This window comes from Eumetopias jubatus, unplaced genomic scaffold (genome assembly GCF_037043125.1).
Source record: "Eumetopias jubatus isolate StellerSeaLion01/CBP00866 unplaced genomic scaffold, mEumJub1_p1.0 scaffold_4, whole genome shotgun sequence".
In the NCBI taxonomy this organism is placed as follows: domain Eukaryota; kingdom Metazoa; phylum Chordata; class Mammalia; order Carnivora; family Otariidae; genus Eumetopias; species Eumetopias jubatus.
The window spans coordinates 175,265,101-175,409,279 of NW_028274810.1; the positions used below are offsets into that span (position 1 = coordinate 175,265,101).

At 38.7% G+C, this 144,179-nt stretch overlaps 1 long non-coding RNA gene across 1 annotated transcript; it reads right to left on the minus strand.

Annotated features, from left to right (window-relative positions):
- Positions 1-38,365: 38,365 nt before the first annotated feature.
- On the minus strand, positions 38,366-108,044 carry LOC114215333 (uncharacterized). The gene is made up of 5 exons (XR_003610557.2): positions 107,967-108,044; positions 56,686-56,813; positions 41,796-41,951; positions 41,602-41,692; positions 38,366-38,651 (listed from the first exon to the last, which is right to left on the minus strand). It is a non-coding gene; the product is annotated as an uncharacterized LOC114215333 (long non-coding RNA).
- Between the last annotated feature and the right edge of the window lie 36,135 nt (positions 108,045-144,179).

The window sequence follows — 144,179 nt, forward strand, 5'->3', positions numbered from 1 at the left end:
CGTGATCCCAGGGTCCTGGGATCGAGTCCTACATCGGGCTCCCTGCTCCTTGGGAGCCTGCTTCTCCCTCTGCTTCTCTCTCTCTCTCTCTCCCTCTCTCTCTCCTTCTGTCTCTCATGAATAAATAAATAAAATCTTTTAAAAAAAGAGAAATTGTCATAAAGTTGTTCCACCATGTTAAGAAGCTTTCTTTCTAAACAATTTTTAAATCATCTTCTGAAAGTCATGCCATCAGAATCATTCTCAAGTCTCCACTGAATTTTAATAAGATGTTTAAGTGTTTAAGAACACTTGGATGTTTTTAGGTAATTATCAGGATTTGAGGGAAGGTTTATCTTTGCTTTTGGGTCAAACGGAGACATATTTAAGCTCAAAATATGAATATCACATGTCGATGGCTAGAAATCTGGGAGTAATTTCTCCCTTGAAACAACCTCACTATCCCTGCCAGAGACATCAGAAGTGGCCCGCTCAGTCTGCCAGTTACAATATACCTGAGGAGAGCAACTGACAACACTGAAATGACTTCTGAAATGACACACAGGATCCACAGACCTCACACAAATCCCAGGGTACAAGTCCCAGCCACCCACGAATCCATCTCCAAAACTTCTGCATGGACAAAGCATTTCACAACACAACTCGGAACAACTAAGAAAGTTTCATGAAATCCAGTCTAGCTCTTTATATAGTTTAAGATGAGGTTTAACTAATGACCGAAGATACAGCATCATAGGGCTTAAGCAAGACAAAAGCGTATTACTGTCTGAGGCAAATAAAGTCCAGCGGACGGTGGTTCAAGGTTGGTAGGTGGATGCCCCTTCTATCTTATTGCTCTGTTCTTTATCTTCAGCGCGTGACTTCACCTCATTGTCTGAAAGGGCTGTTCAGTATCCAGTCCCCTTTCTACATTCTAACCTGGGAGAAACAAGAAATTTTTAAAAAATATGATACTTCTGCTTCTGTCTTATTGACCAACATGTAGTCATTTGGCCACACCAGATGGACTCCTTCAACACACACACTCAAGGACTCCTTAGAAGTGTACTTTTTGTAGAAGGTAGCCAACAAAAACTCAGGGGATCCCTTTTGCTAAATAGAAAGGCAAGAACTAATATCGAGAGATGGTTAGCAGTCTCTGCCTCCTTCTTCTCTTAAAACGCTTTCGAATTAAAAAGAAATTAAAGGCTATTATTACAAAATCAGAAAACCAGAGCCAACTTAGAAAATAGAAGGATGGAGAAAGATCCTAAGTACAACCATTTCAAGTTTCTCACTTGGCCATCACACTACACTGTAAAACTACCTTTAACTAAACAAACAAAATCTATAAAATTCTATTATGACTTATACTTTAAAAAACAAAGAATTCTTTATGAAAAAAAAACACTCCACTGGGGCTATGTGAATAAGATAGATTTCTAAAAACTATATGCCTATAAAATTATATATTACATACCAGTAGAAAACACCACAAGCACAACTAATTCTATAACTGAGAACAAGAAATTTCTACAGACTCTTTATTGAATTACTGCTTAATGTTAGAAATTACATTTCTGTGAGAATAAGTACATTTGAATTTTATCTGTTTGGAGATCAGTTTAAGATCGGAAGCAGACAGCAGCATTGTGTTTAAATAGTGACTGAAAATTGCAATTTTTCCAGTCTTACAGTTTGGCTTTCGTTTAAAAAAAAAAAAAAAGACTTCTTCAGAAGTGAATCACTTGAGCAGAAATCTTCAAGGCCTATGATGTAGTGAAACAGAACACAGTGTTGATGGTTTCACGAAAATTAATTTTGTCAATCCAGGTATGTTCTCAAATTCAGAGTTTAGAAGCCAGAAATCAAAATACACATAAACCAAAGCAAATAAATATTAAGATGTTAGTACGGCTGAAATGTTAATAGCATGTACAGTTAGGATCTTTCAAGCTAAAACTTTCAGCGAGTATTCCCTAATTTGATTTACTTCTGGTACATGTTCCAGTAAAATACGGGCCTCCCCATTCTCCCTTCTAAATCCCCCATCCTCAATCCGACAAACAAATGCTCTTATAAGTACAAATAAAAGAACCCATAGAGGGAGTTATTCTGGAAATTTTGATCAAGAAGAGAAAATGTGCGATGCCTGGGTGGCTCAGTCGGTTAAGCGTCTGCCTTCAGCTCAGGTCATGATCCTAGGGTCCTGGGTTCGAACCCTACATCAGATTCCTTGCTCAGCGGGGAGTCTGCTTCTCTCTCTCCCTCTGCCTGAAGCTCCCCCTGTTGGTGCGTGCTCTCTCTCTCTCTCTCTCTCCCTCGATCTGTCAAATAAATAAATCTTTAAAAACAAAGAAGAGAAAGTGTGTGAGAGAGAGATCACTTTTAATTCCTACACTTTCCTTTTCCTACACAGGAGAAAGCAAAATCCCTGGCAGCACCAGAAATACCTAACCTCAAACCAGATCCAGGTCAGAGCAGGTCAAAGTCCCGCAAAAAAACCCTCAAAAGAAGAGCTAACAAGCAAGAATCAGAAACCACAGTAACCACTCTATGAGCCCTTCTAAATGAAAGAAGGAAAAATGTGTAGGGACTCTGCTGTTGCTATCAGTCCTTCAAGCGCAAGGATAACTGTGTTGCGGTGACTTTAATAACTGGCTGTCTAGCTAAGGCGATGCATTTTGTTTCTACATCCCTATTCATCAATGAACATGTCTGGGTGACTGCCGCTAACGTTGATTCACTCACTCATTTATTCCTCCAATAAATATCTACCATTTGAACATTTACAATTCAAGTGCCCAGAGAAACAACATGAATGAAACACACCATCCTCGCCTCCATGGAAATTATAGTGTGTGTGTGTGTGTGTGTGTGTGTGTGTGTGTGTGCGCGCGCGCGCGCACCACAGTCTTAGGAAACTGATATGAATACTACAAATACTACGTAAGAGGACAATGTGGAAGCTCCACAGCCCTGCAAAGGAGTTCTACTCCAGTCGTGGTGGTGGTAGTGAGACAGGGCAGGGGGATAGGAAATACTTCTCAAAGCGAGTGACGTTTAAGCTGGTATGGAGAAGGTGAATAGGAATAGTTAAACAGGAGCGCCTATGGTGGCTCAGTCGTTAAGCGTCTGCCTTCGGCTAAGTTCATGATCCCAGGGTTCTGAGATCGAGCCCCGCATCGGGCTTCCTGCTCCGTGGGACGCCTGCTTCTCCTTCTCCCTCTCCCCCTACTTGTGTTCCCTCTCTGGCTGTGTCTCGCTCTGTCAAATAAATAAAAATCTTTAAAAAAAAAAAAAGGAATAGTTAAGAAGAGTGTTTCAGCTTGAGTAAGGAGGAGGAGTTGGAAATAAATTTTTGGTCTGATATTCCAGCGGGTCCATAGGGTTCTTTTCCTCAGCTACTGGTAATAGAACACCCGAGGCATTATTTTCGTTCATTCGACAAATATTTTCCTGGACCCTCATTTGTACTGGGCACTGTTCTGGGCAGGGGCTGTGTGTAGAAGGGAGAGCAGAGGATGAGATCCGAGAGATGGTGGATTCTGTCTCTGAAACGTTTTTGTTGGTTTTGAAAGTCTTAAATTAAAAACATTAAACATTTATTTAAGGATGAAAGCATTCCATTACTATTCATTAGAGTCACTGCCTTGTATTGGCACCACATTCCCCAAGAGGCAGTCAACTATGGTGGTTATGAATCTGGACCTAGGAGCCAGATTGCCTCAGTTTAAATCTTCGCTCTGTCATCAGTTATGTGAGCAAGACCAGGATAATTAACCTCTCTGGAATTCAGTTTCCCCATCTGTAAAATGAGGGTAATAATAATCGGTCCTACCTCATGCCGTGGTTTGAGGATTAAATGAGTTAATACATGTAAAGCACTTAGAACAGTGTCTGCTCCACTGTGAGCAGTCAGTAAGGGTTGCATATTATTAGAGGGGAAAAAAAATTCCAGTATAATCATCCCGGAGTTCAATTCACTCTGTGTTACTCCGAATAAATAGCATTCTGTCAGTCTTGGTGCTTTTATATAACCTTAGACAAGTCACTTAAACATCATTAGCCTGAGTTTCCTCCTCTGCAAAGTGGGGGCAATAATACCAGCCTCAGAAGATTGTCTTGAGGGTTAAATGAGATAGCAGATTGAAGGGCTCACTGGCTGCAAATTGCTGTGCAATTGTTGCTTGTTGTTATTATCTTGCCCTTTTTAACCCTCGTCCCCAAATTTGTAAGTGTTTCTCTCCTTAGGAGGGAGACAAAAATGAACACACGCATGACTTTGACATAATGCTTCCTGCTCTCCAGATCTTATAGAGTGAATGAAAACGAATGCCTCCAAATTGAGACTGGAAACCAACTTGACATCAATTTGTAAATTCAAAAGCTGGTACGATGTCAGGGAGGAAGAACACTTGAAGCAATCCCTTCTTAGTTTCTGCTTTTGGCAGATGCTGCATTCCAGTCTTCCATGAATTTGACTTCTACGTTGCTCTTTCTTCGAACAGTATGTGGACGACAGACAGATCAATGGCCAGGCAGCCCCTGACCTGTGAGTGTGAGTCCACCTCCTTCCCCAATCTGAGCGCCTTCTGTATATTGGTATCTTACGAGGAAAGCCGCCCCTGCCTTTCCTTCGACACCTCATTCGAGAGAGAGCTGCTTGGAGGAGAGGCCAGCATTGGCCTGGCAGGCCAGGAATTGACTCGGGTTCACTTCCCTGACCCATATATTTGTTGAACACTGACTGTGTGACTGGCAACACATTAGCCTCTGTGGTGTTTGCAAAAAAATGAAGTGGGAAGAACTCCAAGCCCCAAGGGACTCTCAGGTTCTAGTGGGAAAGATGGACAAAAACACACATGACACAAGTCAGAATGTGGAATAGATGCTAAAAATAAAAGGATCAACGACGCAGAATAAAGGCCCAGAGAGAGTAATAATTTAATCTGACCGGATCGGTGAAGATGGGGCATTAAAACTTGTTTCTGGCTTCCCAGAAGAAATGGCGTCTCAGTGGGGACTTGAAGAATGAGTAGGTTTCTCAAGCTGAGAAGGAGATCAGGGACAACACCAGGTTGAGCAGCAACGTAAGTGGTGGCATAGACACACTCCAGAGCACCCTGTGTCCTTCAAAGGGGGCACAGAACAGAGAGCCTGGGACAGAGGGTCTGCGAAGAGGGCGACAAGGTGAGGAAATGTTAGACCCCAAAGAGAGAAGAAGCACGTACACTGTTTTCTGGGCCAAGCTGGGGGCTGCCGAATGGATCACACCCCCCTACACACAGGTCTGCATTTTAAAAGCTAAGTCCCAGGGCACCTGGAGGACTCAGTTGGTTACGCATCTGGCTTCGGCGCAGGTCATGATCCCAGGGTCCTGGGATGGAGCCCCACATCGAGCTCTCTGCTCAGCGGGGAGCCTGCTTCTCCCTCTACCCCTCCCCCTTGCTCGTGATCTCTCTCTCTCACACACACTCTCTCTTTCAAATAAATAAATAAAAATTAAGTCGCTCTACTCTGGACAAGAAGCTTCAGAGATTCTTTCCTTTTTAGAGAAGAGTCACCAACAGCAAACGGGACACTTAAGCATGCGGGCTTGTCCGTCACCTGCAGGCAGGGTGTGCCCAAATGCTACACTCTTCAGTACACAGTAGGGACACTGCAGGCCTGGGGAGCTGGGGCAGATACCAGATCATCCTGTTCACTCCTCCAGGACCATGCCACTTCCTAGAAAATTCCTGGCATGCAGACACCTGATCATTTGACTCAATGCTAATATTGCCTGATTTCTCTGGTATGTATGTAGATGTGTGTACCTTCACATTCATATTTATAAGGAGGCCTGTGGTTGCATTAGAGGGTTTCATTCCTTTCATTTCAGATGAACTATTTGTCTAAAATGGAAACAATTAATTTCAAATGCCTCAGTCCCCGAGGAGGAAGGCCAGCTTCCTCCACTCAGCCCCAAGGGAGTAGCTGACTCCACTATTGCATTTTATAGTTTATATGGTGCTTTCCCGGCCTGTTCCCACCCCCCAAGAAGTTCTAGAATTTGCCTGTGATTTCCTGCCATCTATTCCCCAGGATTCCTTCCCAGAGGAACACACAGAGAGTGAGGCAAGATGATAGGCAAGAAACAGATTGCTGAACTGGCTCATTCCACAGCTGTCCTATTTTTTTTAAGTAGTTTAGACCAGGGAAAAGGAAGGCAGTTACAAACTAAACCGCCACACAGCTTTTTATAATCCTCTGTCACACTCTCTTCAAAAGCAGGCGAAAATTAAGGTCCCCGTGATTTCAGTTGAGCCCGAGTTAGATAGGCAGATGTTGCATGATCAATGTGTTTTAAGGATTTTGCTTTGAATTTAGAGCCTCAGGTTGAGAGCTGCGTCTCCCAATAATCGATGTTGTTTTCAGGTTTATCCTATTCATTTTTGAAATGTGGGGAGTAGAAATTGCTTTAATGCCTGTTTTACAGACCAGAAAATTGTGGTCCTAGAGGATGGAGCCAGTCAGTAGAAGAACAGTGACAATTGGTATTCCTTCCACCTTCCTTATTTCATCCAAGAAATTGGCATGGATCCAGAGAAATAAAGACATTGGCCTGGTCATAATCCGCTTTGAGATCAATAAATATTTATCGAGCAGCTATTACTAGGAATTCAGGAAGACACGAACCAGTGTTTTTAAAAGCCCCTCTATTTCACAAACGTTTATTCTAGATTAAGAAACAAAACATAAATTTATGAAAATTTAAATGTTAAATAACATGTGACCCAAAAATGCCCATAGGCCCTCCGTTCAGGCTTTCCCAGTCACTCACGTGGAACATTTTAGAAGTCTCCAGAGCGGTCCCTCTGCTACCAGTATGCTTCTAATGCACAATGCCTCCACACTGATACAGAAGGGTGGTCCCATAAAACAAACTGGACCATGCTGCTCCCATCCTTTAAAATACCTGCCCTTCCCCTACTTCCTGAAGTATGGAGGCCAGACTGCTGAGCTTTGTGATAGGGCTCTTCACTCTGATTTCAATTTACTCCATAACTTCATTTTTGTATTCGTTTCCTACTGCTGCTATAAGAAATTACCATACACAGTGACTTAACACAGATTCGTGATCTCGGCATTCTTTCTAGAGGTCAGAAGTCTGAAATGGGTCTCACTGGGATAAAATCAAGGTGTCAGCAGGGTTGCATTCCTTTCTGGAGGCTCTAGGGGAGAAAATATTTTCTTGTGGTTTCCAGCTTCTAGAAGCTGCCTGCGTTCCTTTGTTCATGGCCCCCTTCCATGGTCAAAGCCAGCAACAATGGCACGTCTTTCTCACATCACATCACCCTGACACTGACCCTTCCACCTCCTTCTTCCACACTCAAAGACCCTTGAAATTCCATTTGATTCACACAGAAAGTCCAGGATGAAAATTTCACCTAATTTTATCAGGCAAGTCCTCTTTGAACTGTAATTCATTCTTACCACTCTTCATTCAGTCAACAAATATTTATCGTGCTCCTGCCATATGGCAATAAATCTATTGTATGTTGAATAGACGGTGATGTACAATACAGACATGATTTCTTTTTTCATGGAGTCAGGTGGAAGATATAGAAATTAAGCCAGGAATCACACATGTAAACATAAATTATAAGTTGTGATGATGCTCTAAGGAACAAGAAGAAGAGTACGCGATAAGAGAAGCTGAGGGGGGACAGTTTTGAGTGGAGGGTTCAGGGGACCCCCTGACCTGAGACAGGAAGGATGGTGAGACAGGCAAAGGGAAAGCAGCAAGTATGGCAGCCAGCAACAGGGGACCTGGCCAGAGAGGGGCTAAGACGCAAGAAACACAGCAAGACACATACGCTGGAGCCAGACCACACTGAGGAGTCTGCGCTTTGTTCCGGTACAATGAAACATCGGTCTAGTGATTTCAGTCAGGACAAATGGGGTCCATTGGGCATTTTTTAAAACTCACCCTTGAATGCTGTGTGAGCAGTGAACTGGAGGGGAGCAGGAATACTGGACAAGAAATATTCATGGGAAGGAGCTGGAGACAAGATTGGAGAAAGGGGAAGAGATGGGGGGTGGCCTTTTAGGGCAAGCTTACTAGACTAACGTAGATTTCTGGACCATGTTAAGGACTCATTTGAAGTGGTATCGATATATTTGAAGGAAAACCTGTCTTCCCAGTTTATAATTTTCACCAGTGACAATCAACTGCTCAGATGTAGCCACAGGGGAGACAGATGGTTGGATTTATCCCGGTTTGGGATTTTGCCAAGAAATATTGTGGATGGAAAATATGGTGGATGAAAACAGGGGCAAGGCAGTTGAGGGCTTTTGTAAGGAAGTGATTACAATGATTTACCACTGATTCCTCAGAAGGCAAGTGGAGCTGGGAGAAAATGAGAGGAAAATAGATGGTAGAAATCCATGGAATGATGCTGTCAGGGTTAGACTTCAACAAGTGAATTGGGTGGAGGTTGATGAGGGGGGTGGGGAATGGGCCATTTTGTTTTGTGATTTTCAATGTACTGTGATTCCTGATATGTCAACATCCAGAACGCAAGTATGGGAGAAGATGGCTGAGATGGAAAGCAGGAAAGAGTCGCTAAAGATAAAGGAAGAAGAAATGGAGAGGTCATCTCTGTGGCTGTCCGTGGGATCCAGAACTCGTGACACACAAGGAGCTGGTTACCAGGAGATTATTGGCAGACTGCACAATGAGGAGAGACAGGTGGTTTTGCCAGATGGTATAAGGTTCAGAGGAGTAAGATGGAGTTGGATTTTTCATAAGGTGGAGCATAAATAATAACCAGAATTGGCAATGAAGACTGAGAAGGACACTGGTCCAAACCTCTGCAGTGAGTTATCATCATTTGAGAAAATAAGCAATGAACCCTTCCTAAGAAGACGATGTCCTTATGGACCAGCCGGGTGCCAAAGAAGGATTCAGGAGGTGGAGGCAGCTTTTAGAGGAGAATTTGGGAATATAGGGAAGGTTGCTGAGTGTGGACAAGAGCTCCCAAGGACAGCTGGTAAGATTTGGGGAGAAAAGCAGAGAGGAGGGGATCAGATGAGAGAAGTCTAGGGTGGACAGAGGATACCCTAGAATAACAAGGTTTATCTGTTTATATTACCTCCTTCCCCACGAGATAATGAGTGCTTACAGACCAAAGATTTTGTCTTTCTGTATTTTAGAATAATACTTGCAATGTTGGGTGTTCAGTAAATGCTTGTTGAGAGAGTAAGGAACAATCGCTAAATAACAACTATAGAGTATATCTTCGATGATATTCAGAGCACATCATCCTATAGCTTAGAAAAGCTAGAGAGGTCATCCATGCACACTGAATGATTTCAAGCAAGGTTGCAACTAAGTGAAACACTGTGAGAAAAACTTTTGAGGGAGGAGTATCTAGAATCTAAGAGAACAGAAGTATTCTCTGGTCATCTAGATCTAATTTCAGAAGCATAGTTATTCAACAGTTTTGCTAAAATTTCCACATATTTGATGAGAGGGGGAAAAAAAGACACTCAGCAAATGTCAAATCTAAAATCAAGTGAAATCATCTCTTCCTCCAAAGAGACTGGGTTGGAAAGGCCTGGGGATTTATTTCCTTTTCCATCCTGGAAGAGCTGGGTGCAATTCCCTCTCCTTTATGTCAGCATCACTTCTCAGATGGTCACAAGGTTTAGGTGGAGGTGGGTGTTCCGTACCACTGATGGAATACAATGCAGCCAATGCCTCCCTGTCCTAGGCTGGAGGTTTCTCTGTCCCATGAGACCTAACATAACATTTTGCTCATGATGATTGCTTCACAGTGACTTGCTGGCATCGGGGATGGGTCATGCAAAAGATGAAAAGGAAAATGTCACTTGTTGGTTAGTACCAAGAAGTTGGTGCCAACCAGATAATTTGGCAAAGTGATACACGTCGTGGAGATTACAGAAGGGATTGATACCAACACCACAACCAGCAGCCAGCCATCCCGGTGCCCACAGACCTGTGCGGAGCCTAAAAGGGAAGAGGCCCTGTGCTGCTTCTCCCCTCACGGAGTTTGTGTTTCATTGTGGAACAGAACAAATGGCAAGACAAGCTCTTACATAGCTCTGCTAGAGTGGAAAAAAAAAAGACAAAATCCAGAATCAAAAGACCTGGGTACTAGTCTTACTACCGTATAAGCTCTTTGAACTTGGCTTTGACCAATGCAGACTTGACTATTTCATCTTGAAAATGAAGAGATTTCATGGAATACTTTATAAGTTCTCGTATGGCTCTAAAATTCTGTTATTTTGAATGTATATTAAGGAAATTCCTTATTTTTCAGGAATATTTAGAGAAGCAGGGGTTACCAGAGCTACATGGAGGTCTTCAAGTGATCATTTTCAAGAGTAGGAACTGATGAGAAGGAGCATCAGAGAATTTCATGTGGGAGGTAAGGCATGAGCAAAGGCTTGAAGCCAAAAAAAAATTCATGTATAGAAAAAAGTAGATAGATTGGTGTCTGAAGAGGTATATGCGGCCCCCAAAATTATGGGCACAGAATAGTAAAGGAAAAAGAGTGACTTGCCTAGCAATTAATTCCACTGATGTGATGTAGAGGTTAAGTTGATTTCTGAAGCAATTGGGAGCCACTGGTCATTTCTGAGAAAGGGAGGGACATCGTGCAAAAAAACCCACTGAGGATGAGAAATATGGCCCACGGGCTAAGCCCTGGGGCCGGACAGAGAATCTTTCATGTGTCCGGCCTCATGTATGTCTCTCACCTCCTGCAGCCAGGCCGCCTTCCTGGACAAGTAAGCAGAAGAAGGAACAGTGACTTTGCAGAAGGTCACAGGCTAGAATCCTAGTTTCCTGCCACCTGGACTGTAGCTCTTTCCCAGTAAACCCTGCCCCCTGCCACTTTCCTCACTGAGGCTTTTTCCCCCTTTGTTTCCATGTCTCCGAGAATAGAATGTGTCTAAATTTCATGGGTGCTGCATCCTAAGTGATCCAAATAAAGGGTTTGAAAACGGGTGCATATCACAGCTGAAAAGTGTTGTGTGTCGCCGGAAATAATAAAGGAGAGAGGCAAGAAAGGTCCTATCTTCCCTCTTCCCCCCGGAGCCTAACAGAAAACTAACAGGGATTTGGGGGAGGAGAGAGGGTGAAATCTGCAGTCGTCTTGCTGTGCTCAATTAGTATTCTAGCCACACACCGTCCCATCAGGGGAAAATGCTTCCCGCACACACACGTGTTCAGGATATCAGTGTGATGGATCTGAGCGAGGGCCCCTCCAAACACAGTGACCATCTGCTAGGCAAAACATAGGGGTCTGACAAGCAGAAGCCATTCAGACCCGTTGTTGGGCCACATTATTACATATTTGACAAGGGTAATGAGGGGCTGTCATTAACCTTACATGACAGTTGCTACAATGACACACTAAAGCAAGGACAAAGAGCCGAACTCAGTAAAAAGGCACCTACTTCTCATTTAACCCTGGAATTATGTGACGCCATTATTCCTGACGGAGGCTGGCAGGCCTGGGGTTAATTTCCATTTCTGTGTCTGCTTGTTCTCTTTTTAAAATGTACCCCTCGTATGGCTAAGGCAACTGTTGGGAAGGCACTGCATTATTTATCACAACACACTGAGTTAGATGCAAGAACAGAAAGGGTCTCGTGGAGAAATGAACAAACAGACAGATTTCATGAACCCCAGCGATGGCCTGAGATAAACCTTCTGAACTCTGGGATATTTAAGGTAACTCCTACCTAAGTATGACACTGCTTGGATTTTTTTTTTTTTTTTTTTTTTTTTGCTAGACATTTATCAGATTTAAAGGAAAAAGATGGTTTGGGAATATGAATACATAGTTACTATACCTTTTTTAGGCCATGGACAAGTCTAGGGGCAGAGGCTAAGTTAAGATCATAATTTTGACAGTTAACCACTTAATCTGGGGATCTAATTTCACAGAACTTATAGTTGGGAGTCTTCTAAGGAGCACCCCGAGCTTTTGGTTTATTTTACGGAAGGGGCAACTAAAATCATGAGATGTTCAGGTACTCCTACTCGCCCCCAAGCCCCGAGGCTGAAGAGAGGATAACTGTATAGTCCCCTCCTGCTGTCTTACTTTCCAGAGCCGTGCTTTCCCCAGCTTCTTCTTTGAGGATTCAACTTTTATGATTAAAAGGAAAATTTGTTTGTTTCATTTAATTATTTAAAGCTGGTACTTCTCTGAGAGCATGCTTTCATAAGTGTAAGTCTGCAGTGCTACTGTTCAAGATAGCTCTGCTTCATCATTTTGAAAGCTGGTTCTGCATCCTTTGGCCACCCAAAATGTGTCTCCTTGGTACATCCTGTCTGCCTGACATCACAGGGCCACCAAAGTGATGACAGCCAATCGGGATGCTTTGTTAAGTTAAGAAACTATAATCAAGATCGCCCAAGCCATGAAGAAGAAAACTTTTAGTAGAAAACAGAAAGATCTAGTTTGAGTAAAAGGACTTATAGACCACATCTATTTGCACTTAGGTACCACCTGCCTGAATGACACCAGCCTGTAACTCTCTCAGAGTCTGTGACTCCCCAGAGAGTCCAGATATCTAATTATTTTGGTCTAAGTTTCAATTCCTCCCTTCTGTCATATGCACAAAGTAGAAAGATCAAAAATCTACTTTATATGCAAGGTGCCTGAGTTTTATCTGGCTCAAACCTGAAGCAAGGCAATCATTGGGGCCTATGGCTGTGACCAAGGGGGCTGGGGCCTTGCTCTGTCACTACATAGCATATGGGATACCCGGAAAAGTGTTGAATCTCTCTTGCCCTAATTTCCTCAGCTCTGGAGTGAGGAGATTAGATCTGATACTATCAAAGGTCACCAGTTCCATTTTGACCAAAAACTTCCAAGTCCACAGCAAAGAAAAGGTGTTTGCAGATATTCCAGAAAGTACTATCAACTCCTTCTGAATATAATGAATTCAACACATAAATGAGTTTAGGTGATTTGGGACCTAGGAACAAAAGTAAATGGAAAGAATAAAAGATGCCCAACACCTTTGAGATTCATGTGCATCTGACATAAGAGCATAAAATCTCCTGAAAATTCAGGGGCACCTGGGTGGCTCAGTCAGTAAAGCATCTGCCTTCTGCTCAGGTCATGATCTCAGGTCCTGGGATCGACCCCCATCGGGTGCCCTGCTCAGTGGGGAATCTGCTTCTCCCTCTCTCTCTGCCCCTCCCCCATGCTCATGCTCACTCTCTCTCTCTCTCTCAAATAAATAAATAAAATCTTTATAAAAAAAAAAAAGCTCTTGAAAATTCATAAACAGTCCAAGTTAGTCAAATGCATGGGCAATGGGAGTGAATGGTTGTGTAAGTGTCACATCCTGGCTTAGATAGGACTGGAGTGGGAGTGAGAAGAAGAAATTGATGCAGTGATAATGTAAAGGATATTACTACATAGAGCCATCTCACAATCTTCATTATCTGCCACATAGGACTCAATAAATGAGTGAGTTGAATGTATAAAAATCTTAGCATAAAAAATACAAGGCCATATAAAACACAAACTTTCTGGTTTTGATAGAGTATCATCTCTTCCTCAAAAATTACCATTTAAAAGCAGGAAGATATTTGAAAAAAAGGCAAGAGAAAGGAAAAATCCCAAATGAGCCAGTCTTTACATCAACAAAATAAAATATTTAGACTTGACCTGAAAAGTCTGCTGCTATGTTAATGTCTTCTGAAGGTAAGTTGGTGATGGTGTCTTGGTAGGAACGTTGGCTCAGTTAATTAACATGGTTACTGGCTTATCACAATACCCATATGTGGAATCCTAACATACAACCACAGTTTAAAAATCAACAGGAAAAAATTTGAAAACACTGTGAATCTTAAAATCAGAACACTTCGAACATGTACTAGTTATAGTAAAAAAAAAAAAGTATTAATTTTTACTACGAAGAACCCTTGTTTTTACTCTTGAGTCACAATTCCACAGAGTCAAAATAAACAGGCGGCAACTTTAAAATGAACAGAGATAAAATCCCACATCGGGAACCAAACCAGCTAAGCATAACTTTTTTGTCCTTTATAAAGGCATTTAAGTGTCCACAATTTAATGTTTTCCAGAATGAAACTGCCAGTTTCAAAGTGTTACTTGACAGCTCATAAAACAGAGTAATGACAGTTTCCCAAGTAGCAGATTTATAAAGAAAAATTATAATACCCTAGGACAACATTATAATAAAGTTTAGCTAGCAAACTTAAAATGTATCTACATATATACTACACAATTATACTCACCTATTCCAATTATATGTGTATTACCTATGGTATAGAAACAATTCACACATCAAATATCTTTTCACTGTATTTCACATGTTAAATGGGATAAATGTGATTCTCATACTTCAAGAATGTCAGATAAAAACAAATCCAGACTTAGGGAAGGGGAGACTATTCTATCACAAGAGGGAGGAGGTTGGGAAATTATTGCAATAGAAAGAGCGTTCCAACTTTAGGATCCATAAGCTTCTCAAAGCTAAGGCAGAAAGGGTTTTTCTTATATAAGGAGGAGTGAACAAGGCTAGAAAGAACTGCATGTGGGGAAGTGGGATAAGCAGGTGGCATGATTGGAGAGCTGAGCAGGAAATATCTTTGTGGTCAGTCAGTCTGGGGGAAGGGTCATCAAGGAGGCACTGCTCCTCATTTCCAATGCTTGTTTAAGCTCAGGGGTGTATCACGGTCAGGGACCTGTGGAGAGGGGAGAAGCCTAGCTAGAGTTTGGTCAAGTCAAGTTGACAGGTATTTTGTCCAAACCGATGAGTGGGAACAAACTGTTAGCTAATCAATTATGAGGCAAAGAATGGAAATTTGGAAGATCTATGTCTAGCCTCATCATTGGTAAACAAGGGTATCATCCCTTAGCTTATCTAAGTCATATGCGAAAGGAGGGAATTCTTTGAAGTAACCCAGGAACACAAAAGAATAGAGGTGTTTCTTTTTTTCTTTTTTTTACATTTTTCATTGTGGTAAAATACACGTAATATAAAACTTACCATCTTAACCAGTTTTATGTGTACAGTTCAGTAGTGTTATTTGCATTGTTGTGGAACCAATCTTCAGAACATTTTCATCTGGCAAAATTAAAACTTTATATCCATTAAACAACTTTCCATTACCCCATTTCTCCAAGCCCCTAGCAGTCATCATTCTACTTTCTATTTCTATGAATTTGACTACTCTAGGTATTTTAATAAGTGGAATAAGTATAGCATTTATTTGTTTGTAATTGGCTTATTTCACTTAGCATAATATCCTCAAGATTTATGCGTATTGTAGCATGTGTCAGAAATTCCTTACTATGTAAGACCAAATAATTTCCCATTTTATGTATATACCACTTTTGGGTCAAAGGGCTCTTGGGTTGCAACCACCTTTCAAATGTTGTGAATAACACTGCTATGAACCCGGGTCTACAAATGTCTCTTTGAGACCCTGCCTTCATTTGCTTTGGCTCTATACCCAGAAGTGAAATTCCTGGATCTTATGGTAACTCTATTTTTAATTTTTTGAGGAATTGCCATATGTTTTCCACAATGGCTGCACCATTTTACATTCCCACCAACAGTGTGCACAAGGGTTCTGTTAGAGAGAACCAGAGCCTGATAGTAGTTAAAGTGGTAAAAACAGATTGTATTTAGGAACTATTGCAATAGGGAAAAGAGACCTCAGTATAGAACTGGGCTCAATTCCAAATATATCGTGGACAAATGGGCATTGATAGCCAAGAGACAAGGTCATGGTCAGTGAACGGAAGATTCCTAACAGGAAACATTAGGGCAAGAGAGATTCTGACCAAACTGAGTTGACAAGATTCTTGCTGAGATCAGGACAGGGTGATTAGATGTCCGGAGGGGTCATTGGGGATGAGAAACTTGATCTTATATTGAGGGTGATCAGATATCAAGGGTGGGGGATTCTAAACTGATTGAAGAGGATTCTTGCTAAAACTGAGCAATGCAAAGACAAACATAGACGTTCAAAAGTCAAGGCTCAGTTGAGTAGAGGATTCAGAAAAGCCAGTTAAAGCTTATTAGTCAAGGAAAGAGTCTTCGTTTACAATTTCTCCACATCCTCACCAACACTTATTATTTTCTGTTTTTCGGTAGTATCCATCCTAATGGGTGTGACATGGTATCTCACTGTGGTTTGTATTTCCATTTTACTAATGTTTAATGATTTTGAGCATCTTTTCATGTGCTTATTGGTTATCTGAATATCTTCTTTGGAGAAATATCTACTCAAGTCTTTAGTCCATTTCTTAATGGGGTTGTGTTTTTATTGTTGTTGAGTTGTAGTTCTTTATATATTCTATATATTAACCCCATATCACATATATGATTTGCAAATAATTTCTCCCATTCCATAGGCTTCCCTTTCAATACGTGGATTGTGTCCTCTTATACCTGAAGGTTTTAATTTTGACAGTCCGATTTATCAACTTTTACTTTTGTTGCCTGTCATAAGGGATAGGGGATTTCTTAATTATCATTGCTTTCTAGGAGCATGTGATGGAGGTAAAATTCAACATTCTCAAAAATAATGCTCAATTTTAACTGTTATCATTTACCATGGGAAAAGATGTAGCAGAGAATCTGCAACCTCTTACTATAACCTTAATGTTCAAAGAGCAAGGTACCATGGTCCATTGCGGTCCAACATGAAGAATCGAGGAGATCATGAAGGAGGGTTCCACTCATATCCAGTTCAAGCACCTATTGCAAACCAAGAAGAGGACAGAATCCCTGAGTCTTCTCCCTGTTGCTCCTCCTGAGGGGAAGTAGCCTTTCTTTCTTAACTCTGTAGTGTCCATAGGTCAACTTCAGTTTATCCTTCTTCTCAGGAAAACTCTCTTCTCCAGAGAGTCTTTGTCCTGCCTTCCTCACCCACCGCCCACCCCAAGAACCCACCCATCTCCTCTTCTCTTTCCCAGGTTTTTAAGCATTCTGTTCCACATGCCCCTGTCTTTCCCACACCCGTGGGACTCTAGTGTACTTTCTACTCTTTTGGCAAAGTTCAGGGAAGAATGAAGAAAAGCCCCTCTAACCCATTTGTCCTGAGGTCAAGGAAGACAATCAGACTTTTATACTCTAAAGATTGATTCCCTTTCCCTCCACTTTCTATTATCTGCTAAAAGTCTCTTTTCTTCATACAACACTTCTTTTTAATATTCAAATTCTATCTGTGTTCTATCTGTGTTCAACCCTAGAAGAAAGAACACTCTGTCCAGGAATAAGATGAGAGAACATGAGAATGAGAGAGCCAGAAAGAAACCACGAACAAGAACTTCACCATAAATCCACTGAAAAGAAAGGAAATACAGAGTCAAGAACCACGCAAGAGGTCAGGAGAGAGACAAGATCTAGGTAGGAGGCCAGGAGGTCACAAAAATTGGAAAACAAAGGAAGGTAGTTGACGTGGGACATTGTCCTATGGGTGGGAGCAAAGTGAAAAAACCAAAGGAGAGCTTCCCAAATCTCAACTAGTTAGATTCGTGTTTGAAGGAGACCCAGAGAAGCTCAGGGAGCTATATACCCATAAAGTCATCTCTAGAGTCCCATCATCAAACAGATGCCCAAATATTTTCCCTTTTTATTTTCCTACAATATCTCTCAAAATATTTAATTTTTCCTCTAGAAAATTGAGTAATACAAAAACATGACTTTTTAAAAGGTTAAGAAGTACTAAAGATACTACAAAAAGTTAATCAGTTTTCCATCTCCAGTCCAATTTCTCCTTCTGTAGATTCAATCACTAGTAATAGAGTCTTGTGATTCCTTTCAGAAAAATCTGAATGCATATATCAGTATTTATATAAGGGATGTATTTGATGTATTATCTTACATCTTATTTTGCTCATTTAATAATATTTCTTGGAGAAATTTTCTTCATCGTCATATTTAAAGCTACCTCATTCTTTGAATAGCTTCTAAGTATTCTTTATCTTATTTGTTCAACCAGTCACCTATGGGATTTTCTTGTCAAAAATAGATACATCTAAAATTTGGATAGTACCAAATCTCTCTCAAAAAACCTTATATCAGGGGCACCTGGGTGTTTCTGTCGGTTAAGTGTCTGACTTCGGCTCAGGTCATGATCTCAGGGTCCTGGGATCCAGCCATGTGGCTCCTGGATCAGTGGGGAGCCTGCTTCTCCCTCCCCCTTTGCCCCTCCCCCTGCTTGTACTCTCTCTCACATGCGCTCTTCCTCTCTCTTTCAAATAAATAAAGAAAATCTTAAAAAAAAAAAAACCTTACATCAGTTTGGGTTCCACTAACACTGTGTGAGAGTGATTATTGCCCCACCCTTTGTCTACACAGTACAGCGCCAACAATTTTGATCTTACCATCAAAAAGCAAAAATGCAGGGATGACTGGGTGGCTCAGTAGGTTAAGTGTCTGCCTTCAGCTCAGGTCATGATCCCAGGGTTCTGGGATGGAGCTCCCTGCTCAGTGGGGAGCCTGCTTCTCCCTCTCCCTCTGCTGCTCCCCCTGCTTGTGCTCTCTCTCTCTCTCAAATAAATAAATAAAATCTTTAAAAAAAAAAAAGCAAAAATGCTTTGCATAAAAAGCATCGCCTAGATTTTGTTTTATTATCAGTGGGGTATTTCCTGCACATTTTAAATTAGGTTTTGTATTATTGATTTGCAAGAATTATTACATATTAAGAAAGTTAAGCTTCAGAATCTTATATGCATTAAAAATATATTTTCTATTCTGACTTTGTTTACAGTATTTGTTCAACAAATTTGTTTTTAATTTTATATAATTTGTATTTTATTTGTGAGACTAATGCTTTTTAAATTTTTTCTCTTCTTTAGAAAGAGAAAGATTTCCATTCCATTATTAAAATATTCCTCCATTTTCTTCTAGTATTTTTACAGAATTGCTTTAGGGGATGCAGGGAGGAAACCCGGTTTAATTTTAACATTCGAATTGACAAATCTGGAATTCATTTTAAGAAAAAGAATGAAGTAAACATACAGACTTTTCCCCCCACAATGACAACTGATTGAAATTCCAGTTGTATCAGACTAACTTACTTTGTATATTTTTACCTATTCTGGACTTCAGTATTGTTCCATGGGTCTGACTATTCAGTACACCAGTACAAAAAATATTACATTAATACATTCTTATATTTGGCAGATTTAGTGTAGCCCGATAAATTTTGATTTTCCATTTTAAAATCTTATAATTTTTTGTTTCTTTAATGGAGTTTAGAACTAGCTTTACTAACTCCAAAAATAATCCAAAATTAATAAGTTTTAATAATGTGATTCTACTAAATTTAAAAATTAATTTAGGGAAAGTTTACATCTTTTTTTTAACATTTTATTTATTTATTTGACAGAGAGAGAGCAGGAGAGCGCAAGCAGAGGAGAGAAACAGAGGGAGAGGCTGGGCCTCCGCTGAGCAGGGAGCCCAATGCGGGGCTCCATCCTAGGACCCCAGAATCACGACCTGAGCAGAAGGCTTAACCAACGGAGCCAACCAGGCGCCCAAATTTACATCTTTATAATACTGAATCTTCTTATTCAAAAAACAATTACAGCTTTTTGTTTATTCAAGTTTTCATTTATATGCCTAAATAGAGTTTTTTAAAATTTATTTAAAATTTATATAGGTCCTGCATATTTCTTATTAAGCTCATGACTAGGTATTTATCTTTGTGTGTGATATCATAAGTGCAATATTTTCTTTAGATTGTCTCACTTGGTGGCTTGGTCCCAGAAAGCTATTGGTTTTTATGTTAAAGGCGTAGCTAGTCACATTAGTAATTTCCCTCATTTTTTCTAGTTGAATTTTAGATTATTAACCTAGGCTGTCAAGAAACAAAGTAACATCATCTGTAGATAATTACAATTTCTCCTCCTTATTTATAATTTTTGTGCCTCCGATTCTTTCACCTCTTCAAATTGTGTTGGTTGGTACTTCATGAAAAATTTTATTTTATTTTTTTAAGATTTTATTTATTTGACAGAGAGAGACAGTGAGAGAGGGAACATGAGCAGAAAGTGGGAGAGGGAGAAGCAGGCCTCCTGCCAAGCAGAAAGCCCGATGCGGGGCTCAATCCCAAGACCCTGGGATCATGACCCGAGCCGAAGGCAGACGCCTAACAACTGAGCCACCCAGGCGCCCCAAAAAATTTTAAATAAAAGCAGTAATAGTGGGCACTGACCTATTAATGTGTTGCTGGATTCTTTTTGTTATTTTATATTAGACTTTTATATCAATATTTATAAGTGAGATTGGTGTATTTTCTTCTCCTTCTGTATTTCTGCCAGTTTTCTTTATGGTGTCTTAGTAAACAGTCTTATATTTTAATGTAATTAGTCTACCAGTTCTTTTCTTTTGAGGTTAGTACTATTTGTGTCTGCTTCTGAAATATTTCTTTGCCCCCAAACATAAAAATAGTCTGCAAAGTTTTTTTCCTAAAATTTTAGTTTCACCTTTCAGATTACATTTTTACTCTACATAGGTTTGATTTTAGCATATAGTATGAGGCAGCTACCCAAGTCCTTTGTTTTCTAAATAGACTACTGATCATCTCACACCTTTATTAAATGGTCTATCTTTTCCTTATTTCTGCTTTTGTCACATGTCCAAGATCCATGTATGTGCCTTTCTAACTCTTCCAATACAGTGTTGAGTAGAATCAGTGAGAGTAGGCATCTTTGCTTCATTCCTGATTTTAAAGGGAATGCGTTTAGTATGGTACCATCAAAAATGATGTCTGTCAACAGAAATTTTAAAAATAGAATATTTGAATAAGTATTTCACCAAGAAGATACATGAATGACAAATAATCACGTGATAAGATTATCAACATCACAGGTCATCAAGGAAATACAAATAAATACAAAATAAGATACCTCTGTGCATACACTAGAATGGCAAATGTCTGTCATTCAAATTTGTTATATGATTGTATGGAATACTTAGCTTCTGTTATTATTTGTATTATTCTTGGACTTATTCCGAAAACAAGAGGTATCCAATAGAGGTTTCAGTTGAGATGTAACATGACCATAATTGTTTTGTTTTGTTTTGTTTTGTTTTTAAGATAACCCTGACAGCAATGTGAAGAGTTCTGGAGTGAGTTTATCTTAGGGTTACAGAGGTTCCAGAGAAGGAAGCTATTAGAAACACTGCAAAGAGGAGAAAGAAAAGCTTGAACCATGGAATTAAGAAGCGGGGGGGAGATTAAAAAGTCATTACTGAGAGAAAAATTAATAGTGTCTGGTCTATAATTAGATATAGGGCATCAGTATTCTAGAATCAACCTATTGGTAGCTTGTCTTAAAATATCAGATATTGAAATATGTATTTCAAAATGGCAAAATTATATAAATCACATCACTCTTATATTGGGAAAAAATATTAGTGAGCTTTAACTCTAATCAATTTAGAAAATCCTTAAAAGATAAACTTGAAGGTGTTTTGTTTTGTTTTATCAAATGTTCAGATAAACATAATTAAATCTATCAACATTTTTTTTCCATTTGTGGTACGGACACAATACACTTACAATCAAAACTGACATGTTGGCTCAGAATAAAATACATGAAGAAAAAGAAATTACAAGAAGCAATTTTTCAGTTCAAATAGATATGTCAGCTGTGTGCAGATACCCTAAAAATGGAATAGAAATTTCATACATTTTTGAGCAGGAGGACTAGGTTTGTTTAATGTGTTTAGCATATCTTGGCAAGTTGAAAAAATATATATAAAATGTCTCTCCTTAAATTTAGTCTAAAAGACTAAGCATGTGTTTTCATGATGGGTAGCAAGGATTCATTTTTTTTCCCTTTATCTTGGTCTTCATCTCTGGTTCAAAATGTTTGTTTCTGCTATTGAGGAGGATCTTCTAAACTGAAACAAATCCCCCAGATCATTGGTTTTTGCTTTTTCTTCATGTCTTCTTTGGTTCTGTATAGACAAATATCACAGTGAAGAAAAAAGTTAGGGCTAATACAGCTTAGTACATCTTATAAATGTTTACTTATACAGCCCAACTTGAAATACCTTTGACCTGAATTATACTCAAAGGGAAAAGCATATTGAATTACAACTAGGATTGCTCATCAAACTGAACCTTAGATAAGCTTGCTTGAATGGTAGCTGTCCCAACACGATTACACAGAGATCATCAGCAAATTTGTCCCCAGTTTGTGTTTTTATTACTAGATAGCACCTGAGTCCTTTGGACCACTGCGCTTCTTCCACCACAATTAGGTAAGAATCATGGAACACACAACATCCTAGGTCAGCTTCTGGAAACCAGACAGACTTCCAGCTTCCTGGAGGGCTCAAACTGAGAACCAAATCCCCATAAAAATACTTTCTAAGTTGGGGGTCTGGGTGGCTCCATCGGTTAAGCATCTGCCTTCCACTCAGGTCATGATCCCAGGGTCCTGGGATGCAGCCCCGTATGGAGGCCCCCATGGAGCCCCGCTTGGGGGTCCCTACTCAGCAGAGAACCTGCTTCTCCCTCTCCCTCTGTCCCTCCCCCCATTCTCTCTCTCTCTCTCTCCCCCTGTAGCTCAAATAAATAAACAAACAAACAAAAAATCTTAAAAATACTTTCTAAGTGAGGATGCTTCTACCAGGACCTAAAGTCAGCTATTTCGGTGAGTGGTGCATCACACATAAACACTTTTGGCTATCCTGTTTACCCACTTCTTACTCTTTGATGCATAATTAATGCTGAAGTCAGAGTTGTCACATTCTCATACTTCCTGTTTTGCAGTTACTGGCTTTCCAAGTAGCAATTTAAAACTATCCCAGCTCAAAGTGGGAGCACCTAATTTGGAGGCAAGGGGAGATTTCTGTATCTAAAGAAAATAGGCCTAGAGGGCTAAGAGCTGAATTTGCAGTACCAAGACCCAAAATTCAGCTGATTTTGACCTTGGGTCTGATAGTTATCTTTCCTGAGTCGAAGTTTCTCCTCTTTTAAATGAGAATTATCTTACCCTCCCCCTTCCAACACACAGAGGATTTTGTGAAAAACAAACAAATTAAAAATTATAAAAGCATTTTGAATATTGTGAAGCATTTATAAAAACAAGAAATGGTATCAGGAGCACTTCTCCAAAGCAGTGGTGCCTCCTGTCCTTTCAGACTTCAGATGAGCAGCTAGACTGGCTTTTGGCATTTGATTCAAATGGATCTCCTCACTTTAGAAGGAGAACCGTCAAGGGTGGTTCAGTCTTACTTCCTGAGGGCTTTTTGTTTTCTTACTTCATCCCGCAAAATCATGTGACAGGATAGAATAATTTCACAAATAACCAGCCCGTACATGTACCGTATGTGTACTTCTTTAAATATGGGGTAAATTCACACCCACACAATTCTAGGTGATTGTATTAGAATGAGAAAAGTCCTTGTCGAGAAAATTTGGTCTAGATCGTTTCCATGGAGTGTTCTACTTAGAAATCCACAAAAGCTTTTTGTGTGTGTGCTTGTGTCAAATGTTCTCAGGAATGGTTGCTGTTGGCCACCGTCTCTAGCTGAACATTAATTCCTTCTGCAAAACTTTCAGGTAAAATATTATGTTGCCCCATATGTAACTCCTGATGTAGAGCCCACACCATGTGAATGGAGTTCTCCATCCAAGGGTCATGAGATCCAAAGAAAGTACTGTCCGGTATTGATTTTATTTTCTAAGGAATTAACTTTGTCCATCTGAAAATTGCCACTATATGAATGCTGGCTTTGGAATTTGGCCTGGATAACAGTTTTTGCAATTCATCATCCTCTTCTTGCGAAACCTGACACGTACCCTGTTATTGAATGAAATAGATCAGAACTTGGGCCTTAGCTCAGATCCAAATGCCAGAACTTCCAGTAACTTGTCATATTCTACATATTATTACCAGGACTCTGCTTCTGGAAGTCTTACCATCAGGACAGGAGAATATCTATCAAATCAGCACATGCCACTTTAACTGTAATAACTGGAGAAAGTAAAATCTCCAGGGATCATAGTCCGGTGCCAAACCAGCAAAACCTATGAAGAGTATAATATCAAGGTGCCCAGGAAATCAAGGTGGAGAAATTGCTTGAAGATTTGAGTCCCCGTCTTAGTTATGTATCTTACTTACTGTGTGACCTTTGAAAACCCCCTGAAACCTCAGTCTCCAGATTTGTAAAATGGAGGTAACATTCGCTGACTGCTCCACAGACTGAGGAATGTATCTGACAGCCCTTCCTAAACAGTAAAGCCCGATCTCTCCACAAGGGCAGTCTTATCACTAACGGAAGATCATGGTAAGAGGTGTTTTTTTGTGCCTGTTGGCATCTATTCGTGATTGTTGCAGTGTTGTTGCTTTGTGAAAAGCACATTAGGACATGGTTTTTGCCTGCAAATTTCAAGATGTGATAATTTATCCCCATTCTCATTCTTCACACTCTGTAGGAACATTGCTCAATGTTTCTTCACATGCTTTGCAAGACAGACTCTGAGCTGTAAATGTGGAAAAGGGTATAAGCTGGGGAGGTGAAGCCTCTCCTGACTAGCTTCTTCTGCTGTAGTGGGGTTCATGTCAGGCATATCAAACAACTGAACGCACAACCACAAGTTCCACATTTTGTCCACTGTTATGTCTCCAGCATCTAGAACACTGCCTGGTACAGAGAAGGCCATAAAACTTTGCCAAATCAATTAATTAATACTCCTTTCACTGGTGCCATTGATACAACCACTTCTAAAGGTCAACTATTTCTTGCAAGCACCATTATACAACATGGTAACAATCACAAATAGATGCAACAGGCACAAAAACACCTCTTACCATGATCTTCCATTAATCATAGGGCTGTCCTTGTGGAGAGATAGGCCTTTCCTGTTTCCAAAAGGCTCTCGGATACATTCCTCATTCTGTGGAGCCAGCAGAAGATGTTATCTCCATTTTACAAATTTAGAGACTGAGGTTTTGGTGAGTTGATTTCAGAGGTCACCCAGGAGGTAAGTTGTATAACTAAGACTTCTCAAGGGTGTTGAATATGTAACATCTCAAGGCTGCTGAAATTCAGGGTCTCCAAAGCAAGAGCACTGAGCACCAATTGGTTTGATAAATGTTACATATGATAAGTACACATCTTTCTATAATTGTATGTATTTTATGTATAGTCAAATTATCACTTGGTACTCAGTGGTACTTGGAAATAAAAATGCTTCTATTAACTGAAATATTCATGGCATAGAATGTTGCAGTATCTGGAAGGTCTTTCTAACAATTACCAGACAGAAAGAACTGTTAATTTCAAGCTTTATTGAGATCCTCCTGATTTGAATTTTAGTTTATTTCTTCCATCTCTTTAAGGAAATTATGCTATAAATATAATGAGATCTTTTGTGCTTGAAAATCTTACACTGCCTGAATATTGTCGTCTTGAATATTGCCTTTTATTGTGCAGCAGAATAAATAAGAATTTAGGTTGATTTTGTTTTGATCCCAGAATGTACACTACACTTGCTTTTGAGAATAAATCCCTTTTACTAGCTTGTTTCATGGTATTTTGTTCTGGTTTTAATACTAAAACTGTATGGTACAGAAAAAAAGAAAAACAAAAAAACCTTTCCTCATGAGAGAGACTTCACTGAAATGATTTTAAGTACACATTTTACTCATTGCATTTTTTATAGCCCCACAACAATTTTTGTTTTCTCTGTACTCCATCTCCTCAGATTACAAACTATAGGGTAAAAAGATAGACCTTGAATCTTCCATCCTGTGTCACCACCTAACTGTTTAGAAGCTTCAGGTCTTCCTTACCAAATTAGCATTATTAGAGTGTATTCACTACACTGAAACAATCAGGACTCTTTAGGAACATTCAGAAAAGACAATATGGTTTATCAATAGAGTAAAAATTCGGAATCTTAGCTGAGGCGTTGCTGCATTTGAAGTAAAGGAGAGCAGTGCACGCCACCCCAAAATATGCTGCTTTGGCATATTGATTATTTTGAATTAAAGTAACATAAGAAACACCTGGTACGAGAAGGATACCCTGACTCTCCTTTGTCCCCCAGAAAGCAGGAAATACATCTTCCACGTGAGGGTACCTTCCTGTACCAGAAAGGTAGAAGGCATCCTTGTCACCAGAGATGGGAATTTAAGGCTCTAGATCACTTATACTGCTAACACGTGAAGTCTCTAATGAGTGTGAGCGACCATAGGGACACAACAAATGTCAGACACAGTCATTGCCTCATGTCAACCATCGACTAGAAGGAAAAAAAGTACACACCCAAGTATTTTTTGATCTGGATCTTGAAGAGAGAAAAGGTAGAAAGGGAATTCGAAAGGAAGGATACAAAATGAGCCAAAGTATTAAGGCAGGAAAGATGGGCCATGTTTGTAAACAGTGTGGCCATCAGAATTTATACCATCTCCAGTGACAGAGAAATCTTGCTTCTATCTGCAAACACCCAGCCATGCCCAGGGCTGGTGCCTAGCTACCCAGTGACAAGAAAATCTTGTGTAAAAAGATCCCAGAGCACTTGCTCAAAGCTGAGTCATAGTGATCTAAATGCTCAGAACTACTTTATGTCATCTATAATATTGGCTTTTTAATAAAATAAAGCTAGAATTACCCAGCTGGGATGTGGGAAATGTCTTCCACCTGCCCCGTGAAGCCTCTCCTTGGGACACGTGGGGAGCTTTCTTTGCCGGGAAAAAAGAGGAATAGCTCTGCACTGGGCTCCCAGCTTGGCCATGATTCTAGGATTCCCCAGTCTTCTTGTACCCTCTTCTATATAAAATACCCCATTTTGCAGCGATATTTTGGAATTATATTAATGGCCTTGAGACAAACAGTGAGTTGTCCAAATCAACCATGTTTCTTCCCATCCACCTTTTATCTAAGCGAAATTAACAACTGTCTCCTTTTCCTTTCTCTAACAGTTTGGTTAATGCTTAACAACCAAGTTTATTAATTTGTTCATGAGTCTCTTGCCCTCTGATAAATAGTGAGTGCCTCCAGACCAGGAGCCATGGCTCTTCATGTCTTTATCCCCAGAGAATAGCACATAGCCCATGCACAACTCGTTATGAAGTGTAACTAGTGTGTGGAACACATATTGGAAGTTGGGGGTGGGAGGTGAGAGGTTGTCCTCCACCGGGAATCAGATCCTGCAAGATCCAACAGGCTGTGCTAAAGCATTTGTGGACCCAGGGAAAGTGATCTCAACTGTCTTTACACACACCACCTTATTTCATGTTTCAGTAACACTTTCAGGAAGGTATCGTTATTATTCCTTTGTTATAAATGAAGAAGCTAAGCTTCATCAAAATTAACTTGACCAAGTTCTCACATTAAGTAAATAGAGAGCCAGGGATGGAACGCAACTGTTTGAGACACCAAGGCCATGCCCTTAACTATTACTTTATACATCCACTCCAAGAATTTTAATGCACACTGTGATGATGGTAAGCAGGTGAGTTAACTATCTTCACACACATCAACATGGACGTCATTTTAGATCACACCAAGAATGAGAATTAAGGGCTCCAGTTATAAATCAGTAAGTTTTAGTTGTGCACTTGTTTCCAATTTGATCCTGAAAGCAAGATCATTAGACTCTAAATGCCTCTTTGTACAAATTGGTCCCAGGGCATCAGAGGAAGCTCAATTTGTTCCTGCCTCCTTGTACATTTCCCACTGAAAACAGTACTTGTGACAGAGCCCATCAGTTGCATTATTTGTCTGTGAGGAGCCATAGCATCTTGCCTGACAGGACAAAGATATAAAAGTACAAGCTTCCAAAGCCTTTCCCCTTACCTATCTTCTAAAGAAGATCCTGTCTGTGCAGCTGTGCTGCTAAGTGTAATAGGTTGGGAGAAGGAAAAAAAAAAAAAGAGAGGAATTTGATTCACTAAAGAAGAAAGGGCCTGTTGTAGAAGGAGAGGAAAGCAGAAGGAGGGGAGGTGTAGGAAGTAACCAAGAGTTTTGAGGGAGAGATGGAGAAGAGAGATTTGGGAGTGAACAATTACCATAGTGAGTGAGTTTTTAGTAGTAGAGACATCTAAAGAGAATATTGGAAAAACTTTGGTATTGTGTTGAGAAGTATAATCCATCGTAAAGCCCATCAAGGAGAAATTTACCATGTTCTTCAATATTTTGAGGGTCAAATATGTGTCCTTCATATATGTCACCACAGCAATATGGGGACTTAAGACAGATGTAAGAATCCATGGTCTCCTTGGACCTCACTTATATCTGGCAGGAACTTAGGAATCTCTCATATTTTACATTTAAGGAAGCAAGTATGGATAGGTGAAAAAAAAAAAAAAAAACTAGTCCAAGTTGTGCATGTGGTCTGTTGTATTAGTTAGATAGAAATGTATGGATAGGGCGCCTGGGTGGCTCAGTTGGTTAAGCGACTACCTTTGGCTCAGGTCATGATCCTGGAGTCCCGGGATCGGGTCCCGCATCGGGCTCCCTGCTCGGCGGGGAGTCTGCCTCTCCCTCTGACCCTCTTCCCTCTCGTGCTCTCTATCTCTCATTCTCTCTCTCTCTCAAATAAATAAATAAAATCTTTAAAAAAAAGAAATGTATGGATAAACAACCTCATTTCAAAAGGAAAGTAAGAAAATTCATAAAATAATATAGAAGTCACAGTATAAAAGATAAACCCATTTCCATTTCAGCATGGTAGATTAAGTATACTCCACTATCCCTCTCTCCCCAGACAAATCCTTAAAAGTGGTAGAAGAGATTTTAAAGCAAAAGTTAATTATGGTTAACAAAATTTAAATATACATTTATTTATCTATCTAAATTATAAGTAAACTATATGTGTGTTTGAAGCAAGAAGAGGAACTCATAATGAGTAAGAAATTGAGAGGAATTCTGAAAAGCAGGAAGATATAAAGCTGCAAAAAGACAGAGCCATATAGGAAAGCTGCCATCCAGGATATGCCACAAAACAAAACAAAACAAAAACATCTACTGGAAAGAGCTAGGAGCAGCCCTAAGAGTATTCTGCACTCGGGAGAGATAAAAGCTCAAAGCAGAAAGGGTTACCAGATGGGGGATTGGTTGGATTACTCTAGAGAAAACAGTCATGTGAGTCAACTTCAGGACACACATCACAACAAGAATGGCTGCCTCCAAGAAGGAACTGTGAGTGTTGTAGCTTGTGTTCAAGAGTCAGGGCAAAGTCTGGGTGCCATGGCCACATAAGGGAGAAACAGGGGAACACATGACTGGAAGATCATCACAAGCCTAGAGTCACAACCCACGGCTCTCTCCAGGTTTTGGGACGAGTACAAGAATTCCAGCCCATCTTTCCAAGCCAGCTGTACAACAAAGCCAGTAGGTAGCCCGTAGGAATGCCAAGCACAATACGGTACCCAATAAGGAGGGTAGCAGCATGAGAGATGAAAAGAAGGAAATAAGTAAAGAGCAAATAAGAGACAGAAATAGTAGATAAAGTCAGAAGTAAGGGTAACACATAAAAAGAATGATATTCAATCTGCATTTGCTAGATATGGTTCATGAATATAGCTTTGCAAAAGCTAGTACAAAATGTACTGATTTGCTAAGGCTACCATAACAAAGTACCACAGACTGGGTGGCTTAAACAACAAACATGTATTTCTTCATATTTCTGGTGGCTAAAAGTCTCAATCAAGGCGTCGGCGGGATTGGTTTCTTCTGAGCTCTTTTTTTGGCTTGGAAATGGCTGTCTTCTCCCTCTGTCTTCATGTGGTATATCCTCTGTGCTCTTCTGTCCTAATTTCCTCTTCTTATAAGGATACTAGTCATAATGGATTAAGGCCCATGCTAATCATCTCATTTTAACCTAATAATCCCTTTAAAGACCTATCTCCAAATATAGTTACATCCTGAGGTACTAGGAGTTAAGACTTCAACATATGGTTCCGGGTGGGGGGGGGCGCGGGGGAGACAGAGCTGAGCCCATAACACAAAGGCAGAAGTATGATTATATGGTTCTCTACGTCCACAAGACAAAAATAAATCAGATGCTGAGGAAAAACAAGATTATTCCTGCTACCAATGACTGAAAAAAAAAAAAATACCTCATTCAGATTCTCAAAAAGAGGTTACGGAGTACCAGGGTGAGAAATTTCTTTAGCAATATTCTTACAGTAAATACAGTGCATTTCATAACACTGTTTCTTGTAACATTCTTCAATGTAGGTCAATGGCATAATGCTAAAATGCAGTTTATAAAAGTATATCTACAAGCATGCAAATTCACATGATGCTCTGGCTTAATCCCAGAATAGATTTTAGAGTATCTACCAGAATGAATAAATGGCTTTCTTTATGGAAAATCTCCATAAATGCATTTCTCATCCAACCTTTCAGAAGTCCTAAGAGAAAGGAGTTTTAAAGTTTTACTTCCAAAAAGAACCAGTGGTCTATGTTGCTATTTCAGTATAGACCCAAATACAGCCAGGTCACCAGAACTGTGGTGACTCGCCCTTCTAAGACGGTTTTGCTTAGTGGCTCTGATCTGCTATTTCCTAGAACTGTAACATGGAGCAGATATCCACACTGCCCCATCTGTGTTCTATGCTATGAAATGGGAACAATAGCAAAAGAAGGTTAAGTGAGTTATTGTATGTAAACCACTTAGAACAGTATCTGCCCCATAGTAGCACTCTATTTGGTGTAAGTTTCCCTCATTAAGAAAACTAAAGATCTTTCAACAGTGGACAGCTACCTGAAACAAACAGGCTTGATACAACTTTTGTGCCTTTCTGTATGTAATTAATGCCAAAGCAAAGACTAGAATTCAGTTTTCCGCCACTACGTTGTACTGTGGTCGTTCTCAAAGGTGAGCATTGTCAGTAGCATCACGTGGGAGGCTTGTTAAACTCACATTGTAGGGTCCCTTCCCAGAGTTTCTGGTACAGTAGGTCCGGGTTGGACTCAAGTTTGTACATTTCTAAAAGTTCACACTCTCTACTCATGTCATGGTTCTGAATCCAGCCCCACTCGATAGCTGCTGGACCCTGCAGAAATTATGCTCTTTCTTTTAGCTTCATTTCCTTGTCTGTAAGATAGGGATAAAGACAGTCTGTACCTAACAGCATGCCTGGGAGGATTATAGAGCACAGAACCCAGCATGACCACTTCTAGATCATTTCAGACAGCTTCAGGGCACCAAGCTGCTGACCTCAGTGTTTGTGTGTAACAGAATATTTTTAATAGGATGTTCTGTCTCTCTCAGTTTTGATTCAAGCCTAGCAAACTGAGCACAGAGTGATAGATGCCAAGGACCCCCCTCATTACAAAAAGGGGTGCTGGGTTAACTACTCAGAGCTCCTGAAAGAGATAACCAAGCACTCTTTCTAGGGTGACTCTGCACATCAACTCCCTTAAGGGTGTTAATAGCCTCGAGTTGAAAGACCAAAATGTACCTGTGGCTGTGGGGATATTTCTGAGGAGTCCACAAAGCAATCTATGTGAGAAGGTAGGCATACCCATACTTCTCCCATTTAAGTATTCACCAAGCTACGAGAATGTCAACTCCAGATCACAGCAATACAAGTCAAGGAAGGCCTTTTGGGGCCCCATCTCCACTGTCTCCGACCCTGGAAGAACCAGTGTCAGTCTCAAGAGGGGCTGGTTGCCATGGAGAAAAGGAGTGCCTGACAGAGAAATCAAGAAGACGCCAGCCCAACCTGCATGTCCTCACTGCAGCTTCTTCCCATTTACAACACCTCGAACTGGAGGGGGAAACAGCTTTAATTTCCAGGCAAGTTCTGAGTTGTCATTATTACAATAGACGAGGTAATTTTGCTACTAAAATAAGACTTATTTTATAATTAGAAGTACCAGAGGACTTACTATTATTTTAAAGAATCCAGAAATACTAATGGACCTTCACTGACTTTCACCCAGGGGCAGAAAAGGCATGTTGGACTGGGCAATGGGAATGAAAAACAAGTTGCTTTGGAGTTGCACCCCTAATGTTTCAGGCTCTTAATGCACCCCTTATGTGCATACACCTATACATCCCAAGTCACCAAAGCATATTTCTTAGTTCTGAGATTTTGCTCCCTCTCAACCAGATGAGGGAATATCTTTATTTAATGCCACTTCCAAAGAAAAGAGACACGATCATTTGGAGCAGCTCTCAGAAGCCCAAATATAGTGTCTTTAAAAATACATATTCTTCAGTGGCTATTTGAAATATTATGCAGACATAAGGAAATAAGCAAAATATGTTCTGTTTATAGTCAATACATATAAAAAGCCCTATTTTTTTTGAAGCTCTGAGAAACAGCATAGTCCAGATCAGTCAACCACTGTTTTCAAGAGAAATGTTTTGCTGTCATTGGCTTCTTTCCCAGCCCAAATCATTATTTGTTTCTATTCGCAATCCTAGGAGATGCACATCTGCCAGAAAACATCTGAACTTTTCAATATACAGAGCAAGATTTATATTCTCCTTATGCTTTACAATCACTTTTCCTGCCCATGTGTGACACAATGTAGGTAGTATCATGAAGGATTATGCTATGAGGAGCTAAGATATAGGCAGTGAGGATGTTCTTGGGAACGGATTGCTACATTTTTTCCTGCTTAAGAGCATTCTGCATTTTTTCATTTGTTTCTCAGACAATTTTGATTAAAAATCAAATGCTATTTGTTATTTTTAACAAAAAACATCCATTGTAGCTCTAATTCGCCTCCAAACTAAGACACATTTGTACGAAACATAGCATATGTTTGTCTAATTTCATAATTAAAATAACTGCTTTTCCCATGAAAAGTAGTTCACTTGGACTTCCAAAAGTAGTCCAATTAAATTTAAAAAAATGAAACAAAACAATTATTCCTAAACTCAATGTGTGATTTGGGCAAATAGATTTAATAAATACTTTATCACCTTGTGGAGCCCATCCCAACTTTACATCAGGAGTTATCTGGTCATGAAAAAAATTCAAGGAATTTCTACTGCCTCAACATAAGTAAGAACTATTTTTTTTAAAGATTTTATTTATTTTTTGAGACAGAGAGAATGAGAGAGAGAGAGAGAGAGAGAGCACATGAAAGGGGGGAGGGTCAGAGGGAGAAGCAGATTCCCCACTGAGCAGGAAGCCTGATGCAGGGCTCCATCCCAGGACTCCAGGATCATAACCTGAGCCGAAAGCAGTCGCTTAACCAACTGAGCCACCCAGGCGCCCCAAGAACTATTTTTTAAAGACTCTCTCCACCCTCATCCTTTCTTTTTTAACTTGGGCCTAATACAATGCTCTCCGTCTACTGAAGAGAGACGGAGAAGCTTGATAAATATCACAGCCTCTTACTTTACAAACACCTAGAATCGGGGTTATAAGGTAGAGATAAAAGTAAAAGAATTAAAACTAGAGTTCCAGGCACTGATAATGAATTTCAACTACATAAATTTACTTCTGTAATTATTGACTAGCATGAAAAGATACCTAAATATTCCATAACTGTATCTAGATGTGATTGTAAAATTGCATGAGAAAGTAATATGGTATGTCCGGCCAGGTTCTAATTCTGACCCTACTATCATCCACTTGTAACACTTAGGATAGTTGGCTTATCTCTGCTGAGCTTTCGAGTTAATAACAATAGTTTACCCACTGAGCAAAACCGTTGAGAGCATCCAGACAGTTAAAGGGTGGGGTGGTTTAAAAACAAAACAAAATCTGCCCTTGGAAACAGACTTAGACTGAGTTCCAAACCAGGCTGCGACACTTCCAGGTCAAGACCTTGGGCAAGTCTTTTGACTTCCCTGTGTTTTTAACTCCTCATCTAAAAAACGGAACTGGTGGTAATTTAAAGTTTAGAGGGTTCTTAAAGTGATTAAATGTCACAATATATGTTCAAGGTATAATGCATGATAGGGGCTCAATAAATGACAGTTGAATTTATTACTCATCTATGTGAAAATATTTGGACAGTAGGAAGGGATTTTATATGCAAGCCATTATTATTACCACACAGTATATTCATGTAATCAGACAAAGAGGGACTCCACTCAGGGTGGCCGCACTCCTGTGTGTCCTTCCATTCATCTTTTCCCATAAACTCTTCCTAGAAGGTCCATTTCTTACAACTTGTAAAAATCTGTGATTCCTCTTAGCATTGACCACTAAAACAATAAGGCCTGCCAGGAGCTTAACACCTCCTCTTACAAACAAAGATGACTATTAATTTAATACAGTGTGTCATTATAAGCAAACATTTCCTCTCTCTCTAGCTGCTTTCCTCACATGTTTCCAATTCAGGGAAACCTCATTTTCAAGCCACAGTGTTGCTCATACTGAACTTTGTCTCCATCTATATTGTGGCTGACATAGTTTCACAATCAAGTGCTTAGTTATAAATGAATCACATAGGCTTCTAGCCTCTAAACCAATCCTAAGTAAGAGGATGAATGATAATAACTCCCCCAAACATGTAAGAATTTAGATGCTGCAGAGGATGTTCAGCGGGGACTGGAAAACACGACTCAAGCCAGTGCCCTTCTCTGCACCGCCTGTTACAGTAGAGAGCATTTGCAGGTTTCCCTGTGCCGGTAAAACGTTGGAAGAAGGCAGCTTTTGTAATAGGATCATTGGCTAAAATGAAATGAGTCAATCTGATCAATAGAAATTGCACATGCAGCAAAGAGCTCTTAATGGATCTTAATCTCCATTAGGCTGAGTTGGAGGAAGTTGCAGGGGAAGCTGCATCACATTTCAGCCATTGATAGTAGGCTCCTGGTCCATGAGCAGCTTTCAGGGAATGGGAGTATTCATCCCGGGGTGCCCTGGGACAGCCATCAATGGGGTGGTAAACTCTTGCATCATCGGTGTCCAGGAAATGCTCTGGGGGACACTCTGGAGAATAGTCTCCAAGGCTTATGAAAATTTTAGCAGGAATTCATGGTGGGTCAACCAGAAGAACATTAGCTCATGAAGCTTTTCTGTCATGTGTAATTAAATGTGGTTTAGAATCCCTTAGACATGATTTATAAAACCAAAAGGAACAGTTCCAAGTTTGTTACCAGAGGCCCATAAAGTCTGTGCTGTGGGGAGAACAACAAGGATCAAGTTTTTCGGGAGGAGGCATACTTTGCACATGACACATAGAAATATAAAAAACCTAATGTTTGGATGCCCAGCATGTGAAACTAACTGCCTCTCAATTTAATATATAATAGGGAAAGCTCCATGTGGAAATTCGAAAGAAAAGGAAAATTGCACACAATTTAGAAGACTACCCATTGTACATGCACTTGGAAATTACAGCACAATATCTCCTAATTAATGCTGATTGAGTACTTTGATTTCAAAAATTGAAAAGCATAATACATGGACACCGCATTACACATTCACACATTCTCCTCCCAAAGTCCTTGATGTCAGAGACCAAAATAGAAAAGCCAATAGCAGATCGCTTCATGCTTTTATTTTTCTTACTCCAAGTAAAATTTTATGATTATAAATTCAAAAGTCCAGAATTAATAAAAATGAAACTGCCTTGTGCTATGGCACAAATAATTTATCCCAAATGTTTGGGCTACTTAATCAGAAAAGTGAGGGTTGTTTTCTATACCATATCAATAATTTCAAATGTAGATGCTTTCTTCCTCTGTGATTCTGTGACATGTCACTATTTATTCTATTATTATAGCACTTCATCACTGCAGACCACGCTCATTTTCACGTCTGACTCTCAACTTGATTGTGCCTAGATGAATTATGAATCCCTTGAAAAGCAGAATGTATCTTTTTATCACGTTATGCTCTCTGCCTAAAACAATGCTAATATAAAAGGAACACACAGTACATTTTTATTGAATAAATGCAAAAACAATAAGATATTTTATATACTATAATCTTTCTGTGAGGCATTCCAAAAATACTACCTATTTTATAAAGGTCTGAGAGAACTTTGGAAATGTGTCAAAAGATCATCTTGACAAAATAGGGAAAAAAGCCAGATTTGTATATTTATCTGGGTACTTCCACAATAGAGAATATAATGACATCTATGAACTTGTCAGGTATGATCTTTCATTGTCTTCAGTTACGAATTTTAGAAACTGTGTCACAAAGTTTTAATGTCTTGGATTTTCCCATTGGTAAATATGCTGAGAATTATTTAAAAAAAACAAAACAAAACACATAGTAGCCAAATACGTTTTATTCTCTTTTTGACTGAACACAGACAGGAAAGAAAGTGCATTATGTAAATCAATTGTTGACATCATAAAGATGATCTAATAATTTACATTCTTAATTATCATTATTATCTGTTAATTGCTTCTACCCATGGCTCTTTAGAAACAGACAATCTTAAATGAAGTGCCTAGTACACACAGTAGGGACTCAATATATATTGTTGAAATTATAATGAATGAATTTTGTTCCAAGAAAATAATGGAAGGAAACATTCAGCTTCCTTATGGCACTATACCATAGTCTCTGGCTCCCAACACCTGAGACAACTCTGTTTCCAAAATATCACTCTGACCTCCTTGGACTATTGGAATGCCTTTACTGGTCTCCAGCAACTTGCAAACATGTTTGATCATCTGGGAGTTGAGGGCAGACAGGAGAGAATGTGCTTTTGATAATGAAATTATTGATGGTATAATACATTTTTAATAATTTTCATTTTAAATTATCTTATTATTTATTACAAAAATATGAAGGCTGAGTCAAGTGAGAATTTTGCACTCTTTAATTAATCTACTCTACTTGATTTGATAGTACTTAACTCATCCTGTCTTTTGGGAGAAGTTTCTTCTCTATATATAATCTCCATCATAGAGAGGCTTAAATCAGCTTTATTATACCATTACTTGGAAGAGGGGAAGAGAGTTTGCCAATGTGTGTCTTGGTTTAATAACTATTGATTGTCTAAAACCTAGCAAATGTAGATTCTATTTGGTATAGCCAAAAGATCCTTTAACCAACAAATTCTTTCAGTTAAAAAAAAAAAAAAAAAGTCCTAGAGTGCAATAATTACAATAGACCCCAGTGGGAGGTTTTGGGCTCAGCTGTAAGGAGCAATTAAGTGCAGGTTCTGAGACACTGCGTGACTTTTGTGAAAGGAGTATGGAAATGCCTGTCTCTGTCGATGACTGGACAAGTCACTTCACTCAGCCATCATGGTCTCTGCATTTTGTAGGTTCCAGGAATTGGCCCAGCTGGGAGCCTGGAACTCCATCTACTCTAAAATATCTGATCAATCACTTAACTATTAGAAAAGATGACCCCAGGAGAAGGTCTCATATCAAGGAATCTCTTAAGAATTTATCTCAAGTAAGCCCAATTTTTAAAAAATTATGTACTCTAATTAGCTCCGGGGGCATAATCCCCTTAGGAAGAGTATGAAATCGAGTTTGCCTTGTTTTCCAAAAGAAAAATGCTTTCTCTGTTCCAAACAATAGGCTTATTGGGCTACTAAACACTCTTTTCAAATAACATGACAGATTGATTCTAAACAAACTTTAGGACCACATTTTTTTTTCCAAAAGGAATGACTTTATGAGGAGTTAGAGAATTTTAGCCATAATTTTCTCACCGTGATCAATTTTATAGAGTGCTTTATCTCCATGAAATATCAGATGAAAGCAATTTAAGACCATTTATGAAATTCACCATCTATGACTGCAGCAATATTATCTAGTGGTTATGAACAGAGATTCAGAAGTCAGAGTGCCCTGGTTTGAATCCAGGATTCTTCGGTTACTAGCTGTGTTAATATCTCTGTTCTTCAGTTTCCCATCTGTAAAATGAGGATAATAATAAAATACAGAGCTCCCAGGTTTAGGGTACATTAGATCAAATAAATTCATATGTGCAAATCCCTTAACATGGTACCTGGAACATTATAACTACTATTCAGAATTAATTGTTATTGTTATTGTGAACAATAATGCCAATGGATACAAAATCTAAGATAGTCATGATATTAGATTCTACTGTATCTTGATATTAAAGCTAAAATCAGAATCAACAAAAATATTTTCACAGTACATGTAAATGTCCATGTAAATGATGTTAACCAAGGTTATGTCCTAATTCCTTCCTTGTCTTCTTGATTTACATCAAACAACTTGCTCTAGCTAACAGATACACCCAATACATGGCCTCCCCCTCCCCTGTCACACACATACGCTACAGGAGAATATACTTCTTTTTTAAAAAATTCTGGTGATATGTTTTAATTATCATGTAAAATCAATTCACTTCCTAGTTACTTTCAGGAAATGCAAATCACTATCAAACATCAAGCAAACTCACTGAATTGAAAGGCATTTCCCAACGTTAATTACATTTCAATTAACTCCACCAATTTTAAGTAATGCATCAATTCTTTCAACTATAAGGGAATGCCTTTTACAATTAATTTCATTCTGTCTAGTTTATCAGGATGTAGTTCCTTCTTAGACAAGACCGTCTGTTGGTAACAAATGCCTTTAAAATTGTTTCATGCTAAAACGAGTTCCTTCATGTATATTGTTCAGAACCCAGGACCTCTGCCAACTGATGGTGCAAGTGCTTGAGAAGATTTAAAAGCTCCTCTTTGAGAAAACCACTTATCTATATTTCAGGCAGCGTTGGAGTCCCTGCCCGTGTCCAAGTGGGTAGGCCTTTTGCCTAGGAGAAAGTAAGAACCGGGTTTTTAACCAAATGACAATATCCACTTTGCTACCAACACATTTGGTGCATAAAAGATATGGCCCTAGGTTAACCATAGAAACACAGAACACCTGCTTTATATTTAAAGAAATTGATCATGATCTAACTGTAAGCTAGAAACTCACAATGGCTTACCCAAGACATCTGATATTAAAGAGAATGTTCAAATGGGCAGGCCAATTCTCCACTCGGTGTTCCCTAAACTCGATCCCTATATGAACGCAGGTTATCAGAAAAGAAAATTACCCAGCCCTTCGTGATGAATTCAATATTCTTCTAAGTTACAATTTTATGTCACTACTTAAGCTTTTATAGGTCAAAACAAGAAGCACTCTTTTGAAAAAGTGTTGATGGCTTTTGCAAAACCATAATTGAAAAAAAGTTTTCTGCACGTTATCAAAGTGCTTCAGAAAAGTACAACATAATAAAACCATCCCTTTAATTTAGCTCAGGAAAATGTTTCTTTCTACAAATCAATGTATGTGTTTTTCTTTGATCAGACAATCAATGAGAGTTATGTGCCTCAAGTGTTTCTCTGTGTGCCCTGTTAGGAAACAATGACATAATTCATGGAAAGTGCCACTACTGGGCATCGTAAGCACTCCATTACAGTCAACTTCTATTATTAGCTGTTATTAATAATTCTAATCATATTTGAAATGCCAAGTGACATCTTCTTTGTTGCTGTAGATGGTCTCTGTTCTAATCTTATACTTAATGGTCCTGTTCTATATTATTTCCTTGTATAAGCTACCTTAAAATAGAAAAAATGTAAGTTCAAATTGAAAATTTTAAAACAACTAGGACTTCACGGCACTTATGTTTGCAATAATGGCAAAGGGGTTAGTTTAAATTTACAAATTAGGGCCCATGATAGAAGTATAAATAAGACTGTGATCAAGAAGTATGTTATTTTTTCTACCACAAAGAGAAGATTTGCCCAAATTCAGCATGTACCTATAATTTTTGATTTATAGTTAGGCATGGTAAAGCCTCAGTAGGTCAAATTAGGACTTGTGGAGAAAGCCTAATGGAATGAATGAAGTTTAAACCACAGAATACATAAATAATGTAGTTCTTTTATTTTAGGAAACATGAAAGCAGAAGCCAAGTAGGTCCAAGCGGGAGGTGATGGCAGGCTGAACCAAGGTCGTGACAGTGGGAGGGAGGGCCGAGTGCACAAGAGAGTTCCAACAAACAGGGCTGGGTGCACGGAGTCCAGAGGATGTGTCCTTTCTTTGAACTCTAGGAGACTGCGGAGAGATGCGCAAGCCCCGGCTGCTTGCAACAGAGATGGAGGCATTTCCATGTTTCTAGGCTGGGCAAGCTGAAATACAACCTTTTAAAGACATTATAGGGTCTCTTTTATTATTTTGCTTCCATGCCAGTCACTGTCAATAGTCTTGAAATCATGGGCCATGGAAGCAGGAAGGAACCCCATGGACCATCCAGCCAGAACTTTCATTCTGCAGCTGAAGAAACTGCCCTGGAGAAAGGTCACTCAGGGCCACACAGCTGGTCAGTTAAACAGCCCGATCTTAATATCAGGGCTTCTGCTTCTCAGTTCCGCTCTCTACACTCTGCTATCCTCCCGTGATAGGATATTTTTCTGGTATTATTGTGGTTTGTGTTTTAAAAGATTTTGTTTATTTACTTGAGAGAGAGTGTGTGTGTGTGAATGTGGGGAGGGATGGAGAGAGAGGGAGAGAGGGCATCTCAAGCAGACTCCACACTGAGCGTGGAGCCCCACATGGGGCTCAATCTCACAACCCTGAGATCATGACCTGAGCCAAAATCAAGAGTCGAAACCTCAACCGACTGAGGCTCCCAGGTGCCTCTGGTGTTATTGTGGTTTTAAAATGGAAAACCTCATATCCCAAGAAACCCCTCAATCCCAAGCAAACCAGGTTGTTCTGTCACCCTAATGGACATACGAATTATTATTTATATTCCCTTAATCTTCAAGAGTAGTTTTCATGGCTCATCATGGCAAAAGTTCACCATCCACTGGTGAGCCAAAACCACTCCAGAATAAAGAGTAGCCTTAACATTGAGGAGTGGTGACTTTATGTCAACAGAGTAGAAGGGATGAGTAAGCACCTCTTCCTTTTCCAATCTCACTTGTGACAAGAATACTGCCATCAGTTCCAAGTCATGGGACCAGGACTCCATCTCCACCCCCTTCCCCAATCATATGAGGCCTAATAGATCACTGGTAAAATCTGCAGAGGGTCTTTTTTTCCCCAACACCAATTATAATCTAGGAAAATATTCCAAAAGTTAAAGACAGAGTGGGGTTTGAGACCAGCCAATCTTGCTCCCCACCATCACTCCAGGAAAACATGGATTGACCTCAAGGGCATCAAGCAGACAGACACACAGACTAGAGAAATTAAACTATCTGCTTCCCTCCAAAGTCACCAGTAGCAAACAGCTACTGTTTGTACATTTTTGTACATTTTGGTTGAAGCAAATGGAAAGCCACTGCAAAGTCACTTGGGGCTTTCATTGGGGAGAAACGACACAGGCAACATGTACAAGAGAGGCTGGTGTCATCCAGCAGCAAGAGGCGTTCAAGCAAAAGACTGTGATTTCTACCCAGAAGGTCTTTCAGTGTTACTTTTCTTCAATTGGGCCCTGCCCTTCCTCATGAGTCATGCTGGCAGGCACTGTCCCCGGGTAGCCCAGCCTCTTCTTCCTCAAAGTCACTGCATCTATTAGAGATGCAGCCCCAGCAGCCACATCCCAGGCAACTCCAAGGACCCGAGCATCCACTTCCAAACTTCATGCAGAAGGTATCGGGGATTTTAATTCCAGATTACGCTGCCCTGACTTTGTGAAAAAGAAATGTCTACTGAGAAGATAGACAGTAAGAGAAATAGCATGTTGTCCTTGCCCCTGGACTCACCATCTAGTATGAATACCTTCCTCCTTTGGGGAGATGGATAGGTTGTTTTTCCTTTGCCCCTGTATCCTCTTTGATTTTGTTTCAAGGGAGTCTGTGAAAAAAAAAAAGTATGTTTTTTTGAATCAATCCCATTCACACTAAAGAAACCACAATATCTTACTTTTTACTTCATTTAAAAAATAAAACTCTTTTACCTCCTCTACAGAAAGCTAAAGGGTATGGAATCGAGCCTTTTCTATAAAAGTTGCTTTTCTTAGGAAAGTTTGCCCTTCCTGGCCAGGTGTTGGTCAAGGTGCCGCACATGTTCTGTAGATGCCTTTAAATTTCCTTTTCCAAAAGTCAGTGGGAGCCTGCAAAACACCAAAGGTGTGGATGAGTATGGCTCAAAGTAACAAATTATAGCTAATGTACTTTCTGTGGATTAGAAAGATGAAATTATAATTTCAATTGGAAGCAGGCTCTGGCTCCACACCTCCAGATCATAGTAAATCTCCCATTTGAACACTCGCACCTCTGAGGCTTCCTGATTGAATCAGAGCCCAGAGGCTGCCTGCTTTCGCTGGCTTTTGCAGACTGACTTTTCCACTGGGCACATACTGTGATACACAATATATTCTCACCCCTATTGGTTTGGTTTTGTGTAGTTGTTGGGTTTTTTTGTTCCCCTCTGTTTTGTTTTAGGAAGTCTCACTGGAAACAATGCTTGACTTAAAAATTTGAATTTGAATCCAGCATACTAGTAATTGCCTTGAACTTGAGCAACCTCCTGAGCCTTTCTGCATGTTAGTTTCTTATCTAGAAAAATGGCAATAATGATACAATTATACAGGTTTCTGGAAGAATTATCACAGCACAGGTGAAAGTGCCTGTACACAGAACCTCAGATATTTATGCAGTGCTACAGAGGAACCGTCACTTGAATAGCAAATATTCTGTGTGCCTTTCACCATAATAGTAGAGCAGGGCTCAAAAACAAGACTTTGACTTCAAATAGGTCACAATCTCATAATAACTACCATGTATCAAGCACCTATTACGTGCTACATGCTGTGCTAGGTATTTTAATATGCATTGTCTAACTTCTCATAACAATACTATGAGGCAAATATTATCTTAGCCATTTTGCAGATGAGAAAATGAAACCTGGAAAAGTTAAATCAATTCCCCAAAGTCACAAGATTAATACATGGCAATGCTGGGACTAGAATGTAGGCCTGTCTGTCTTCTAACAGTCCTCCAGTGCAAGCTGAGAGCGCATCAGACACATGCACAAATACACACAGAGTTAATCATATTCCAGAATGCTCCCCACTCTCATTCAGGACTCAGAGGGTTAAAGAGAAGATGACAAAATAGCATAAACAGCTGGTTCCAAGGTGCTAGTTGCTCTTCTGTGATACCATTTTGTTTGTGCTTCTGCAGCTGTACCAGAAAGTTTTTGTTCTCTGAAGAAAATACTGAACTGAAAAGATAATTGGTATTCAAGACACACATGTTTTCTACCAGCAAATAAGAAGAAAGCACAACAGTATTCTTGAAGGATGTTGATTTTTTTGTGTTTTGCAATTCTGCATTTTCAAAAATGACATCTGTTTTGTGAGTGACTAAAAACTCTGGAGGAAGAATTTGTAAAAGGAAATAAAATTGTGTTTCTGAGCATTTTCCTCCTTACTGCCTTCAAATGATGTTTAGTTGGCCCATTTTCCCCAAAACATTGTCAAGGCAGAAGTGTTCTATTTCCTGCCCACATTTCTGACAGGTTTGAAATGATGTTCCAGTGGCAAATATTTTAAAAGTTTCTTTTAGCACTTTTCCCCCATGTATCAAATCATTCTTTCTTTTGAGCACTCAGAAAAAAATTGTGCCTTCTAGGAGCATAAATGAATATAATGCATCCCATTTATATCATGCATTTCTAGAAGGAACTCAAAAGTATTTTACTGTCTTCACTTTTCCAGGCTGTTTATTTTTTGCTGGTGCATCAACAAATACAAAAGTTTAAGAGAGCCATTTCTTATTCATTCCCATCTCTCTGATTTATCACTTCCTATTCCATAAATTTCCAGCCTCTACTTCACACAAATAAAAAGATGTAGTAACTCATGTAGTTTGTCAGCTAAATCCGTCTTAGAGAAGAATGAATATTAACTAAGGTCATCTGAGGACGTCCCCCCTCTAAATGGCACCGTGTCAGGTTAAACCCCCATTCTTCCAAATCTGTACATGGCCACTCTGCAAGAATGACCTTCCTCTTCTGAAAACATATGACAGCTTCCAAGTTATAACTGGCAGAATCAACGCCCCTCAAGGTGGGCAAAAACTCCTGGACCACAGGTGCAAGTCTTTCTCCTTCCGCCTTTGCCCAGAATTTATGGAGCCACACATCACAGAGAAATGAAATCTAAATGAATCTTTGGGAACTCTCACGAGGCAGAAATTTCCCAAGTTGTCCTGATGATTGAGCTCACATTTATCTGGCCCCATAATTCACCAACCGTAAGCCCTGTTGGCACAATGCTGCTTTCTCAAAGCTTATATATGTCATTTTTGTTGTGATATCTTAGTCATACACACTTCAACTTTCTCTGGATTTTGGGCATTGACTAGCCAAGCACACCTGCCTCAGTGTTTGCTTCCTGGCACAATCCGTCTGGCCCTTTGCTATATATGGATTTCATGTTTCCTCTTTGGAAGTACTTAAGCAGAAAGTCCCAGACTGCTTCATATATAGGATGACTCTCTTGTTACAAGCCTGGAGAGACCAAAGCTACAGATGAGTATGCCAAGGGAAAAATCATATACCTTATCCTTGGCATCAGAGTTTTCATCAGCAGAAGCCAAACAGAATGCTACTCACAAGTAGAGAAATTTATATACAAATAATAGAAGTAGCATATGCGTCAGGAAACTCAGGTGGAACAAGAGTTCCACCATGTCTGATGATTTGTGAGTGGGACCTCCATTAGGCACACTTCTCTACCTTTTGAATAGCTTCCGGTGTCACCAGTGAGATCCTTCACATTACAAGATGGACTCAGCCAGCTGCCCATCACAAAGACATGTCTCCTCCAGAGTTGCTCTGCTGGAGAAGCTCCTGACACTGGAAACTCTGGTACAACGTGAAAGACAGTCCTCACATGTCCGGCGTGGGACGGGGAGGTAGGTCCCAGATTCATTTTTAAGTCACAGTGAAGCATAGGAAAAGTTGAAATGAGCAACGTGGCCTCATTCGTTGTGCACATATGTCACATCATGCATAGCTTCCTTCTTTAGACAAGATGCTCTCGGGCAGTGTAGACAAATTCATGATTTTGACTATTTTCATTTGCTTTTTGTGGTTCCCACAGTTTACATCCTGTCTTTTCCATTTTGTATAAAAAATTTCTTTTCTTAGATGTTGTCAGGGGTTTCATTTATTTTCCTCCAAGAATTATCTATCTATTCTTCTATACTTCTAGATTGCCACTCTTTTCAATTCACTTTTTCTTCCACCCTCAATTCTTATTGTGAACTTGGCGTCCTCCATATACATGTCTACTTGAACAACTGACTGTGAATGACATGGCCTCTCCTCATCTTTCTAAACTTCACTGAACCCTCAAGGCCCATTCCAAATCCCAAATTCTTCACCTAGCTGTCTGAGGTACTAACCAATGCCGATCTCTCCCACAGCATCACATCTCGACCACAACACATGAGTTTCATCTAGATGTGCTATATTACCCCAACTAGAAACCTATGACCTTCCACTGGCAGTAAGCACAGACTTAGGCACAAAACAAGCATTCAAAAAACACTGAGACACAAATGGCCACAGAAAAATTAGAAATGTAGATACACTCAAGAAACTTACATGTATTTGTATATTTATCCAACAATGTTTATGAAACCCCTAAACTCCTATGGTAGGCAGAGAGGAAACAGAGACACATATGTCATAATCACTGTTCTCTAAAGATTGAGTGGGAAGAATACAAATACAAACAAAGAAGTGTCTTAATGTGCCATGATATTCTGTGTAGAAATAATTAAAGGGAGGGCTCCTGGGTGGCTCAGTCGATTAAGCATCTGCCTTCGGCTCCCGTCATGATCCCAGGGTCCCAGGATCAAGTCCCGCATCGGGCTCCCTGCTCAGTGGGAGCCTGCTTCTCCCTCTGCCTGCGGCTTGCCCTGCTTGTGCTCTCTCTCCCACACACACACAAATAAATAAAATCTTTAAATAAATAAATAAATAAATAAATAAATAAATAAATAAAGGGAATAGTAGGAGCACAATGGAGAAAGTGGTCAATTCTGTCCGGACTCGGGATTGAAGGGATGATTTAGCTGGATTTTGAAAAAATGACTGAGACAGCAAAGGACAAATCAAGAGTGTTCAGGATAAAGGGAGCAGGTTGAACAAAGTCAGGATAAAATATTAACAATCCACGAGGATGTTAATTCAGTAAGTACGAAATAGAGTCTAGGAAATAGCCTCCTTAACAAGTATCCCCTGGGAAATTCTGATGAAGGTGAACCCAGAACCATGCATGGACCCAGAGAAATAACAGTCCACATTCTAGTTCTTGACAAACTTGCTAAGAAACATTTGATGGTGGGTAAAACACCTTACTTGGCTTGATGAGAGAGAAGATCCGCTCGGGTGTGGACAGGTCTTTCCTCCAAACCCCTGCTTCAGTGAACCATCCAAGATATGAACCTGGACCTGGATATTACCTCTCACTTTATAATCCTTCAGTGACATCCCCCTGACCACAGAATGCTTTAGTGGAGCATCCCTGGCCTCACCTCTAGTCTCACTGAATTGGCCCTCTTCCCGGGCCCCTAGTCTCACTGCTCAAACTCTACCTTACAATTATATCAAACGTCATGCCTTCTGCTGCTGCTTATCGTTGCTATGAAGTTATTAAAATTTAAGACACATATAGAAAGTTTCTACTGAGGATATCCAATTAAATAAGGTTATTGTTCTTATAGAAACATAGGATCGACTTAAGTGTTAAGAGTGAAATACCAGAGCACATTCCTTTCGTCTGTAGAATGTTAAATTGTCTCACAAATAAAACCAAAGGAGTTCAAAATTCTGAGAGAATGTTAAAAGATATCCCATGAAATAAGGAGAACATAGAAGCAAAAAGTATCCTAATCTCCCACTCCTAATGAGTGTATGTACACACACATATATACATGTGTGCGTGTGCACACACACACACAGATGTCTCATACCACTGGAGGGCATCCTGGAATCTGTGCATCACCAAAATATTCAGTGATAAAGACATTTTCTTCCTGGCACATTAGAGAGAGAAACTGAGACCAGACAGCTAGTAAGATAAGACACACTCTCCCTTCAGGAGCACATGCTGCTTTGGCAAACACAAATATCACTCACTCACACACACATGTACTCAAGCCTGTGCATAATTCTCTTGACAACTCCAACTTATAACATTAGCATATGAATACCGAGGCTTACAGTGATATTCGCCCACAAAATGGAATTTATAATATAAATGCAATAAAAAGTATCTGAAAGATTACTCTTCTCTCTGAATTGAGTCCGTCAGAGCTTGTATGTAAAATATATGTAATATCTGTATAGAACCCAGTGTAAATATATTCTTCCTGCATGCTCCCATGGAGAAAAGCTGAGATGGTTAGGACAATACTAAATTCATACCTCCTTCCTAAATAATGCATAAAATAAATGGCTCCAACTCCCCAGCTTTGTGCATGTGTGTCTCCCCATTTCCAATATTTCACATGTATTAGGCCAAATGTGAGTTTTTTTTCCGAGGTCTCTCTGTCTTCCTTTTATTTTTGTTAGATGTCCTTTTCCCCGCTGCCAAGAATCATTCACAACTCCAGTAGGAAGATTTTACAATTGTATCCATAATCTACTCAAACCAGAACCAGAAATTATTAGTACATGTGATATGTCTTTCCCAGTAGATTATAAGCTCCTTAAAAGGAATGACACTGACTTGTTTATTTTTAAAGTCATGTCATCTTTAAAGGCATGTGCCTGCAAAAGCAATGATTTATCATTTCATGTGCTTCTGCACATTGGCTGGTGGTTCCTGCCATGCCTTTACCTGGGCTCACTCAAGCGGCCCCATTCATCTAGAAAGACTGGCTGAGCTGGAAGTTTCTAGCCTCACTCACAGGTCTGGTAGTAGGTGCCGCCTGTCAGCTGGGCTTCCTTAGTCCTTTTCCGCGTGGCCTCCTTCCTCCAGCTGGCTAGACTTGCTCCCTTACACGCTGCCTCAAGGGAACACGGCTAGGCCTCTTACAGCCTTCCCACAGAGGACACACAGCATCACTTCCACCAAGCTGGATTGGTCAAAGCAAGTCAGAAGGCAGCCCAGGTACAGATGCAGGGAAATAGACACCACCTTGTGGTAGGAGCAGTGGCAAAGTCACCGGCCAAAGGGGCAGGCATCCAGGGAAAAGGGAGACTTGGTAGCCATCCTTATTTCCCACACCAACGGAGGCTTAAGACACAAACGGTAGTCAAAATTTTTTTTGTTTAAATCATTCCTTTATGTATTCATTCACCCATTTAACAAATATAAAGTGCCTACAATGTAAAGGGTACTTGGTTAGGCTCTGGAAATAGAGTTGGCAACAAGGGAGCACCAGTTCTTGGTCTTATGGAATTTATGAAGAGTCAATGAATGAGTGAGTGATAGAAAAGTGATAAGCAGCTAGGTGGCCCTTGCAGAAATAATGGCCTCAAATTCTAGGCTCCCTTCATAGTTAAAAGTTTATAAATTTTAAAATGCCTGAATACCTTATTGGAAGGGGGGTCCTCAATCCAGGATACTATCAAGGGACTAAAGTCAGAGTTGGATTCCAAAGGGCTGGGATCGGAGCAACACATTTCTGTTGAAGGCAGAATAGGTTACAAGAGCCAGAGGGACCTGCTCGATTTTCAATGTGAAAGACTCCAAGATCACCAATCAGTTAAGGTCTGGCAGGAAAAAGAAAGGAAGCTCAGAGGGAATTTGGGGAGAATTAACAAAGAAACTATATATAGTCATAGGGGAAAAGCTAAAAGAAACATCAGGACATACTTAGCTATCCAAAGACAAGCAATGAAAGGAAGATATTACCTAGCTCTGAAGCAATAGAAAGCGGAAATATTTTGATTTTGGGGTGTTTTTGTTATTGTTGTTGTTGGTTTGTTGTTTGTTTTTTTGTTTTTCGGATAGATATATTTCAATTTACCACTTCAAGAATATCTTGCAGATATTTGCACTAGCAGAATCTTAAGAAATTCCACATCTTGCATATTTGTGTCAACTGCCAGAATTTTTTTATTTGTATCTCTTAGGAGATTTAATTTTTATTTCTTCCATGTTATGTTTATATAAGTACATTTGTTTCTCCCAGTAGATGGTGAGCATCCTGAAATCAAAACACATTTTTGAAAAATTAATCTCTGTATCTTCACAAAGCTTAGCTTGGTAGGTACTAACACTAAATATATATATTTACTTAAAGAAACATGGTTAGAAAATGGTTGACCTTATCTTCACGTTAAAAAAAAAATTACCTTTTGAGGAAATGCTTTTACCAGATGAGAGCTGGAGGTGTGGAAGAGAACACTCTCGGCAAGACTTAGAGCCATGGAAGAATCCACTGCCAGAAGAGCAATTCCAAAACACAGGTATAGCAGGGTAATCTAACCTTTTCTCTCCTGCCTGCCCTTCATTGGTCAGATCCAACCAGAAGCCCAAGAGTATGGAGTCCTCCACCCCACTACATCTAATAAATCATGGGTTGGCCATGATACCACCAGACAAAACAGAGTACAGTAGAAGAAGGAGTTGAAACTTGAGAATTATGGAAGTGATACATTTACTATTGAAGTTGTGAGCTTAAGATGGCTGCAACCCATCTGATTATGGACCTCCTGTAGGTAATTGAAAATATGAACTTGGAATTCAAGGGGACACAATGCAGCTAAAGATCAAGATTTGGAAATAATTAGCTTAAAATAGTTGCTAAAGCCATATGAATGTGTAACATGGCCCAGACAAAATATGTAGAGAGACAAAAGAATAAGTTAAAATTCCAGCTCTGATGTACTAGGGACATACAAATAGAGGGAGGACAGCAATAGAGAAAAGACAATGAGATAAGTTAGAAGAGAATCAGAGAAGAGTGAAATCTGAAAATTCAAGGGATAAGAGTGTTTCAAGAAGTTAACCACCGATGTCAAATGTGATCGATTAACCAGAAAAGAAATTACTGAATTTGGTAATTAGAAAGTCATTGGTGATCTGCATACATACAAAATGATGATGTCCTCCAAAAGGCTCCTGCGGCTGGTATTATTGGACTAAATAAAGTTTAGATTTATGTTCATTATATCTGTAGATGACCCCTTGTTGAACAGAATTACTAATAACTTAAATGATACCTCAGAGGATGAAAGTAAACAGTACGTCTTAAAATGGCCAGGTTAGGGGCACCTGAGTGGTTCAGTCAGATAAGGGTCTGACTTCAGCTCAGGTCATTATCTCAAGGTCCTGGAATCAAGCCTCATGTGGGGTTCTGCACTAAGCAGGGAGTCTTCTGCTCCCTCCCCTTGCTCCTCCCCCTGCTCGTGCTTTCTCTGTCTCTCTCAAATAAATAAATAAAATCTTTTAAAAAATAAAATGGCCAGCTTAGAAATGCATGCATATATATATATATATATATATATATATATATATATATATATATATATAACAGGTGCAAGGCATATACATAGGTACCAAATATAAGTATATATATCTATGGGAAATAAACATAAGCAAGGAAGAAAACTATTTGGATAATGCATCATTTCATATCAATAATACTGTTATGATGATAGATATTTCTATCTTATTCTATGCTATACAGAATGATTTACTCGGATACCAACACATGACCCCTTAAAAATAATTCTTCTACTATTTATTAATCAAAGCAGTATGCATATAAGGAAAAATAAAGTGGCTTAGCGTCAGTGAACTGCTATTATGGTCTGTGCAGATTTCGGCATCATGTAGAGTACATAGGACATTTCAGATAATGTCCCTCCCTCCAGCTGTATATAATCTATTTTTTCCAGATTTTCCAAAAATTTCAAGTTTAATTCTCTGCCTTCTTTGAATATCCCTCAAAATAACTTGATCTTTACAAACTTTGAGAGCCTGGAATTTTTTTTTTCCCCTACATTTTGAAGACTCTGATGGAAAGGATAAAGAGAATGGAGAAATGGGAAAGAAAAGAGTAGATGCCACACAAATGTACTGGAGGTGTCAGATGGAGCCCTTTGCCCCTTGGAGACAGAGGCTTACTTGGCCAGAACCCCAGCTTACTCCTTGGCTGCTTGAAGTGTGATGACTGTTCCATAATTCTTGCCCATCTCCTGCCATACTCCTTGGCTGCTGAAAGTCTGAAGATTGTCCCATAATTCCAAGCTCATTTCCAGTGATCATACCAGCATCATTCTCCTAGTCTGTCTTGTTCCCTTTCCTAGATTCCTCTGGGCATGCAGCTTAGGCCTTACACCAGTTTCCACTGATATCTACTCCTTTCCAAGCCCTTCATCAGTTTTGGAAGAACTCATTCAAGCTGCAGATGGTTGTCAGGAAGGTCACATCACCACCTCCTGCCACCTCCCCCCTACGTGTTCTTCCTCCCTACCTTCTCATTCGGAAGCATTTGCTGTACCCCAGCCCTCACCCTCTATGTTCTTCCAGGCAGAATTAGCTCTCCCTTTCTTATGAACTCTTAACACTAAAAGAGGCTTGGTGCTCAGCTTCTCTCAGACTTTCTTACACAGACTCACTGATGCTCTTAGCAGAACCCAGGCCTGAGCACTAACAGGACCTATTATCTGTCAGAAGCGGAAAAGATAGAGATAACATGTCCATCACATGCAGCTTTTCTCCATTACAGGGCATCACAGTTGTGTGGTTACACAGCTCACTCCAGATCAAACTCTGTCCCCTGAAATGGAACAAACTCCCAGAGTGAAAATCTAGCAAAAAAGAAGTTAGCCTTTATAAAATGCTTTAGACATATTCTCCACAAGCATTTTATATAAACATTCTAGTGCAATATCTCCAAGAAGGTGTACCTAAACTGGTCGAAATGTTGGAAATCTGGGAAGGGAAAGTAAAAAGCCATGTGCTTCTTAAATTTATTTCCCAAACCCTCAAGTATGTTAATGAGGCAAGAAGTGAAAAACAGCAGGTCAGGTTCCCACTTCTCCTATTGAAATGTTATCACAATTTAACATCCTAGAAAAAGGGGCACGCCTGTGATATGCTAATGACTTCAAACTGGGAAACCTGCGAGTTTCTCAACTTGGGGAGAAGCTCATTAAGCCTTTAGTTTAAGAAAAAAGTTAATTTGGGCTCTTGAAAACTAGACCTTTCCTTATCCTTGCCCATGTCCTGTTCTTCTATGCTCCAGGAATTCTCCTTACAGTTTGCTATTTTCTCCTGTAAGCCAAGCTTGGTTTTGCTTCCCTGCTGGGCTTTTTTTTTTTTTTTTAACATTTGTCTTTTCAAAGAGAGAGAATTGACCTCCAAGTTCACCTTCAATTCCTTATACTCTAACACTCTACCTATTAGGATTTTGGGAGAACTACGATATAAGATATGATTTTGTAAAGGCTTCTATAAGGGTAGAAACTGCTGCTTCAGTCACATTTCTAAACATTCCATTATTAGGGGAAAGAGTGAAATTATAGCAGCTAATAAGTACCTATTTGCACAAGGGCCTGTACTGTTTTTTGAAGCTCTAATCTCTTAGTTTTCTGGAAATAAAAAGTTCTCTCTTCTAGTCTTTCATTGTGTTCTTAGTTGGATCCATTTCTTCCTCCCAAACATTGGTGTTCCTAAGATTGCACCCATGGATAAGTGGGCTTCTCACTCTACACTTTATTCCTTATAATCTTATCTAAAAGTGGGTGTATGTATGAGACAGAGAGAGAGAGAGAGAGAAAGTCTAAAGCTCTAGGGAAGTGAAGGGATTGAGAAATAAATTTAAAAGCATCGATTTAAAAAACTGAAGTTACATAAAGTACATTTCTTCCAACAACAGGAAAAGAATTATATTAGAAATCAGTAACAAAATATAATTTAAAAGTGCTCAAAATTTTGAAAAAAATTAAAACCATGAGTCAAAGAAAAAATAGATAAATTCCTTGAAAATACAACTTACTAAGATTTTCAGCAAAAAGGGGATGGGGAAATCTGAATAGTACTGCTCTTATTTAAAAAATCAAATCTATAGTTTGAAACCTTTCTACAGAGAAAACTTCAAGCCTAGATGGATGAACTGGTACATTCTTCAACATCTAAGGTAGAAAAACACCAATCATACACTGATCCAGAAAATAAAAAACAAAGAAACACAATCCACTACATTTTACAAGGCCAGCATAAATTTAATACCGTATTCTTCCAAAGTATATTTTTAAAAAGGAATATCACAGGCCAATCTCTCTTCTGAACACAAATTTAAACTACAGCTATATATATTAAAAAAAAGATAATATATCATGGCAAAGTGGTGTTTATACCAAGAATGCAAGGTTATTTTAACACCATAAAATCAATCAATTAGTAAAAAAAACCATCTTGACAGAATAAAGAAGAAAAATTACAGTCATCTCAATTAAAAACATTTGGCAAAATTAAATTTCTCAATAACTATATTAAATTTAAAAATTGAATTAAATCAAAAGAAGTCTTAGAAACTAGTGATAATGTAATAATATAATAGAAACTAGTGATAATATAATAATAGAATAGAATAGAATAGAAAATCAGTGATAATATAATAATATAATATGGAAAGTATATTTCCAAGAACCCAAATATGGGGTCATCATAATAATGATGAAATATTGAAAGCATTGTCTATGCAATCATGAATGAGACAATGATACCTTCTATCACTTTAGTTCAATCATTTGCTGGACGAATTAACTAATGTAATAGGAGTATATATATATATAGACATTGACATAAATTGACTATATATATAGCATATATATATCAATAATGATTTTATTTTTATAAAAATAATGATTTTAAAAGGAATAATAAAACATTAATTGTTTAAAGACAAATTATCATATATGTGGAATATCCAAAAGAATATACCAATAAACAGTAAGAATTAATAAGTAAATTTAACAAGGTCACTGGATAGAAGTTCATTAAACAAAATATAATTGTATTTCTAAATATAAATAAGAGAAAATTAAATTTTAAAAGTGATATCGCTTATATAAGCACCAAAAACATCAAATACTTAGCAATAATTTTAATAAAAGTTGTGTAAAACACCCTCCCGGGAAATTAAATTTTACTGAGATAAATTAAAGAAGACCTAATTAATGGCAGAACATACATAGATTAAAGGTTCACTTTGGTAGAAATACCATATTCCTCAAATTGATACATAGATCTCATGCAATCCATCAAAATCACAAAGGAATTTTTGTGTGGAATTGACAAGGTGATTGCAAATCTACATGAAAATCCAAATGGCTAACAATAGCAGAAATAATCTTGAATAAGAACAAAGTTGGAAGACTTACCATATATTAAGACTCATTATAGAGCTTTAGTAACTAAAATATTTGTGGTAATGACACAAAGGTAGACAAATAGACCAATAGAAAAAATAGAAAACATAGAATCATATTCACATATATATGGTCACTTGATTAATAGTAAGGCCAATAAGTAAGTCTAAATAAATTTAAAAGGATTGAAATCATACAAAATATGTCTCTGACCACAATGGAATGAAATTAAAAATCAAAAAAGGTAGAAAATTCAGGAAATTAACAATTATATGAAAATTAATCAGCACACTCCTTTTTTTTAAAAGATTTATTTATTTATTTGAGAGAGAGACAGAGACAGAGAGAGCGAGCAGAGGGAAAGAGAGAGATAAACAGACTCCTTACTGAGCAGGGAGCCCGACGTGGAGCTTGATCCCAGGACCGTGAGATCATGACCTGAGCTGAAATCAAGAGTTGGATGCTTAACTGACTGTGCCACCCAGGTGCCCCTAAACAGCACACTCTTAAATAATCAATGGATCAAAGAAGAAACGACAGGGAAAATTAGAAAATACTTTGAAATGAATGAAAACAATAAAACAACCTGCCAAAACTTATGGGATGCAGGTGAAGTAGTGGTTAGAGGGAAATTTATAGCTATAAATGCCTGTATTTTATTAAAAAAAAAAAAAAAAAAAAGATCTCAGAGCACCTAGGTGGCTCAGCCAGTTAAGCCTCCAAGGGGAAGCTAACATTAATCAAGTGCCTTCATGTTCCCAAAGTTCTTTAAATATCCTTTTATTCAATCCACACAATAGCATCATCCAAATTACCTAAGAAACTTGGAGAAGTTTGTCCTTGGCTCTTTTTCTCAATATTTTATTTACTGTCTTGGTTAAATAAGTTCTCCATTTAACACTGATTAAAGTTCTTTGTGTAAAAAATTTATAGGATACAGATATGCATGCACACACACACACACACACGATGGTTTGCATATATAGAAAATCTAAGTTTATTCAAGTAATACATAGTTAAAAATAAATAAAATTTTTAAAATTTTTACATGGCAAAAAAACTGGAAGGGATATATAATAGAATAAATAAAAGACATTCATAATTATTCCAAAATTCTGCAATGCCCAAACAAAAACCTTCAAGATGAAATTTGACATTTATAAGTATAAAATCCAGTATTTTGGTTGAAGAAACCAGTTAGATGTTCAAGATCAGGGGGAAAGGCTTGAAATTAGACCTCACTGAAAGCAAAGAAACCTTACTTAACTCCAAGCATATTAGGTGGTAATGGTCATTAAACAAACAATACCCATATCTGCCATAAAATGAATGATACAATCTTACACAGCATTTATAAAGAATTACAGCAAGATCTGGAGAAGTAAAAATTTTTACTGTTACATGCCAGTTGTTGATTTCTGGGAGCCACACTTCAAGAAAGACAATGCCAAACTCTGGAGTGTACACAGGTTAGATCTAAAAATCATTTTCTTTTTTAATTTTACAAATACCAAGTATCTACCCAGTGCTCAACATTTTTCTAGGAAGATTCAAGTTTAACCCATAGTTCCTGCCTTCAAAGAACATCACAAACAATTATCTGACATATTCCTCAATCACACTGCCCTCCTCCGGGCTCTGCCCATTCAACCCCTAAGCAGATGGGCTCTGTTCGTACCCATTCTAGGGTACACAGAACTCAAAGTATCCAGATGACAAGCAAGTTAGCCTACTTGGTAAGCCTGCTGTAACTCCTTGCTCTTCTGTTGAGAAATTAGGGTCCTTCTAGGTGCAGTGACTAAGGCCCTAAGATTATTGCCTGCTATGCAATTTCTCTAAGGCTATCTGGCCTTCCATACTTTTGTCTTTTAGATTGATACTTGCCTCTAAGTTTGAATTTCTCTACTGAAGCCTTTTTTTTTTTTTAAGATTTTATTTATTTATTTGTCAGAGAGAGCACAAGCAGGGGGAGCTGCATGCAGAGGGAGAAGCAGGCTCCCTGCTGAGCAAGGAGCCAGATGCAGGACTCAATCCCAGGATCCTGAGATCATGACCTGAGCCGAAGACAAACCTTAACTAACTGAGCCACCCAGATGTCCCATGGAGCCTTCTTGAGTAGTGTTAAAAATCGCCTTGATAATGACCATTGACTTGGCTTGCTGGTTAGGATCAGCTGAAGAGATTCAGTGTCTCTGTGATTCATCTAACCCTTGGGGTACGTTCTAGACCTCTTTGACACCAGCAGCCTCTAGATCATTGATTACCTGAAACTATGCTCCTGGGTATGTCCCTGGAAACCCAATGGGATGCATCATCTCCAGGTCCCAATGCCCTCCACATCAACCTTTTCTGCTTAAGACTTGCATTTCTCTGACAGTGAAGACAGACAATAATACAAATAATACAGGACAGTCAGAAAGAAAGAAAATGAGGCACGTTTTAATTATGGTTTTAAGGTGTTAAGACAAATCACTGTACAATTCTAAAGTAGCTCTTACCTGATTAGGGATTCAGAAAATAGTTTATAAAGGAAGTGACATTTGATCTTGGTTTTGAGTGATGAATAATTTTTATTACCAGGATTGCTGAAAGTAAGGGTGGATCCAGATTTTGTGTGGCCTGAAACCTGTAGAAATGACAGAAGAGGGGACTCATAAAATGCAAAGTGACAACACAAAATTAAGTATTCACCATTCATTAAATAATAATGATTATTCATTAAGCAAACATTTAATGAGAATGAAAAAAGAAATGTCAATGAACTTTTAAAAGCTGATAAGTACCAAAAACATCACAACAACCAGAAAATAACATAATATTTATATTAACTTACTACCTGACATTTTTTGGCTACATACTCTTTAAATCACTTCTTCATATGATGCTAATTTTGTAATGTATTTCTAGAAAGAATAGAAAGATATTTCAATCTTTTATTGATTTGGTTGACCAAAATTTGTTTTTTATTACTTATAGTATAAAAGGGTTCCTTTGATTTCATAACTCATTACACTTAATGTCACATAAATTTTTAGGAGTATTGTCAAATTTGGGGAAATAGCTGCCAAGTTCTTTTCTTATAAGAGACCTATTTACTGTAGTACTGCTATAAGCTTACATCCTAAAAGCATAAGAAGTCTGATAAATGCTATTTTGTGTAGGTCCACCAAAATATATATATATATATATATATATATATGGTGATAATTTTATATGTTATGTTACCACGTATAGATCTGCCAAGAGAGCTTCTGTCTTAACTATGTCAATAAGGACAACTTTGTTCTTATTTACTACGTTTGTACATTTACTACAATTGTACATAGATGATTAAAAGAACGTCTCACAGACTAACTTCTAAAGGATACACTAGGATCTATAGGATATAGTTACACTGATGTGCAACCTCTGATCCTGCCATTGTGGTTTTTTTTTTTTTTATCTTTTGTTAATCAGCATACATTACATCATTAGTTTGTGATGTAGTGTTCCATGCCATTGTGTTTTGATGCTGGTAAGTAGGCCTAGCAGAAAGGAGAAGGATTTCTGCAACCCATTCCTACACTTGGGTCAGCTTGAAATACCTACACATAAATGCGTCCAGTTGTAATAACTATACACCAAATGACTGCAAATTACATCTTTAACTATACATCAAATGACTGCAAATTTCAACTTTATCCCACTGTACCGGTTTAAACTAAATGTATTCCCGATTCAGCTCCTCCTTAGCTCATTCCAGAAACGTCCAGAAATTTTTGAAGTCTAGATAGAGCTTGAATCTGTGGCTTACATTACATTACAGTTGGGTAGCACGAGTCTGTTTCATCCCACTGAGATACCACCTAAGCCCTCAAAGCTACTGCAATTGTACCAAGAGCTGAGGCATCCCAGCCATTGTATATTTAAGTAGCTTTTACTTGAAATTCTTTTTTTGCCTTTTTAAAAGTTTATATAAATTCAATTAGCCAACTTATAGTACATCATTAGTTTCAGATTCTTTTTTTTTAATTTAACACATTTACCTGTTTTATTGGTATCACTTGGCTTTTTAAATATTTTTATTGAAGTATAACTGACATAAAACATGGGGAAGAAAGCAAGGTAAGTCAGAGTGGTAAGAGATAGTATGTTGCTTTGTAAAATTTACCCAAAAAATCATATGATCCTCCAAATGTATGGCCAAGGCCCTCCCAGACCCTTGAGTGGACCAATCAAGAGAAGGCCTTGAAGCTAAAGCTTCATCACTTCACAGTAAATACACCTCGGTCTTCAATGCATTTGTTTTTTGGTTGTTTTTATTGTTTTTTTTTAATTGTATTTATTTATATGAGAGAGCATGAGCAGGGGGGAATGGGAGGGGCAGAGGGAGAGGGAGAAGCAGGTTCCCCACTGAGCAGAGACCCCAATGTGGGACTCCATCCCAGGACCCTGAGATCATGACCTGAGCCAAAGGCAGACACTTAACTGACTAAGCCACCCAGGTGTCCCAATATCTTACTGTTTTGATTTGCATTTCCCTTATGATTAGTGATGCTGAGCATTTTTTCATATTCCTGTTGACCATCTGTATAGTTTTGTTTTGTTTTGTTTTGTTTTTTAGAAAAATGTCTATTTAGATCCTTTGGGATTTTTTAATTGGATTTTTTTGTTATTAAGTTGCATGAGTTCTTTATGTATATTGGGTATTAACTCCTTATTAGATATATGGTTTGCAAATATTTTCTCCCATTCAGTAGGTTGCCTTTTCATTTTGTTGATGGTTTCCTAAAAACTAAAGCTGTGCAGAAGTTTTTTAGTTGGTTGTTGTCCCATTTGTTTATTGTTGCTTTTATTGTCTTCACTTTTGGTATCCAAAAGATCATCTCCAAGACCTATGTCAAAGAGCTTATTGCCTATGTTTTCTTCTAAGAGTTTTATGGTTTCAGGTCTTACTTCAAGTCTTTAATCCATTTTGAGTTAATTTTAGTGTACAGTGTACTTTAGTGTACTTTCATGATGATGGCAGCTGAGATTAAAAAGTGAATGGGTCCTGGAGCAACAGCTGGTGGTGCAGAGAAGTCCAATGTGAAAATTCAGAGCACTCCGGTCAAGCAGTCAGGTGGAGGTTGCTGCTAAAATTTGCCTCCGTCCTTCTCTCACAGCAATGAATTTGCAATCTGAACCCAAGTGAAAAAACAAAATTGCCTGAATTGTACTGTATGTAGCTGCACTACAACAGATTCTTACCGTCTCCACAAAGGTCAGAGATTGTAGATGGTCAATACTGACTTTTTTTTATTCCCTTGACTCAAGACAGCTAACTTCATTTTCAGAACTGTTTTAAACCTTTGTGTGCTGGTTTATAAAATAATGTGTGTAATCCTTGTTGCTTTTCCTGATACCAGACTATTTCCCATGGTTGGTTAGAATATATTTTGTTTTGATGTTCATATTGGCATGTTTAGATGTCAGGTTTAGTCTTCTGAAGATGAAGTTCAGCCATTTTGTATCAAACAGCACAACCAGTGTCTGTCACTTTCCGTGCATAAAGTTTAGTGAGATGTTATATGTAAGATCTGATTTGCTAGTTCTTCCTTGTAGAGTTATAAATGGAAAGATTACACTATCTGATTAATAGTTTCTTCATACTCTGCACATAGTTTGTGGCTGCAGAATATTGTAATTTGTTGCACACTATGTAACAAAACAACTGAAGATATGTTTAATAAATATTGTACTTATTGGAAGTAAAAAAATAATAATAATAAGATACCGGTCTGGTTTCATTATTTTGCCTGTGGCTGTCCAGCTTCTCCAACATCATTTATTAAATAGATTGTCTTTCCCCTTTGTACATTCTTGGCTTCTTTGTCATAAACCAACCAGCTATATATGCATGGGTTTATCTCTAGGCTCTCTATTCTATCTCATTGATCTAAGTGTCTGTTTTTATGTTAATACCACATTGTTTTGATTACTATAGCTTTCTGACATAATTTGAAATTAGGGAGCATGATACCTCCAGCTTTGTCCTTCTTTCTCAAGATGGCTTTGGCTATTCAGGGTCTTTTGTGGTTCCATACAAATTTTAGGATTGTTTGTACAATTCCTGTGAAAAATGCCAATGGAATTTTGGTAGGGTTTGCACTGAACCTCTAGATTGCTTTGGGTAGTAAGGACATTTTAATAATATTAATTCTTCCAGTCCGTGAGCACAGAATACCTTTTCATTTATTTGTGTCTTCTTCAGTGTCTTTCATCAATGTCTTATAGTTTACAGAGTACAGATCTTTCACCACCTTGGTTAAATTTATTCCTAGGCATTTTATTCTTTTCAAAGTAATTGTAAATGGGGTTATTTTCTTAATTTCTCCTTCTGATAGTTCATTATTAGGGTATGTATAGAAATGCAACAGATTTCTGTATATTGAATTTGTATCCTGCACCTTTACTGAATTTGTTTATTAGTTCTAAGAGTTTTTTGGTGGAGTCTTTGGAGTTTTCAATATATACTGTCATGTCATCAGCAAATGATGACAATTTTACTTCTTTCTTTCCAATTGGATGCTTTTTATTTCTTTTTCTAGTCTACTTGCTCTGGCTAGAACTTCCAGTACTATGTTGAATAAAAGGGGTAAAGTGGGCATCGTTGTCTTAGAGGAAAAGATTTCAGTTTTTCATCATTGAGTGTGTGAGCTGTGGCCTTGCCATTTACGGCCTTTATTATGGTGCCACATATTCCCTCTATACCCACTTTGTTGAGACTTTTTATCATAAATGGATGTTGAATTTTGTCACATGCTTTTTCTGCATCCACTGAGATGATCATATGATTATTATTCTTCATTTTGTTAATGTAATGTATCACATTGATTCATTTTCAGATGTTGAGCCACCTTTGCACCCCTGGAATAAATTTCACTGGATCATGGTATATGATCCTTTGAATGTATTGTTGAATTCGGTTTGCTAGTATTTTCTTAAGGATTTTTGCATCTGTGTTCATCAAGGATAATGGCCTGTAAATTTCTTTTCTTGTGGTGCCCTTGTCTGGTTTGGGCATCAAGGTGATACTGGCTTCATAAAATGAGTTTGGAAGTATTCCCACCTCTCTATTTTTTGGAAGAGTTTGAGAAGGATTGATATTAATTCTTATTTGAATGTTTAGTAGAATTCAGTAGTGAAGCTGACTAGTCCTGGATTTTTGTTTGTAGGTAGTATTTTACTTACTGATTCAATCTCCTTACCCATCACCAGTTTGTTCAGATTTTCTATTTCTTCATGATTCAGTCTTAGAAGGTTGTATGTTTCTAGCAATTCATCTATTTCTTCTGGGTTGTCCAATTTGTTGGGTGTGCAATTCTAGTAGTCTCTTATGATCCTTTGTATTTCTGTCATACCAATTGCAATGTCTCCTCTTTCATTTCTGACATTACTTATTTGAGCCCTCTCCTTTTCTCTTGATGAGTTGAGCCTAGCTAAAGGTTTATCAATTTTGTTTATCTTTTCAAAGAACCAACTCTTGTTTTTATTGATCTTTTTTATTGTCTTTTTAGTCCCTATTTTATTTATTTCTGCTCCAATCTTTGTTATTTCCTTCATTCTGCTTTGTTTGTTCTTCTTTTCTAGTCCCTTGAAGTGTAAAGTTAAGTCATTTGAAATTTTTGTTTCTTGAGGTAACGATTTATCGCTATAAACTTCCTTCATAGAACTGCTTTTTCTGTATCCCACAAATTCTGAATGTTGTATTTCCATTTTTGTCTCAAGAAATTTTTTTGCTTTCACTTTTAATTTCTTCATTGACTCATTGGTTGTTCAGTAGCATGTTGTTTAGTCTCTACATAATTTGTGCATTTTCCAGTTTTCTTTTGCAACTGATTTCTAGTTTCATACCATTGTGGTGGGAAAAGTGCTTGGTATAATTTCAATTATCTTAAATTTGTTAAGTCTTGTTTTGTGGCCTAACATATGATCTACCCTGGGGAATGTCCCATGTACACTTGAGAAGAATGTGTATTCTGTTGCATTTGGATAGAATGTTCTGTATATATCTGTTAAGATAGTGCCTGCTCTTTGAGGTCTCAGGACAGGTTTCCAGTCAGCCCTTACATGTGTGTTTAATTGGAAGCCTGCCCCTCAGGCTGCAGCTATGATCATAAGCTAATAGGCTTTTTTTCCAGAAAGATTGTTCTCCTAAGTCTATTGTTTCTTGCTCCCTGGCCAGGGAAAGGAGGGGGATGGGGCTTGCTGTCTAAGAACTATTTTTTCATTGGTTACTGCCCTGAGGGACCCATGAGCATAAGCCTCTCTGGCCACCAGAACCAGATGATATAAAAGTGTCCCCTGACAGCAGCCACAAAAATCAGGGCACCAGAGAAAAGCATAAGCTCCTTTTTCTAAGATACTGTTGAGCTGGAGTGAGGCAGAGAGGAATACGAAGATTGCATTACCAGCTTCCATTTCTGGAGAGCCCCTCTACAGGCCCCTATAAATGTGCCAAACCAGAAGCCTGCCCCTCAAAAAAACTGGGAGTGTGTTCCTCTTCTGTCTGTGCAGTGGGCTGGGAGTGGCAGCCTGCCAAAAACTGTCTCTCCAACTGTTACAGTCCCATGGGACCCAGGAACATAAACCCGCCTGGCCTCCAGAGCCAGGTGATCGAGGGGCACTCTTTAGGTAGCGGCCTCAAAAATCGGGTCACCAGATACACAAACTCGGTCACCAAGTGTGTGTAAAGGAGTCCCTCTGGGAGATAATGGCAGTCAGGAGCAATGAGAGGGACAGAGCACGAAGATGTCACCCACTGGCTGAAGGGAAGCAGAGGGGGATTGCAAAGATGGTGGTTGCCACAAAAAGGGAATAAAAAGAAAAGAAAGAAAAGAAAAGAGGAGAGAGGAAGAGAAAAAGAAAAGAGGGGAATAAAGAGAAAAAAAAAGGTGGTGCCTACTAGCTTCATCAAGACAGAGGGAGAACAAGAAGATAGTGCTCACCACCCTCCATCCAGGGACAGTATCCCAGCAGGCCCCCACCCTTAGACCAATGCTCTAAAATTAGGAAATGAGTCTCTTCCACTGGAAGTTTGGGCACTTTTCAAAAGCCTGCTTCTGTGCTGGGCCCTGGGGCGGGTGAGTCAGCACATAGGCCCTTTAGGGGACCTTCTTCAGTTTGCCGCAGCCCTGTGGGTCTCCACACTTGGCTTTTTCATAAGAAAATAAAATGAGCCCCTATAGTGTTCAAAGAATAGTCCAATAAAGATATTTTACTGCCCCTTTATTCAGTAGGAATGGATGGGTCATAGCAGTATGTCTGACACTGGCAGGTTTATACAATAATTTTTTTTCTTATCAGCTACTTAATGAAATTTCTATCATAGCATCTTTTAAATGTTAATACTCTTACAGCTGTCTTCAAAGACCTATTTTGAACTAAATATGTTATCAATCAAAATACTCATTAAAATTCAATGCAAGCTTATGTGGAGAGAGAGATTAAATCATTGAGGCATCTGGGCCTCTTATTCCACTAATGTGACCTCATTATATCGTAATTTGTTATTACAGAGATTTAATATTCTGATGCCATAGAATTACTAAGGGTCTTCACATTTCCCTGGTTTTCATCTACCCTAATTGCAAACTTTTTGATCATTTACTGGTTGGGTTCTTGGATATTCCCAAGATTTGTATTTCTGACTGACTACAATGTGTAACCTAAGCAAGCAGTGCCCTCTGACACTGGAGATAGATGATGGATCCAATCCCTAAGGGAACTTGGAGACAGTGTTCTCTCCGATGAGATGAAGAAATATTTTGAATCAGTGTTCCCACCAGCCACCATTAATACATGTGGGTCCTGATTTGACTCCTTTGCATGCTGTACCTTATCATTGAATGGCATCGCCTTCCCTAGATGTGTGATGGAGTCAGAGCGTAGAGGGTACTGCTTAGAACGTTAATCAGTCTCTCTGTCTACCTCAGAGAGAGTCCTGAGGACCAAAGAAGATAATGTGCAAAGCCCTAGTAAGTGCCTTGCCAAAGTAAGTACCAAACAAATTCTCTCCACAACCCACCACTTTAATCTAACCATTCAACCAAACATGTTACTTGGCTTTCTCCTGCCATTTAAGTAGAACCCAAGAAAAGCCAAAGGAAGAGATAGGACATTCTCAGTGTCAGGAATCAGGAATATAGCATTTAAAATTTTACTCCATTTTCATATGAAGACAATTACCAAAATATCATAATTTAGAAGTAAACTCAGAATTAAGTCTGAAAATCTTGTCATCTCTAACTCATATACTTGTATCCAACACTGTTCTCAATTACAACAAAATGGTCATTCTTCCCATCTCTGATTTTTTTCTCCCTGTTAATCTATTTCTTAAAAAAACAAACAAACAAAACAAGCCAACCTTTGTGGACCTAGTTGACATGGGTGGGAATAAATTCTGACCAGATCCCAGAACCCAGAGATGCAGGATTAGTCCCATTTAGATTGTGATAGCCAGGAATGCCTGGGTGGCTCAGCTTGTTAAGCATCTGCCTTCGGCTCAGGTCATGATCCCAGGGTCCTGGGTTTGAGGCCTGCATTGGGAAAGGCTACTTCTCCCTCTGTCTGCCACTCCCCCTGCTTGTGCACTCTCTCTCTCTTTCTGTTAGATAGATAGATAGATAGATAGATAGATAGATAATAAAATCTTTGAAAAAATAGATTGTGATAGCCAATAATTAAGTAGCTTAATTCCTAGTGATCACAGAGGAAGAATCTGTAAGAAAGACATGAGTTGCCCATCAGATCAACAGCCTCCTAGACTCAAGTTATTAAAACACATCTCTTATGACAGATGTGAGCTGTCAGGAAATAGGTATTTTCATTCAATAAGTCCCCAATTAGATCTTCTGTCTCTTCTACTATTATCCTCCCCTTGAACCCTATGCCAGCTACACTGGCCTCCTTTTCCTGCTTCCACAGCCACCCACCACAGTAGGACCTTTGCACATTCTGGTCCCAGATGCTACAATGCTCTTCCTCCAGATTCCCATATGGCTCACTCCCTCACATTCTTCAAGGCTTTGCTCAATGATCACCTTTTCAGTGTGGCTTTTCTCATGACCTAAATGCAAACGGAAACTCTTTCTCTGCCCCAGCTCCCCCATCTACTCCTCTGCTTGATTTTCCTGGATGGCGTCTACCACCACCTGACACATTCCGTATTTCACATGTTTGTCCATTACTGCCAGTCTCCCTGGCTCACTTGTGAGGTCCACAGGTAAGGACTTTGGATGGCTTCTTTGTTGACCCATCTCAGGCACCTACAAGAGTATTTGGTACAAAGGATAATGAGTGAGTAAATGAAGAGAGCATATAGTAATGGATTTTTGTCATTTTGTTGGAGGGCTTTGAATAAGAGTTAGTCACGCAAAGAACATTATTTTAAAATCCATGTGGTGCATAATTTTGGTGACTTGATTTATATGTATACGTCTATTTGTAAATATAAATACACTGCAGTCTAAATTGTTGGGGTTGTTGCTGTGTGCATTCTTTAGTCACTGGAAAAACAAATGGCTGTGAATTCACATAACCTTCAGCACGACTCTGAGTAACAGATGACAGACTACTTTCCCATTGTTTTATGTGAAATAATGAAAGAGAAATATGTAGGAGAAAAAGCCATTTTAAAGTGAAAAGAAATGCCCACATTGGCTTGGCACAACCACCACTCACAGCAGCAGGACCCCAGGAAAACAGAAACTTTAGATTGCTGTGTGATGACCAGCTCCAAGTGCCTCCCAAGCAACAATGTCTGGCTCTTGTTCTCCAAAACTTCAGTTTGGGGAGATGCTACAGCCAACGGGAAGCCGGCTTCAACATTACGTAAAGAAAATTAAATCCCATAAAAGCAAAAGCATGACATTTCTTCTCCACACCCTCTGGTTTGTCCTCTATTATTATTATTTGAGAGTAAGCCTTAGTGCAAAATGAAAAAAAAAAAAAGTAGACAATTCTTTGCAGATAACTTGCAGTTCAATAACCTGATAATTATTCATTTCAGCTTAAAGCATGCTTGTAAATATCATTTCAAATGAAGCACTGACTTGATTTTTAATCAATGAAAACTGACATTTGTTGAAAAGCCTTTCTGAATAATTACCTTGCATTCTTATTACTAAAGCAGATTTAATGGAAAATCAAAACAAACAATATTAATTACATCATATCCTCATTATATATTAATAGGTTCAGAAACCAAACATTGAGTGTCTTATAGAGCTGGGTGTAATATTTATATGAAGCTTTCTGATGGAAACCAGCTTAATTCTAATACACCCATTTTAGTGCTCTGGCCTTCTGTTCTCTGGAACCATGAGTTTGGTCTCAGCTAGGAGCACACATATCTGGAATCCATGGTTTGGGCTCATGCCTAAGAACCCAGAATGTCACTGGGCGTTGACTTTCTCATGCCAAGGGACATGAGTTGACTGATTGACCAGACACCATCTACCATCTACTTTTAACTCAGAGTTATTATTAAAATACTTCTCTGGGTGATAGATTTGGAACATCAAGTGTATCTGTACACTGAGATCTGCTAGCATCTGTATGCCCAGCAAGCAAGTGGGCAGGTACAAGCAGGAGCATGGAAATGAGAAGAGTATCACAGGAGAAGGGATTTCCTTAGATCTTCCGCTCCTGGACTGGCTCCTGGACCATCAGGGCTTTTGCACTCATGTTCAGCCCTAATGCTGGCTCCTTAGTTGTAATTAGAACCAAGAAGGTGGTTTCCTAGCTGTGGAAACTTCTTAAGTTGTACAACGCTTCTGAGCATCAGGTTTCTCATTTGTAAATTAAAAATAAAAATGATATTTGGTTGCTTAAAGATTAAATTAAAAAGTTGTTATGAAGATTAAATGAATAATCCATATAAAGTACAAAGCAGAGTTTCTAATGCATACTAGATTCTCAATAATACTAGTTACTACAATCATTATTAAAGGCCCCTTCCAGTCCTGACATTCTATGACTATTCGAGTGCAATATGGAAGCCCCACCATGAATGTTTGATCAGACTTCTTACATATATATATATATATATATATATATATATATACATATGAAACTTTATACTCTGACACACTTCTAACCCCTGAACTTGCTGCAAAACACTAACATAAGCAGGATGGGCAAGTACAGAGAATTAATTCAACTTTGGACATAGATGTCCTCCCTACTGGAATATAGACCACACACAAAGCAGTGAAATTTCACCAAAGCAGGCAGTGTCCAGACAATACCATCATCCTTGGAGACGATATTTGCAAAATCAAAATAATTTGTTCAGCAAAACTTGACTGTGCCAGGACCTGTTTTAAGTATAAAGACTCAGCAGTGAACAAAAAGACAAGTGCATCTTGGGGAGTATATGTTCAAGTTGGGAGGGGCAAAAGAGTGGAGTAGAAGGGAAAGGGGAGGTGATGCAGCACCCTCCAGCCTTCCTACAGGCTCCTGAGAGCCTTCCCTGACTTCTCCATGACACCACTGTGCATATTAGTCAGGATTAAACTGCCATTGATTTCATTTCCTCATATAAATCCTCAATCTCTCCCTCTTTTCAATCCCACTGACCCTTCCCTGTCTGGTCTTTATTTTCTCTTGCTTTGGTTACAACTGTATTCCATATATTCGAAAAGCTACAGGAACAGAGGGGAGGATGAAATTTAAAAAAAGACCCAAATCAAATTTCTGAAGACGAAAATGACAATGACTGAGATGAAGAATATAATTGATGGGATTAACAGCAGATTTGAAAATGCTGGGAAAAGTGAATTTGAAGACATAGCGATAGAAACAACTCAAAGTGAAACAAAGAAAAAAGACTGACAAAAATATGAACAGAGCACCAGTGAGCTGTGGAACACCTTCAAATGGCCTAATATATGTGTAATTGGAGCTTTCAAGGCACAGGAACGAGAACAGAGGACAGAAAAAAAATATCTTTGAGGAGATAATGTTTAAAATTGTTCTACACTTGATGAAAATTATATACCCACTTTTGCGAGAAACTTAATGGAACCCAAGTGTAAGAAGCATGAAGACTACTAATGATAAGGAAAGTAAAGCTTAGAGCATTCACCTAATTTTCGCTTTGTTATATAACAAGCTCTGGGTCCGTTCACAATGGTTGGACTTTATACATATCTTAAAGAAGTCACAGATATGGATAGGTAAGGACTAGATCAGAGGTGAAAGCAAGAAGAAAAATATTACCTAGGCAAGAAGGCAGAGATGCTTCCAAAGAATCTTTACTATAATACATTAACATTTCATGCACGAAGTCAAGGTCAACAAAACCATGCCTCTGCAGGCAATGAGCTCTACCAACCACACTGAGCAGGAAGCCAGTACTGAGAGCCACAGTTTATATTCCCACTTCCCTATTCTGTTGCCTGATTTCTTCAGTCTGCCTTCTTCCTCTCAGGCCTTAATATTCTGTTTCATGGGAATATTACCTGTTTCAGTGTGGACTTTTATGTTTGTTTGTTTATCTGTATCACAGGATTTTCTCCTATTCAAATAAAAAAAAGGGCTTGAGAAGTGGGATATGTATCATTTCCAAAGCTGGTAAAACAAAGAGGTTTATCAATTATCTTTCCTTTTGCTCTTTTTGTGCTTATGAAGTAGAAATTGCAGGTACTCCTTCAGCACTTCGCTTGATGAGTAGTCTTATTCATTTATTTTTCTTAAAGAGCCTTTTAATTTCCTAGCTAGATTTTGACTATTTTGTGATTTCATGTATTTTTTTTTCTAGATACTAATAAATAAATGGAACTACTGGTAAAAATCTGAAATTAAATTTCTAATTAAGCTAAGCACATTTTTAGTCTTCCTTCTTGTCTTCCCTCCGCACTACACAACTTCTACATACGATTTTTACCGGAGTTGAAATACTTAAAATATGCTTTAGATTGTATTCAACTAACAATCATTCCACCCTGTTGTGCACACACACCAATCTAGGCTACTGGGGGGTGTAAAGATGAATGACATTGGCACTTCCCACAGGAGGTCTATAACGTAGGGACAGTGAGACAAGATTAAACTAAACAAAATCCAAGCCAAACAATGACAAGTGCTTTCATTATCCATGGGTATTCTTCTGAATAGTTCGTTCAGATATAAAACACACACACACACACACACACACATACACACACACACTGCAAGTTACAAAATCCTTGCTCTAAAGCAATTCAACATTAGTTGGAGCAGAATTCAGGCCTGGCCCCATGAAATCATGCACATATGTACGTTTTCAAACAGTGTTTCTGAAGTTTTAGCCTTACCTAGCACTACTGCTTATCACTTCTGTGACCCTACACCAAAAGCACAGTACACCAAAACACAAACAATGAACCTTCCATTACCACTGCATTAAACCTATGAACCTTAGAAAACGGGTCTAAGTCAGCAGGCCAAGAAAAATGAACAACTCGTCCCCAAGAAAGTTCTAATTCTGAAAATAAACCCGATTTTAAGCACTACAGGTAACACGTGTGTGTTTCTATTTCTAAAATAATCCAGAAGAATGGTGGTCTTTCAAAAGACTCTAATACCTGCTCCTAACAATGTGCACATAATTTGCAGGGTTAAGACAAATGCACCCAGGAAGCAGACCGTCCAAGGAAAAGTAGGACGTCTTGCCTTAAAACCCCCTTTGACCCCCTCACGTTCCTGAAAATTGCACAGACCAAATAAACAGCCATCATGTGCACGAACCGAGTATAGAAAAGGAGGAAAGTGCCAAGCAGACTAGTGAATTTATTTCACGACCATTCATTCTTCCCATTCTTCTAGACAGTCCACGGGCAGATTGATAAGGCAGCAATCAGAACCCGGGGCTAAGATGGCTGAACAATCTGGGTGGCGCAGCCGCCATTCCATTTGTCAGACTGAGCCAGAAAAGGACAGGCCCTGAAGGAGCAGGGCAGAAGAGGGTGCGCGAGAGATGCTCTCTGGCCTTGGAAGAGGAGACATGCTATCAAGAGGCAAATGGATGTCTGGGAGCAAAAAGAGGAGAGAGGCAGCCTGAGCCAGAGAAAAAACCAGGAACAATGGGGTAACTCGGAGGTGTCTGGGGAAATGTGTTATTTCCTGAAGTAAAGGGAACGCAAGGTGCCGGAGAATAGCTTTATTTGAGCTCCTCGATTGTTTTATGGGTGATTTCCCTAGAAAGATTTTTCCTTTCCTCTGAACAGTTCAGCATACACACTCCCCCAGGATTTTCTCCTTTCTAGCCTAACCAGAGTGTTCGGATCCTAACATTCCTGCAGTTAAAAGCTCTCTACTTTCCGCTCCAGCATCTAGGTGGGCTCTCTTGCCTTTGTTACAAACGCTCTGCCAGCAAGAGAAAGGATTCTTTCTAGAAATAGCAAAATAGCAAAGGGATGGAAAGGGAGGGAGGGAGGAAGGGAGGGTGGAGTAGGCAGAGAGAGAGAGAGAGAGAGAGAGAGGAGACAGAGAGAAGGAGAGGGTGGAAGGAAAGTAAAACCAGGGCAAGAAACCCCAGCCTATTGTCACTGGGTCTTCTCGCCCAGCCTTCCTGGGAGTTGCCGCTCAGGTGACAGCCTGCTGCTGGGACCACTGGCTACTGCTCTTTCTTGCCCTTCAGACTCCCTTCACCATTGTGATGCAGTAATGAAGTGGAGCTGCCCTGTCAGACCTCATCAGCAGTCCTGTGAAGGCAGAATGAAATCACTTCTATTGACCCCCTGGCATATTTATAGGCTCTCTCTTTCTGCTGAGGCTGGTGGTTATCACCTCCCCATCCCACGATGTGTTTATTCAGCAGCGCGCTAAATCACGCCTGGGTGCAAGTGAAGCATTCATCAGGAACCACAAACCCCTCTTTCAGGCTGCCAAACCTATCCAATTACAGAAGCTGGAAGGGCCTGCAAAAGCCCCTTCGGCCAGGCAAGTTCTCTTGTTTGTACCCTCAAAAAATAATACCTTCTGAGCTCTGCACGCTTCCTCTGTCCAATCTGCACGTTGACTTTGAACTAGCAGAGCACTCATTTATCCATTGGAGTACTTTGAACTAGCAGAGCACTCATTTATCTGTCATTGGCTGCGTCTCCAAGTTCTCCCTTTTCTTCTTAAACAATGAGAAAAAGGCGCTGCATTATTTTCTGGAGAGGTCGGGGAGAGAATGTGGGTACGCCTGCTACTTCCCTCTGTGTCTTGGCTACCTCTTCAGATGTGCGAGTTATGCAGTCCTGTTCTCCCGAAGGGCAGCTAGCACGCTGGTCCCATGCTGCCCTCTATCTTTCTGTTTCTTGCTAGACAAGTATTTTGGAAGAAACTATTAAAATAACAAGGGAAATTATATCATTTTGGTTTAAAGTCATGAGAACTAGATTTAGACATGCCTTTAAAATGTGGGCAGTTGAAGATGGTAAATGTACGTGTCTCTTAACACAAATTAATTTAATTAGAGCTTTGGGTTTTTATTTTTTTAACCATACTTGCACATTTTCTATTCCTCTTAATGTATCTTCTTTTTCAGGTTAGAAAGAGAAGCAAAAATTAATATTATTAGACCAAGTATTTTATTCTGTAGCCGGCAATGTTTTCTGAAGCTAATTACAATGGAACATTTATGATTTAGGATTTTTTTACTTCTGGGAGGCAGAGTTGGAGAAGAGCAACAAAACCTACCTGGGACTTAGAAAACCTGGATTCTTGTCCCAGTTTCACTTCTAACTAGAATTGTAACCTTGTTAAGTCATTAATCACTCTGGGCTTTCACTCCCTTATCTATGGTTCTGTCTAGAGCTAACATTTCCATACTTGCAAGCATGGCATTGAACAAAGGGAATGAAGCTAAATGACCACTTGATTAATAACCAAGCCATTTGTGAAACCTGGGGCAAAGGTTGATTGCTTCCCTTATCCCCAGAGGCTAAGGCATAATAGCGGTTGAGGGTGCAGCAGTAACATACAAAGCATAATAAGAAAGACACCTAAACCAAGCATCAACCTTACAGGGTATGTTGGTACATACTTAACAACTAGGTCTTGGGGAAAAAAAAAAAAAAAACCCTGATCTGTAGCCTTTGCGAATTTCTGTGGTGTAAATAACTCCCACCATGGTCAATTTCAAGCTGCCAATTTGATTTCACTGATAGAGGAGTCAGGAAGAAGTGCTAAAAATTGGCTCTTCCAGAGCCCTCCCAATGGTTCTCCAGCACAGCACAGGTTCCACCCCAGCAAACCACTGTGTGCTCAGCTCATCTATCTCCACCGACCACCTACTCCCATGGCTCTCCAGAGATCCGCTGGGCTTTGAGGAGAGAATGGTGGGATTCTACCGAGAGCCCGAGACACACAAACTAAAAGTGGTAAAATCCTAAAGAAAACCTTGCATTAACAGAGAGGTTTTGAATGCTTCTCAAAGATGTCACAGAAGGGACCTGGGTGGTTCAGTCGGTTACGCATCTGACCCTTGACGTGGAGCCTGCTTGAGATACTCTCTCTCCCCCTGCCCCTCCCTCTGCTTTCTCTCAAAAAAAAAAAAAAAAAGTCACAGAAATATCCCTAATGACAGAAAAGGAAAAGGAAGGGAAGGAGATCTTGTGCTTCTAGTCTTTCTGGATATATAGTCCAAAGGTACCTTAGAAGAAAATTTCTTTAAAGTTCCATGTGAATTTTGCATTCTGTTTTGGAGCTATCTAGAACCATTTTAATATGAAAATAATATAAAAATAAGGAAATAATATGAACATTTTAAAACCAAAAAAAAATTTTTTTACATAACCCCTAACATACCAAAATGGAAGTCAATAAAAGACTCTAAAATGAAATCACAACCTGAAGAATTTTGAGTGGTTTTCTCCATGAAGAAAAGAAGAGAAGGAGAGAAAGAGGGAAGAAAGAGAAAAAGAGAAAAAAGAAGAGAGAAAGGGAGGGAGGAAAGCATGCAAGACAAGCTATACCAAAGCACTATGACATGGAAGAAGAGTTGTTTTGAAAAGAGATACCACAGTTGTGACATACTTCTCATGAATCAGCTCGTCACCACTCCTGACAAGAAGGCTCCAAATTTCTGTGCTCTTTAGCTCACTAGAAAAACAAACACTTTCTTATTTAGATGAATGCCTATTTAAGCAAAATGGGAATCAACAGAGGCCATTATGTTATAAAGACCCCCAAGACAGGTGTGTCAAAGAGGAATCTTGCCATAGAGAGAGACCACAATGATAGTGGTAATCAAGGACAGACACACGGAATTATGAGGAGGTACAGCCTTGGTCTTCACATCCTCAGAGGCAAAAAGTGAGAAGTAATCTAGAAGCTTCACTACCTCGGTGGGAAAGGGAATATTTTGAAGAATTTGTACTAATGGGTCAAAAAATTCCCAAATTGGTATCAGACCATTCAATTTCATCTCATAAATATTCATGGTGCACCTGTGAGCACAAAATTCCAAGGGGAGCAGAAATTGGTTCAGGAAAAGGGGCAGGGCATAGGAAGAGTGTTCAAAGATAAATAAAGATGTGATAAGCATCCTAAAGAAGCTAAGAATATAGCAGAGGTTGATAAACTGCCATCTAAAGTATGAGGAAGGATGACAGGTATTATAAGAGGTAAAAACACAGTGTTTGAGTAATAACTCCCAGTGGGGAATAAGAAAATGCACCATAACCTGCTCCTATGCCTATTTATAAATTCAGTGTTTTCCCCAATAAGTGATATATTGTGCTTATGCAGAAATAAGGGAGTCATTTGTATTTCAAGTAGATATACCCAGATTTACTATGTGTTTCCTTTTCTCAAGTATCATTTAACCACAGAAAAAGAACTTTTTGCGTATTGCCAGCTAAAACAAAAGAAGTTTACAAATAGCCTGCCCTTCTAAAGACCTTGCAGACCAATTCTTGGTGATGAGCTCATACAGTTGTGTGCTCTGAAAACTCTTTCACGTATCTCCCAGGGCTGAAGTGGAGGCTTTGCTTTTGGGTTCGAGCCATGAGTCTAGAAATATTTACAAAGAGTTATTATTATTTCTTTTTTACTAAGGGACATAATTCTGATCGTAACTTTAAAAATTATTAATGTCCTATTAAAATTATCTGTGACTTTAAAATGTATTTTTGCCATTTCAGTGTTTACTATTCAAGGATTGAGGAGCATATGGAGATTGTTAAAGAGAACACCAGCTGGTCCACACGCTGGTTGACCTGGGAATTTTGCACCCACAGTATATAACTATCTATGGCACTCAAAGCCCAACACCTCATAGAATTCTAATAAATCTGCTCAGTCACATGTACAGCAAGACATCTAGATATTTTGAAATTTCAGGTAACTGAATTTTAATTTTCTTCATTTATAACATTTGGGGGGGGGACTGCCGCTAAGGGCCAAATTCCAACCATCCATAGCAGATGAATTAGTAAATTCATTAACTATGTATCAAAACATGTGTTTTGAACCAGCCTAGAAAGGTATCATAATGAAGAACATAGACTCCAGGGCCAGACTTTTTGGATTTCTGGTTTCCCCTTTCTCAGGCTAGAAAGTCATGGACAACTTACTAACCTTCTCTGAACGTTCCTACATGGTGAGGTTGTGATGATTAACAAGGAAACATCTGCAATACACAGAAACCATCCTTCAGCTCTACATAAGCATGAACTGTTAGTATTGCCATATCTTCCTACTTCCCCGATTGTATACTTCCCTAAACACGGACCCAGCTATAGTTAGGGTATTAATGGAAGATTTATGTTTGCAGGCCTTGCAAAATTCCAAAAGAACAAAATTCAGCCAATATTTTAGAGAATGACATCTGAGATGACACTTAAAGAAGATTTCCATGTTGACCCTTGGACCCCAAGAAAAGGTGACAGAAGGGGGTCATGGATGAACTTTAGGGAATCAGTGACCCCCTCAAAAAGCATTTATGCAAAAATGATTATGTCTTAATGGGCATTTTTTGGCAGACATTGCCATGGCTTTCATCAGATTGAAGAAGAGATGCAGAAGTCGACTAAAATCCCTGCATTTCAACCAAAATACCACTGACCCTAGAATTCAAATAAAACCTAATTCAAGTATTGTCTAATTTCTCTTCTTTGCTCAGACCTAACCCCTCATCTTTATGTGCTTGCCAACATTTCATGTTAGGTGGCAATTATTATATTTATACCACCTGTTTTCTTAACTTTCCATTAAAGCATAGATATGCAAACTATTATCAAGCCCCGTTGTAAAATTCAGCTTACTTATACTATTTTGAACTTAACAGTTACTTTCATTTAGAATTCTTATTACTCCTCTTTCTCCATCAAATTTTTTTTAGAGAAGCATCCCATAAACACATAGAGGGATAGTAGAATAAATGGGCTTTGGCATCAAACATGTGCCTGGATTCCAGTTTTCCCTCAAAGGGAAGATGGGAAACTTGCCCAAGAATGGCTCTGAGGAAGGTTACAGAAGACATAGCATGCAAAGTACATGGCCTTCAGACAGAGTAGAAATGCAAAGATGGTTTTCTTCCCCTCCCCTTCCTCTCCCGGCCCTCTATCCTTTAAGAAGAAGGATTGCAGCTTTGAAAATGGCATGCACTTACTCCACAGACATTGTCAAAATTAGCATAATCACCTCTGGTTTTATTCATTATATTCAGAATCATATTTTCCATGGAAGAAGAACTGGTAAAAAATAAATAAATAAATAGCTTTAATGTTTAAGTGCAGCAATTTGTTCTAAAATGAATTCATGTTAATAAAAAATTTAAAGTGTACATGGTGTAGTAAGTTAGAAATTATTAGTGTAATATTATTGAAAATGACCACATTCTCAGCCAATTATTTTGTGTGCCCTTGGTGAAAAGTTTTCACATTTATTTTCAAATTCTCTCTACATAAATTTCATGTCTTTCCCATCAGTGCCATTTTTTTTTAGAAATAGACCTTTATTACACAAACATTTTCAAAAATATTTCTAATACTCCAGTGTTGGAAAAGATACATGGAAAAAAATGCCAGTGATTCAAAGACTTATTTCTTTTTTGAAACCCAACTGTTGTCTCCTTAGGAACAAACTTTTAAAGTTGCCTCAAAACTCAACTCTAAAAAGAAAAACAATTTAGAGATTTTTAAAACATTAACAGAATTTACTGTAGTAAGACAAAGCATACAAACCACGTCCTAAGTATCACAATGAGAACAATTTTTGGTTAGCCAAGAAGTAGGGTTCAGATTTCTGGTCCTTGAATTACACAGACATTAGATTTACTGCCATTAAGAAATAGCTTTCCTTTCTGATGGCTGAGTAATATTCCATTGTATATATGGACCACATCTTCTTTATCCATTCGGCTGTTGAAGAGCATCTCAGCTCTTTCCACAGTTTGGCTGTTGCGGACATTGCTGCTATGAACATTGGGGAGCATATGGCCCTTCTTTTCACTACATCTGTGTCTTTGGGGTAAATACCCAGGAGTGTAATTGCTGGGTCATAGGGTAGCTCTATTTTTAACTTTTTGAGGAACCTCCACACCGTTTTCCAAAGTGGCTGTACCAACTTGCATTCCCACCAACAGTGTATTGCATGGAGCACTAGGTATTATACACAAACAATGAATCATGGAACACTACATCAAAAACTAATGATGTACTGTATGGTGACTAACATAACATTATAAAATAAAAAAAGAAATTAAAAAAAAGAAATAGCTTTCGTGTGTCATTTACATGTAGGGATGAGCAGTAATAGAATTTTTATGGCCACCTAAGACAAGACCTGCACGTGCATGATTTTCTCATCTCACAATAAATAAGATCCTGAGTTAAGGCACCTGGGGAGCAAAGGAAACGATAATGATGAGTCTTATGGGAGTCCTCAAGAGACTAATAACTCCAGGTGGTCTTAAAAATCATGGAGAATATCCCATCAGGAGCTCTTGGGAGGAAGCCAGGGATATGCAGCTGGTACAGCGTTCAAGTCCTCTTCACAAACTGCTTCAGTATGGGCCCTTGTCACTCCTCAGGGCCGCCCTTCAGCGAGCAATAATTACATCACATTCTATAGATTATCCCCCTCAAGTGATTTCTCAAATGTTCTCACTAAGTGATATCTTGAAAGCCACAGCTACCAGCTAGGAAGAGCCAATGCGAGGGGTGACTGGTATCAGCAGAGGGCGCTGTGGGCCCCTCACCCAGCTCTCCAGTCTGTCCTTCCCTCCCCTTTCCCTGGCCTTCAGGGGGAAAAAATAGTCTGTGGTTGTCCTTAAAAACTCAGGTGCAGGAATAATGCTAAGCAGGAGTTCTCCTTTCCACGTCTTTGAATTCTGGTTCTGCTCTGTAACAATTATATGGCTTTTAGTTGTTATTCCTTAGGTCTCAGTTTTACCCTCTGTGAAACAGGAAGAGGAAGACCTACTGCCTAAGGTTGTTCACCTGACTAAAGGCACTAATGTATATAAGGTGCCCGGGGCCGAAGGCCTGCTTATGGTATGCACCCAAGGAATGGTGTAAATGTGAATATTTAAAATTGATTAAGTAGCTTCTCCAGGCTGGGCATTTTGTTAACTTTCTCAGCCAGGCCACCGGGAGTGTGGGGGACCTTGTAGCTGATGGCAGTGTCCAACATTCAGATGTCAGAATTCAAAAACTAAATATGCCAGCCCAGGCTTTCACTTATTCTTGAACATATAATTAGTGAGAACTTTCTGTCTGATGGGCTGGATGTTAGGTGATGGGGATACAAAAATTAAAAAAGAAATCCTTGCTCTCATAGTTCATAATCTAATGGGGGGAGGGGAATCCATATATTCATTGCCAAGAGGGATCATATGAATAGGAGAGGAAATTATTAAATAGGAATCTTATAAAAATTATCTCACAGGTGACTATGTTTTTCTTTTCTAAATGGCTTTCCTCTCCTGTTTATTACTGCATTATTTAACACACCAGTCTGTAAGCGGCGGCATCCTCTCAGCTCCATAAATGGCAAAAGCCTTAGAGCAAAGTAAAAAAAAAAAAAAAAAAAAAATGCCAGATCCATGCAGTTTTGACCAGTCCCAGCTACTGTGACACATCTATTTCCAGCATTTCAGGAGACTGATAAGTTTCCTCAGTTTTTATGGTAGACGAAGGATATGGGACCTGTAATGGGGAACAAGAAGGAAAAGCCCCCCACGATATAGACGCTGTGACTGTGGGATGGGAGACACGCTGCTGTGGCCCCACGGTACTGACTCAGACACCAGAGGAAACTAGGAACTAGAAAGGGAAGAATTTGGAGAGGCTTAGTTGTGTCAGGACAGGAGAGGATTGGGAAAGAGACCCCTGCCGCCACATCCCAGTTTGAAGTCAGTCACCCCATGACTGGAGCACTGTCTATGGGCCCTGGCTGAGAGCTCACCTACGGCTTCCCCAGCTCTGCACCAACCAGATGAAGGACTTAACCCAGAAGTTCTACTGCAACCTCAACCCTTTGCTTCTCTGAATGGGTTTGTAATGAGATACAGATCTAATGAGTAGCCATCTTTTAAAATCAAAAAGCACTTCAGCCTCATTAAACGCTTACAATTGTGTGTTATAAATGCTTACTCGGCACACAACATTGGGATATATCCTCGGGACAAGGCAATGACCTGCTGGGAATGACACTATTTAAACTGTTTCTTAGGCCCAAGTACTGTTTGCAAAATGTTTTAGAGACTTCCTTATAAATATAAGCTGGAAAGCCAAGATAAGCCCTTGTTTAGAGCATCCAAAATCTTAGCAAATATTTTAGCCTGTGAGTTATGAATTAGCAAGATTTCATTATTTTTCTGCAAGAAAATGAGAGGCATCAGGTCCTGCAGAAAACCGAAACAAGTCCTCAGAGCTGAGGCATTAAAAAGCGTCTCGGTATTTATAGGGCTATGTATGGGGAAAGGTGAAGGCCTTGAGGAAGCACACCATTTGAAAAACAAAGTATAGAGAACATCAGCAATTTTCTCTGAAAAGTCGGATACTTGTTCCACCTTTTGTCCCCCACTGAAGGAGCAATTTTCTCTATCACGTACGAGGTAGCAGTGTCCTATTCGCCCTTCTAAATAGAAGAGAAAGGTGCTGAAATATGAGGTTTATCTTCAGCATCCTTCCCCTGCCCCATTTAGCACCCTTCTGCCATCTCTTGGAAACCCCTGAATCTCTAGGACCATGTTGGTGTTCCATGACATGATCTTTTTTCTCACCTTCCTCATGCTCACATTTTCTTCCGTCCCGTTCTGCTGAAGGAGCTTATGATACAGAGGAAGAGGAGAAGCTCTGGACTTAAAATCAGAGGTCCTGAGTTAGAGTGGTTTAACCAAAGATGGGGTCCAAGCATCAATATTTTTGAATGCTTTCCATGCATGTTGAGATGCAGCTCGGCTTGAGAATTAGCACGATGTTAACTGATGTTGATAATACTCAGCTAAGACTTCTGCTAGAAAACAAGTACATAAACTCTTACTTTCCCTCAATATGAGTCAACTATGCTACCCAGCCTGAGGAATAAGTGTCCAAGGATGAATATTAGTGCTTCATGTCAGGTCATTGGGAAGCTACCTACATGTTAGTGAGTCTTGTGAACATTCTCAGATCTGCTACTCCATCTACCCAGCAACTGGTCCTAATTCAGAAAACACTTGTACTACTCCTATCACCCATAGAAACTCAAAGAACCATTTGAGAGGTAGCTAATGACTATATAAATTTGCTGGTATTGTGTCTTATCAATAGGAACCAATCCAGGCAAATATATTACTGAGCCTCTTCTGGAGAACAGCTGCTTTCTCGAAATAAAGTGTAGGCTTCCAGCCAATCATTTGGATCATGTTCATTAAGAAAAACAAAATTCTCTCACCTTCACCTGCAGACTGAGACTTCTTGTTATGATTTACAAATATGATTTCACATATGGCCTGGGACTTTCTTTTGGTGCCTCACCAAAATATACTAAATAATATATTAATACTGATATCTGAGTGTGGCTTCTGGAAAACTATATTATTGAAAAGTTCTTTGTGTAAAAATGTATCATTCAGTAAATAGAATTTGGATAACTGAGAAACTCTGAGGGAAAAAAAGTAAGTTGAGTCCATACCCCCCCATATTAAAACAGGGTGAAGTCAAATGGATCACAAACTAAAAAGTAAAGTAAATAAAGATAACCACAAATGAACAAGAAATAAACTATGTGAGAATTCTTTTACCATCTTAGAATTGAAACAGCTATAATCTAGGAAGAGATTGATTCAGCAATATAAAATATTTTAACATTATAAAAGCTGTTGAGATAGATGATAGGTAGTAGATGATAGATGATCGATAGATGATAGATAGATGATAGATAGATAGACGATAGACAATAGATAGATAGATAGATGATAGATAGATAGATGATAGATACATAGGTAGATGATGATGATAGATAGATAGATGATAGATAGATAGATAGATAGATAGATAGATAGATAGATAGATAGATGATAGATAGATAATAGATAGATAGATGATAGATACATAGATAGATGATGATATAGATAGATGGATAGATGATAGATAGATAGATAGATAGATAGAGACAGATCAACCATAAGAAAAGTCAAAGGATAACAAATTGGGGGGAAAAGTTAATTTATATGACATTTAAAAATCTGATCTTCCTAATGTAAAGTATTCCAACAAATTAGTAAGAAAAAGACCAAAAACCCAAAAGAAAAATAAGCAAAAGATTAGAATAGTTTATAGGACAAGAATAGTAAATGGCTCATAAATGAAACATATGAACATATTTTTATTTTTCATAACAAAAACATAAATTAAAAATACACTGAAATGTCTTTTCACAGTTCAGAATGGAAAAAATTCCAAAGTTTGATAACACACTCTTATTGAACAAGGTGTCGAGAACTACCTTGTTCACTCATGTAGAGTGTAAATTACATATCTGTGGAGGACAAATAAGCAATGCTATCAAAATTGCAAGTGGTCATGTCATTTGACCTAACCACTCTCTTCTCTATAGACAGAACTTCATGCATATGAAAAGGCATATGTACAGTTATTTATGTGACAATTTTTCTTATAGTAAAATATTAAAAAAATAACCCAAATGTCTATCAAAAGGGGTCTGTTTTATTAAATTATGGCTTATCTACTCAGTGGAGTGCTTGGTGGCCATACAATAAGGCTGCGGAAGTTGCTTTCAGTACTGACATTTATTGATGTCTAAGGAAACAAATGAAAGTACAGCACAGTCCGTATATTATTGTACTGTTTGATTTTTTTTTTTTTTTGAGCTAAGGGCAGGATCACTGATTTTTCTTGCTATCTGATCTCTCAGTTTCATATAATGACTGTCAAAAATGTTTATCCAATATTCCCTACCTAAATTGAAACCCCTGTAATGAATCCACATGCAAGCACCAATAAACATGGTGCCTGATTCCAGGCAAGACTAGAGTGAGTTTCCATTATTTCTCAGGTGTTCTCTAGATAAAACTGAGTCTCTGCCAATGTTGTCCAACCAAATTCTGTGTTATTATCATTATCTTCCCCATACCGTAAGTAAAGATAGCTCCTAAAATTGGAAAAGGAGAAAATAGGTGAGCCTGAGGTAGGGAAAAGCTCATACATAAGAAAAAAGTTTGAATGATAAAGCAAATTGAGAGAGGGTATCTCAGCAAAAGACAGATTCTGATTGACTAAATTTGGGTTTGGGTATGAGATTGGGCATTTCTAACAAGCTCTTAGGTGATGCTGATGCTGCTAGTTCATGGATCATATTTTGAATAAATGTTATCACTGCACATTGCACACAAATATACTAGTTAATGTGTTCGTTAAGTGTTAGACATTTTGGTTCTTGATATTTTATAGTGCAGATATCTTTGGTGAATTACTATATAACAACTGGAGAAATAAGTTGGGAGTTTCTGATTGCCTGGAACATACTCTTTTTTTCCTTTTAAAAATAATGGATTATAAGCTCCAACTATCCAAAAACTTGTAATCCAGCAGGTTTTCAGAAATTCCTATGTGTACTCATGCATGTGTGGGTATTAGTTTCAATGTGCATAAAAGAATTCTGGATGAATTTTAACATTGAGTAGATGGGGAGCATAATGTTCATCAGTTCAATAGTGCTCAGACTTCATTATATTTCCTTTTGTGCCCTTTGAATTTGAATCAGATAAATACATTATTTATTATTAAATAATTTTTTTAATTCCCCTCCTAAAACTGATGACCTCTTGAAGTTGAATGGAAAGAAAGGAGAATTTATGCAGGTCTAAATACACAGAAAGCTTTTCCAGGAAAGACATGGTGCTAAACTCATCCTGACAAGCTTGGATTAGTTTAAATATACACACAGAAGCAAATAAATGTGCAATGGTTGTATCATCAGTGAATGAGAGTTTTCCATTTTTCTGATAGCTTTTTTTAAAAAAAATACTTATTAAAATTATACATAAACATGATTTTAAAATCACTTCATGGAGTAGGACATAATAAAAAAAAAATAGTACCCAATTCACTATCTATACATCTAGGAGGGGTCCACAGGGAAAATCATTTTTTGTATTTTCCCCATGATTATGTTCATGTTGACAAGTAGTGTGTTTATACTATTTATGAATTCAGGAATTTTATGCATTAACCATCCACTCTCTGCTATAATGGATAAAGATTTAGCTCACCATCACCCCCAATCTTCACCTACCGTCCACTTAAAATAGTTTTATCACTTTTTTTAGGCTTTTCATAACTGTAAATAATGTTTCTTCTTTATTTCTTATCCTATCAACTAATAGATGTCTCTTGACTCAGCACTCTGTATTATGAGAACATTCCTGCCCTTTTCCTTCCTTTTAGTTCTCTCTCCACTTTTTCCCTTTCAAACACTGTCATCTGCCAAGGTGATAACATTTACATTCCGTTTTTAATCACAAACACATAAGCCATATTTTATCCTAAAAGGCTTATCCTACATGTTGAAAATCTAAGGCAGTGACTATGTAATTACGACCACAAAACTATTTTTCATCCTACCCAAATAGTATAATATGATTCTTTTTTCTTATACAGCTTTTTACTTTTCCTAGAGGTCCTAACTGGTTTCTTATTTTCTTTCCATTATTTAACTTTTTCATAATTCTAAGAACTCAAGATTTTTTCCTAATATATTCATTTTTCCTCTGTAATATCAAGCCATATTTTTCCAGTGTCTCTTTCTTCCCAGAGCATTCCATTTTCTGCTGCCATTTGTATGGCAGTCCAGGCTTGCTAACACAATTATCTTCCTAATCTTCCCTTCTTTGCTGTCCTGGGTTGCATCCCTGCGCAGTCATTTGACATGAAGGGAAGCTCTCGGCCAACACATCCCTGCAGCAACCATAAAGAGACACTGTTCAGCTCAACAAGGGAAACTTGAGGTTTCCCTCAAGGAAAGGGAAGGGGACTAATAGCAAAAGTCAAAATACCGTATTCTACACTCCTCTTTTGCATGCCTCCAGAGTAGCAATCTGCCTTTTCAAGAAGTTCCCTAAGCTGATGAATCAAATAAGGCAATTTGGAAGTTGACTTTAATTTAGTTTTTTAATTCATGCCAGTTATGATTCATTCTGTTTCATACTGAAATATTGTACTTTATTTTTCTTTCAAGAACTATTTGACAGACACTAAATAGAACCTTTTTTTTATAACAAAGAATGCTTAATTGTCAAAGGAGTTAAAATATCGTACATAGACTAATGACTAAGATTTTACTATATTTTACTGAGATGCTCTGATTCTGTTTCCTTAATAATGACCTATTCTTTTAGAGTCTACTTCTTGTGAGCCTGTAAGACAGGGTAGGGAAGGAGGTCTGTGATTACTCACCAACCTGATTAACTTTTTTCTCTTTTTGACAAAGTACTGTGTCATGGTTATGTACAGCTCCGATTCCACTTAAATATCTGTGTGACAAATATTCTGCAGAGGAAAAAGAATAGGACTTGAGTAATGTGACTAATTCAGCATACATAATTTGTTAATGCAGTTAGTGCTGATTCAGAACTATGAAATTCTTAGTGGAATGCATAAAGGAAGGAGAGTCTAAATTTTACTTTTCTTATGAAGGTTCAATTTAGACCAAATTCTAACCTTTGATACAGAGATCAATATCTTGAAGACATTTAATGTGCAAATGGCTTATTTTATTCATCTCCATTTTTAAAATCTGACCTAGGAAGTTTAATTTGTTTATCGAGCTCACTGTCCTGTCTTGTACTTTTGCCCAATGAATATTTAATAAATGCTTAGTATTTATAGTTTCTTCCTACTAACCTGGCCCAGTGCTAGATTCTTGAAGGAATCAGAATAATTAAAATACCAATACCTCACTCCAAGTATCTGGTAATATAGATAGAGACATAAGAAATGTAAATATGAAACAAAAAATATTCAAAACAGTTAATCAAGGGCTACATTGTGCAGCACAAAGAATTGAGTGATATTTAGAGACATCTGAAGAAAAGAGAAACGAAGATTGGAGCATCCATGGAAGTCTTAGTGAACAGAGATAGGATTATACAGTTACCTATGGGTTATTTTGATGCAACCATTTCAAGCCAATTTGTTGACTACGAAACAGAAAATTTTCTGCTGCATCTGGAACATTATTTAACTTCTTGGGTATGTTTTCTTTCTCTCTGTGTGATGGGAATAAGATAAAAAGATTAATGCTTGCTTTTGAAAGTTGACTCTAAATGTCAACATTTGCGTGTGTTTGACTTTGAATAGAGCTTACCATTCTAACTAAAATTCATGCAAGTAAAATTCTTTATTCTTTGCAAGTAACTTGAACTCCGAAGGCATTATCATTTTGGAAGATGTGTTAATACTATCTTATGACTAACCTTACTGCAATGGAGAAAACATCACTCAACTCAATCTGGGCAAGTTTATTTTAAACACTAATCCTGTGGCCAAGAATTTATGATACAGGAATATTTCACTTAAGAGGTATTTCCTTAAAACCTGAAAACCGTAAAGCAGAAGTATTAAGTTAAGCCATAGGAAACTGCCAGTTGTCTAGGTCAAAATAACAGTAATTGTATATGATTCATTGTAGAGCATGAGACTCCTTTCCATCTGGTTCTTCTGGTAGACACTACCTATAGCCACTATCTATAGACTTGCTCCCCCACCCCCAAATTCAACTTCTAAAGGAAAGACTACGTTTATTTCCAAAATCCTAATATTTAAAGTAGGAGGTAGACAAATCATCTCCAGGGCAGCCAAAACAGATAACTGACCTTTTCTAAATTCCAAGAAGTTTCTTTGAAGATTCCTTGGTGGATCTCTTACCTCAGCTAAGAATAAGTAACATAACAATATGTGTATTTGGTGTTCAGTAAATTGAATGATGATGCTTTATTCTAGAACCCTTTTGGACATTCATATAAGAAATAAGGAAAAGAGGACAGAAAGACATGCTTGTCAGCCTTGACCCAAAGCTCTTAAGACAAAGAGGAATAATATACTGAGGTCTGTTCAAGCTTTGGCCTCTCCACAGATCATTACAACCAAGATGCCAATTAACACTAAATGTGACAGTGGCTTTTGTGACGTGGACAGCTGGCCACTCAAAGATACACAGGACCACCTGCTCATATAACATAGGCCACCAAACAGGCACCAGATGGTGACAACATTTGAATGTTATTACTATAGTCACTTTCACCTCGGATCTATTTGAGCTGGACATTAGGAGGCAGGGCTGTAAAATTCACATCTGATTTTCAGAACAATATGGTTCTCTATAAATCTCACATGTATGACTTACTAGAGGCCAAAGACTCATTCCTGGGTGTTGGTGGCTCAGCAAAAGTTCTGCATCGTGAGGCAACTAGAAGCAATTGGCTGAACCAAGACATACTACACCTGCTGAGATGTCCTTATGGAAAGCTTGGAGAGGAAAAATGTAGAAAAATCAGCTACAGGAAAAGACTCGAGTGTGGTGATGGAGCTGGGGGTTGGGAAAAAAGTAAAAAATGGTTGTCAGAAGAGGCAAGTGCCAAAGCAGCAACAGGAGCCAAGACATGCACATTTTTGGCTACATATCCCAAGCCCTTGAAAATTGCTTCTGGCTATACAGATTTTTAAGAAAAACCCTTCTAAAAACTTTTAGACAGGCTTATTGGCCACAAAAAAAGGTACAAATACAAATTTATCAATAAATGTGCACCAGGAGGTTGAGAGAACATTCAAGAGTTTAAATCACTTCCTAAAACTGAGGGAAATGTTCTGTTAAATTGGCTGATGCCCCAAGCATGGCAGAAGAGTTATAAAGTAGCTTCATTAACAATTCTGAAAACATAGTTTGTACTTTGGACAAAGAGCCATCCATGGTTGTGTTTCATGGGGCGGGGGGCGGCAGGGAATGGACCTGTGATAACACCTCCAAATCCTTAGTAAAGAAAATACATTGTCTAAGGAACGAGGGATCATATGTAAATTGCCTAGCAAATTACACAATAATCAAAAGACCATACAGATTTCACTAATGTTATTTATTCTGCATTATAGACTGAGGTAGTCTACTTATCTATGAAAAAAAATCCAATTTCCATTTCCCTAACAACTTCGATGAACCTTGTTGAAACAGCAGTCAGATGTCCAATATGATTTCCTGAATTTCAAAATGCAACTAACTTAGCAGGTGGTCCTAACTCTAAATCAAACTGTTAGGGCTTTTGGCGGGGCTCCTAGCTTAGGAAAATGGGGTCAGTATGAAAAAGATCCTGAAAAAAAAAAAGCTAGAAAAAGCAAAAGGTTAGAGCAAAGAAAAATATTAGTGAAATTTGACAAATGTATTTCTCAGTATTATGTCAAACATGTTTACTGAGCTGCACAATTAATAAAAAATATTCTGTACTAGAGTCCCTAATTATTATTCCACACAGGACAGAACACCTCTTCATTATCCCTTTTTGAATTGATTGTGTACATCAAACAGTCGAGATATAAATAAAATATGCCTGCATGCATAATAACCTCACATTAAAGCTGGAGGCAATTAACCTATGATTTCTCATTAATTAAATTAAAATAACCTTCTAAAAAATGTCTAAAATCAAAACAGATTTCTTTTAGTGTAGATATGCCTCACAATGATGAAGAGAGTTTGTTTACTAAATTTATCACACCAATAAAAAAAAAATGCTCTTTCTGTTTTTATCCCAGGCTGGTCTTTGGTTTTCTCCTGAGGTTCCAGTCTTCATTTAGCTAAATCTGATTACAATGTCAGGGTTTTTTTGTTTTTGTTTTTGTTTTTCTGTCTTTAAAAATACCTGTTCTCATCAAGACTTCTTTTCCATTAAATTGTCCAAGCACCTCCTTTCTCCCTGAGCTGGATCACTATCATATAGTGGAAAGCTGGAAATTATTTGGTGAATTTGCTGAATTTAGACAGCTGAAGCACATAAATGGGATAGCAGGGGGCGTAATGGGCCTGAATATGGGGCTGCCCTCAGCATGGATGGAAAATCCTCATAACCTCCTGTTCGGACTCTTCCCAATTTTTCTTCTCCTTCCCTAACTCCCCATTACACCAAGTTGTTGGTTATTTCAGATTCCCATAGTCTCCCCTCTACATAGTATTTTCATTCTAAAATAGACATAAAAGGACGCATATCACCAAAGAACATGTCCTTAATAATAGAAATTTTTGTTTTGTTTTTCTCTAAAGTCCTTTGCAGATCCTCTAAAATCTCACTATATGAAGAGACCACATAGCCACAGATTACCCCCACCTAAAGCCTGCCCACCTTAGTACACGATCAGGTGCTAAAAATTTTCTTAAACATCATGCATTGATTGATCGATCTCTTCTCCAATGGGAAAATCATAGATATTCACCCTTTTTCTCATATCCTGAAAATCTGTCTGACACACTGCTTTCACCATGGTAAGTCCTCAATAAATGAGGTTGTGTTGAATTGAGCGTTAAGCCTGGATTCATTTCTTTACCCCAAATCGCTCCCTATCTCAACCACCACAGGCTATTAGTGACAGCACTTGTCTTCTAGACCCCTGGATAAGATCTTTGGGACATCTTTTACTCTTTTGGCACCTTTTCTTAATTTTTGTATTGATTTCCTCATGAGGTGCTATCATTTCTTCCTTCAAAAGATTGGATTACTTCCTTTTCCTTGATTCTGACCACCACAGCCTAATATAGATACTTATTATTTTGCCCTTATAAACCCACGCTTTCCCTAATTCTACTCACTTTCTCTAAATTATCTCTCTACGGGGCACCTGGGTGGCTCAGTCATTAAGCGTCTCCCTTCGGCTCAGGTAATGATCTCAGGGTCCTGGGATCGAGCCCCGCATCAGGCTCCCTGCTCAGTGGGAAGCTTGCTTCTCTCTCTCCCACTCCCCCTGCTTGTGTTCCTTCTCTCGCTTTGTCTATCTCTGTCAAATAAATAAATAAAATCTTAAAAAAAAAGAAAAAAATAAATTATCCCTCTACAATGTGCATACCTATAGTCCTTAACAACAAATCTTACCTCAGCCTAGTTTTGCCTTGACCAACTCCTCACATACCTATGTCAGTTGCACATTGCACATTGTCTATTGCCTATCCAACAAATATCATCACCTTTCCCATGTGTTACCTGCTAGTAGAGCCCTGGATTTTGGTCCCTCCTCTGCTCTAGGATTGGTTTATACCAGCCAATGGCCTAGGGGAAGGCGTTTGTCCCTATTCTGACCAATGAGGTCTAAGAGAAAGTCAGGGCAAAGGAATGGCAGGGTGGGATGGTGGGAGATTTCCATTCCTGAATAAAATTGCAAAGCTTCATAAGGACAAAACATTATACCTCTGTCCCTTCTTTACTGCTTGGAATATTTATACCAGATTGTGATGCTTAGAGCTATGCCAACAGGTAATAATATTAGATCAAAAGAAGAGAAAAACATCAGGTCTTTGATGGCATCACTGAGCTGAACCAACACTTTAAGACTTTTTGTTAAAGAATAAGAAAGTTAGTATATTTAATTGAATTGAAAAAGAGCAAAAGACATTATTTTGCTTAGACAAGATGAATCTTCAAATGCACTATGTAAAGCATTATTACTCAATGCCCCAAATTGGGAACCCACTGGCACAGAAGACCAAGAATACCCCGAATACCATGTAACTTCATGATAAACTCTTGTAGGAGATTGATAACATATTACACAGGATTTAATGTCACGGTACACACAATCTCGATCCAACAAAGGCTTCTGAGAAATTCGCTAAGCACGTATTTAAACAATTGAATCTGTCATGTGCATTCGGAGAAGTCCCTGAAGAAGAATTTGCCTGACAGGATACAATGGCACTGGAGAAGCTATTATAGTCAATTCTATGAATCAGGTACCCTGATTCCCCAAGGCAATTTTTACAAGAGCAGGTCAATGGCTTATGTTTAAAGCTTTGTTTTAAAATGATAAGAGGGATTTGAGAAAGGGTTTCCTTTTAGTTACAATACCTTTTAATACTACATTAATATAAGATAGGTGCTATTTATACAAAGGTACCTTTTGACAAAAGAGGATTTTATGACAAACAAATCTTAAAATGATATATTAATCCAATTTTTACTGCAGACCGTCATAAATAGAATACAGTATACTATGCATAAAGAAGTGATAAAGCATAAAAAGATATAAAATATTAAAGCAGTATGACTGAATTTTACAAATCATATATATGATTTTTAGCCACTTCAAAGGAGTCACCTTGTAAAGCTATGCCCTTATTGTAATAATGCTCAAAATGTACTCTGCCTATATGTCCTTGATGATGACAAATCTTTAACCTCTGAAAATGGAATTGTGCTTTGGAAACAAGACAAAGTCATTAAGTTGAATGAAATTAAACTCAATTTGCCAAAAGCCTTGTGTTCCTCAAAGACCAATGGAACTCAAGTCTCTCTCATGTCCTGGGTCATGCAAACCAGGCCTCACCAATGTCATACAGGTAGACGGATGCAGATCCCCTCCCACGGCTCTTGCACATCAAAGGCCTCATTCCCCCAAAACATCTTCCCAGCAATCCAAGGACGCAATTCCCCCAAAGGCTAAATTGAAGATCATTCCTACTATGTCATTTAATTCATGGTTCCAAATCCCCCTCAAATTCATGAGAAAAACTCATTCTTCTTCCCTTTATTTCTCAAAGGCTCATCTAATCCTGATTCTTTCTAGTACATTAGAGCATCATTACCACGTCAATGCTTTTACCTCATGATCTGTAGGGTTCATGCCTGCACTTTACCGGTGACCTTAGGGATTCAGGTCCAGCATCTTTTTTTTCCTTTTTTTACGTTTTATTTATTTTTTTAAATTTTTTATTGTTATGTTAATCACCATACATTACATCATTAGTTTTTGATGTAGAGTTCCATGATTCATTGTTTGTGCATAACACCCAGTGCTCCATGCAGAATGTGCCCTCTTTAATACCCATCACCAGGCTAAACCCATCCCCCCACCCCCGCCCCTCTAGAACCTTCAGTTTGTTTTTCAGAGTCCATCGTCTCTCATGGTTCATCTCCCCCTCCAACTTACTTCCCTTCATTCTTCCCCTCCTACTATCTTCTTCTTTTTTTTTTCTTAACATATATTGCATTATTTGTTTCAGAAGTACAGATCTGTGATTCAACAGTCTTGCACAATTCACAGCGCTCACCGTAGCACATATCTTCCCCAATGTCCATCACCCAGCCACCCCATCCCTCCCACCCCCGACCACTCCAGAAACCCTCAGTTTGTTCCTGAGATTAAGAATTCCTCATATCAGTGAGGTCATATGATACATGTCTTTCTCTGACTGACTTATTTCACTCAGCATAACACCCTCCAGTTCCATCCACGTCGTTGCAAAAGGCAAGATCTCATTCCTTTTTATGGCTGCATAATATTCCATTGTGTATATATACCACCTCTTCTTTATCCATTCATCTGTCAATGGACATCTTGGCTCTTTCTACACTTTGGCTATTGTGGACATTGCTGCTATAAACATTGGGGTGCATGTACCCCTTTGGATCCCTACATTTGTATCTTTGTGGTAAATACCCAGTAGTGCAATTGCTGGATAGTATGGTAGCTCTATTTTCAACTTTTTGAGGAAGCTCCATACTGTTTTCCAGAGTGGTGGCACCAGCTTGCATTCCCACCAACAGTGTAGGAGGGTTCCCCTTTCTCCGCATCCCCGCCAACATCTGTCGTATCCTGACTTGTTAATTTTAGCCATTCTGACTGGTGTGAGGTGGTAACTCATTGAGGTTTTGATTTGGATTTCCCTGATGCCGAGCGATGTCGAGCACTTTTTCATGTGTCTGTTGGCCATTTGGATGTCTTCTTTGGAAAAATGTCTGTTCATGTCTTCACCCATTTCTTGATTGGATTATTTGTTCTTTGGGTGTTGAGTTTGATAAGTTCTTTATAGATTTTGGATACTAGCCCTTTATCTGATATGTCATTTCCAAATATTTTCTCTCAATCTGTCGGTTGTCTTTTGGTTTTGTGGATTGTTTTCTTTTGCTGTGCAAAAACTTTTTATCTTGATGAAATCCCAATAGTTCATTTTTGCCTTTGCTTCCCTTGCCTTTGGCGATCTTTCTAGGAAGAAGTTGCTGCGGCTAAGGTCGAAGAGGTTGCTGCCTGTGTTCTCCTTTAGGATTTTGATGGACTCCTGTCTCACGTTTAGGTCTTTCAACCATTTGGAGTCTATTTTTCTGTGTGGTGTAAGGAAATGGTCCAGTTTCATTTTTCTGCATGTGGCTGTCCAATTTTCCCAACACCATTTGTTGAAGAGACTGTCTTTTTGCCATTGGACATTCTTTCCTGCTTTGTCAAAGATGAGTTGACCATAGAGTTGAGGGTCCATTTCTGGGCTCTCTATTCTGTTCCATTGATCTATGTGTCTGTTTTTGTGCCAGTACCATACTGTCTTGATGATGACAGCTTTGTAATAGAGCTGGAAGTCCGGAATTGTGATGCCGCCAGCTTTGCTTTTCTTTTTCAAGATTCTTCTGCTTATTCAGGGTCTCTTCTGGTTCCATACAATTTTAGGATTATTTGTTCCATTTCTTTGAAAAAACTGGATGGTATTTTGATGGGGATTGCACTGAATGTGTAGATTGCTCTAGGTAGCATTGACATCTTCACAATGTTCTTCCAATCCAAGAGCATGGAATGTTTTTCCATTTCTTTGTGTCTTCTTCAATTTCTTTCATGAGGATTTTATAGTTTTCTGAGTACAGATCCTTTGCCTCTTTGGTTAAATTTATTCCTAGGTATCTTATGGTTTTGGGTGCAATTGTAAATGGGATCGATTCCTTAATTTCTCTCTCTTCTGTCTTGTTGTTGGTGTATAGGAATGCCACTGATTTCTGGGCATTGATTTTATATCCTGCCACTTTACTGAATTCCTATATGAGTTCTAGCAGTTTTGGGGTGGAGTCTTTTGGGTTTTCCACATACAGTATCATATCATCTGCAAAGAGTGAGAGTTTGACTTCCTCTTTGCCGATCTGGATGCCTTTGACTTCTTTTTGTTGTCTGATTGCTGTGGCTAGGACTTCTAATACTATGTTGAACAGCAGTGGTGATAGTGGACATCCCTGCCGCGTTCCTGAACTTAGGGGAAAAGCTCTCAGCTTTTCCCCATTGAGAATGATATTGGCTGTAGGTTTTTCATAGATGGCTTTTATGATATTGAGGTATGTACCCTCTATCCCTATACTCTGAAGAGTTTTGATCAAGAAAGGATGCTGTACTTTGTCAAATGCTTTTTCTGCATCTATTGAGAGGATCATATGATTCTTGTTCTTTCTTTTGTTAATGTATTGTATCACGTTGATTGATTTGCGGATATTGAACCAGCCTTGCAGCCCAGGGATAAATCCCACTTGGTCATGGTGAATAATCCTTTTAATGTACTGTTGGACCCTGTTGGCTAGCATTTTGGTGACAATTTTTGCATCCATGTTCATCAAGGATATTGGTCTGTAATTCTCCTTTTTGATGGGGTCTTTGGTTTTGGGATCAAGGTAATGCTGGCCTCATAAAATGAGTTTGGAAGTTTTCCTTCCATTTCTATTTTTTGGAACAGTTTCAGGAGAATACTTATTAATTCTTCTTTAAATGTCTGATAGAATTCCCCTGGGAAGCCATCTGGCCTGGGCTTTTGTTTGTTGGGAGATTTTTGATGACTTCTTCAATTTCCTTAGTGGTTATAGGTCTGTTCAGGTTTTCTATTTCTTCCTGGTTCAATTTTGGTAGTTGATACATCTCTAGGAATGCACCCATTTCTTCCAGGTTATCTAATTTGCTGGCATAGAGTTGCTCATAATATGTTCTTAGAATTGTTTGTCTTTCTTTGCTGTTGGTTGTGATCTCTCCTCTTTCATTCATGATTTTGTTGATTTGGGTCATTTCTCTTTTCTTTTTGATAAGTCTGGCCAAGGGTTTATCAATCTTGTTAATTCTTTCAAAGAACCAGCTCCTAGGTTCGTTGATCTGTTCTACTGTTCTTTTGGTTTCTATTTCATTGATTTCCGCTCTGATCTTTATTATTTCTCTTCTACTGCTGGGTTTAGGCTTTATTTGCTGTTCTTTCTCCAGCTCCTTTAGGTGTAGGGTCAGGTTGTGTATTTTGAGACCTTTCTTGTTTCTTGAGAAAGGCTTGTATTGCTATATACTTTCCTCTCAGGACTGCCTTTGCTGTATCCCAAAGATTTTGAACAGTTGTGTTTTCATTTTCATTGGTTTCCATGAATTTTTTTAATTCTTTAATTTCCTGGTTGACCCATTCATTCCTTAGTAGGATGCTCTTTAGCCTCCATGTATTTGAGTTCTTTCCAACTTTCCTCTTGTGATTGAGTTCTAGTTTCAAAGCATTGTGGTCTGAAAATATACAGGGAATAATCCCTATCTTTTGGTACCTGTTGAGGCCTGACGTGTGACCTAGGATGTGATCAATTCTGGAGAATGTTCCATGGGCGCTAGAGAAGTACGTGTATTCCGTTGCTTTGGGATGGAATGTTCTGAATATGTCTGTGAAGTCCATTTGGTCCAGTGTGTCATTTTTTTTTTAAAGATTTTATTTATTTATTCATGAGAGACAGAGAGAGAGAGAGAGAGAGAGAGAGGCAGAGGGAGAAGCAGGCTCCCAAGGAGCAGGGAGCCCGATGCGGGACTCGATCCTAGTACCCTGGGATCATGACCTGAGCTGAAGGCAGACGCTCAACCATCTGAGCCACCCAGGCGCCCGGTCCAGTGTGTCATTTAAAGTCTTTATTTCCTTGTTGATCTTTTGCTTAGATGATCTGTCCATTTCAGTCCGGGGGTATTAAAGTCCCCCACTATTATTGTATTGCTGTCAATGTGTTTCTTTGCTTTTGTTATTAATTGCCTTATATAATTGGATGCTCCCATGTTCGGGGCATAGATATTTACAATTGTTAGATCTTCTTGTTGGATAGACCCTTTAAGTAGGTTGTAGTGTCCTTCCTCATCTCTTATTACAGTCTTTGGTTTAAAATCTAATTTGTCTGATATAAGGATTGCCACCCCAGCTTTCTTTTGGTGTCCATTAGCATGGTAAATGGTTTTCCACCCCCTCACTTTCAATCTGGGGGTGTCTTTGGGTCTAAAATGAGTCTCTTGCAGACAGCATATGGATGGGTCTTGTTTTTTAATCCAATCTGATAGCCTGTGTCTTTTGATTGGGGCATTTAGCCCATTTACATTCAGGGTAACTATTGAAAGGTATGAATTTAGTGCCATTGTATTGCCTGTAAGATGACTGTTACTGTATGTTGTCTGTGTTCCTTTCTGATATATGCTGCTTTTAGGCTCTCTCTTTGCCTAGAGGACCCCTTTCAGTATTCCTTGGAGGGCTGGTTTTGTGGTTGCAAATTCCTTTAGTTTTTGTTTGTCCTGGAAGCTTTTTATCTCTCCTTCTATTTTCAATGACAGTCTAGCTGGATATAGGATTCTTGGCTGCATATTTTTCTCGTTTAGTGCTCTGAAGATATCCTGCCAGTCCTTTCTGGCGTGCCAGGTCTCTGTGGATAGGTCTGTTGCCAATCTAATGTTTCTACCATTGTAGGTTACAGATCTCTTCTCCTGAGCTGCTTTCAGGATTTTCTCTTTGTCTCTGAGACTCGTAAGTTTTACTATTAGATGTTGGGGTGTTGACCTATTTTTATTGATTTTGAGAGGGGTTTTCTGTGCCTCCTGGATTTTGATGCCTGTTTCCTTCCCCACATTAGGGAAGTTCTCTGCTATTATTTCCTCCAATATACCTTCCGCCCCTCTCTCTCTTTCTTCTTCTTCTGGGATCGCAATTATTCTAATGATGTTTCGTCTTATCGTATCGCTTATCTCTCGAATTCTGCCCTCGTGATCCTGTAGTTGTTTATCTCTCTTTTTCTCAGCCTCTTTATTTTCCATCATTTGGTCTTCTATATCACTGATTCTTCTGCCTCATTTATCCTAGCAGTTAGTGCCCCCATTTTTGATTGCACCTCATTAATAGCTTTTTTGATTTTGGCTTGGTTAGATTTTAGTTCTTTTATTTCTCCAGAAAGCGTTTCTCTAATGACTTCCACATTTTTTTCAAGCCCAGCTAGTATCTTTAAAGTCATGATTCTGAACTCTAGGTCTGACATCGTACTAATGTCCGTATTGAGTAGGTCCCTGGCAGACGGTACTACCTCTTGTTCTTTTTGCTGAGGTGATTTTTTTCATCTTGTCATTTTGTCCAGAGGAGAATAGAGGAATGAGAGAACAGAATGCTAACAGGTTAACAACGTCCCCAGCAAATATACTCTATACAAATCAGAAAAGACCTGAAACCAGGGGACAAGAAAGGGAAAGGGAGGGGGAAAAAAAGTAAAAAGAAAAAGGTAAAAACAAACAAAAACAAAACAAAATAAAAAAACAGAATATGATCAAATATGATCAGGCTAGTGCATAGATCAGTGCCACACACTAGATCTTGGGCATATTTTGATCTGTTAGAAGAAAGTGCCTGCTAAAATTTTAAAGGAAGAAAGACATATATGTACAAAATAAGGGTTGATACAATGAAGGGATGGAAGATGACTGTAAAGATGAACATTATAAAAGATTTTATAAAAGGAATTGATAAGATAAGAAGTTGTTTGAAAAAAGAAAGAAGATTTTAAAAAAAGAAAAAAGAAAAGAAAAAAAAGGGAGAGAATGTGATGAGGCAGGAGACTAGAACAAAGTCATACACTAGTGATTTAGGGTATATTTTGATCTGTTAGAAGAGACCGTATCTCAAAATTTTAAAGAGAGAACAACTTATATATATATGCCAAAAATAAGGGTAACTACTATGAAGGGATAAAATATGACTCTAAAAATGAAAAATAAAAAATGTTTTTTTTAAAAAAGGGATTGATAAGATGTTGGTTGAAAAAGGGAAAAAGAAAAATTCAAAAAAAGAAACAGTTAAAAAAATTAACTTTGAAAAACTAATGAATCATGGTAAAAAAGCCATGAATTCTATGTGCAGTATTCCCCTAGCGCTGGAGTTCTCCCGTTCTCCTTGATTGGTAAACTTGGTCTTGGCTTGCTGGCTGTTCGTGCTGATCTTCTGGGGGAGGGACCTGTTGCCGTGGTTCCCAAATGTCTTTGCCGGAGGCGGAATTGCCCCGCCCTTGTCGTCCGGGCTAAGCAAGCTGCTGGGGTTTGCTCTCAGGAGCTTTTGTTCCCTGCAAGCTCTCGGTACAGCTTTGGAGGACCAGGGTGAAAATGGTGGCCTCCCAATCTCCGCCCAGAGGAGCCAAGAACTCGGGGCCCCGCTCCTCAGTGCGCCCCCAGAGAAAAGCAGTCACTCCCATCTCCCCGGTCTCTGGCCGCACTCCGTGCTCACCTGGCCTGTGACCGAGCGTTTCTATCTCTGGCACCCGACCCCGTGTGGAGTCTCCAAACCCAGCAGATCCCTGCGGTGAGCTCCCGCGCCGCTCCTCCCCAGGGAGGAAGGGGAGTCTCCCCAGCTCTGCCGCTTGTTGGGTCCCTGCTGGAGGAGCAGTGGCCCGACTGGGCCGCGGATCACAGTTTATGGCAACCCCGAGCTGAGAGCCTGCTCCTCAGCTCCGTCTCTGCAGCCGGCTTCCCCGCTCCAATACCTGGGAGCTCTGCTGCACTCAGGCACCCCCAGTGTTTCTGTGACCCCGAGGGTCCTGAGACCACACTGTCCCACGAGGGTTCCACCCTCCGCTTAGCCATTGGAGTGACGTCCCTCAGCGAAGCCGACTTCTAAAAGTTCTGATTTTGTGCTCCGCGGCTCTATCACTTCCCAGAAGCGGCAGAGGCCCCCCTCCCCCGCGGTCTATCCTCCCGAATATCGCCTCGGATTCACTTCTCCGCACGTCCTACCTTCCAGTAAGTGGTCGCTTCTCTGTTCAGAGAGTTGTTGCTACTCTCCTCTTCGATCTCCTGTTGAGTTCGTAGGTGTTCAGAATGGTTTGATCCCTATTCAGCTGAATTCCTGAGACCAGACGAAATCCACGTCTCCTACTCCTCCGCCATCTTGCTCCGCCCCCTATCTCAGGTCCAGTATCTTTAATTCACTATTTTCATATAGTCTTTTCTTTCGTGTACCATTTCACCAATATTGTGCCAGCCCTTGGACTAATTCACCCTCCTTCATCTCAAAGCTCCATAGCTTTCTCTACCAATGACCCTCAGAGCTTAATCACACCATTAACAACTGAACATCGACTGAACATCAACTGAAGCTTCTTTTTTTTTTTTAATTTTATTTACTTATTTGACAGAGGAAGACAGAGCAAGGGAGAGGGAACACAAGCAGGGGGAATGGGGGAGGGAGAAGCAGGCTTCCTGCTGAGGAGGGAGCCCCATGGGGGGCTCGATCCCAGGACCCTGGGATCATGACCTGAGCTGAAGGCAGATGCTTAACGACTGAGCCACCCAGATGCCCCTCAACTGAAGCTTCTACTGATACTACTTAACAGTCTAAGAGCTTGAAAATAAGGAAATTATGATCATTCTTTGATGCTAAACTGAAAGGTGAGCTCTCTCTTCTTAAACATGTACTATCTTGAATAGACCAGATAAAATTTTGGATTGTTCCCTCTCTAAGTTCTCATTTCTACTACTCATTATCCAAAACTTGGGAATCAAATAGATTTAGACTAGCTAGGAGACCTCACTGTCTTGAGTTCTTGCTATCCAAGACCCAGGAACCAAATATATCAGGAGGCAAGGGAGATTTATTGGACCAGGATTGTAGAGCTTCACAGAAAGAACAAAATGGGTTACAAGGCGTGCAAGACTGGAGTAAAGCCTGATTTGCCATATTAACACACTTTAGAATCTTTATATGAAAGGAGGGTTTGTCAGCTATGAAAACCTACATTAGAGTGATACACAGAGCAAACAGCATGTGCAATATGCTCCTCCTAGGGGACAGGAAGCTTTAGTCAAAGTTGTAAGTACTTCAGTTCTACAACAAAAATTGTGCCTAAATGGAAAGAAACGTGTTTATATACAGCACATCCTTCCACGTTGTCAGATTCTAGGCATTCACTTTCTTTGGGCTGTTTCACAACTCTTTCTATATTGATAAGCTTTCTGATTCTGTCTTGTCTAGTAGCGTTTCCATTGATTTCCTCACCCTCCCACCCTTGCCCCACTATGGAGAAAGCCATTTCATCTCCAGTTGCAATTCAATTTCTTTACTCCAAATACATTTGTACCTTCTTACTTTCCTTTTAAACCAGTTTTAACACTGGCTGGGTTGTTTCATTGAATAAGTATAAATTCTTTAATATATATTCATTTGATATCTGTATGAGAGTCATCATTTTATCCTTAAAAAAAATCTTTAACACTAGTTAACAAAGGCATCCCTCATTTATAGATAGATGCAAAATGTTAGGTATCAGTTGACTCAGTGTTTCAAATTCTACAGCTTAGTCTATCTCCCATTATTAAAGGAATATGTCAAGCTATCTTAACCTCATACAAATGAATATTTATTTTACCTAATTTCTGTTGTTACAACATGATGGTTACCAATTGCCCATTTGATTTTTTTCCAGCTTTATTGAGATATTGACATATAACATTAAGTTTAAGAGGTACAACACTTTGAGCTGATACATTTATATATTACAAAATAATTACTACTGTAGTGTTAGCTAACATCTCCATACCTTTCCATAATTTCCATTTATTTCTAGTAGTGATAATATTTAAGGTCTACTCTCTTAGCAACTTCCAAGTATGAAACAGAGTTTTATTAATGATAATCACCATGCTATCCATTAGATTCTCCAGGACTTATCCATCTTATATCTGGAAGTCTATACCCTTTAACCAACATTTCACCATTTCCCCCACTCACTAGCCCCTCAAAGTCCATCCATGTCATTACAAATGGCAGGATTTCCTTTTTTCTCATTGCTGAATATTATTCCATTTTACATATGTAACAAGTCTTCTTTATATAGTCATCTGTTGAAGAATACTTAGGTTGTTTCCATATCTTGGCTATTATGAAAAATGCTGCAATGAACATAGGGGTGCAGATATCTTTTGGAGATCCTGTTTTCATTTCCTTTAAATACATACACAGAAGTAGGATTGCTGGGTCACTATGCAGCAATAGTTCTATGTTCTATTTTTAATTTTTTGAGGAATCTCCATTGTGGCTGCACCAATTTGCATTCCCACCAACATTCCCACCAAGGGTTTCCTTTCCTCCACATCCTCACCAACAGTTGTCATCTCTTGTCTTCTTGATTTTAGCCATTCTAACAAGTAAGAGGTAATATCTCATTGTGGTTTTGATTTGCATTGATGACTGATGTCAAGCAACCTTTCATGTACCTGTTGGTGATTTGTATGTCTTCTTTGGGAAAATATCTAATCAATTCCTCTACCTATTTTATTAAGCAGATTGTTTTATTGTTGTTGTTGTTGTTGTTGTTATTGACTTGGGAGTTCTTTATATATTTTGGATATTAATCCCTTATTGGATATATGATTTGCAAATGTTTTCTCCCATTCTGTGGGTTGCTTTTTCTTTCATTGATTGTTTCTTTCCCTGTGCAAAAGATGTGTTCCCACTAATTTAGTTTGATGTAGTCTTAATAATTAATTTTGCTTTTATTGTTTGTGCTTTTGGTGTCATATCGAAAAAAGTTGTTGTGAAGATCAATATCAAGAAGCTTTCTCCCTATGTCTTTTTCATAGTTCCAGGTCCTATGATTAAGCCTTTAATTCATTTTGAGTTAATTTTTGTGAGTGATATGAGTCTAATTTTATTCAATATGTTTATTCAGCTTTCCCAACACCATTTATTGAGGAGACTAGCATTTCCCCATTGAGTATTCTTGTCAAATATGAGGTGACCATATATGTAAAGGATTATTTCTGGGCTCCAGAATCTATTCCATTGGTCTATGTGTCTATTTTTGCAATAGCACTATGCTGCTTTGATTACTAAAATTGTTTTCTTTCAGTCTCAACCTCTTGATAGGGATGCTATCAGGTAGGAATGCCTGGTGCACTCACCTGGGCCCATACTACTCGTGGAAAACCCCCACAGATATCATCCTGACCAGAACTGGTGTTGTGGCTGGTCCAGCCCTTGTGGTTCTAATTATAATTGCAAGATGTACCTCAGCAACAACCTGCAGGGAACTTTGAAAAAATTAGGTTTATTTCTCACAAGTCCTAGAGTGTACAGGGCACACTCAGGGCCACCCAGCAAAGTTAAGAGGAGAGAGAGACAAAGAGACAGAGAGAGAGCATAGACCTGGGGTTCTATCTTTATTGGAGTCAAGGGTAAGGTCTTTCAGGGGTTCACTCTTGATTAGTGAATTTAAAACATCAGAGCAGTAATTAAAATTCAGAAAGGGAAAAGCAAGCAGTCAGTTTTCTAGGCCTCCCAGGACTTTCTAAAAAGGGAAAATCATGGATGGGGCAGCCCGGCTCTTTATCTAGTTGTAATAGCCGGCAGTGTGTTTATTCAAGATGGACCTTTGAAATGGATGTCTTAGCAATCAAAAGCTTAATGTCAGTCACTTAAATTATAATCGAAAAAGCTCATTGTCAGGCACTTAACACTAGGACAGTTTAGCATATAGTTTGAAATCAGGAAGTGTAATGCCTTCACCTTTGTTCTTTCTCAGAATTGCTTTGGTTATCTGAGGTCCTTTTTGGTTCCATACCAATTTTAGGACAATTTTTAATATTTCTGTGGAAAATGTCTTTGGAATTTTGATAAGCATTTCAGTACATCTCTAGATGGCTTTGTGTAGTGTGGACATTATAATAATATTAATTCTATTGATCCATTGACATGGGATATCTTTCCATTTGTTGGTGTCATGTTCAATTTCTTTCATCAAAGTCTTATAGTTTTCAGTATATAGAGATTTCTCCTCCTGGATAAATTTATTTCTGATAATTTATTGTTTTTGATGTTATTGTGAAGGGAATTGTATTCTTTATTTGTTTTTCAGATTTTTCCTTATTAGTGTATAGAAATGCAACAGATTTTTGAATATTGATTTTGTATCCTCCAATTTTACTGAATTCGTTTATTAGTTCTAAGTGTTTTGGTGGAGTCTTTAGGGTTTTCCATATATGATATCATGTCATCTGCAAATAGTGACAATTTTACCTTCTTCTTTTTCCATTTGGATGCCTTTATTTCTTTTTCTTGCCTAATTGTTCTGCCTAGGACTACTACATACTATGCTGAATAAAAGTGGGCATCCTTGTCTTATTCCTCACCTTAGAGGAAAAACTTTTTGCTTTTCACAACTGAATATTATGTTAGCTGTGGGCTTGTCGTGTATGGCCTTTATTATAATGTAGCATGTTCCTTCTACACTCAATTTGTTCAGTGTTTTTTATTGTGAAATGATGTTGTATTTTGTCAAGTGCTTTTATTTTGCATCTATTGAGATGATTTATGATTTTTATCTTTAGTGCTATTAATATGGTATATCACATTTATTCATTTGCATATGTGAAACATACTTGCATCCTAGGGATGAATCTCACTAGATTATGGTACATGAACCTTTTAATGTGCTTTTAAATTTAGTTTGCTAATATTTTATTGAGAATTTTTGCATCTATATTCATCAGGGATATGGGCCTGTAATTTTTTTTTCTTGTAGTGTCCTTATCTGACTTTGGTATAAAAGTAATGCTGGCCTTATAAAATTATTTTGGGAGTATTTGCTCTTCTTCAACTTTTTGAAAGAGTTTAGAAAGATTGGCATTAATTCTTCTTTAAATATTTGTAGAATTCACCAGTGAATTCATCAGAAACCAGCTGATCCTGGGCTTTCCTTTTTGGGAGGTTTTTGATTGCGAATTACTCATTATTAGTCTGTTCATATTTTCTACTTCTTCATGGTTCAGTCTTGGTAAATTGCATGTTTCTAGAAATTTATTCATTTCTTCTAAGTTATACAATTTGTTAGTGTATAATTTTGTTTATAATAGTCTTGTGATCCTTTGTATTTCTGTGCTATCAGTTATAACGTCTCTTTCATTTCTAGTTTTATTTATTTGAGTCTTCTCTTTTTTCTTAGTTAATCTTGCTATAGGTTTGTCAATTTTGTTTATCATTTTAAAAATCTCTTAGTTTCATGGATTGTGTTTATTTTGTTTTGTTTTTGGTTTTTTTTTGGTCTCTATTTCATTTTTTTTTTCTGCTCTGATCTTTATTTCCATCTTTCTGCTAACTTTGGGTTTAATTTGTCCTACTTTTTCTAATTTCTTAAGGTGTACGTAGGTTATTTATTGAAATCTTTCTTTTTTTCTTAATATAGGCATTTATCACTACAAACTTCCCTCTTAAAACTGCTTTTGCAGCATCCCATAGGTTTTGCTATGTTGAGTTTCCATTTTCATTTGTTTCCAGATATTTTTTTATTTCCTTTTTGATTCCTTCTTTGGCCCATTGGTTGTTCAAAAATGTGTTGCTTAATTTTCATATATTTGTCAGTTTTTTCAGCTTTTATCCTGTAATTAATTTCTAGTTTCATACCATCATGGTCAGAAAAGATATTTGATATTATCTCAGTCTTTTTAAATTTGCTATAACTTGTGTTATGGCCTGACATATGATCTCTCCTGGAGAATGTTTTGCCTGTGCATGAGAAAAATGTGTATTTTGCTGCTTTTAGTTGGAATGCTTTATATATGTCTGTTAGGTCCATTTGGTCTAAAGTATGGTTCAAGTTCAATGTTTCCTTGTTGATTTTTCTGTCTGGATGATCTGTCAATTATTGGAAGTGGGTTATTAACATCCCCTTCTATTATTGTATTGTTGTGTATTTCTCTCCCTTCTGACCTGTATTTGCTTACTATATTTAAGTGCTCTGACACTAGGTTCATATATATTAACAACTATTCTATCTTCTTGATGAATTAATCCTTTTATCATTATATAATGACCTCATTGTCTCTTGTTACCACTTTTGGCCCAAGGTCCATTTGGTCTGGTATAAATATAGCTACCCCTATTCTATTTTTAACTCCACTTGCATGGAATATCTTCTTCCATTTCCTCACTTTGAGCCTATGTCTGTTCTCAGAGCTAAAGTGAGACTCTTCGAGGCAACATACAGTTGGATCTTTTTTTCTTCATCTAGCCACTTTGTCTTTTGATTGGCGAATTCAATCCATTTACATTTGGAGTAAATATTAATAGGTAAAGACTTAACTAATGCCATTCTATTATTTTCTGCCCATTTTGTGGTTCCTTGTTTCTTTCTTCTTATCTTGCTGCCTTTCCTTTGTGAACTAATGATTTTCCACAGTGGTATTCTTTGATTCCCTGCTCTTTCTCTTTTGTGAATCCAGTGTAGGTTTTTGCTCTGTGGTTACTATAAGGCTTACATAAAACATCTTAGAGATATAACAGTCTGTTTTACACTGATAACAAGTTAACTGTGATAACATACAAAAACTCTACCCTTCTACCTTCCCCCTTAATTTTATGGTTTTGATGTCACAAACTTCTTTTCATATCGTGTTTATCAACAAGTTATTGTGGCTATAGTTATTTTTTGTGATAGTTATTTTTAATACTCTTGTCCTTTCATCTTTATACTGAGTTAAGTGGTTAATATCCACCACAATACAGAATTAGAGATATCTGAATTTGCTTCTATACTTACCTTTACCAGTATGTTTTATATGTTCATATGCTTTCATGTTACTAATTAATATCCTTTCATTTCAGCTTGAAAATGTCAGCATTTCTTGTAAGGCAATTTTAGCAATAATGAATTTCTTCAGCTCTTGTTTGCCTAGGGAAGTCTTTATCTCCCCTTCATTTCTGAAGAACAGATTTGCTGAGTAAATTATTGTTGATTGGCAATTTTTTTTCTTTCATCACTTTAAATATATCATTCCATTCTCTCCTGTCCTATAAGATTTCTGCTGAGAAATCCACTGATAGCCTTATGGGGAGTTACTTGTGAGGTACAAGTTTTTTGTGGGTTTTTTGGGGTTTTTTTTGGTTTTTGGTTTTTGGGGGCTTTTTGTTTGTTTTTTTGCTGCTTTTAAGATTCTCCCTTTGTCTTTTTGTCAGTTTATTATAATGTGTCTTAAAGAGAACTGTTTTAAGGTGATTTTGTCTGGTGATCTCAGAGCTTTTTTTAACATGGATACCCAAATCACTCACCAGATTGGAGAGTTTTCAGCCATTATTTCTTTACTTTTTCTTTTCCTTTTTTATAGTTGACATATAATATTAAATTAGTTTCTAGTGTACAGCATTATTTCTTTAAATAGCTTTCTGTCTTTTTCAACATTCCTCTGGCTCTTCAGGGTCTTTTCTGGTTCCATACAAATTTTAGGATTATTTGTTCCATTTCTTTGAAAAAAGTGGATGGTATTTTGATAGGGATTGCAGTAAATGTGTAGATTGCTCTAGGTAGCATTGACATCTTCACAATATTTGTTCTTCCAGTCCATGAGCATGGAACATTTTTCCATTTCTTTGTGTCTTCCTCAATATCTTTCATGAGTATTTTATAGTTTTCTGAGTACAGATTCTTTCCCTCTTTGTTTAGATTTATTCCTAGGTATCTTATGGTTTTGGGTGCAATTGTAAATGGGATCGACTCTTTAATTTCTCTTTCTTCTGTCTTGTTGTTGGTGTATAGGAATGCCACTGATTTCCGTACATTGATTTTATATCCTGCCACTTTACTGAATTCTCACTGATATGAGGAATTCTTAATCTCAGGAAACAAACTGAGGGTTGCTGGAGTGGTGGGGGTGGGAGGGATGGGGTGGCTGGGTGATAGACATTGGGGAGGGTATGTGCTATGGTGAGCACTGTGAATTGTGTAAGACTGTTGAATCACAGACCTGTACCTCTGAAACAAATAATACATTATATGTTAAAAAAACAAAAAGAAGAAAAAGAAGAAGATAGTAGGAAGGGAAAAATGAAGGGGGGTAATTGGAGTGGGAGACCATGAGGAGCTATGGACTCTAAGAAAAAAACTGAGGGTTCTAGAGGGGAGGGCGTGGGGGTGGGTTAGCCTGGTGATGGGTATTAAAGAGGGCACGTACTGAATGGAGCACTGGGCGTTATACACAAAGAATGAATCATGGAATACTACATCAAAAACTAATGATGTAATGTATGGTGATTAACATAATATAAATAAATAAATAAATAAATAAATTAGACCCCTCCAAAAAAATAGCTTTCTGTCTCCCTTCTCCTTCTCTTCTCTTCTGGAACTCTAACTATTCACAAATTGGTCCCTTTGATGGTATCCCATAGATCACATGGACTTTCTACCCTCGTTTTCATGTTTTTTTCTTTCTACTCTTCCGACTGACCACAGGATGGAGAGGAGGTGGAGGGAGTGGGTGAGGCATGCAGAGCATTAGGGTGCCCTTGGGCCCTTTTGGAGGATCTGCAGGTGAGGGATTCTCAGTGGCACATGGATAGGTTTCTCTAATGGGATCCATGATGCAGTTAGGATCTGTGTTCCTTTAGTGTCCTCTGAGAGTTCTATTCATCACTCTCCTTGCCTCTTCTTGCCTGCCAATCACATAACTCATGATTCAGTACTCTGGATGGACTGCCCCTTTGGCAGCCTCCATACTGCTGGGAAGCTGGGTGTTCACCCACTCTTTCTTTTTCCCATAGGAGATAATCATGAGCCAAAGAAGATTTTTCTTGGCCTTTAGCTGTGTCATCTTGGGAGAGGGATGACATAGATAAAGTCAAACTGTTCCTCTTCCCCACTCCAATGCCATCAAATATGTAATTTTTTTTCTCCTATAGAGTACTGGAACCTCTCTGGAAACCAGGATTTATACAAAGCCTCTCTCATTTGTGAGTGATTGTCTAAGAGTGTTCACCAGGAGCTCCCAGACCATGGCCAATAGGGGCTGGAGCAGTTCACAGGCCACTGCACATTCCACAGCTAAGACTGAGGTCTGTTTGTCTATTATCCAATGTATGACTCATCTCAAATCCCTGGGCATATGGTGCTGGATCCCATAACTCCCTCAAAGGTATTTTCGTCCATAGATGGATGGTGAATTTTTATTACTGTGGGGGGAGAAGACAAAAACATGGCATATCTTAGGTTGCCATGATGCTAAAGTCACTCCTGACCACTAGATTTTAATTGGCTTTCTGTATGGATCCTCCTTTAGGAAGAGAAGGTACTGACCAGGGGCCCCCAGGTGGCTCAGTTGGTATCTGCTTTTGGCCCAGGTCATGATCCCAGGGTCCTGGGATCGAGCCCCGCATCGGGCTCCCTGCTCAGTGGGGAGTCTGCTTCTCCCTCTCCCTGCTGCTCCTCCTGCTTGTGTGTGCTCGCTCTTTCTCTGTGTGTCAAATAAATAAATAAAATCTTTAAAAAAAAAAAAAGAAGGTACTGACCATACAAATATGAGTGTTTTAGTTCAGTGGCAGTTATATATCTTATTACAAATATCAAATAATTCTTAAGTCAAATTTAAATAGTGAGCACATGAAATAGTTGTGAACAAAAAAGAAATAAGGGCAAGTAGTATAGTATAAAAGGAAAATCAGGGCATGGGCTTTAAAATCAGACCTGAGATTAAATTCTACCTGTTCCAATATATAAACTGTGTGACATTGGACAAATTATTTGATCCCTCAGAGTCCTAGCTTCCTTATCAGCAAACATGGATATTAACACGGGATTATTGGGAAAGCAAGCAATGATATATTTCTAATTTAGATGTCAGTTAATGCTATGTTTCCTTTTCATGCTATGACCTCTAGAAATGCCAGTCTCCAGCTTGCTCTGAGTCTTCTTGGTGCTGAATTCCATGGTCATCTCTTGTTTCTACTAAACATTTTATCTTTTATATCCTGTCTCTTGTACCATTTTCTTTTCTCTAACGGTGCCACCCCATAGGAAGCACAACCCTTTCCTCTGATTTCTCCAAAGCACCACCACTCACACAAGGCATTTGTGCCTAGGAGACATGAGAACAGAATAATGACAGACTTAAAAATAAATATTAAAAATGTTGTGAGCTATTTTCTGTTCCCAACTAACTTTCCTATTAAAATTGCTTCCTCTTACTCCCAACATTTTCCTCATACCTCCTTCTCTAACTCCCAACCACCAAAGTTTCTGCTATATATCTTTTGAAAATCATGTAATTACCTTTTCTTCTCACTCCCAAGGACATTCTTGTTATGCTCAGGGAGGCTGGTTCTGAGAACTTGGTGGTCAGCGGTTAAAGTATTGTTGTTTTCTCTTAGCTACATTCCTAAAATTCCTGAAAGAGCAGACATTCAATTAGTGGTAGTTATTATTTTTATGTGTATAGATTCCCAAGGTAATGACCTTGAAATACTATTCTCATTTGAATATATAAATTCTTTTATGTTTCTTAAAAAGCCAGTCTTGGTACTTTATGGTTGCCTTTACAAATTACCATTCCAGAGACCATAGAGAATAATTTAATTCTTTTGTTTTTGAGAGTACTGAAAAATAACTCACTAACATTACATTTTTACTTATGTCCTAGCAAATGACATTTTTCCCTTGTTTTGCTTCAACAATCACTTATTTTCCTGTATTAGATGTATTCTACTTTGGATTTCAGAGAACCATTCCTGGGCATTCTCAATCTATATGCCTCCTCTTGAATTGCTGATACTATCCCAATGGCCAGGGTATATTATATGATCTAGGTCTAGGAAATAGTACATTCCACTCCCTGGCCACAGATATTGGTCAGGGAATAGACAGGTTACTAATATCAAGTGAACCAGACCAAATGAGACTTAATTCTAGATGCTTTCGTGAAATCCAAATGTGACTTACTCCCCTAGCTTCAGGAAAAGTTGTTGGGTAACAGCTCCTAGACATCAGCCCTCCCTGGGAAACTGTCTCAGTTGAAGAGACACACCTGCCTTAGGGCTTCCCAGGATAGCCTGCATTTGATAACTCATTGATGTCAGTGGTATAAATACCCTGCCACTTTGCTTCAATGTGGGACACCCCAAAGGTCATCTCAGACCCTCCCTTTTGTTCTCTTTTTGGGTGATTAGTACCAACATAAAACTGAAAGTCATCCTTTAGGTCCCTAACCCTCAACATCCAATGAGTGCTTCCTATGCACCAAACCCTATATCAAGTGCTTTATACCACACCACTGATCTCTAAGACAATGACTGTTTTTAGCTCCATTTTACAAATAAGAAAAATCCAGTTTAGAGATATGAAATACATTTTCAAGGTCACACAGTGAGTAAATGAAGAAAACAAATTGAGATTGTCTTCTCTCTGCTCTAGGGCCCACACCCTGAGTCAATTCTTTATAGTGCTTTTGCATCAAACATCAACACATTACTTTTTTGTTGTTGTTTTTTAACACAATCCTGTTTTTAACTTTGCAACTTTACCCAGTCACTTTTGGAAAGGAATATTAATTATCTGGAGGCAATTTTTAAGTAAATGTTCTTGTTTGCCACAGGAATGGAGATTTATTCAAGTTACTTCATGCATAGTTAACATGATACATATGCTAACTAATAATGGAGACAGGGTCTCTTAGAATCTAGAAATAGACATACAGCCAAGCCTCTTGGAAAGACAAAATGGATATTTAAGAACCAAGAAACTCCAATCCCCAATTTATGTTGTTGCTTTTCAGCTAGAGCTTGTTGATGTTCACTCTAGCTCTCATCAGTAGACATGGCTCAGTTCTTTCTCTATCACTTCTTTTTCCAGGCATACCTTTCCATTTATACTTCTTCTACTAAACTCTTGTATGCCTTCCCCATATCTCTAAGTCAAATTCCTGAAGGATAAAAATGATATATTGAGTAGAGCCTTTGAGTCAAACCTTCTCAAATGTTGTCGGCTGCCTATGATTGTTGCCCGTGAGTAAGTTCCAGTCCAAGAGGGTAAGGAAGAGTGGACACTGTAGATACAGGAAATGGCCACCTATGCCGAAAGACATCCTGGCAAAGGTGCCCTCAGCCAGCAACCACAGTAAAGAACTTTTCCACTGAAGGAGACAGAACAGACTGGCCTCTCCAGGTTTGACCTGCCCAGTATGTTGTGGAAACCTAATGGGGATTGAGTGCATATTTAATTCTTTGACTAGAGTAAGACTTCTCACCCATTAGAGGAAATGACCTAGTTCTTTTTTTTGTAATTCCCTACTTGTTGGGTTTAGGATTTCAAATGTGTTTCTTATGTAAGTTTATAGAATATGACCATTGAAAGGGACCATGAAAGTCATCTACTCCAGGATTTTCTTCTATGGGAAATATGACATTATGAAATAGCCTGTATTGTTTACAGATTTACTAAATGTGATCAGTGTTAGAGGAATAATATGATCAGATCATTGTTTTATGAAGATAATGAGGTTAATGCGATATTGAAGGAAAAGAGACTGAAAGAGAGCAGGTAACATGCTTTGCAATAGTTTGGATGAAAGCTATTAGAGTCTTACTAAGAAAGAGGCAATGGGAATGGAGAGAAGCACAAACCAGAGGTTTTTGTAGCAGGTAAAAATGAGGGTGTTAATAAAAATGAGATAATGAGGTGGAGCGGAATGAGTGGTAAGAGTGACAGATGCTGTGACATGAAGATAAGTGGTGATTTTAGGGACTATGGTACCTATAGTTAAGACAAGAAGTACAGGTGGAGCAGAGGATTTTTCTGTAGGGAAAAGATGGCATCTGACACATGATTTTGAACATGTTGCATTTGAGTTTTCTTCAAGTGATCCAAGTGGAACTTTCCAGAAAGAAGTATAAATCTGGGGTTGGAGCTTAGAATAGAGATTGGAACTGGTCATATAAATTTGGCAGCATATTCTATTCTAACCTTTCCACTTTGAATATTACTTCCAATAAAGAAAACATGCCAAAACTAATGTGCATTTATTTCTTTCTCTGATCTCCTAAATACAGGTTATCTCTTTTTTTAATTCCTCAAAACATACCAAATTGCTGAGAAAGAAAAAAAAAAAAATCCCAAAAGATTACATACTGAATGATTTCATTTGTATAATATTTTTGAGAAAACACGAAAGTACAAACTTTTAGAAATGGAGAACAGATTAATTGTTACCAGGGGTTGGGCAGGGGGTACTGGAGGGCAGTGGGTGTGGCTATAAAGTTCCATGATGATGGTGCATCTTGACTGTGGTGATAGTTCCATCAACATACAATTGTGATAAAATTATATATAACTAAACACATACACACATTAGTACAAGCAAAATTGGGGAAGTTAGAATTAAGATTGATGAATTAACAAATGTTAATATCCTGATTGTGATATTGTACTATAGTTTTCAAGATGTTACCGTTGGGGGAAACTTGGTAAAGCTTATATGGGAATCTCTGTATCATTTCTTTTTTTTTTAATTTAATTTTATTATGTTATGTTAGTCACCATACAATACATCATTAGTTTTTGATGTAGTGACCCACGCTTCATTGTTTTCGTATAACACCAGTGCTCCATGCAGTACGTGCCCTCCTTGTATCATTTCTTGTCACTGCATGTGAACCTACAATTATCTCAAAATAAAAAGTTTATTTTTAAAAAATAGTAAGTCTAGATAACTTTGAAAAAAAATTTCTCCTTATCTTTCCTCCATTTGCTTCCTTTATGCAGGAAAGGTTTGTGGCAACTCCTGGAAATAATTGAGTTTAAGGAGAAAGGAATGCCCCCAAGACTAAGAATAATTTGACCTCATTGAGAAGGAGTGGGATGAGAAAATTTGGAGAAAAAAAGAAAAGAAAGAGAGCAAAGGAGAGATTGAAGAGTCCTTAGACAACACCAGATAATTGGGACAAGAATAAGGGATGTTTCAGCAAAGGTCCTTGTCAGAAAGAGAGATGATGCTTGAGGAACCAAAAGTTACATGGCACCTAAGCCATGGTCCACACACACTAGTCAACCCTCTCTAAGGTGTTCACAGCCTATCTCTAGCATATGCTAGCTGTCATAACCACCAGGGGCCCTCATAGGGCACCCCTTGGTAAGCAGTTAGCACCTTGTTCAGTAAATGTACAGTAATGCTTATCCATAACCTGATATTTTTTGGCCTTGTCCAAATTACCTCCCACAATGTTCCAACATATTTGTAAAGCCAAGAAAGGAAAGTAGAACCTGGACATCTAGTGAACAGTGATAACTGAAGGAGGTGCTCTTCTATCTATATTTAGGGGATGTTTGTTAAACAGGGTCAACTTGAGACTACCATCCTCCACCCCCAGAAAGACTCAACCCAGCTACAGTACCTTTCTGTTTCTTTAGCATTCATCTTAAGCCTATGGAAAGTCTGGATTTTAGTTTTCTATCATCTTTTATGTCTTTTGTTATATAAGTCTCCTTTCAACATTAGTGAATTTCTTATAAAATTGGAGCTCAACAAAGAGATTTTTATGCAGCCACACTAGATTCTTTATATTCCTCTACCTTTTTATAGTGCATTGGGACTATGTGTATTTTGTTTCCTAAATTTCCATTTTCGGGGACTTCTACCTATCTTAAGCCACGTTCCTCTATATAAACACCTGCTAATGAACTACACTTTCCTCTGATTTTGTTTTAATTTGATTTCCTCCACATTAATCCATATGTAAGATTATCCTAGGAATTACCTTATTTTTTTTCTTATTATGAAATCTGATATGTCTTCTATTACTTCTGCATCACCAGTGAGTTCTTCCTTCCTGGTAAGCATTAGCTCCAAAGTTCTACATGTTACAACTTCTGTCTTCTTGGAGAACAAAGTCTCATCAAGGCAATTGAAGAGTTTATCAAAGCCCTGCTTTCAGCAGAATAAGGCTTTCAGCAGATGTCTGGGTAGTTCAAGTTTCTTATCACAACCAGATCATATTCCTGCACCTGTTTTATAATTTGTATGGGAGTGCGTCATTCCCTTCCTCTAACTGCCCAGCCATCCACAGTAGTGATATCACATCTGTTTCCTTCCACTTTACCCTTAACCAGATGTTCTCAGCTGTGTTTCCAAAATCAGGTTTATTAACTTTCTTCTGTAAAAAACTTCTTGAGAGACAATGATATTCTCCAACCATTTCTATTAGGTACATTTCTCTTGTGGTTTCTCAATTTCATTGCTGCTTATGGTATTGATGATTCTTATGGGCACATGTGTATCAATTTGTGGTGAAATCAGTAGTTATTTTACTACTCCCTGCAACAGTATGTAGGTACTTGTAACTGTTGTCAATCATGACCTTCTTATTTACTTTTCCCTCTGACAGTTAACAAATCCTTCTTCCTCTAAGGAGAAAGCTGTACCACAACAGTAATTCTTGATGATATCAAAATTTTACAGAGTTCTTTGGGGACATTTATTTTCTTTCCCCTCAATTTTTACTTTTTAGAGGCCTTTTCTAACAGGTTGCTGACACTCCTGTTTAAATATGTTCTTTTCAGGCAATTGCCCAATGAGTCAGAAGGAAAAGAGTTTATAAAATGCTAAGAAAAATCATTCTCATCTAAATCATTGTTCAACTTGTTTGACAGAGAGCATACACATTTAAATGGGGGAGAAAAAAATCTAGTTCTTCTCATGGCTCCACGTAATTCTAAGAGGACAAATTGCATTATATAGATGAAGCAGGAATTTTTAAATAAAAATGTTTTCACTGTTTTTAGCTACCCCTCCTTTTTTTCTTACCATTTTGATATATATGTTATGAGTGACAACATCATTGCACAAGCTCCTCACAGATGTTAATGATCCAGAATGATAAGTTTTTATTATTATCTCCTCTCATAACTTCTTCATATCTTTCCAAAAGTTACCTCAAAATGTTCTAGTTCAATGATTGTTTATATAACACAAAATGATTTGTAGAGTTCTGTTGGGGTTATTTGTATGCTTGTTTTAAACAATGTGCAAAAGGAAAAGAAAAAAAAATTTCTGTTAATAATCACGATAACCCATGACAGGTGTTTCCTTTAATTCTGTTATGGAGCAGTAGGGGTGGATGTTCTAATAGGAGAACATTAGTGATATTCAGAAAAAAGGGATCATTTGTTTCCAAAGAGAAGAATCCCCTTGATGGCCAGTTTCTCCCCAAGAAAGTCATAGTGACAAGTAGATAACAAGGAAGTCAGTAGTCCAAGTAATTAGGTGGCTAGTATATAACACTTTAGTGGCCCAAGTCACCTGTTCTCACATGTGGCCAAAGCACAAGCAGAGAGCAATAGAAAATAGCAAAGTACAAAGAACAGAAATAATATGAACATAACCTAACTTGCAAGGAATGAATTTCAGGAAAAGCATCAAAAGCAACCGTGCAGTGAAAGGTAAGAAATGTACAGAAGACAGAAAGTTTGCAAGAGAAGAAAAAGAAAAAAGAAATATAAGGGTGCAAAAATACCAAGGAGGGGCAACAAAGCCATAGTAATTTAAGATTGAAAACTAATACTTTTTCGATCTTAATGGTCCCTTAATAGTCCAGGATAGTAAGAAATAGACCAAATCAAGACAAGCAATTCCAGTGAGGGAGGGGCAAGTACCCAGTGTTCCAAACCACAGAGTCCAAAGAGGTATAGTACACATCAGCTTGGTTCCGAAGAGCTCCAGTGGCTGTAGAAATTCATTCTCTGAGGCAAAACAAAGCAATAGAAAGGTCCAAGCAGAAGCAATGCCATGGTTCCAAGAATTCAGTTCACTCACTGCATGACTCTAAGCAGCAAGTGAAAGTTGAAGGGACAGGGTCTATCCCTATCTAGAGAGAGCTAGTCAAGAGATTCGTGTTCTCAAAGCAGGAAAACAGCTTCAAAAGAGAAATGGAGTGTAAGACAGAAATCAAGAAATGGGCAACTAGATGTCTGCATTAGACAAACATCTAGATAAAGAATACATTCCTAGAGCTCTTCTTCCAGGTTTACTAGCAACAAGATAACCAAAATGATTGCTTGCAAACTCTACCTATAGGTACAAAGGTTGCTTCAGCCTTCAGCTCAGTATAAACTGAACATGTAAAATGAAAGTGAGAGAAAATAAGGTAGGATGAATCAACTGAGTGTGTGAAACCCTTGTAACAAGAGTATGAAGATAATAATAATAATAAAAAAGACAGAAAAAGAACAAACTGGGTAAAAGAAAAACAATGAGTTAAGACTATAAGACCAAGCCAGTGATTAAATTCTATAACTAGTGAAGATTTATCACAAGGTTTTTCTTTCATAAGTTTTTTCTGGTTACTTCAACTCATCTTTCATATGATTTAATTAATGAAAATGGGCAAAATTTGGAATAATTACCCAAAGGTAATTAATCTATTTATGAGCAGTCACTATTTGTTTAAAGTTCCAGCTAAGAAGCCAAATAAGATATTGTTTATATCAGAAAATGGGTTAATAAAAGTACTTCTTTTAGAAATGGTGGACTGAGTAACAGGGACCACTCCTCCCTACAACAAAATACAAAAAACTTCCAAGAGCTAACTAACACAATATTACACAATTATGAGTTGGTGATCCAGAATGCTGAGGTGAGAAAGTGCTTAAGGCTACTTTTGCTCATTAAAAAGAGAAGACTAAGTGACTACGATGAACTTTTGGTGGACTTCCAGGACTAGAGGGGAAAATTTAAGGTTTTATCCTCCAGGATGGAAAACTTGGTACATAACCCAACCCATTTTGAGCCAAGTCCCTTAAAGACTGTGTCTAAATAAATGTTAACCAGATTAAAATCAGGATTGGAAAAGTCTTCAGAATGTCTTTTTTTCACCTGGATATCTCAGGATATTTTATTCCATAAGTTTGGGTTAAGGTCATCTTGAAAGACCATCATACCCAGACACTTGGCAGGCAAATAAACTCACCTGTTAACAAAGATGACATCATCTTAGCTCTCAAATTATTTCTAAGAGTACTTTTTCAAACACAATGTCCAGCACAAAAAAAACAACTAGAAAAACAGTACAAGTACAAAGATACAGGACAAACTACAAAATATCAACAGAAAAAAATAGAAAACAAAAAGGTCAATAAGAAATTGAGATATTGGAAATAACAGGCACATTCTGCAAAACAAGTAGGTTTTCTGTATAAAAAATGTAAGAGACAAGCTTGAAAATTTTGGCAGGAAAAGGGAAACCATAAAAAGTGACAGAATATCTTCATCAGTAGATAAATTTAACAGCAGACTGACATAGTGGGAAAAGAGAATTAGTACATTTAAAGATTATCAGGAAAAATCTACAATTTAATATTGAGACAAAAGGATAAAAACAATAAAAGAGACAGTAAGAGACATTGAATATACTGAAAGTTGTCTAATAAATGTTTAACTGGAGTTTCCAATGATTAGTTTTATGTGTCAACCTCAACTTGCCTAGGCTATCCAGTTACTCAATCAAACACTCATGTAGGTATTGCTATGAACATATTTTGTAAATATGGTAGACATCTCAGTCGACTGTAAGTAAAAAAGATTATTGTCAATAATGTGGGTGGACCTCAACCAATCAGTTGAGAGGCCTTAAATCAAAACTAACTTTTCCCTGCAGGAGAAATTCTGTCTCAAGAGTGCATTATCAATTCTTATCTGAGAGTTCCCAGCCTGGCACCCTGCCCTACAGACTTCAGACTTGACAGCAACCACAACTGCATGTCAATTCCTTGAAATAAATCTTTCTGTCTCTCTCTCTCTCTCTCTTTCTGTGTGTGTGTGTGTGTATGTGTGTGTGTATGCATACCTACACATATATATGGATATCAGCATTGGAAAGTTATGTTAATTTTGACTATGTAAAACAATAATACTGTTTTGACTGTGTAAAAATTTTGACTATGTAAAACAATAATAATGACATATAATGTTAGTGGAATTTAAAGTATATTTTGAAGGAGAATGAAATATACAAAAAATATGACAAAGCTTATGTAAATTACAAATGGAGTGTAAGTGCTCTAAGATTCTTGCATTATCTAGAAGAGTAAAAGTTTTGACTAACATTAGACTTTGATAAGTCAAGAAGACTTGTAATTTCTAGGAGTAAGTACTAAAAGAATAAAAAACAAGTATATAGACTTCCAAATTTGTAAGGTAAAGGTGAGAAATTGAATTACGTTTTAAAAAATGTTCAAGTGAAAGAAGAAGAATAAAATGAGAGAAAAGGCAGGACCAGAAAAAATGCATAGACAGATGATAGATTTAAACCCAACTATATGAGTAAGTGCATTAAATGTAACTGGATTAAAAAGCTTTTTTAAAAGACAACTCCTGTTACCTTGGATTAAGGAAAAATAAAATGTATAGTTTAAAAGAGACTTCTAAAGCTTAAGGATACAGAAATGCTTAAAGTAAAGGATATAACAAGATATACCATGCAAACATGAACCAAAAGAAAGCTTGTGTAGCATATAAGTACCGCACAAAATAAAACTTAAGGAAAAAGGCACTGGTAATGATAAAGAAGTTCCTTTGTAATGATAAAATGGTCAATTCACCAGAAAGATATAACAATTCTAAATCATACACATCTAATAACATAACCCTAAAATAAAACTAAAGGCAGCAGAAATGGTTAAGTAAGTTGGTTAAATCACCATCATATTAGTGAATCTTAATATAACTCACTCAGTATTTGAAAGAAGAGGCAGACAAAAATCAATAAGAAAATAGCAAATTTGAAAAACGTGATTATCAAACCTGAATTAGTGGATAATATAGAACCACCAAACTCAATAACTGCAGAATGCACTTCTTTTTCAAAAATACATGAAACAGCTTTAGAGAAGAATACACTAGACCAGAAAGTCCATCTCAACAAATTTAAAAGAATCGAAATCTCAGAGTATATTCTCTGAGCACAATGTAATTATGTTAGAAATTAATAAGCAGAAGATACTCTAAAAATCTTCCCATATGGTTTAATATAAGAAATATACTTCTAATTAACCAATGGGTCACAAAAGAAATCACAAAGATAATTAGAAAAACTTTGAATTCATGGATAACACAACTAGTATATATATCCAAACTCATGGAACTCAGAAAAGACAGAATGCAGAAGGAAAACACATATGCTTAAATGCTGATATTAGAAAAGTCTGAAATTTAGTGAGTTAAGCTTTCAGATCTATAGATAGAAAAAGAAGAGTAAATTAAACTTAAAAAGAGTAAAAAGAAGGAAATAATGAAGGCATGACCATAAATTATTATAACAGAAAACAAATAAATAGAGGGACCAAAGAAAAGCCCAATTCATCAGCACCCTGGGAGACCGGTCATGGTGAAAAAGGGAAAGCACAAAGACTATCAGGAAAGAAGAGGATGATGCTACAGACACTAAAAATGATAATAGGAGAAAAACACAGTCTTACACCAAAATTTTTCAAAATTTAGGTGAAATTGACCAATTATTAGAAAAACACAACTTAAGAAACTGACATAAAAATAAGTAGAATTTAAAATATTCCTATGAAGGAAATTTCAGGCTTAGGTGGCTTCACCAACAAGTTATTCTAAATATTTAGGAAATAACTCTAATCTTACAAGAAATCTTGTAGAGATCAGAAAAAGAGGTTACACTTTTCAAGTAACTTTAGGATGTCAAGATAACCTTGGTCCCAAAAACTGGACAAGAAAAAAAAAAAATTGCAGGCCAATCTCCCTTGTGAACAGAGATTCAAATATTCTAAATAAAATATTAGCAAATTGAATCTAGCTCCCCAAAGAAATAATACAACAGGACAAACTTTGATTTGTCCAAGGAATTCAAAGTTAACGTTAGAAAATCAATGTAATTCAGTGCATTTACTAAATATTATGATGATCTGCCGAGATGCAGAAAAAGTATCCGATAAAATTCAGCATCTTGTCGAGATAAATATTAGCAAGTGACAAAAAATATCAAGCATTATATTTAACGGTGAAATATTAAGCATTTCTTTCTGAGATTGGGGAAGGATAAAGGTATTATTGTTATCTCTATTCAACACTTTGCTAGAGATTTTAGCCAGTGCCAGAAGGCAAAGACAGAATAAAAGGTAAATGGATTAGAAAGAAACCAAACTTCCATTTTTCACGGATGATGTGTGTACAGAAAAATCCAAAAGATGCCACTGATTATTAGGACTAATAAAGATGTAGCAACTTTCCCTGATTCGAAATCAATGTACGAAAATCAACTGTGCTGGCAATGTTCTTTACCTGGGGAGTTGCTACATGTTCATTTGCTTCGTAATAATTTGTCAAGCTGCACATTCGTGTGTTGTGCACCTTTTTTTTAACCCTTACCCATTACCAGGACCTTGAAGATGTGATACTCTTCCTAAAAGGATCTATCAACTTAGTAGAGAGGCAACATGTATGTAGCCCTTGGATCCTGAAAAGCAGCAATACCTATATATGAAAATGGTTAAAACCTTTAATGGACACTCTTGATGTTCATGATTTGGATTAATTCCATCCTTATTTTAATGTTTGAGTTTCTCATTAAAGCAACAATTTCCTTTATATCATTTACAGTAGACCCCGTAAAAGTATGACAGAAGCTATTTATCCACCAAAGCATGCTACATCCCTTTAGATATTTTTCCTTAAAATAGACTTTGACTCAACAATTCTATGTACTTAGCTTTCAACCAAAATGATCTGGATATTTTACTTGGCACCTATGCACTGATCTATACATTAGCCTTTACCCAAAGGAAAGGGTCACTCAGAAGGAAAGAACCATTTGATAAACCTATATAGCAAAAGATTGTCAGTAGAACTGAGACATTCTCTTAAAGACAAAGTATAAAATTTCTTTTCATTCACTTATCAGTAGATAAAAATAAGTTGGATATTTATAGCACAAACAAGCACTATTTGATTTACTTATTGCTAGTTGCATTGAATATTGTTAAAATCCATTGGAAGCCCAAAGAGCCATTAGCAGAGGGTGGCAGTCACAGTAGCCCTGTCATTGGGCCTAAAAGCACAATAAAAAAGCAGTATCAGACCTCATGTAGGGATACAGTTTAGAGCTCTGACAAAACTCCCATGCTCCTAGGGTACCTGCTTTCTTTTACAAAAACATCATGTGCTTTAAATGCCTGAACCACTTTTCATCTAAAAAAAAATACCATCCACTACTGCACAGTTATTATAATAGCCTATATTATATGTTCATTAGACATTAAAAATACAAACACTGACATTCTTTGCCTTACCTGTTATGGCACAAAAACGCATAAACGAGTCTGTCAAGTAACAAAAGGATTTTGTTAAACATCCCCAAACTAATCGGTTATTATTCTGCTTGTCAAGGAAAAAAAAATCAGAAAACACAAATTCATATCATTTTCTATTAACCAACTAAAAATAGAGGATAAAATGTAATACCACTAGAAAAATGAATAAGTACTTGAAAACCATCACATTCTATAAAGGTCTAGCTTTTGGAAACTGTAACCCTGTCATTAAATTATTTCCCCAAATCCATTCACACAGTCATGTGCTGAGTCTAAGAGGAGGAGGAAAGATCATTTTTTTCCCCAAATTTGGTATCCAGCTTTCTAAAAAAAGACAAAGGCACATTTTATCATCCTGGAAGAAGTGACTTCAGTGAAGCAGATAAAGTGTCTAATAAGGCCTAATTATCTCATGTTGTGATTCTTTTTAAATCACTTTTAACCTCAGGAAGAATTTTAATTATCTTGTATAATAAAGTCTTTCCTTATTTCACCCCCTCTAGGAGAAAAGGCATATTAAACCTTATTTTTGTCAAAAGATAAGAGCAGTATTAAGTTTAAATTGATGTCATTATGAAATATTCGGTATCAGGATTACAAATTTCAACTTCAGTAATTATTCGATTGGTCACAAAAAGAGTATCCTTTCACCACCAACTCCTAGAACGAGGCCATCATTGCTCTCAGCATGCATGCGATACACCAGGGACAGTGGGGAGAGAGAAAAATGTATTCTTTCTATTCCAGTAGAGTCTTGTGATTCCAAGGTTAAATTATTGAAGCAGTTTGGGAGGTACTTTTTAATATGATTTTCAAAAAGTTTTCTCCTCATTATCAACTCTTTAATAAACACTTCAAAGTTTCTGTGAGCTTCCCTATTGGGAAAAATATTAATTCATGAGTCTTCTTCCCAAACATAGGCTCAGTTCTCTCGTTGGGATTCAAGAACTCAAGAAGGAAATATTATGCAAGTGTCTGCATACAGAAAGACAAAGTTTCCTTTCGTCTTTTTTCTATTTCTCCTACAAATGCACTCCCTTCATGCTTGGCACATAACCTCTATCCTGCAATATGATTCTGGCGCGAGGCACGGGCTCTCCAACTGGGGGGAGGGGAAGGGAGACGCCTGGGTGAGGCGCTTCCCAAACAGGGTGTTAATCTCTTTCTCTCCTCTTCTTTCCCAATCTATATAAAGTAACAACAGTAGTTAGTGTTGACTACATACTACGCATTGTGATAAGCACTTTCCAACACGTTTATCTCATTTTTCTTCACAACAACTCTACCCCATCTACTAATGAAGTCATTGATCCTTAGAAATGTTCAGCGGCTTTCCTGAGGTTACGTAACTAGTAACTGGTGGAATTTGAATGCACCTCTGTTCCAATACAGAATCCATTCATTTAACCACCACAACAATTGTAACACAACCCTTTATTTTGACGGAGAGTAAGTAGTTGCAATGTGGATATTCATGACGCCCTGGAAAAGCACGGAATTTTTCATATACTTACATGTTTATGTAGTCATCTTCGACCCCTGCCACAGAAATCCACTTGGGTGAAACCTTAAAGCAGACCATCCTCGTGTTAAAACGCATGCTGGAGAATTACATAGATGCAGAATTCAATTATGTGGTATTTTACTCAAAGGAACTCAAGTTCTCTTTGGCTTACTACAATAGAAGTCTATGTTTTATTCTGGTCAAATCCCATTGGCAGTATACATGGAGTGGGAGAGAAGAAGGTCGTTTGTGCATTTAGGGGCCCAAATAATCAGGGGTTCTGACATCTCACAAAGTCACCTTAGGTGCTAACCTCTAGCCTGGGGCCTTGGAAAGAAAGAGTAGAGGGTTTTCTGAACCAGGCATTATTCTGTCAGGCACTATTCTCAGTTTCTTAAACATATTAACCCCTTTAATAAAACCACTTATGATTAGTCATTTATTATGATGTTGTAAATAATGTTGCTTTAAACTGTGTTATTCAGTTTTGTACTGGGAAGTTTAAACCACTGCCTCCTAATCTTCCTTGAACTATTAATTTGATTAGTTCAGTCAACACAAAAGTAAACTTCAGACAAGTTGACCTATCTAATCTGTTAAAACACAGACTGCAGGGCCCCACTCCCAGAGTTTATGATTCAATAGATCTGGGATGATGTCCAAGAATTTTCAGTTTCCCTAGGTGACACTGAGCTATTGACATAGATAAACCAAAAGGGCTTAGCTTGCAAAGGTGTGGTAAAACCCCACCTAAAGAAAATGGACCCTCGGAATCTCTGGGGAATGCAAGAGAATAGCTTATAAGAATGCGTACAACTCTAGGGTGCCTGGGTGGTTCAGTCACCAAAAGCATCTGGCTTTGGCTCAGGTCATGATCCCAGGGTCCTGGGATCAAACCCCACGTCAGGCTCCCTGCTCAAGCCTGGTGGGGAGTCATCTTCTCCCTCTCCTTTGGCCCCTCCCCACCATGCTCTCTCTCTCTCTCTCTCTCTCTCCATCTCTCAAATAAATAAATAAAATCTTTTTAAAAAATGAATGGCAGGGCACCTGGGTGGCTCAGTCAGTTAAGTCTCTGCCTTTGGCTCAGGTCATGATCCCAGGGTCCTGGGATCAAGCCCCGTATTGGGCTCCCTGCCGAGCGGAGAATCTGCTTCTCCCTCTCCCTCTGCCGCTCCCCTGCTTGTGTTCTCTTTCTCTCTCTCTCTCTCTCTCTCTCTCTCTCGCTGTCAAATAATAAATAAATCTTTAAAAAAAATGAATGGGTACAACTCTGATTTTGATTAGAATTGTAGAAAACAATGTCCCTGGGGGCACCTGAGTGGCTTAGTCAGTTAAGCTTCCAACTCTTGATTTCGGCTCAGGTCATGATCTCAGGGTCATGATATCAAGCCCCATGTCGGGCTCCACACTAGGTGTGGAACCTGCTTAAAGAGTCTCTCTCTCTCTCCCTCTGCCCCTCTCCACTCTCTCTCTAAAAAAATAAATAAACAAATAAAACAAACAACAAAAACAAACAGAAAAAAACACTGTCCCTGGATATTAATTATAATAAAATTTCCAAAAGTCATGTAAGCAGATAAGTCTTTAGCTAAAATTATGTAGTTTTGAGTTTGCACATCTCCATGGAGGAAGGAGATGCTGTGTCCTGCTGTGTCTCTTATGCTTGGTGGGACTTCCCTAATCCTTTCTAAAAAGAAAACTTCAGAGATTTTAGGGCAACCCGACTTAGAGCCACCTTGATAGAAAGAAATGAGAAGGCATTCAGGAAGAGACCTCACAGGCAATCCATCTCTCTGGCCAGGAGGAAGGGATGCCAAGATCATCATGAGAGATGAGCTCTCTGAAAACAAGCCCTAATAAGGCACTGCCTAGCCGACCCTCATAACCTGTGCAGGGTAGATACACGCAGAATAAGGACACCATTCCTCAACTCTGGACTGCTTCCGACTTTGCAATTTGAGAAGAAGGCAGAACATGACATTGTGATCGATACCCCATTCCTCTTCCTCCATGGGTAATATTGCTTAGAATCCCATCAGTGCCAGAGTCAATTTCAAGGGCCTCTACAGAACATGATTGTATCTGGGGCCTTTCAAGTTCCGACTGTGAGACTGCTTTGTAGGACATTTTTCTAAAATAAATTGTTACATGTTTTGGTTTCTGCTTCTGATTTTCACTGCCTTTGCTAGATTGGTTATTTTAAAAGTCCTGTTTTAACCACAAATGAGCAACGAAGTTCTGTCTTCCATGCAGGGAACGAGATCGTTATCATTATACCAAAAGCTGACCTTTTCCTATTCTTCTAAGATTATGTTGGATTGGGAAGGGCGAGCAGTTACTCCCTCCTTTCCGTTCCTTCCGTCTGAGAAGGACTCGGAACAGACAGCCAGCCAGATTGTCACCAGAAGCCACAGGATCTTCTCACTAAGCTCAAATATGTAACAAAACTCTTTAAGAAAAAGAAGTTGCTCCCTGAGAGTCTCTCTGAGGGAGTGTCCTTCCATCACCAAGCATTTCTTTTTTTTTTTTTTAAGATTTTTATTATTTTTATTTGAGGGAGACAGAGAGAGAGTGATAGAGAGCACGAGAGATTGGGGTGAGAGGCAGAGGGAAAAGCAGACTCCCTGCTGAACAGGGAGCCCGATGCGGGACTCAATCCTGGGACTCCAGGACCATGACCTAAGCCCAACTGACTGAGCCACCCAGACACCCTCACTAAGCATTTTTATATGAAAAGGGGACAGCAAGTATGAGCCCTGAGGTGGCAAGGAGGAAATAGTCCATGCTAGCAATTCTCCCAGTATCATTTCACTTACTCATTCAGCAAGCGGTTATCAAAGGCCACTGTATATATCCATGTATATACCAGTACACCAGCACAGTGCTGGACTCTGGAAGTGCGTGAGGGAAAAGAGACAGATAGTCCCTGCATCTACATTATATTTCAACAGGAAAAGCAGATATTAAACAACTACATGCGTTAATAACTAACTGTGGTTGCAATAAGGCTTGTGGGGCACTGTTACAGTCTGAGGAGCTGAGCTGGTCCTGGGAACGGGAAATGCTTCCCCGAGGAACTGACTCCTACACCAAGTCCTAAAAGAGGAGTAGCATTCTCTCATAGGGGGGATACAAGCAGGGCAAAGACCCAAAGGCCCAAATGCGGGAGCAGATTGGGGTATTTGAGGAACTAGCGGAGCAAGACATCCAACAGGAAATGGGGTTCCTGGGAGTTCAGGTGGGGTGATTGTGTGCCCACGATTGAATGTGAAGCCTCTCCAAGCATCAAGGACGTTGTCCAGAATAATCAAAGTGCTGTCCTCCGATCCACTTTTATAATCCAAAGCGTCTCGTGGAGTGCTTGGCAGAAGAAGATGTTCAATGAATGTCGGTTGAATAATGAATAAATTAATCAGAAATGTAAGCATGTGTGTAAAATCCATCTTTCACATATTGGAATCTGTGCTCTGGTCCATTTGCTGCAATATTGCAAAATCATATAAGTGTTTGGGTTTCTTGAATTTGAAAAGGCAGCCTAAAATAATTATTGAATTCTGAGCCACTATTCTCTCCAGTTAATTCCCAATGTAGCATATGCACTCGTATCCAGCATTTCTGGTTCTCTGTCCAAATGAAATAAGAATATTTTCAAAAGACATATTGGAGCACTTATACCATATCAGACATCAGAAAATTCTAAAATTTTAATTTGTAAGAGCCAGAAGTGATAATAGAGCATCAGAAGCAGCTAAAAACAATATGGACATAGAATGAAAGACCTCCTCCCGACAAAATTTTCCACTCTTTACAAACATTCTTTTTTTGTATCTATCCCCATCTCTGAATGCATTCAGCCAGAAACTTTAAAATTTAAAAGCAAGATGGACTTTTTAGGCAGTTGATGATGTTTTCTCATTCACTTTATTCACGTTTATATTCATCCGTTTATATTTACTGAGCTGTTACCACCTATCAGCCACCATGCTAAACACAAGAAGAGCAAAAGTGGATGTAACATATTCTTTTACTGTCAACAGTGTTAGAAGGAGTCTATAGACAAAAGGTATTGAAATGTCTCAGGTAGAAAATTGGGTCTGGGGCAGTAGAGACACCCAAGAAGGAATGGTCAGTTCTACCTGTGGGGGGTGGGGGGAGACCAAGAAGCAGCTACATGGAGGTGTAGACAGGAAAGGCTCATAGGGGAGCTGACGTTTTCCTAAGTGTTGAAAATGTTCACTATACAACCAAGGGACATAGAAAGGTAGCATTCCGGGCAGAAAGAGCAACCAGAGCAAATGCAGGAGGAGCTAGAATAGCTTGCAATGCTCCAAGAGCTCCCTGAGGCTTGGTACAGAAGAGCACAGGGTTTGTTCCTGTCTAATCAGAAGCACCTTGTATTGAGGAGAGGGCAGCTCTGAAAGATTCTTAAGCAGGGGAATGACAGAGCCAAGAATTTTATTTCCAGAAAGTCTCTCTGGTGGCAGTGTAAAGAGTAGGTTGGGTGGAAGTTAAGACTAAAGACGATTATCTAGGCAGGAAATATTATAGAGCTAGAACTGATAGAATTAAGATGGCTTCATGAAAATGTTGGTCTAAAATAAAAGGATAGTTAGTGTAACTTTCATCCCATTAACACATTAGTAACTTTGTATAGGATTATTCAAGGCTATAGTTGGCTAGACTTAGAGGTCATCTAACCTGGTGCCCTAATTTGCTGAAGAATCTAAGACCCAGAGAAGTAAAGGTCCCAGAGGTAAGCAGGGCAGAGTAGGCTCAGGTATCCTCAGTTTGGGCCAGCTCTCCTGAAGGCACCTGTCCCTTCACCTCTCCTTACTTTATTAATCAAACAGTGACCAGCTGCCAAATAGCACTACTAGGATTCTATTCTAAGGAACTATGCAAGAAATTGTTTATAATACAAACCATCATTTCATTTTATATTTTGTCACTCACTTGTTTATATTACACTGTGCTTGCCTAAAATTATTTTTTAAACTTTGGAAGTTTCTGTAAGACCCAATGAACAAGGGCCATACAAAAGGCAGTGATCATTAACATTTATAAAGCTCATTCACATTCATTTTTTATGTCTTGGGTGGTGGTGATCTAAGGTAGTATTTTGCTATACAAAAATGATAAGCCTGGGGTGCCTGGGGTGGCTCAGTCAGTTAAGCAACCAACTCTTAATTTAGGCTCAGCTTATTATCTCAGGGTCATGAGATCGAGCCCCACAATGGCCTCCATGCTCGGCATGGAGTCTGCTTGAGTTTCTCTCTCCCTCTCCCTTTGCCCTCCCCCACTCTCTAAAATAGGTAAATAAAATTTTTTTATAAAATGATAGGCCTGTGTTTGAAATCCAGTTCTGCCACTTGCTAGCTGTGTTATCTTTGGGAAGTCACTTAATCCCTCTGTGCTTCAATAAAATGGGCATAATAATAGAACCTCTCTGGTAGGGCTGTGGAAATCTTAAATGAGTTAAGGTACTAGAACAGTGTTTGACATATGGCAAATACTATATAAGTGGTAGCATTTATCGGCATGGATAAAAAGGTTCACTAGCCATGGGGTGGTTCAAAATGGGACCCTAACAAAGACCAGGCCTAGCTTTGTATCCCACCAGAGGTTTATCTCTGGCTGTTTTCAACCTTCCGTGAGTCTATTAGGATGTTTCATACAATCAAGTTAAATTTGGATGAGGTGATCCTCCCAGTCTCTTTGTTTGTGATTATTTTCTTCTGACTTCCTGACTCTTCAAGTGTTATCTTTTCTCATTAAGGAAATAGTGTTGTATCATTTTGCAAGAATTGTACTAAACTTACCTGAAAATATCACAAACTCTGCTGAATACTCATTAATGGTGCAGTTGAATCTCTTCAAATAATGAGAAATCCATTCTCATATTCCCTGAATCTGCAGCCAAATACTAATTTTTATTGTTCTAATAAGAGATACCCCTTTGTTCAATAATAAACAGGTACTGAGACATATTAGGTGGTGGAGATGCAATTAGGAATACGGAGACATTTCCTGGACTCAGGGGAGTCACCATTTTATAGAGGATTTGTTCATTGCACTCCCATCCATAGAGTACCTACGGAGACCCAGGCCCTCTTCTTGGGAATGGTGGGTAGTGCTGAATGGGATGAACATAGCCCCTGCCTTCATGGAGCCTCAGGTCTAACGAGGGATATAGAGAACAGATAGGGAGACAAAAAGGCACATAATTACAGACTGAGAAAAGGTTCCATGGGCAAAGAACAACCTCCTCCCTCCTCCAAGGGAGCAGGTCTGTGTAAATAATGTGAGAAGAGAAGCACCTGTAATGAAAAAGTAATGACTAGGGGGAACACCAGCCCAGGAGCCTGCCATAAAGGAACAGAGGAAAAGACAGTCAGAGTAGGAGGAACAGTATAAGAATTCCTCATATCAGCAAGAAGAAGATAGCAGGAAGGGAAAAATGAAGGGTGGGAATCGGAGGGGGAGACCAGCCATGAGAGGCGGTGGACTCTGAGAAACAAACTGAGGGTTCTAGAGGGGAGGGGGGTGGGGGGATGGGTTAGCCTGGTGATGGGTATTAAAGAGGGCACGTACTGCATGGAGCACTGGGTGTTATACGCAAACAATGAATCATGGAACATTACATCAAAAACTAATGATATAATGTATGGTGATTAACATAACATAATAAAAAAAAAAGAAGGAACAGTATAAGTGAAGTGAAGCCCCCATGATAGGAATAATTTAACTCTATTCAAGCAGCGGAAGCAGCCCAGTGTGGCTGGGGTGAAGGCAGTATGGCACCAGATGAGACTACAGATGCAAGCAGGGACCCAACCGGCAGAACACTGTAAGCCATGGCCGACAGTATGTATGTTAGTCTTAAGGCAGCAGGAAGTCATGAAAAGATTTTAAAAGATGATGTGCAATTTATATTTTTTAAGGTTCCACTGGATGCTGCTTTAAGACTGGATTGGAGGGTTGAACAGTAATATAGATAGAACCAGGGAAAAAGCTGAGATCATCAGGCAGCGCATCCCACTGCCCACTCTAGAGCTAATGCTGGGAAGGTAGAGTGCAGGTGAAAAGAAGCAGAGGAATTCCGATTCATTTGCAAGTAGAATGTGTGATCTCACTGATGAATTAGAACTACAGGATGAGGAATAGGGCAGAATCAAGGATGATGATGCCCATGTCTGTGGCTCAGGCAAATAAGTAGACAAGGATGAGAAGGACTGGGGAGGAGCTGGTTTCATGAGGGAAAAAAAATCTGTTCACTTTTTTTATTTGGTCTTACACAGACAGACCCTTTTGTAAATAAGTACCTTGTAGTAGTTAAGTCCTAATAGAGTTTCATATCAATAATCCAGAAGATTGCTTTATGTACTCTGACTCACACCGAATTAAATGCAAGGGAGGGTTGCTATCATCCCTGGATCACTTTCTTCTCTGGAGAGTGGGCATCCATTACTAAATGTGTCTGGTAAAGTAAACCTAAGAGTTGATAATATCTCAAAGGCGCTTTGCCTCCCCTCCCACCAGCCTGAACTTGGCCTGGTACTAGTGTAAGCTGCCTAATAATGCAGTTGAATCCTTAACAGGCCTGATATTACAGCATGCAATGTACAGCTATCTTAGAATACCATGTTACACTGAAATTTTGGTGTGTCTTCATAGCTATGTGGCCACCCCAAACAATTAGCCTGACTGTGGGTAAGTGAAATGAGGAGCCTGGAAGAAGGGTCAAGGCCCCCAAAATGATTAGCCCAACCCAATCATGACATTCAAATTCCCTTTGCCAATGATCAGATCAGGGATGGGCATGTGATTCTATCCTAGTCAATTCCAGTGAAGGAAAACGGGGGGCTTTTGCAAAAGTGTTTTTCTTGGTCCTAAGAAGGAGACACAAGGAGAGACAAATCCAATAGAAAGACACGAGCTAAACACAACCAAGTTTCTCATTGTTAAGCCAGTTTAAGTAAGGGCTTTCTCTTGCTGATGCTAAGTGTATCTTCACTAATATATAGAAGCCCCATGACTTGGGGAAATGGTCAAATCATTGTATGTTCTACTTGAGGGTGTGCTACTGCATTTTTTTAATGCTACAGATACCTATTTTTGAGAAACGTGTATATTCTCTCAAGAGGTTGTAAACCAAGGTGACTAGATTAAGTTTAATGACAGAAGAAAGAGCTGTCAAAGAATTAAAATACTTTTCAATAATGTTTTCTACAGAATTATAGAATCACTTTCAAAAGAGAAGCAAGTGAAAGAAATTCAAAAAATGTGAAAATATAAAAGTAAGAACATATTGAAGACCACATTTGAGTAAATAACCCCTGAGAAACAAAACAAAAAAAATAAATAAATAAAAGAACCGACAATAAAGGAGGTTTTCTGTCTCTCTCTTCTCTCTCTTGATTTATTATCTACCAAGTCAGATGAAAAGTAGAAATGGTACTATTGAAGTAAAGAGGGGAAAATTATTTGGAGGACACCTCTGATGTTGTAAACAGCAGGGAATTGTCTGAGCATCAAAAATGTCTTTGGATGGCAGGTTATAAAGAGAAAGGACTTACTGGCCTTTGTGGTCCCCAAATCCTGAAACAGGCAAGTCACTAGAGCAGGGAGAGATTAGTATGGATCACAAGATAAACAGAGGGTAGGTATTAAAAAAACTGAGTACTGAGGGCCCCGAGGACAGAGAGACCTAGACCAGAAACAAAGGGAGAAGGGAGAAGGCTGCCCAGCCCCCTTCCATGGCACCATGTCAGAGCGCAGGCCAGGCTCCATTCCTCCAAGGCTACCTGTCTGGGAGGAAATTTCAGCTCACGCTGTGTAAGTCTGCACATTTTAGATTTGGGCCACTATAGAGCTAGTCTATTGCCCCAGTTATTTTTAAAAATGTCACCTTAGGTATAAAGATTATGGTTGTTAGAATATTTTTGAAATATTTAACCTCTCAAAAACATAAAGTCTCAAAATTTCATCTTCTAGAAAGTGAATGAAACGGGCTCCTGTTTTTTTCCTCTTGAGATTAAAAGAAAATTCAACTCATTCCCCTATTTCATGCTATTTACAGTAACTACAATTTATTCTAAGTTTCCCACTAAACTTAGTCAAATGTACCCACATAAGTGCTCGTGTGTGTATAAATATACATGAAGATGTGATTTATTGTGAGCAAAAACATGAAAAGAACAGATTCACCTAGCAAATAAATTAAAGGATGTCTAATCACTTTATAAAATTAACCATTATGGGAGCTCTTTAAATACTGAGTTTCTATGATGAGTTTTCATAAAATTATTAATTCATAAACATTGATTTACATAATATGTCACTGCTTCCTCAGCTGTACCCACTTCACAGCACCAGTCCTTTTATGATGCAGGATATATAATAAAACCTCAATTACCTATGTAACTGATCATCGTCCTTTAAAAATAGCTGAACACATTTGATTTTTCCCCCACAAGTGAAACAGTAACTGTGAATATGACCAAATAACCTAGACTTTGAGAAATGATCCAATGTCAGATTCTCTTGATTTTTTTTCTTTGGTGTCATAACAAAACTACAGCCTGTTCTCTCCTGGAAATAGTGATGACAATCAATATGCCAAGGGGTGGTTCTCAGAGTGGAAATGAGATGAAACTTGGCTGGGGGTTTCTCCTCTCTCTAGAAAGACATTGTGTTTCCTGTGATGGGCATCACCTGCGCCTAGCTTCCATCTGGGAAGGGATGAGTGGGGATGGGAGTTTCTACTGTTTTCCAGAGTTAGAGGTACAATGTCCGCAGTGCAAAGAAGTGGGCACCCATGGGGAGGCCACTATTGGATGGCAGTTATCAGGTCCTGTAGCAACACAGGAACAGAGTAAGAGCAAGGACACTGACCCCTTGGACCAAAGATGGGAAGCCAGCAGGACATCTGGTACCACCACAGGAAAGCTAACTGTGCGCCACAGAGCACAGACCTCCTGGGTCATCAGCAGCAGAGGGTGTGAAGGCCAGAGCAGAAGCAAGTGCAGATTCATTAGAGAGTTCTTGTGAGGACAGCTGTGAGGACATCTGTAAGGACGCCTGTAAGGATACCTCTACGGACACCTGGGAGGCCTCCTCTGAGCTGAACCTACAGAAATCCTGGGAAACACTTGGAAGGAGACCTATTTACATTGAGGGAGTTAATGGAACATCTTATGGCAATTACTTGGATTTGGGGCCTTTACAGTGAGCTATTCCCCCTTTCTGAAATGTTCTTCCAGAGAAACACATAGCTTATCTCAACTGCTTTGAATCTCTGTCAAATATCACCTTATCAAGAAGTATATCTCTGACCACCCTTCTTAAAATAGTAATACACACACACACACACACACACACACACACACACACACAGTACCCATCCTGTGCCATTACTTTCATTTTTCTAATGCACTATTATAACCTGACCTATCTAACATATATATATTTGTTACTTGACTATTTCCACTGGAAGCTCTGCAAGGCAGAAATCTGTGTTTATTTTATCTACTGTTTTATTCCCAGAATGTAGATTAGTGCCTGGCACAGAGTAGGCACTCAATTGTTATTTATTAAATAAGCAAACAAATCCACCCCATGCTGTGGTGTAATGGTCTCTCAGTTCTTTGCCCCAGTCTAGCTACACCAATTGTCATATCTTAAGCCTTGTCATCACCCAGAATCAATTGCCCCACCTCCACATCTCTCTCTTCTACTGGCTTATTCAACATTTCCCACCACAAACATTCCATAGACTTGGTAAGATGTCTTTACTTTCTTCAAACCATCAACTCCATCCTTCAATCCCAGATCTTCAATTCTGTCAGCTCAGCTTCCAGAGAATATTAGTCAATAACATTTCTTGATGCTCTATATTTCAGTTTTCCCGTCCTGCTGGTCTCCCAAACCTGGGTGGCCCAGCCTCACTTCTTTGTGACTTTACCCTAGAGTTCAGCATTGCTGATGAGAGTCACACGACAGAACCAATTAGCTAATTAGATTAATTCTATTGCCAACTTCACATGGGTCCTCCAAATTCTCATTTTGTTCTTTTACTTTTTTTAAAATTTTTTTATTGTTATGTTAATCACCATATATTACATCATTTGTTTTGGTGTAGTGTTCCATGATTCATTGTTTGTTCATAACACCCAGTGCTCCATGCAGAATGTGCCCTCTTTAATACCCATCACCAGGCTAACCCATCCCCCAACTCTCCTCCCCTCTAGAAACCTCAGTTTGTTTTTCAGAGTCCATCATCTCTCCTGGTTCGTCTCCCCCTCTGACTTACTCCCCTTCATTCTTCCTCTCCTGCAATCTTCTTCTTTTTCTTTTTTCTTAACATATGTTGCGTTATTTGTTTCAGAAGTACAGATCTGTGATTCAACAGTCTTACACAATTCACAGCGCTCACCGTAGCACATACCCTCCCCAATATCTATCACCCAGCCACCCCATCCCTCCCACCCCCGACCACTCCAGCAACCCTCAGTTTGTTCCTGAGATTAAGAATTCCTCATATCAGTGAGGTCATATGATACATGTCTTTCTCTGATTGACTTATTTCACTAAGCATAACACCCTCCAGTTCCATCCACGTCGTTGCAAATGGCAAGATCTCATTCCTTTTGATGCCTGCATAATATTCCATTGTGTATATATACCACATCTTCTTTATCCATTCATCTGTCGATGGACATCTTGGCTCTTTCCACAGTTTGGCTATTGTGGACATTGCTGCTATAAACATTAGGGTGCACGTACCCCTTCGGGTCCCTACATTTGTATCTTTGGGGTAAATACCCAGTAGTGCAATTGCTGGATCGAATGGTAGCTCTAATTTCAACTGTTTGAGGAACCTCCATACTGTTTTCCAGAGGGGTTGCACAAGCTTGCATTCCCACCAACAGCATAGGAGGGTTCCCCTTTCTCCACATCCCCGCCAACATCTGTCGTTCCCTGACTTGTTAATTTTAGCCATTCTGACGGGTGTGAGGTGGTATCTCATTGAGGTTTTGATTTGGATTTCCCTGATGTTCTTTTACTTTTACCACATTATATGTCCTCCTATTTTCCAGAGAAAATAGAAGCCATCATATGGGAAACCCATCATCTTTTCAACAGCAAACACACAGGCTTACTCATATCTCATACCTTCTATCAACTTCCTTATCAACTTGGATCCCATTTCACTTACATTCTGAGGAACTTACACTATCAACTATCCTTTGTATATTCATCTTCTTCCTGTGATCTTATATTAGTTTTCTAGGGTTGCTGTACAAAGTACCACAGTCGGGGTGACTTCAACGACAGAAATTTGTTGTCTCACGGTCTGGAGGCTAAAAGTCTGAAATCAAGGTGTCAGCAAGAGTTGGGTTCGTCTAAGGACTATAGATTATGTTCCGTGTCTCTCTCCTAGCTTCTGGTGGTTTACTGGCAATCTTCGGCACTCCTTGGTGCACTCCTGAATCATCACGCCAATTTCTGTCTTCATCTTCATATGGCATTCTCCTGTGTGTGTCTCTATATTCAAATTTCCATTTTTAATAAGTACACCAGTCATTTGCATTAGGACCCACCCTACTGCAGTATGACCTCAACTTAACTAATTACATTTACAATGAACCTATTTCCAAATAAGGTCAAATTCTGAGATACTAGGGGTTAGAACTTAAATATATGAATTTTGCAGGGCCCAATTCGACCCATAACAGATCTGCATCTTTCCCATTGGCTTTCAGATATGCTTAAATCTCTCCCCTTAAAAACATTTAACAGGGCTCACATTTCATAATATAATCTGCCCCATCTCTGTTCTTCTCTTAACAGTCACTTTAAAAAAAAAATTGTTTTCTTTACCTGATGTCTCTATTTCTTTATTTCCCACTCTCCCCTTGATCCACTCCAAATAAATCTCCAACAGCTCCCACAAAGGTCAACAGTGGCCTCCTGTAGATAACACAATGGTTATTTTTAGTCCTCAGATTATTGCCCCCACCAGAAGTATTTGACAACACCAAACATGCCCACCTTCTTGAAATAGTCTCCTCCACTGGGGACTTAGCACTAGCATTGTTTTGTTTTTATCTTTCTACTCACTTTTCCCCTTTCTTTGCAAACTAATCATCTTCTATGCAGCCTACAAGCAAGCTTATAATCCTTGATCATGGATCCTCTGCATTTTGTACTCTGTACTCTCTTCCTAGGTGATTCCATATATACCTCTGACTTCAGTGACCTCCCAGACACAAGTAACTGTGAATCCCACTGCCTACTTGCTTCTTCTTGAATGTCCTAAACTTTTGTTGACTTCACATTTCTAAAATTGAACATAAAATCCTCACTCCATCACCACCATTAATAGAACAGTCTTCCTCTTGTGTTTGCAACAGCAATGAATTGAAGCATCAATCAGGCTTGACTAAAGGACCGTATACCAAAGCTATTATTTCTTCCTTTAACTTCGTGTTACCCTCCAATTAAATCAGGTTTAAAATACTTAAGCATCTAGGATTATGATTTTTTTAAGATGAAACCTTTACATGCAAAAGTTCATTAACTCTCATAACAATTCCATAAGGTCATTTTATCTATTCACATTTTGTAGATGAGGAAACCAGGCTTGGAGAAGTTAATAATTCCCTCAGGATCACCTAGATACCAAATAATGAAGCCTTGTGTTGACCTAAATCGGACCTGAGAATCTGAACCCTTAGCCACACTACTAAACTATGATCACAATCATAGTCATTAGGAGAAAGCGAAAAGCAGCATTTAACCCTGGTTTTAAGGAATTAGAGAAAATATGGATAGAGAAAGAAGTGAGAGTCAGGCTGTCTGAGCAAAGGAAAGATTAAAGTGATCCTGACATATGAGAGGGACAGCAGAATCCATTCCATGGACCAGAGCCCCTGTTGAGGACTATTCTATAAAACTTAACATACAAGTGAGGGTCATAAAATGGAATTTCTTGCATGCCAGGCTGAGAAGTTAAAACCTGAACCACTAAACAATAGGAAATCAAGAGCAAAAGCACAGTGATTTTGAAAAGTGTGGGATAATACAGTCTGTTTTTGTTTCCACTGTCCTTTCTGACAGCACCCAAATCTCTCATAGCCTCTTTGGGTTCAGAGGGAGAGTGAGAACATAAACTCCTCCTTTCTGAGTTATAACTGATAACTCATAGATAGGCACGGTCCTGTAATCGCAGCAACAAATATGCATTAAAGGTGGTTAGGTTTTCAATACTAAATTTCTAGATCCTTCATAGGAATATACAAATTATTTAGAAAATGTACTTTCATTGATCCTTTTATCTCTTCTTTTGTATAGTAATGCATCTTTTTCTCCATCAAAGATTTATGACAGAAATTAATCTGAAGAATGGAAGATAGGCATGGGCACCACTCTTCTGGGAGATGGTGATGCATTTCTTATGGTGACTGCTCACACTCAGCTTCCAAAATGCCTTATTCTTACAGCAGGGTTGATGTATCAGGAGATGAACTTGTTGACCCACCAGAGGACTGAAATCATTCATAGATAGGTATACCTAAATGGGACCAGCCATTTTGCTAGGGACTGGAGATCGATGGAGAAAAGTGGTTCCTATCTTCATAGAGCTTACTGTCTTTGGGGGAAGACAGACAGTAATCATATAAACGGAAACATACCAATTGGTATTGACGAAGACTCATGTTACATAATTCATTTCAATGTGACAGATTAAAATTTGTTTTGCATTTTATGTGCCATAGTCCCTGATGTGCAATCTTGGAATTCCTATAGTACAGGATCCATTTGCATAAGTCCTCAAGCAAGTTACTTAATTTCGCTAAGGTTCAGTTTCCTCATATATAAAATGGGAGCAATAATAACAATGGGGAGTTTCATGAGGATAAGTGAGATATTATGAGAGATTGCTTAGCATTGTGCCTAATATGGACTAAATACTGGAATATGTCAGCTATTGTTACTCCCAGAGCAGTGCTTCTTAAGAATCTGCCATCTTTCATTCTACACGATACAGAATCTGATTAGTCAAATAGTTCTTTACTGCAACACAATGTTTTGTGCTACCAATAAATGTTGACTAAAAATCTCTTATGGGCAAATCATTATATAACATTTTGGAAGTAGGGAAAGAAGATGGTAGCTTATTATCTAATAAGGGAAACAGATATGGATACAGATCAATATAGACACAAATGCATATACCATGTGGGAGTTGGACATGCTAAGTGAAAGCTGGAGATGGAAAAAGCCAGACTGGAGATGATTCAAATTGGAACACTGGAGTGATCCTCATACCAACAGTAGCAAGCCTTGCCTGGATCTGGAGGCGGGACAGAAGCCCAGATGGAGGCAAAAAGAGAAGAGTGATCAAAAGAGAAGTATTTCAATTTCACCCCAGTCCCCTGCTGGGGAAAGCCTCTTAACCAATGTCACTGGGCACGGTGTGGGGAGGGGGGGGGTCACACATTTCAGGGAATGTTTCTATTAAAAGCACTACGACCATAATCATCCTAAGCATTTGATGCCAACATCCATATAGGACACAGGACGGAGTAACGAAACAGTCCTAGCCTGAAGTAGTTAAGATTTCTTTACATCTCAGAAGTATTGCTTAAAAGCTTTCAGCCTGAAAACTTATATCCTCCATACCTGCATTTAAATGTTTATAACAACATACACAATTGTCAAAACCTGGAAGCCACCAAGATGTCCTTCAATAGGTGAATACAGACAGATGAAGATGAACATCCAGATGAGTGGATGAAGACATGGAAGAACTTTAAATGTATATTACTAACAGGAAGACACCAGAATCTGAGAAGGCTACATACTGTGTGTGACTGCAAGTGGATGACTTTCCGAGAAAGGCAAAACTATGAAGACAGTCAAAAGACCAGTGGTTGTCAGGGGTTTGGTTGGGAGGCAGAGATGAACAGATTGGAGCATAGGCGATTTTTAAGGCAGTGAAACTGTTCTGTATGATACAGTAATGGTGGATACGTGTCTTTACATATTTGTTGAAACTCATAGAACTTATAATGCCAGGAGTGAACCTTGACATCAGCTGTGGACTTTGGATGACAATGATGTGTCCCTTATGGTTCATGGATTGTAACAAATGGTAACTCTGGTGCGAGGTGTTTTCAGTGGGGGAGGCAGTGCATGTATGGAGATGGGGCATATGGGGGCATATCAGCTTTGCTGTAAAACCAAAACTCAAAAAAATAAATAGTCTATTAATTTAAAAAAAAGGGCAGTGGGGGCGCCTGGGGGGCTCAGTCGGTTAGGCGTCCAACTTTGTTTCGGCTCAGGTCATGATCTCAGGGTCGTGGGATCGAGCTCCCCATTGGGTTCCATGTTCAGCGAGGAGTCTGCTTCTCCCTCTCCCTTCCTCGCTGCTCCTCCCCCTATTCTCATGCATGCACTTTCTCTCATAGATAAATAAATAAAATCTTTTAAAAAATTTAAAAATCCCAGTGGAGGGACACTGTGTAGATGGGTGACAGGTATGGAAGGCAAGCTTCTCTTTCCTTGTTCATCCTTTTCAGCTTTTCCAATTTTGCACCCTGACAATATATTACCTATTCAGTGAATAATTTCTTTACATAAAGAGGCAAAAATAAATATCCACACCAATGAAATTTATTTGAAGTCTACAAGTAATTAAATAGTACTTAGTCATACATCGTATATGGAAATGTGCAGAAAGCATGATTGGTGATGCTGAGGCAGCTTTGAAACATTAAATCCATTTTATCACTTAGGGAAGTGACACCAGCATATGAAGTACTTTGCTCCAAGTCACACAGCAGTCTGCCAGGAATACTTTTATCTGACCGGGAAGATGCTTCCTCTTTCTCTTACTATTTTGCTACTGCTTCATATTGCAAGGCACAGAGCACGGCAGTTCACAGGACGTTCTAATGTATCACTAAGACAATCAAGTTAGCACAACAGATTGTCCAAAATTAATAAACCCTAAACCAGTTATATGGTTTGGATACCTTTACCACCTAGAAATTATAATCGACCTTCACACCTGACCTCTGGCCTCTGCATCCTGGTAAAGCCGTGTCATTCAGCCAAGGGAGGGGTTTAAAGATAGCATCATGAATCTTCAGGACTCCCAGTAAATACCACAGCAGGAGGGCACACTCCCAGGAACTGGGGGGAGGGGGGTTCTTAGTTCAAGTTTCCATATAAGGAAATGGGCACTAAAAGCAAAGATGAGAGATGAGAGATGATGACGTGGCTGATATTTATTGAGAATAATGTGTGAGTCATCGTTCAAAGTGCTGTTCAGATATTAACTCACTTAACCCTATAGCCACCCAGGGAAGTAGGTGCAGCTCTGGTTCTCACTTCATAGATGAGAAAATGAATGTATTCAGAGGGTAAGCATCTTGTTGAGGTCACTTAGAGATGGAGTCAATCTATAAATTCTGGTAAACTGTGTCTACTTGGTATAGGATCTGTTTGCTCGTACCTTCCCCATGGATTAGGATTTGAAAACGGAGGCCATAGCTACCAGCAGGACTATGGAGTTTGTTCCAGCACAGGCGTTTGAGGTATTCTGGGGGGAAGAGGGGAATCAACCTAAAGGTTTCATTCTATTCAGAAGAGTCGTCATCTGGGGCAAGGAGTCAGCAGGGGAGGTCTGCGTGTGGCGTAGTCTCAGGACCCTGGTAGCAAGATGGAATCTCAGGCCCTTAACTGAGACCCGTGTGCTGTAGATGCCCAGGTCCAACCTCAGGAGTAATTCTGATGACTTAGGAATCTCAAGGTGTGGTCCCCAACCAATATCAGCATGACCTGAGAATTTGTTAGAAATGCAAATCCTCAGGCCCCATCTCAGACCTCCCGGATCTCATAGTGAAGCCTAAAAGTCTGTGTTTGCACAGGTATTCGGGGTGATTATGATGTATGCCAAAGTTTGCGAACCTCCACCCTGTGGGATCCCCATATCTGATCCTTGTCCTCTGTACCCAGAGCACCTTATCTGACAGTAATTTTCTGCGTAGCCTTGGAAGCAACCTGAGCTCTCCTAATTCCGTGGGACACCCACCTGTGACAGTAGCACGTAAATGGGGCCGGGGGGGCGGGGCGGGGGCCTGGGACTCGGATTTCTATTCTTTTTATTTTAAAGAAGAGAGAAGATTCTCTCTCTTCTTCTGGAAATGCCAAAGGCAAACTAAATCATCAAGTTGCTTGCTTGTTTGTTTGTTTGTTTGTTTGTTTTGACAGAAATGAATCACTGCGGGGAGATCTTTCAAGCTTGGAGTGATTTATTCCACTCAAACCCCAAGTCATCCCAGGAGCCTTGGCCAATCCTGGCACAGCGAAAGTTCCAACTAAATCAAATGGACTACAATGCCTGCCTGAGGCGATTTTTCTAACCCTCTTCCAGATTGGGGGGAAACCCTGAACAGAATATCTCACACCACCTTCAGAACCTTCCCCTTTTCCCTTTTCTGTGCAGACAGCACGTTAAAAAGATCTGTAAGTGACTGTTCTAGGGATCTGTTCCACCTGCTCGGAATACGGGAAACTACAGACGCTGCGGCTGCCTCATCAAGGAAATGGCTTCTGGAATCCCAGTTCCAAAGACGATTGTGTTCTTCACACGCCCTCTTGTGGCGACTCTGAACTAATGCAATCAGGTAAGGCCTCGGGCTGTGCTCGGGTACAAGGCAAACTTCAGAGAATTCGAAAGCTAGGAATTCAGGATTCGGGAAGCTTGTCTTACCCTAAATTATGCTTGTTTGGGGCCTTGTTGAAATCTATAGAGCTACTCGTCCTGAGAGGATTGTGATGACATGTCCCAATTAAAGCCGTTTTGCAAAGCATAGCAAATAAATACTGGCTTTTTTATTTAAAGAATGTCTAACAGTTCAGGAGGCTGCAAGCCCAGAGAGGGTGGCTGTGGATGGAGCTCGTAGCTGGGTTTACATGGGCAAAGCAAAGTACAAGAGAGAGTTTCTCTCTTTTGCAGGATTATTCAGCAGTGAAACCAAAAACAAGCTACACAAGAAAGAGGTATGTAGGTACTTGACATACAAGTTCAGTGTGCGTCCTGCACAACCCCCAGACCAGATCCCTTCCTCTTGCTGGTAGGGTTCCGAAAGCCAGCACCCTCCGCCAGGTTCTGCTGCCTTGAGCAGGGAGGAGGTGATGACTTTCCTCAACTCTCCCAGGGAAACATGGCACTGCCCTCCCCTTAACCCTCCTTCACCTGAGAGACATCTTTCTGCCCCATTAACGTCTAAGAATGTAAAGCCTTTCCTGTTGATGCATGTAAGTTTAGCAGTATTATATTCCTGCTGTTCCTCTTCTGGATTTAAGAAAGAAATCTGCCTAAGGTTATAAGCTCCTCACAGAAAAACAAGGTCTGATGCGCTGTGCAGTGTCTAGCTAATCACCTCCACAAATAGATATTAATGAAAGTTTGATCGTGGGAAGATTACATTAATTATTCAGTTTTTCTAATTGTCTAGAAATAAAAATGGGTTGTCAGAAGCTAGACAAAGATTTCCAGAACAGAGAAACATGGGGATGAGCGTGGGGATTAGGAAGCATGGCAGATTTAAGACAGGACTTCTGGACCTTGGTTTTTGACTCTTCGGTTTGATAATCCTTTGCTGTGGGCCTGTGAAATGTGCACTGTGGAATGCACAGCAGCGTTCCCGGACCCCCCTAGCTGCCCAACAGCACCTCCCCCAATTGTGACTACATAAAATGTCTCCAGGCATTGCCAAATGTCCCCGGATGGCAAAACCACCCCCGGTTAAGAATCCTTGATTTATGAGGATGATGTCCGTAGAAAAATTGTTACACATGGTGATGGGTGAACTGAGATGGAGCAGAGGATGTCTGACTGCAGGCGAGAGCTTCACAGAGATGCCAGGAGACAAAATGGGCTTTGTAGTCAGTGAGACTGAGTCTCGGACGAAATGATGTGAATTTAGGTCTCTTTTTTTCCCCCTAAGCCTCAGTTTTTACATCTGTAAAACTTACATAGAAGATTAATAACAATGATGATATAACAACAGTAATAATCATAAAAAAGGTTATTGAGAGGTGAAACGAAATAAAGGATCGGATATATTGTCTAGTGTATAACAATGTCAGCAGATAGTATTCAGGCCTCTTCTCCAGAAGTTTCTAGAAATAAAAGATAGCTTTTGGGGGCTAGTCTAAAAGAGCCCTGGGAGACAGGTGTGGGTGGGGTGTAAAGAGCCCCTATACTGGGCATCCTTTGTGAATAATGTCACCCTGGCTTCCTTCTGAAGAATTATTCCTGCAACACAGGCTGTGCGGGTACAGAGCAAAGTGCAGTGCAGATGTGTTAGCTCTCCAGATAAATAATCACTCCAGGGCAGCAAAGCATATAAAATCATTCCAGAAACAGAAATATTCATAGTCTTTAAATGTCCACTTTGGTCTCTATTTTTCAATCAGAAAAGTGCAAAATCATCCTTTTACCACACGGAGTAAAATCCTTATACTTTTGTATTAGGGAAACATTCTTAGAGAACTGGAAGCAGAAGGAACATTTGCAATGTTATTGGTGTCTGATAAATGCCCCTTCTTGAAATAATGAAAGCTAAGTTTCCAGATGACTACTATAATGTTTCATGGAAAACTTAATGACTCGGTGAAAGCATCTTCATTGCCCTTACTGGTCCCTACAGCTTGAATTACATCATTTGCTTTTATCTTATAGAAATTGCCGAAAAATCAAAAGATGTTCACAATGATTTATAGTTCCCACACATTAACAGCCGTGGCATCAGTAATTTCTTCGTGAACTTCATCCCATTGAAGATGAATTCTCCTTTTCCCAGAATCCCTATACCCTAATCTGGACACATTTTTTTATTTTCTCCTTTCTCTCCAACATCCAGGACTCCTCGTTGGAAAACTGGGAGAGGCTTCAAATTCCCCATATTTTAAACCTTGCCCCTGCCATTACCACTGTCACAAATTATTATAGGTTGAACCATATGAAAATAACAATGTTTGACATATTTTACCTACAAATATGATGAGTTCAGATGGGTCCAGACTAGAACTCTATCCCTATGCTCTCTTTTAGAATTCTGCACGTCCGATGTCATTTTCCCTGTGGAATTTTCCACAACGACCCCCTACCCTGAAATGATCTCCCCTTTTCTAAAGATCCCTACTCTGCAGTAGTACAGGTGTTGCTCGCTCCTGACATCACTTTCGGAGGTTTTTCCTTACCAGAGAGCATAAATCACAGAAATCAGCCAGGAGCGCTGTATCTGACTCCTGACTCCTCTAAGTGCTTGCTGGGTGACCTTGGGGGAAAGTGACATGGCTTTCCTAAGTCTCAATTTCCACACATACAAAAGAGTTGTCCTAAGTATTGACAAAATGGATTCGATATTTGAATAACATTTATTAGGTAAGGGCTCAGTAAACGGTCATTTATAAAAATGATTGGGGGTTTTTATCAATGAATTCCTGAAGCCGGACCTTATTTATTACAGTCTGCCCATAGTTCTTACCATACCATGGGTATCGTTACCCAATAACAGTAACAACAAAAACATAATAACTTATTTTTATATGGCATTCGTTCTATGTGGTGCTAGGCTAAGTATTTTCCTTGCATTATCTCCTGTAATCCTCCCCATCGTCCTGGGAGGTAGATACTGTTGTTCTACCATTTTAGAGACGAGGAATGTGAGGCAAAGAGAGGTTCAATAAATGGAACATGCACACACACGGGGGAGCCAGAGTTGGAGCCAAGGTCATCTGGTGTCAGAGTTCATAATTTGCTGGATGGCATCCATGGGGAGGTATCATATCAAATACATAACAAATGTATTTGAACACTTTACGGTCCTTAGCTAAAAGTATTCATAGCTATATCATGTTAAAAGGCTAAACTGGGCATCTTTTAGAGGGGGTGCCACTGAAGTCTCAAACATAACTGAACTTTGAGAATCATCACAACAAACGTCACATGCATACCCCTGTGTGCCCAGCCCACACTTTGTGAGGTGTCATGGGAGCTCAACGAGAATACAACATGACCTTTGACTGCAAGGAACTTACAGTCCTGTGAAGATAGTAACATTCTCGTGTGCAATCAGATGATAGTGCAAATCAACACATTCACCCAGTCAACAAATACAGATTAGGAACCAACTGCTTGCCAAGCCTGTGCTGGGAGCTGGGACAGGGATAAACAGATTTGGGTCTGGCCTTGCCCCCATGAGCCATACTACCCGGGAGAATACATGACCGATTTGGGGGGAAAGGTAAAAAATAATATCACAGTTTAGAGAATTCATTGAGGACGAAGGTAACTGGAAAAGGCCTCTGAATTGCGAACAGGATTTGAGTTTGGTCTTCAACAAAGTCTGGTAAAATGCCACTTCGCGACTTAATTCCCAAACACAGCAATCAATACAAATGCATAGCATCATCTCATCAATTTCACACTGGTGTAGAAGACAGCCAATGAAACATGATTACACTTCCAAAATCTGCATTCCTCTTCACATCAAACTTAATAGCATTTTAAGCTTAGTATTCTTATTTCATTTACTGAAAGAACCAAGGCAAAAATAACCTCAAATTTGAAAACATTCCCT